This window comes from Thermobia domestica, chromosome 3, assembly GCF_964235325.1.
Source record: "Thermobia domestica chromosome 3, izTheDome1.hap1.1, whole genome shotgun sequence".
Taxonomy (NCBI): domain Eukaryota; kingdom Metazoa; phylum Arthropoda; class Insecta; order Zygentoma; family Lepismatidae; genus Thermobia; species Thermobia domestica.
Genome location: NC_137456.1, coordinates 132120183 through 132241862, shown reverse-complemented (window position 1 = coordinate 132241862; position 121680 = coordinate 132120183). Strand labels below are relative to the sequence as shown.

General features: G+C 36.0%; 1 protein-coding gene across 4 annotated transcripts; it reads right to left on the bottom strand.

Moving 5' to 3' along the window:
• Nucleotides 1-38473: 38473 nt before the first annotated feature.
• Nadsyn (NAD synthetase) lies at nt 38474-120188 on the bottom strand. Of its 4 annotated transcripts, none has more exons than XM_081751714.1 (16): nt 119998-120188; nt 113029-113191; nt 99380-99550; nt 94673-94757; nt 91352-91497; nt 86834-87083; nt 82359-82594; nt 79001-79116; nt 75908-76076; nt 70265-70400; nt 68373-68587; nt 65245-65467; nt 61865-62041; nt 51612-51774; nt 43904-44155; nt 38474-39232 (listed from the first exon to the last, which is right to left on the bottom strand). In XM_081751714.1, the coding sequence occupies exons 2-16, from the start codon at nt 113172-113174 to the stop codon at nt 39117-39119; spliced, it is 2601 nt and encodes an 866-aa protein (XP_081607840.1). In that variant the 5' UTR covers nt 113175-113191; nt 119998-120188; the 3' UTR covers nt 38474-39116. The 4 variants fall into 4 exon arrangements, 3 of the variants coding, with proteins under 3 accessions (XP_081607840.1, XP_081607841.1, XP_081607843.1); XM_081751715.1 differs by lacking the exon at nt 119998-120188 and adding an exon at nt 119859-119946; XR_014130665.1 differs by lacking the exon at nt 43904-44155 and adding an exon at nt 46742-46935 and having other exon boundaries at nt 39108-39232; nt 119998-120177.
• Nucleotides 120189-121680: the final 1492 nt, after the last annotated feature.

Genomic DNA, 121680 nt, shown 5'->3' with positions numbered 1-121680 from the left:
CTTGGCAGTCATCTCATAGCTGCTGAACATCATATGTTGATTGCTGACACGCGTGTACCATCACCTTAGGGAGAAATCTATATTATAAAATTGAAAATGACTATGTTTATGACTCTTAATCTCTTGAACAACCTGACCTATCTCGATCAAATTTTCAACATAGATGGGGTTCGGGCCTAGGATGTTTTTTTTTTTTTTTTATCTATTTACTTTCACAGTAGAACTTAGAGATGGGGGATGAGGGGGATGAGAGGGATATATAAAAATAAACTTAATAACTCTTGAACCACGAGACCGATCTCGATCAAATTTGAACATAGTTGAAGTTCGGACCTGGGATGGTTTTTATCATATCATTTTGACGATGCAACTTAATGGAAGGGGAAGGAAGAGATATTTAAAAATGATCGAAAATGGCCGATATTAGTGTAGTATCCATAGTTTTCGGGGTGCCACTAAAAGCAAAAACAACATATTTAACGGATACCAAAGACATTAGATAAGGAGTTGTGCATTATTATTATTATTATTATTATTATTATTATTATTATTATTATTGTTGTTGTTTTATTTTAACCTAGTGAAGCGAGTAATCGATGCTAGTAAGTTATAAAAATCTGACGAGTATTCTTACATTTCAGTACAATAACATTTGATATATCTATAATCTAGTTCATTGTGATTTTTACAAAAAAATCCTTGGCAGTGTTATGAATATTTAAAATAGCAACAAATGTTGAGAAAAAAAATCCACAATGCAGATCACAAACAACCCGATATGTAAATCCAGAACATGTTAACATTCATTATGTTTATGAAGAATTAACAACATAAAAAAGTTTTTCGTTTAGCAGGATTCTACATATAAAATCAGATAGAAGACAATTATCTTGAAATATACAGTACATATTTTAGAAATTTGCTGAAACATTACACTACCGACAAAACAATTACAAAGAATAAATAAAATGGTTCACAAATCCAGAGACAGTACAAGATCCTTTGCAGCTAGATTCACAACACACTGAACGATTCTCCCCTTGCGACAGAAGAAACATTTTGTAACTTTTATTTAATCAAAACGATCGTAAAAAGAAGAAGGATGTGCAAAAATCTGCAATTTAAAGTAGACAACATTATTTCATTTGAACGCAAGTAGTTGTAGGTAAGTATTTTTGTTTGACATTGAAATTTCATCACGTAACTAAATCAATTTACATAATATGCTTTATATTGAAAGAAAAATAAAAAAAAATAAAATAAATGTATTCAGCGTCAAATCAGCTAAGCGATAATATATTTTTGCATTTAGTAGTAACCTGTTGGCTCGTTTATCGTGACGGGATTTTCCCATCGATTAAACTACGTAATACGCTGTATATAATCCAACTGTCACGTCAGTATGATCGTTATAGCTAGAGAATAATATTTTTTTTTCTGTTAGGAAGTATGCAAGATGGGAGATAATATAATGTCCTCAGTGATACATAAATTATGTATACCCTAATAATAAGTATAATTAAAAGTCTTGCAGTACCGGACGCTCTAGGATTTTTCTATTATCAGTTTAAAAGAGTTAGACAAGCTGGAAATTTAATATTGTATTTTGGTACTTGAATATTTACTCTAATAGTGACATTCACAATTTCTTCGAACTGCAACCTTAGATGCACATTATTTTGACAAATAAAAATAGTTCCAATTTTCAGAAAATCAAAATTAGTCTTCCAGCACCAGACATAATCTTTTCAAATCTAAAACTCTAATATGTAAAATGCACATTTCACATGTGCCCAGCCTTTGCAGTCAAAACGCTGCACCCATGGGTGGCGATTCGGGGGGAAAAGAGGGGCAGTTGCCCCTCCCCCCACTTTTTCGAAGTGACCAATTAAAGTATATAGTTTCATTTGGAAATGTAAAGTTTTTGTATCTTATAACTGGTTCATAGAAAAAATGGTATTATATAATATTTGCCTTGCGTAAGCGCCTGGTTCTCTTCCTGTGGAGTTAACCTTTTCGGGATCTTATGGTACAATTTGTACCATACGGCTGTTTCATGGTACATTGCGTTATAACTCTCCTATTTGAGCTTTTTCGTCCGTTTTTCTTTCTTTCTTTCTTTTCTTTTCTTTCTTTTTTTAAAGTCCAGAGGCATTGTAGACGTTACGTATGGTTTCACATCTTCCTGCGTTGAGACTTAGTTGGTGATGACGTCATAACTTTAAACAATATATTTTCTTTTATTAAGCCTACGTTCATTATTTTTTGGCGGGCTTATTTTTGCACGTAGAAGATTGAAATTTTGCACAAACATTCAGTCCACCGAGTAGTATTTACTAGATTTTTTCAGATTTCAGATGTCTGCGGGTCCAGGGGGCAAAAAGGTAAAAAAAAAAAAAAAAAAAAAAAAAAAGATATTTTATACCAAAAAATCTTTTTTTCACTATTTTTACGCCTCAGATACATGATGGAGACACGTAAACGGTACCGCCTGAAAGGCAGTTCTATTCTGAAGAGAATGATGTGCAAACCATGATCCTAGGGTAATTAGGGATGTCTCAGGGAAGTTTTACAAAATATCCTTCTGTATACGGGAATATGGGACATTGTCGGTACATATATATTTTCTTGGCGGGCTTACTTTTGAACCTAGAAGATTGAAATTGTGCACAAACATTCAGTCCACCTAAACATTATTCGGCGTAAGCTCTAAACTGCGATAAACAAAGCCACGTGAAACTAAATCTCGCTGATTTGCTGTTGTCCTACCGACGCTTGTACTCCTCCGCAATGGTAATGGTATGTTTGAGATCAGATGTTGAAAGTGAAGATAGTAGGCCTTAACGTTGTGGTGTCGAAGTTCCTGGTGAACATCCCACATCAACGGATGCAGGTTCCCGAAAGTGTTCAATTACGATGAAGTATAAATTGGTGAATACGCCTGGATTCAACAGATATAGTCCTATGCAAGCAAAAGCAGATGGAGTAAGTTTCATTCGGCAAATTGAGGAAAAATCCGTATTCATTTATCCATCAACATCTATTAGTGTGATTTTCAATGGTTGATATTTTCTCAACCAGACTCTACAAGCTTGGTTGTAGGCAGCTTTGAAGGGACGCATTACAGTTCGATCTGCATTTAATGCGTAGTGTGCGGTGAGAGGCTTATCATATGTGCATTATGTTCTCATGTCAACAAATTACTTCCAGTCCTTGTGTGTGCTATGACTATCTAATATGAGGAGCACTGTTTTTCCTTCGTAGGATGAGTTCGCTCAACGAAACGGTTCATCCACTTCATTAATGATTTCACTGTAATCCAAATAATTTCTTCTGCTGCAAACACATTGTCTGTAGGAGCATCCTTTTTCAAAATTTCATTGATTCGAAATATGTTCTGGAAAACAAAAAGAGAAGGGATGAAGTTGTCACCAGCAGCATTGATGCAAAAGAGAACAGTCACATTTCTACACTGTTAAAAATACTTTCTTAAATTTGAGAAAACTTTTAATCTGTGTACCGAGAACATCTTTTCTTAGAAACAAGAGTTTAAATTCTCATTAATGAGAACTGAAGAAAAGTAGATGAGGTTTGTATAAAGCGGAACGAGAAAGTATACTGTTACTTTCCTTATGAATGAGAATTGGCAAATCTTATTTCTAAGAAAATATTTTCTCGGTGCACAGATAAGAAACGGTTTCTCAAATTTAAGAAATTATTTTTAACACTGTACCTCTCTCTCTTCGGGTTAATTTTACTCACTTTTTTTTTTTTTTTTTTTTTTTTTTTTTTTTTTTTTTTTACTCTTTTCTGAAATAACTTTCACATCATTATGGTGCACAATGGAAATATCTGTCCGGGACAAAATTTTACTTGTCAAGCAACTGTTGACATTTTTGGATAAATTGTCAACTTGAAGTCTATTAAATGCTGTGACTCTCTGTAGGGTCGTTGCTTCAGACGATCTAACGGACAGATCTGGGTGATTGATGACGCATAAAATCATAATAGAACTATTTACTTGCAAATTTACCTTCCTTATTAAATTGGTATGGTATGTGGTACTTTCATATACTCGGCCAAAGAGAATATATTCCTTTCTATTTTAAGGCATAAAAATGCTGTCCAATTCTTTGATGTTCAAAATTAGTTAATCTTCCACCCTCTCATCAAATGTCATTTTAAATCTTCCCATTCGTGAAGTCAGATCCATAGACTTCCCGAGTCTGATGTACTTCACCCTATCACTTACGAATTTCTTTGGACACAACAAGTTTCATTTGCTTCTGATTGTCATACGACTGGACATAACTTTGGTAACTGCATTTTTCAAAGTTAATCTATCCATTTTCATTTCTTTTTCTTCTCATTAGCAGCCATATTGCTATAAGAGAAAAGGAAAACACATTACACAAGGGTCACTCGAAACTTCGTGTTGTCCGGTACTGAAAGAACAATGGCTGTTCGGTACTGTAAGAACACAATGTGTCAACAAGTTTTGCCATTGTTCATTTCTGTATTTGGATAGGGTATATACTAGTTCCCTACGTGAAGTCTTGACCCGACTACGGTAGGACCCATAGTTTTGGAGCTATGGACCTTTAAATTTCATTTTTTGTTTGTTTGTTTGTTTTCTGCAGCCTATAATTCCGAAAGGAAGCATTTGTGCACCCAAGTTGGTCTATACTTTCTGTCTTATCTCGGTGTCAGGAATCACCTCCCAAGAGTTGTCGGTGTTGCTTTGAAACACCTTGTATATCTGTATTTGTCTCTTGGAGAATGCTATGTATTTTTGTCATGAAGAACGTACGTGAAGAATCACGCACTACTTTTTACACGATTTTAAAAATAATTATTGTGGTTAACTTATTTTATTGCTTAAGTCTCAAAGACTCAACAACTTATACAGGAAATAGGATTGACGTGGAAGAATAGTCAATTGCTGTCTATATGTTAAACTTTTTGAGGGGAGGGGCAAGATTGTAAACAATGTGCTACATGGTATGATAGTTGTAATACTGTATAAAGTAATGAAAGTAATTTCTCAAGAAACCGTTGATATTTTTTTTTTTTAATGAGACAGAGAAAAAGTGTGATATGAAGAATACGGCTGTGTAGGAAAGCAAGACGTGTAACTTAGAAAGAACTTTATTATGAGGTAAAAGAATATGTAGGTATAATGTAATCTTTCTAATAATAACATGAATCCAGGTGAAACATTCAATTACTTAATATGCTCGTAATTAAACACTATCGGAAGTAACATTATAGCTGAGTATATCAAATATTGGCAAGTCTGTTGGAGAATAGTCGGTTAGTTTATCGACTCTAAGCTTATGTTTGGCCAACTGCCAGAAATAATTATATGGGATTTTCCAACATACAATTAATTGGACGATTTACATGAAATCCTTGGCAAATCTCATGTAGTAAATTATACATGGGATAATCAGCCAAACACACAGTTTTCTAAAGTTGACCGACATTGGATTGCATTATTATGCTATTATGATATGCATTAATAAAGATAGAGTCAGTGGAGAAAAAGTGAGTCGGTTTCAAGGAAATTGCAGTGTAGAGTTCTAATTTATATATGTACTTGAAACTTAATGGCAACTTCGTGAACTTTGAAGCTTTGAGTACAAAATAAATATGTATATATTCTCATGTATATGTAATGCATTAGATAATAAAACGAAAAACAGAAACATAGTGAATTGCTGTCTTCACTGCAAGTGTCGGAGTAACGTGAGACAATACACTCATGTTCAAAATGACTATCGCATATCTATAACTATCTTCGTTCAAGAATATAATTTGATAATGATTTTGCAGGGTACTTTTAATACTGATACTATGTGTATAATCGGGAAATGTATATTTGTGGTATATTTCATAGGAAATGAATTATAAATATGAAAATTAGAATGAGTAAAACAAAATATTACTAAATGGACAAGAAAGTTTTATTTTTCGATTTATTGTTCTTATTTACTGCTCTTTTGACATGAAATTTGCCACATACATGTCTTTGCAGATTATACACATACTAACATTATAAGAAATACCGGGCGAATTCGTTATCAAATTATATTCCTACAACAACACATTTATAGACATGCTACAATAATTTTGGACATGAGTGTACATGGGGTGAATTGGGTAGATATAGTTCGTCTTTTCTCACACATTTTATACTGTACGATTCACTAATATTACACAGTTTGACCAACTGTGCACAGGATTATTTTTTTTTAATGTTACAATAATATTACACTTGACGTATGTAATTGTAGTAACAAATTTGTGTTGTTTTACTGTACACTTGATAACATCTTCCACACCAAATAGGTAACTTTTGGTTAACTCAAAATCTTCCACATACAAACTACAATGCTTGGCAACTTAATACTGTCCGCATACAAACAGCAAGTTTTTAGTAGCATCTACACGGTATTCACGATACCAAACGCAACAACTCTGACGCTGTATTCAGTTGAGAAATTTGCTTTTCGTGGTGCTAGCAAATTACCGTAAATACGCGCGTAATTTTCGCCCTCGCATAATTTTCGCATCCCAATTTTGAAGGTCATTTTCTGTATATTTTATTTTCCTCGCGTAATTTGCGCACGCGGAAACTTTTTGTGAAACAGCATTTTTCCAGGAATCAATTACGGTAGCTAATGAACAATTGGCAACGCAGCAAAGCCAATGTTGTAAGGTAAGAAACCACACGACTTCTTAATCATTTTTTTTAATATTGTTTTTCTACAAATTTAGAATTAGTTGTTTGTTGTCAATTCTTGCTACAAAGAAAATGTGTACCGGTATTTTCGTGTTATTTTGACTGGGGAAAAAATTAGACGATGTGACTAATTTTTTTCCCCGCATAATTTACGCACCCTTGTTTCAAAACAACTTTTTTCGTCTAAAAAAGTGCGAAAATTACGCGAGTAAATACGGTAGTTCCTACAAAGCCCGTACATGTTTTCGGCTTCTGGGGTGTCTTCGACATGTGATTCCAGCTGCAGACGTTTATATTTTCATGTTCTAAGTATGTAACACGATTTGGAGAAGTTAATACTTCTGATTTCTGGCTAGATTCTCATTTATCTTCCAAGAGTGTCCTGGCGGAGGAAGATAGGACCTGCCGAATTACATCTATTTCTGGTTCCTGACATTTTTTCCAGAATTAGATGGTATTTTACGTTCAGCCACATAGGAACGTTGGCAAACAAATTTGGTGTCTCATATTGCTAGTCTTTTAGTGGATGAAGCCAGCAACTCCAATGGCTCTGAAGCCAGCGACATCATTTTCCATTATAGTAGCTTTTGCCCACGCTTGACTGAATAGGTCACCGAACTTTTGTCACCGAATACGTCACTTTTATTATTGTTTTGCTCAGATGTGCCAAGATTCATTGATTGCAAGCTTTCTTGAATAGTACACTTAGAGGTTGAAAAAAGGACTTATCTACAAGGGAAAAAGGACTATGCTATAGGATGTAATGCATAAGTCATGTGACTTGGTAAGCAGACGGCTGTTGTGTCATGTTGAATGTAGTACTCAATCATTTCCAAGAATGTTTTGCGTGCTGCGGCTGGGTTCATCAGAAGTAGGCAGAGTCCCTGTGGTTTCAGATTTGCAAAGAATTTCATCTACTCAAGGAATGCAACTTCGCTGACAATATTCAGAATCAGCAATGAAAATTGAGAGCTTGATGGAAAGATGGGAGAAACGTCCCAGTTGCGTTGTAACAGGAAATTACTGTCATATTTTCAATCCCTTTTTCGCATGTTGCGGAGACCACTCGCGTTATCTTCTGGTGACCAACGCTTGATTTGTTACTAAGAGGCAGCAAGGTTTCATCGACATTAAAGATTTTTTCACCTTCATCCTGTAATGAATTTTCCAACATATAAAATTCCTGCGCAATCTCTCGAGTTAAACCAGGTACCATAGATCATGAAAGACAAATAAATATTCGAATAGAAAGTTCTAGATGACGACGCTCACATCATGCGCTGGAAACAATCACATCCTGCTTGACAAATTTATCTATTAAACGGATGCTCCACTCTCAGTCATTTCTCTCAACGAAATACTGCTCGAAAAATATCTTGTGATGTTTGAGGAAAATATCTCTTGCCAAAAGCCTATAGCTAATATTTTTAAGGCTTCTCGGTATTCATCACTAAATATAGCTTGTTCGTGATTATATGTCTACGTAATCTCTCATATGGAACATTAAACATTGTTCTGCCACTATTAATTGCTTTTCCAGATCATAGAGCTTCAACTGTGGCCACCACATTTTTTTCCATTCCGTTTGTACGTCCGTGGCATCTGAAATAAAGGTAAAATATTTTGGTTAGTAATACATGATAATTGTTAGGGTGGTTCAACTTACAACCAGATTTGGTCAACAGAGTCTGTTGAGAATTTGAACATTGGTTTCGAGTACTAACTTACATATCTCTGCTTATTTATGAAGTAAGATATGTCCGGATATTTTGACGTAATACGAAACTTCTGACAAACTGTGTTGTGCAAGAGTTTTGAGAACTATCGTGAGGTGTCTGAATTACGAGATTAATCATCACTCATTGCAATAAAAAATACCAAAAAAAAAAAAAAAAAAAATCGGTCCCTACATTTCTCTAAATTTTGATAATTTCAATTAGGTATGCATTTTAGTCTTCAAAACACAGAAACTACTTGAGGATATAATGAACTTACGCAAGCAACTTATCATTTAAATATTCATTATAAATTGCCACCAACATGAATAAAATGAAACTATATTGCTATGCCTTGTAGGTTGAGTCAATAATGGACCGAGAATTTAGCCCTTCACCTATTTTATTATAAAATACAAAATAATCTTTGTGCTTTACAAAGTTCATATAACAAAGTCTCTATTATGACCAAGGTTGAAGGATATATCGTTTCGTACGGAAACCCCTTCGCTCAAGGCAGCCGCTGGGGCGTCTTATGGTGACTCCAGGTTATTGTACTAGGAAACCTCTCTCAAAGCAGCCTTGCGAAATTAGGTTGTGTTGAGGAATCCCCTTAGTTTCATAGCAGCCTCCAGGATAGGTATAGCCCCTTAGTCCAAAGCGACCGCCAGAGCCGAGGTGGGTTGGCGATCAGTGGTCAACTGATACCTTCCTCGTCTGTGGTTCCTCTTTTATGGTTCCTCTTCGGATGGTTCGTCTTCTTTCGGTTCCTTTCGTCTTCTTCCTGTTCGGTGTATCGTCTGCTTGTTTATAAACGTTAGCACGTGTCGTTCATAAACATGTGCTCATGTTGTGATGTGGGGATCCTTAACAATATCCACTTCACGCCACATTACGTAACTCGCTTCATGACATAGACCCTACTGTTTATATTTTGTTTTCTTTAAGAAAATGACTCAGTTATAAAGTGACTGCAAACTAGATGTCTGATATACACACTGATACTCTATCTAGATATACAGTATAATCTCAAAAGCAAAATTGCACAAGAAATCCAGTATATACTTTTGCTTGACAAACTCAAAATTTAGAAAAGAAGCAACAAAACTTTAGAAGGATTTATTTCACCTAGAAACAAAGAAAAGCGCTTGGAGACCTTCCATTTAGTCCAATTCCCGTTTTTCTTCATCACTTAGCGTCTTCACGTTTCGTCCATTATTCCTGAAACGTTGCTTTCAAGAATATAACCGATTTGGTAGCATTGCTTATCTCCTGGACTTTTCCATATGTACAGTTTTGTTTTTATTTTCTTAAACCATGTATCATATCTACAGAAGTCGATCAGCATCTATCCTCCTTGCATTTCTGGTCCCACCACCTTACTTGCTCCTTCTCCCACTACGGTGTTGAAGTCTTTCATTAGTATGACGTTTGACCTTATATCTCCCCTCCTAATGTAATATGTCATTAATCTCGTCATATATTACTTCTAATTTATTGTCATTATGGTCGGTTGTTGATAACCTATATTAAACTATTGAAACAAATCCTATAAACTGAATAATAGACCATTTTAGGTAAGGAGTCCAAAATTATACAGCAACCATATCAGTCTTGCAACTAAAGGGCCTTTCGTTTATATTATATACTATAATTGTTCTTTGAGGCTATAACTGAAAATAAGGTATAGGTGAATTGAATGTACTAAAATAGTAGATAGAATCAAGGGATCATCTTCATAAAAATATCGAAGAGGGTTGTAATTTACCTGTTTGATCCATTACAGCATTTTATGTGATTTTGTCTGTATGCACCCCTATTCTTCATATTAACCAATTTTAAATGTTATTAATTATTGTTAATATTGCGTTTGAGCAATCTAATGTCCACAGTAAAAGACAAGGATGTTATAAATAGAGGATCTGCCCATATGTATCTTCATTCTATTAAATCGGTGAAGCCAAAAAGCAACCGAGCATCGGCACGTCTGATTGGCTACTCTCGTTTCTACCATCGTCTGATTGGCTACTTTCGTTTCCGCCATGATTGTTGGCTTAAAACATTGCGATCCTATTGAGCGGAGTGGGCAGAGTAGGAGTGGCGAAACTGTGACGTATGGCTTCAAGATTTTGTTGTAAGGGCACAACCTCTATTTTATAAGATCCTTGGTAAAAGATGACATAAAATTTATCTCCACCATTGAAATGCTGGCAAAATTGACAGTCAAATTAATGTCTGTTTTTGTTCTTCTTCTTAACATGACTGTTAAAGTTTGATCTTCAATGTTAGAAAAAAATAGTAATATATAAAATAGGTGATTGAAGTGTGTGATACATTTTCTTGTAAAGCGATAATTTTATACATATTATTTCTGGACGAAGTGTAGTAATATAAATAATGTCCAGCTAAATCTAAACGTCCGGAATCCGTAAAAATTCCGTGAATGGAGTATATTCATTTCCTCGTATTTGCATACTTGATCAGGGCGTCGTTAGCGAGGCGGTCGGGGGGAGGGTGTCTCCCCAGATTTTAGTCAAATACATTTTTAAAAAAACTATACTACTTAGTATATATAACTTTTGTCGGAAATAGGATTTTGATTTTGATTCATCCGACCCTCCCCCCAGATTTAAAAAGCTAACGACGCCAGTGACTTGATACGTATGGGTAACCAGGGCAAGAATGAACAATTTTTGTAAATCAAAGAATTGCGGTGGAATGGTGACAGAGAAAAACGCAATATATTCTCATGTGAAAGCCTACAGTTTAATTGCAGCAAATCAAGCAGAGGATACAAAGGAATAACATAGTTTTGACGAAGAAAAAATTTTGTACTCTTGCTCCATATGGTGAGATAAGAGTAAACAATGGTTGGGGCAACGATGTACAGTAGAATCAAAACATAGAAACGTAGGCATAAACACCAAAAAATACATTGAATCACATCACAGATATATATGTACTGATTACATGGAACTAAGGAAGTTATAAAATACCAAACAGATTAGTGTCAAATGGAACTGCTAACAAATATCATACATGCTATAATTACAAAATACGAAAATAGGATAAATCAGTTCAACATTAATCACGAAGCACAAAAATGTTACTTCCGGTGCACACAGTAGTCACACACGTACACAGACTTCCTTTGATTAAGATTGGAACATTATTCGTGAAACCACTCGCATATGATATATGAAATCCTCATTTCACCGTTTGGTGTATCTGAAAACAATTTCCCACTGAATTGGCTGGGCGTACCCATGAGTGTGGATGACTTCGATGCGAATTTCTACCTTCTTTTGTGTTCCCATGCGACATGAAATATGCTCAACAACTCGGGCTGCGAAATTCTAAACGATGATGCAAACGTTTTATTAGTAGTCTATAGCCGCCAACTTCTGTCTTACAATTGCAAATGTTTTTTTACTCAATGTTACGTATTGGCTCCTAAATTTTCTTTACCCAACTTTAAAACAAGCGGCAAGTGTGAACGTTCTTGCACCGCTTTAGGTATCTTCCAATGATTGACTGCCATCTTCCGCCAAGAGTTTTTTTTTTTTTTTTTTTTTTTTTTTTGCGTATCACTGATAAGAAGTACGAATTTATACAGCTTTTCCAGGAAATATTTCCAATCCTGCACCTTCAGCTGAAACTACGTTATAAACTGTGACATTTACCTACGAATCTTTTACTTTCCTTTTGCAACAAAGTTTCTACTCTGCTGCTCTTCACACTGCACGCACACGGCTCCCCTCCTTTTCCGTTCCTACAGGTGTAGTGCCGAACTAATTTTCAACATTCGTTTGTTTACCGACGTCGCCACTTCTTCGTTAATAGCATTTTCACTCTTGCCCCAGCGTTCACTCTTGCCCTGGTTACCCATACTATGTCAAGAAAATTGCTGTTTAATTTTGAATTAGCTCAAATATATGACGATAGCAGTCATAGTTCTAATGTCGATACTCTGGTGCTAATTCTATTGTATAATGCGTTCTTTAAGCGTTGATGTAATTTCATGTCTGATGGGCTTCATGCTGTTAACGATCATCTGTGATATATTCCACGACGAAGCTTATTAATTATAATTGATATAAATATTTGATGAAGTGAATCAATGATAAAGATATGGAATAATATAGTTATAATTATTGAGTACACTAAAAGCTCTTTATTCGCGGAGTATATGTTCCATAAATATTCCGCGAATACAGAAACCGTGAATACGGAATGGTAATTTATATGGGATTATAGGGGATACGTTCCTAGGTGACAAAATAAAAAAAATACATATATAAAAAAATCAATTTACTGTAATTGAAGTTTTTGACCATATTGATTAATTCTTATCTTCAGGCTTAGGCAATGGTTTGAAGAATTTTGTAATTTTTTCTTGCTTGGCAGTTTTTAAAAGCTCCTTCAATTCAGACTGATATTCAGCAGTGGCATTAGCAATTTGCCTCTTAAAAATAAGACTTCGTTCCATAGACGGATCAATTTTCATAAAGAAATCACAAAGCTCATTTGCCATTCTTAAACCTTCACTAAGATTTTTCAAATTAAATGTCACGTTTCCAGTGCTTGTTGAAGCCTGTTCTTCAATGGGCTGTGAATTTAACATTTCCTCCAAGTCGGTTTCAGTCAAATCTTCATCTTGCGATTCAAGCAATTCCTGAATATCACTTGATTCTATCTGTTCGAACCCATTTCGGCTATGTTTGCAGTCAAAGTTTGATTTGCACATATTCTTCGTCATTTTTCGCAGTCAGAGCAGGCCACAGTTTTTTCCAGCATGACTTTAATGTGTTTGGCTTCAGTTCTTCCAATGATTCTTTTATGTTAGATGCATTTTGCTATGTCAAATTTCTTCCAGCATTCCATAACATTCATATCAGGATTACATTCCATATTATCCAAGACGATTTTGAAGGTTCGTCTAATGTAATAGAGCTTAAAGGCCTGGATTATTCCTTGGTCCATAGGTTGAAGCAAAGCCGTCGTGTTGGGAGGTAAAAATGTCACTTTTATATTTGGATGCATAGTTTCAAGTTCGCGAGGATGACCTGGTGTATTGTCCAAAACTAGAACTGCTTTAAAGTATAAATTCTTATTTTTTCAATAAGTTTCAACTTCAGAAACAAAACAATTCCGGAACCAGACACAAAAAAAAAATAGCGCTTGTAGCCCACGCTTTCTTATTAGCACGCCAAAACACTGGCAGGTCGTCCTTGTTTTGATTTTTTAAAGCGAGGATTTAACGATCTGTAAAGCATTAACGATCTGTTTAATGACACAATCTCCAGATGCATTAGAACATAGCAGCAGTGTAACTCTATCCTTTGCTGCCTTAAATCCAGGAGCAGACTTTTCGCTTTTAGAAATGAATGTTTTGTTTAGCATTCTCTTCCAAAACAGTGCAGTTTCGTCTGCATTAAATACCTGCTCAGGTTTGTACCCTCCATCAGCTACTAAGTTTGCAAATTCTTCTGGATATCGTTCTGCTGCAGCAGTGTCTGAAGATGCAGCTTCTCCAACGATTTTAATGTTATGCAATGATTGTCTCACTTTAAATTTATTGAACCAACCTTCCGATGCTTGAAATCCTCCATCTGTACATTCACCACTACAACTACCATTAGGTTCTTTAAAATGAGCGTAAAGACGCTTTGCCTTCTCCCGGACCATTGGACCACTCAGGGGCACCCTTTTTTGGTTGCGGTCTTCGATCCATAATGACAACGCCACTTCCATTTTTTCTGCTGGATTACGAACAATTTTCGCTGACAGTGAAGTTGAAGCTACAGACGACCTTATTTTATCTTCGGATTTTTTTATCGATCGTACAGTTGATTCGTTGACAGTGAATGAGCGTGATATGGATGCAAACGACCCTCCAAGGCGTAAACGATCAAGCATTTCTATTTTCACTTTAAGCGGTAACACAGATTTTTTTCGTGTCGAAACTCGTTTCTCATTTTTTTTTAGTTGACATTACTGTATAAATTAGGAAGACAGCGCTAGAGACGTGTTACTCGATCACAATTTTTGTAACGAATGGAAAGACGAAACAATAAAACACGCAAAGCGGCTCTTACCAAAGGACGGAACGTCTAATAATGTGGCGGCATTTAAAAATATACTTTATTCATTGAGTAATAAGTTGCTTTCATTCTGTTTGTTTACATTCTCAAAAACACCATCGCGGCGAAGGCGGCTTATGTCAAAGTCCGAACCAATATAGCGGCGATATCATTTAACAACATACTTTAGGCAAAGTTGTAATAAGGTCTATTTTACATTTTATTAGTCCATTTGACGGCGTTTATAAAGGATATTGGGTTGGATACCTATTGGAATCCTTTTTTATTATGTATGTATGTACGTGCTGATTAGATCCGCGAATAAAGAAATCCTTAGCCGCGAATATAGGAATTGGGTCGCAATTTTTTAATCCGCGAATAGTGAAAAAGCGAATGAAGGAAGCGCGAATAAGGAGCTTTTGCTGTATACAACAAGATGATTCTCCTTAGGCACTTGAAAACCAATGACGAATGTAGACATGAGTTGTACGTCACGCATTTTTCTTAAGTGTATGTTAAGCGCTTCACCTGTTATTATTTAATCATAAGTCGTATCAGAAACTGCTTTCGACTTCAACCTAATTAGACCTATATAAAGAGTAATCCGTTTTTATCGTAAGTTGGTTTAACTATTTTATTTTCCATCTTTAATGTAACTGCAACCACAAGTATTCCTGATGTGTTACCATAGGCGGCGCCAGGATTTTGGTAATGTGGGTGCAGGCTGGGAAGAGACAAGACATAGAAAAATATTAACATGGTAAAGAGCAAACATTTTAAGGGCAAATTAACACCCACTGCACCCACTGTGGCGCCACCTATGTGTGTTAAAATGTTTTACATTTTCTTTACCTGGAGTGGATTTCCTGCGCGGTGCAACCATCTGCAATCTACAGTTCGATGCTTACTGATGATGAAGCCAATCACTTTGTGGTGATTTGGCATATCATCAGCCAATAAATATAAGCAGTCCACCGAAAGAGATATTACAGGGTATAATGTACCCCGTTTGTAAACCCCAGTTCCTGCATCACTGACAGAGTACAATTATTCACAACTACTTTACAGGACATGCCGCTTCGATATTTCATTCACAGTTGACAAGTCGCGACAGGACGTAAGCCTATGTATTTATGTATTCAAAAAAAATGTAGCAGAAAATACATGTATTAATAATTATGGTCCACGGAATTTTATCATAAAACACTACTATATGCAAAATATTATATATAATTTCTAGAAAAGAATATTAATAAATAGTGTGCTAAAGCCATATTACCATTTTAAATAAATTATCTAACGCACGCTTACTTTTTATACGGCACACAAAAAACCCATAAACTTTCGAGTGACAATTCGTCTTATCACGGCAAGGTCACTCCTTGCAATTCTTCTTTGTATTCTATTAACATTGAACTCGTTTATTTAAAACTCGTTTATTTAAAACTCATTGATAGTTATATCTATGTATTGTAAGTTTTCTTTCGTCAAGGTTGGGAGAACAGTATTTCTATTGGTACTTGTGCAATTGTTCCTTGGATTTGTAAGAACAACCAGATATGAGATACGATTATAGACGCAAGGTCATGTTGAGTTCATTGGCCTACGAGGTGAACAATTTGCTTCAGAGATGCTTCTTTTTCAAGCGTCTCTGAACTTTACCCTCAGCAGCAAGTTTTCCAGCAAAATTTTCGAAATTAAGATATTGTGCCCAGGCCCGTAGCCAGCCTAAAAATGTAAGGGGAGCGGTAGAAGTTAGGGGGGCCCGACCCAACCATATTATAGTTCATCACCATATTATAGTTCATTTGCAAGTCTACCGTGAAAATTTAAGGGGGCTTCCCTAGCCCCCCTCTGGATAAGACCTGATTGTGCCTGCAAAGATGTCTAAACTTGCGGGCCCATGTCTGACTCAATTGACCTTGAACTCAATAAATGAGCGCAGTGGCGTACGCAAGGGCGCTTTCGGAGATTTAACCCCTCACCTTAGCAATATATTGTGAAAACATAGGCATTTACCATATAATTTTCCATAATATATATAAAGTAATGTCTTGAAAGGGTATGAGATCAAGTGCTTAAACCCTCCACTCCCTGTAGTAAAATTTTGTGTGCTCGTTGAATAACCGCAAGCCCATATGAGTTGAGTTGATTTTGAGTTTAACGTCCCGTTCAACAGAGAGACTATATGACACGTGGAACTACTAATTAACGTGAAATCCGAACCACATGAGCTCCCGCCGGGAATCGAATCCGGGTCTCCCATGTCAGAGGCACGTACGCTAACCGCTTAGCCACATAGGAGCTCGGACCCAAGCCCATATGAGCACGAGTTCCATAGATGTATAGCTAATCACAGCCCGACTCTAAGCGATTGCGAGTCCCAATGAGATCAGTTTAGTGCAAGCACGAGCCCATGCGAGGGTCTTAGAAGACAGCGAGCTCGAGCTCTTAGTGAGTGCAACCCAAATGAGATTAAGATTGCAAGTCTCATTCGGGATAGCGAGCTTAAGTTCTAGTGAGTGTGAGTTCTGAGCCTTATCGAAATTAATGAGCGCGAGCTTCATTCAGGATAGTGAGCTTGAGTTAGTGTGATCCTGAGCTCGTGCGACTCCGATTGGTTGGTTGGAGTTCAGCGTTCCTTTTCACCTTTGTGGCTATATGAGACGTTGATCTACAGTTTAAGCTGGAATACGAACCATCGTAATGCGATCTAATTTTAATAGTCTCACCAAGAATCGAATCCAGAATCCCTGCACCAAAGGGCTCGCGTGAGTCCAAGTGAACCCCAAATACAAAATAGCTATCAAATCAGAGTCAAGTGTGAAGCATTTGAGTTTTATAACTCAGCTTTCATTGTATTGCTCCCATATATCCTTGAGTTATGTTTCTAAAACTTCAGGATTATAAGGTATCAACACATTGATTTTTCAGATGTTAGTTCATATTACAGGATCGTACTGACTCGTCTTGCTTCAACAGAACATTCTGCATTACATCTACAATTCTGGCACTTGAAGTGCTTGGGAGATCTAATTCTTCTTACAAGGAAGTTCGCTTGTGGCCACGTGGTTAGTGTATGAGTCTTCGGCACAGGAGACCCAAGTTCGATTTCCAATCTGAACTCATATTAATACGAACAGATCTAATGTTAGGCTGTAGATCCACGTCTCATAGAGCCTCACTGCTGGAAGGGACGCTAAACTCTAATCATACAATCTTCTTATTAGAGTTGATATTGGATCGCCATCAATAGTCAATGAATAACTTTAGTACTATCTTACTTTCCACTATCAGTTTGTAGTGTTGTAGTTTGTTATATGCTAAGAGGTGTGCGCTCGGTCTTAACGCTTTATTGGACTTCTTCAGAAGATCTAGGGTTGTGTCAGAAATTTAGAGACCACCAACGAAGGAACAAAGTGCGTGAAATCAAATGAAATCGAAATAGCAAGCAGTTCCGGATCAGGTATCTTAATTTCTATTCGTTACAATTCAAGATTCGGACAACAGGTTAGTAGCTTTACTAACGACTAACACACAAACATTAAATGATATTATATTCATCCAATCAGATCACAGAAATTAACCCATGTGTTATATGCATGCACGACGCAGACTGCAAAAAATACAAAATAAAGCGGACTCTTGGGTTACGAAGCCCTCGATTAGCGAACTTATCAGTTTACGAACAAGTTTTGTGAACAATTTTTTCCTCGGCTTAGGAACAATATTTCAAGGTACAGACGCACACATACATGTGTACCCACAATTCCATGCGCATAGTAGCAGTCTTGGGAAGTAACGTAACGCAAGTAACGCGTTACTTTTTAAGTATCTTTTCCTAGTAACGCGTTATATTTTTTCCAAAGTAACTGTAACGGTAACGCGTTACATTTCGGATGAGTAACTACAATATAACTTATGTGTATTTTTTTCGGAAACAAATGTTTTTTTTTTCCTGTAAGTGAATTTCTCAGAATGTAACAATGGAGCATGAACTACGTATGTCAGTGAACGACAATCAGTCACCGACACACACAGAAACAAATAAGATCATAGTACCACTTGCTGTTTTTGGAAAATGGGAACATCCTCAGGGAAATCATGTGTACCGATTGCAAGTACCTGGAAGATTTTGTCGTAGATTTTGACAGATCCAAACCAATACATTTAGTGAGTGAACTACGAGTGTAATGGTACAGAGTGGAATGGTAGTCTATTTTACTTTGATTGGTGTTGTTTTTTATAAAGATGGAGAACGAAAATATTTTATCGTTCGAACATTTGAAAGAATAGGCCCTACTTTTTCTTCAAAGCTGAAAATGATGGTGGACAGAATTTAAAAGTAAAGTGGTACCCCTGCTGGAAATATATATCAACAACTAGGGTGCCATAATTAACGATATACAGTAAGGGGTTAATATGAATAAACTGTTTTCTGATTAGCAGGCCTACTTTATTGATGTAATGATGATGGTATGCAAGGGCGCCCATCAGGGGAGCAAGGTGGAACGTTTGCCCCCCCCCCCTTTAGAGGAAACTGTGCTTCGGAAGATCGAAAACACAATAGATATTGTAGAATAGTTACCGCAAAATTTGAGACTATATTTGAAATGTCGCTTATACTTGACTCCCCCCTTGGAAACCACAACATGGGCGCCCTTGATGGTATGTAATATTAGAGTTCATTTAGATCAATTTCCGTATCCTAAAGTTCCGTTGATTATAGAGTTTGGAACAACTAGTTTAAAAAGCATGTATGGATTTTAGAGTTACTGACAAGTTTTGATTCACCCACAGTTCATGTGTTCTCATTTTTTTTTTTTTTTTTTTTTTAGTTGTAGTGTAATGCTTCCCTCTATTCTGTATTTTAAATTTTACATAACAACATTGTTATTATTATATAATTAGTTTAGCAGAATATTAATAAGCAGACATTTTTTCTAACGGATGGGAATGGGCACGAGTCAGGCTAAAACTCAACTCGAATTCAAGTCGAGTTTCGAGTCGAGTCAAAGGTAATATTCTCGAGTCGAGTTCCGAGCCGATTCACTGTTTTTGGCGTCGAGTCGAGTTTGATGAATGGCTCGCTCGTTCAGCTTGTTTTAACTCGTTTTGAAATCATGTCCTGATTACATTGGAAAACGAAAGCCATGAAAAATGTAAGCCAAGCGGTAATATGGAATACTTTTGGTGTTGCTTTCTCATGATCACCGTCTCCTTTAGCCTACCCGGAATAATCGTGGGACGTAAAACTAAAGACTTCATTTTTTTAGTGTTGCTTACGAGAGGGGCACTGCTCGCATCCCGTCTCGTCTCGATAGCGAGACCACAAGAGATTTTTTTATAACAAGCTCAGCTTGGCTCGGCTCAACTGAGCCGATGGCTTGAGCCGGCTCGCTTGGAGTGAACCATCGGCTCGAGCTGGCTTGGTTGGGATGAGCTATCTGCTCGGTTCGGCTCAACTGAGCCAAGGGCTCTAGCCGACTCGTTTGGGTGAGCTATTGGCTTGGCTTACTTCTCGGTTCGGGTCGATAGTGAATGAGCTGTGAGCCGAGCTGCTCGAGTCGTTGACAATTCTAAACCTGGGCCGAGCAGTTTTATTGGCCTATAACTTTTTATGTTTGGCTCGTGCCCGAATACTCAACCTAAACCCTCAACCCAAATTCAGAAGCTCGTGAACAATGTCCTTGACTCCTATACTTCACGACTACCGAGGTTGGCAATCAACTAGTTTTTTAGTATTCAAATACAAACCGTCTATCTTTCATGTTTATACACGTAGTAGTAGTAGTATCATTGATAATAATTATACTGTCTATGTAAGGTACTTAGAGAGTACTCGAAACTACACATCGGATTTGACTGGACTCGACTCGAAACTCGATCCGAATTCGAGTCGAGTTGGAGAAAATTTTCGAGCCAAGTTCTCGGGTCGAGCTCAAAGATGTCTGCTTCTAGTCGAATCGAATTAAAAAAAAAAAAACTCGCTCGAACTCGCTCGTGCCATCCCTATGAGTAACGCAGTATGATGGCATTTTAGTCAATGTTGCATTATATGAAAATGTTCATATACTGTAGCTGTCAAGTAAAAATTTGTCCTTGCATTTACATAAACCGATTTAGAACGTGTAATAATATAAATAATACATTTTTAAATAATAATATAAATAATACATTTTTACAAGTAACTTACCCAACACTGCATAGTAGTGCTTTCACGCATTTGCCGTAAACATTATTTGCCACAGTGCTGTGACCACTCTGAAAAATTCTTTTAGGACTTTTTGTTTTTTAGTTCTCATATTGTTTTGTTTAATTTAGTTGTAACTTATTTACCTTTAACAAGGATGAGCTCATATTACCAGCACAAACTTTTATTTTTTTTTCTTCTTTTAGCTAAACGACTTGCTTTGATTTTAATTAAGGATTTTTTCATACCCTTAAACTTGTTCACAATGGGTTATATTTGAACAGTAGTTTTGTGAAATATTATAATAGTTATAATATTATAATTATAGTTAAAAATTTTCATAAAAAATTGAACTAAAAATTTAGAACTTAATCTTTAAAATATGAAAAACAAAATTGTGATTCATAATACTATCTTTATTTCTATCTATCTGTATATATGAGGGTTGTTATATAAATTCTAAGCCTAACCAAGAAATATTAGAACTAGACATGTAATACTTTTAGACAGTTTATTGAACCTTTCTATGATGTCATACCAAATTTGGTATTAATATCGACTTTTATTCTATTGTTACACGGGCACGGGCGTCTCTGGCGGGTAGGACGAGGGGGATGCGTCCCCCCAATATTTTGAAGTACAAAATATTCAATATTTTATTCTAATTTAATTTATTTACTAACGACAGAATATCATATAAATAATAATAATTATATTTATTTGGAATATAATATTCAGGTTGTGAAACGATTGTAATAGAGTTCTTGATATATACCTTAGAGGTCCGTGAAGGTAAGCAGAAAGGTAACGAATGGAATCGAAGTTAATAAACAGGTTGGGCTAGGTAGTACCATTTAAATCATTTTCTTTGATGTCCCCCACCACATTTTACATGCCAGAGACGCCAGTGGTTATAGGTAAAAAAAAAAAAAAAAAAAAAACAGAAGAGTGAGCAAAGTGTGACCAAATGAAGAAATTGAAGGCGAGAGCTGTTATTCAATGTCTTCATAATATAGATTTAAAGCCAAAGGAGAGCTACGTCAAACATGGTTGCTACTTTAGGTGATAGTGCCTTCATATGCCGCAGTGAAGAAATGGACAGCCGAATTTAAGAGGGGTAGAATCTCCATTGAAGTGATGGTGGGTGATCTTCCAAAGAGGTGACTTTCTGTACGCCGCTGAAGACACAACAGATCAGGAGACCAGTGGAAGCACTAACTCAAGAGAACATTAACAAAGTGCATGAAATAATCACGAATGATCAGCGAATGGCCATCAGGTAGATTGCTGAGACAGTGGACTTATGTACTGCAAGCATTGACCGAATTATCACTCAGCATCTAGGAATGAGCAAGGTTTCCGCGACATGTGTTCCAAAACTTTTGTCACCTGATCAAAAGCTCACCAGATGCGAATCCATACGCCTTTTGCACTCGATTCATAACAGTAGATGAGACCTGGGTCTACCATTAGCAACCAGAGTCTACACAAAGTTCCAATCAGTGGAAATGCCCCTCATTTCCTCCTCCGAAGCAAGTCAAGTCAGTACCCTCAGATGGAAAAGCGACGGCTACAGTTTTCTGGGATTCGGAAGATAGTGGATTATCTTCCAAAAGACGAACAGAGAAAGGGAGTACTGTGCAGATTTTCTACGACAGTTGCGTGATAATATTCGGCAGAAGCATCGTGAGAAACGGACAGCAGGTGTGCTTTTCCATCAAGACAATGCCCCTAGCAACAAGTCAATCATCGCAATGGTAGCAATTCACGATTGCGGCTACGGATTGGTCCTCCACCCATCTTATTAGTCTGATTTGGCTCCTTCTGACTTATCTCTTTCCGAAGCTCAACAAGAAGTTGGACGGTATTCATTTTGACACTGATGATGATGCCATGCACACCGCAGATGAAATTTTATACGCCTTCCACAAATATTTTTTTTACCAGCGGCATTAGCGCACTTGAACATCGATGGACAAAATGTGTTGACTTGTCAGGGGATTATGTTGAGAACTAACACCATCCATAACTCTGCTACTCCGTTCCTAGGTAGGCTTAAAACTTTTGAAACAACCCTCGTGATATACATAGAGAGAGAGAGGGAGAGAGAGAGAGAGAGAGAGAGAGAGAGAGAGAGAGAGAGAGAGAGAGAGAGAGAGAGAGAGAGAGAGAGTTAATGCACTAGATGGACAAACTGTAAGAGGTGGTTCCTTGCATAAAGGTAAGAACAACTATTAATTTGAACCTGCGGGGAAAAGTGCATAGTTTCAGAGTTAGAGCTGCCCAAAACCGCGGAAAAATACATTTTAACACGCGTTCCTTAAAACATGAAGAATTATCGAGCTACCGGTCCATTAACAGCATACAGGAAGTCACACCTACTCTGCTTTTTCAGCAATGTGCAACAGATGCGCAAGGGATTCCTAGACATACTCGAACGTAAAAGTGAGTTCAAAGTAGGGAAAAAGGAAGTCTTTTTGACAACACTGAATACGCAATGCGTTGGCGGAAAATTGCTTGATATCGTAATTAGGTTCAAGATGGGAACATTTTGTGCGAACTGTGCGTGGTTGCATAACAAAGTGGAGACAATTTTACGATTCCAATGAGGATTTCTATTGTTTCCTTTCATCACATCAGATAGACTTCCTAACGCCTGATGATTTTCGCAATGTACACGAAAGGTCTCGTGATGTATGTTGGTCACATCCTACCACCTGAAGTCCAATTTTTAAGAGCAAAATAAATATCCGGGTGGATTTTCTCTCATGGTGAAATTGTTGACGTTTTCTAATGATTTGGAAAAAATGGATAGTTAAAATAAATCGTCCCATCTCGGTAATTGTAAACATTTGTATCTATCGACCACAAAGGAAATATATAAAAGTCGAACGCAGTTCGGAATGCTTTTGTTCATCTGCTAGTATTGTACAGGAAAAATGGCGAAAATGCAAAACATCGTAACTCATCAAAACCAAACTTTTCAGAAGAGCAATAAAACCATTCTGCTTTTACATTATCTTATATGCCATACGAAAGTTTAAAAGTGAGTTTTTTACGTTTTGTTATTGGTTTTTGTTTACGAGCTTTTGCACACACGTAGATTCAGATGTGGGGAATTGAATGGAATGCAACCAAAATCTAAAATCCCGTAAAAAGTGGAGATACGAGGTTTTGCACTTTCGCCGTCGATGTTTAGCAACAACATCAGTGGATGTGTTTGTTTAAAATATTTTTAAAGCTGTGCAAAGCAATAAAGAAAACGTCATTTAAAAAATAAAACGGTATTTATACTTGTTCACATTCTATAAATGTTTTTGCCAGTTGTCTTCTTTTTTACTTCATGATATTTGGTAATCCTGCGGTACACAAATCCTAGGCTATGAAGGTTCACTAACACATAAATACTACAAATATATATATAATACAAATCTTTGTGTGTTGTAGGAGATACAGTGAGATTTGATACATCTTGCAAAAAACTTATTTTATTTAAGCAGATATGAATGAAATGCAGTAAACTGAATTTAATTTGATAAATAAAAATACAAGGCAATTTTAAACTTCTATACAACGTTTTGTATTAAAGGTAACACAAAATAATTTGTGTCCATTCTAGTCCTTCACTGGCTACGGGCCATACAGAATATGTGTGATTCGTTGTTCTATGTGAGCAATGATACTTAAATACATCAATTTCATATGACAGTTACTTATGTATAAGTAAACTAGATAAAAGAGAGCTAGTTCAAACTATCTAGTTTCTCGCCAAGGAAACTGAATAATCTTGAAAAACTTTTTTTGTTCGTTTTTTAAAACCATTGTTTCCTTCTGAGAAAACTTTTTTTTTTTTTCGTTCGAAAGAAGATTGAAACCCCTATCATTTGATATCCGTATTCCAGGTAATTGAAGCGGAATTATGGTTCTTCACCACATGGCGTAACGGATATAGTAGTGAAGTGACGCAAAACATGACGTAAGAAGAAACACCTACTACATATTTTGCATCCTTCTGCTTTTGCGATGAGAATAATGCAAGATTAGTCGGGTATTTTGCATTAATCAAGGTCAAACGTACGAAGCGTATAATAAGAGTGAGAATACACGGTAAGGATTGTTTTCTTTCATGTTATGCACAATATTACTACTTTAATGTACGTATTACGCTCCCAAAAAGTCTAGGGTGGAAAATTATGTTATGACTTGAATATGACAATGGGATTATCAAATATGTACCCACATGATGACTATGAGAACATATTTATGGGTTAAATTCAGTACCAACATAAATTTCAATGAAGGAAAATACTGTATATCCACATTTTAGTTGTCAACACTTTGAAACACGTGGATCAATATTTCAGTCCAGTCTCTGATATATGAGCACTTTCGTGCCTATAAAATGATTCTCACCTTTGGTAGGCACGACAGGAATTCTATTCCTAGCGGCAGTGCATATGGTTCCAATCGTACGTTAATCTAAGACTCATGTCTAGTATGCAGTACCCTCGGCGCTGAAATGTCAAAATACAAACTATCGGCAACTAATAAAGTTACTTTCTCTGCTTAACCTGAGGAACACAAATGCTTGTAAGGCTCCTGATATTTTCTCGTATACTTTAGCAATAAACTTCGATATTTCATGCAATGAATGGACAGTTTGTTCTCAGTTGTTCCAAAGAAATGTATTACACATATGAACTTTATTTTGTGTTGCCGTTACGACGCTTGTTTTATAAGCAAGGAACAGAATTTTTTGAAGGGCAGTTATTTCTTGTATAACAAAAAAGGATGATTCTATAATATAGCTTGACTTACACTACAATACGTATTTAGAAGACGCTCACTCCCTTTGGTATCGTCACTCTATATTGATCTAAAACAGTAGTTTCCAACTTTGCTTGTCTAGTGCCCCATTTGTAAACCTGCTTACTTCACGCCCCCTCCTTCCCGCTCGTTGGTTGTACGTACTTTTGTCTGACCCGTTCTGCAATTTCAGATGCAACACTGAATTCTCAATTCTTCAATAACAACAATAGTAGTAATTTACTTTTACTTGTTAAGATTTTCAAGTCCACGATCGCTAAAATACCATTTTTGTATTCATTTTTGATAATTTTTGTCACGAATATTAATCTACGTAATTACTTAGTTTTCAATAACGTAGGAATCTTGAATAGGAAAGGCAAAATATCAAACTAAATATAAATACTATCGTAGATCAGATCAAAATGTAAGAGGACGTCTTGGATGAAAATAAATGTTAACAAAGAATAAACACATCAAAACGTAAGAGAGAAAGTATTATTGATCCTGCCTTCTGACAATATTGGAATTGCTTTTCAGCCTAGAATATTGACGCTTTTATCCTCGTATTTTCTCAATGATACTAGAAAATGTACGATCTACTACAGACACAATCACCTACAGTGTTGGGTAAGTTACTTGTAAAAATGTAACGCGTTACAAGTTACTTTACTTTCTCTTAAAATGTAACGCGTTAGTAACGCGTTACTTGCTCCAAAAAAGTAACTGTTACTTTACTTCGAAAGTAACGCGTTACTAACGCGTTACTTTTAGGTCCGAAACTTTAAAAATGTGAAACAAATTATGACTTCAATTTTCCGTACTACTATTACTACCGCTATTATTATTATTATTATTATTATTATTATTATTAATTATAATAACACTGTATATAAAAAGCAAGGTAGGCGGTTTGTATCTGAATACTAAAAAGATAGTTGATTCCCAACCTTGGTAGTCGTGAAGTCTAGGAGTCAAGGACATTGTTCACGAGCTTCTGAATTTGGGTTGAGGGTCTAGGTTGAGTATTCGGGCTCGAGCCGAATACTGTTAAAAGTTATAGGGCACTGGCCAAATATCTTCAAAACTGCTCGGCCCGGCTTCAGAATTGTCAACGACTCGAGCAGCTCGGCTCACAAGCTCATTCACTATCGACCAGAACCGAGAAGTAAGCCGAGCCAACAGCTCACCCAACCGACTCGGCTAGAGCCCTCGGCTCATTGAGCCGAACCGAGCAAATGGCTCATCCCTACCAAGCCGAGCCAGCTCGAGCCATCTTCTCAGTTGAGCCGAGCCGAGCTGAGCTTGTTATAAAAAAAATCTCTTGTGGTCTCGTTATCGAGACGAGACGAGATGCAAGTAGTGTCCCATCTCGTGAGCAACACTAAAAGTATTCCATATTACTGTTTAGCTTACACTTCTCATGGTTTTCGTTTTCCAGTGTAATCAGGCCATGATTTCAAGACGACTTAAAACGAACGAGCAATTCATCAAACTCGACTGGACTCAAAACTCGACGCAAAAAAACTGAATCGGCTCGGAATTCGACTCGAGGATATGACTTGACTCGAAACTCGACTTGAATTCGAGTCGAGTCGAATTTTAGCTTGACTCGTGCTCATCCCTATGCGTTAGAAAAAATGGTTGCTTATAATTATTCTGCTAAACTATTTATATAATAATAACAATGTTGTTATGTAAAATTAAAAATAAAGAATATAGAGAAACATTACACTACTCTATAATCAACGGGACTCTAGGATAAGCAAACTGATCTGAAAGAACTCCAATATTACATATCATCAGCAAACTATTGCCTAGTAATAAAGTAGGTCTGCTCATCAAAACAGTTTATTCATATTAACCTCTTACTGTAAATCGTTAATTATGGCACCCTAGTTGTTGATAAATATTTTCCGCCGGGAGACTTCAGACACTTTACTTTTAAATTCTGCCCCCCATCATTCTCAGCTCTTAACAAAAAGTATTCTTTCAAATGTTCGAACCGTAAAATATTTTCGTTCTCCATCTTTATAAAAACAACACCAATTAAAGTAAAATAGACTACCGGTATCATTGCACTCCTAGTTCACTCACTGAATGCATTGATTTGGAGCTGTTAAAATCTACGACAAAATCTTCCAGGTGCTTGCAATCATTACACGTGATTTCCCAAAGGCTGTCCTCATCTTCAAAAAACAGCAAGTGGCACTACAAATTTATCTGTTTCTCTGTGTGTCTGTGACTGTCTGTCACTGACATACGTAGTTCATGCTCGATTGTTTCATTCTGAGAAATTCACTTACAGGAAAGAAACATTTGTTTCCGAAAAAAGATATACATATATTGTAGTTACTCATCCGAAATGTAACGCGAGAAAAGTAACGCAAACTAGATACGTTACTTAAAAATTTGTAACGCGTTACCGTTACAGTTACTTTGGAAAAAATGTAACGCGTTACTACGAAACGTTACTTAAAAAGTAACGCGTTACAAGTAACGCGTTACTTGCGTTACGTTACTTCCCAACACTGATCACCTATATAAGAGCATGAGCAATGAGGTGTAAAGATGATAAATTACATTTACTCCAAAAATAGTTTTCAAGACATGATCATTTGGTGTAATTATCTCATTTTATTGTAATTTTCTCATCCATGTATGCGAATCTCATATTGTATAACGTAAGAAGTACACCTACACAAAACATTATTATTACAGTACAATGAAATACAAGAAATACAGACAGTTATCAAATTAATGGAAACACCTAAAATGCAACTTACCTTATTAATATAGAGTGGGATCATCGTTAGCCTGCAGAACAGATCTGATTCATCATGGAACGGAGGCACATGTCACGGATGATTTCCAGAGGAGTCCCATCAGCAAAAATTAAGGAGGATCTGAAATGTAAACTCTAAAATTGACCAAGGATGTTCACATTGAAGTTTTAACATTGGGTAGGCAAAGGGAGTAAATCGGAGGAGATGAAACCTATTCTTGGATCGTTGAATCCACAGTATCTTGTTACCATTTACAGTTTTTGCTCTACGGAAATCAGTATTGAAACCGGAAGGAAGGATAAGTTTAACCACTTCCGGTTTTGGTAGTGTGTTGTGGATAGTCATGGTACGTTGTCTTGAGACGCTGAATCGTTTGCAAAAAACAGTTTCTCTTTATGTGTTACAATTTTCAATCTATGGCGATAAATGTTGAAATCGGTATTGAAACTAGAATAGTAAATCTGAACTATTTCCGGCTTCGGTAGAGAGTGGTGGATAGTCATATGTTGTCTCGAGACGCTGAAACCTTTGCCCCCTGAAAAAAAAAAAAAAAAAAAAAAAGCTTCTCGCTGTTAAAATTTTTGTTCTATAGCGATAAACGTTAAAACCGAAAATGACTAATTTGAACCATTCCGGTTTGAATAGAGTGGGACGATGAATCGATTTCAAAAATCCCATCTTCATATCTCTTACCGTTTTTGCTCTAATACCTGTCGACAGACAACGGACAAAGCCGTCTTATTACGGGACAGTTTGAGCATAATTTGCACGCTAAGTAATTGATATAAAGTACAAGATAACCAAAAATGTTCTTGCCGTTCTAGAGCAGCAATAAACAAAGAAGAGTAATACAGTGGACTGTACGTACGAGGTTTCCAACAGCATCCAACACCTTCTGCCAACGTTTCTGCAGCTGCTAATACAATTGTGACAAAACTCCGCGGTCGCGGATGCAAAGAAGTCCATGAGTGCGTTCCGCACGTCTTTCTTATTTGCGAAGGATCTCCCACGGAGGTGGTTGTCGAGGGAATGAAACAGGTTGTAATCTTTTGTTGCAAAGTCCAGTGAATATGGTGCATAGCATAGTGTATCTCGTAGCCAGGTTGCTAAAGGGTCTCCCGGGTCCTCTTTGCCACATGTGGCTTAGCATCGTCGTGCAAGAACAGCATTCCCTTGCGATTCACCAATGTCGGTCCCTTCTGCCGCAGTGCACAGTACATCCTTTGCAACTGCTGAGAGTAAAGGACAGCAGCGATGATCTGACCTGGTGGAAGGAGCTCGTAATGCACTACTTGTCGACAATTCCACTATGCAGAGCATAACCTTTCGTGAGTGCAGCAGTGGTATTGAAGTGTGAGGAACGAGGTCACGTGGCGACAACCAATGTCTGGTACACTTTTAGTCACCAGTAAGCAAGCGATCAAACATGGGTGCGTTCAGGCGCCGAGTAAGCAAGGACAAACAGGCTGTCACTCGTTGTTCCTTGTTGGCTGCCAACAACGTGTGGGGAACCAACTTGTTTAACTTGTATGACTTCCCTATCCTCATACAGATGCAATCTGATTGTTTCAGCGAAAACATGAGACCTTTCTGCAAGTTCATCACACGTTACACCACTGTCCTCCTGAATGGCTGCTTTAAGAGCCTTGTTATCCAACACATGTGGTCGTCCACTGCGAAGTTCAATTGAAAGACTTTCATCTCCCGAACGGAATTTCTGGAACCAATGCCAGGCGATGTGTTCGTTCATGACATTCTTCCCAAACGTCTGACATATGCGACGACTTAATGTGGCAGCTCACAGGCCCACTTTAAAGTCATACAACGAACACACGTGAACAAGTTGCTTCGATACCTGCATTTCTCGACACTGGACGAACTATGACTGCTGTATGTGCCTAACATGTCTGTATTACTGAAGATCGATGGTCAGACATACTCCCAATCACTTGGCAGACACATGTGTCATTTCATTTGCTCTCTGTGAGCGCATTATTAATAGGACGACAAAAACTTTTTTGGTTGCCTTGTACAAGGAAAACGAGCGAATCTATTTACGTAAAAGTAAATAATAATGTACGTACCTTGCGTATATTTTCCTTGTTGTTGTATCATTTTGGCACGTAAGAATTCCTCGTATCTTTTTTATTACCTTGTAAACGAAGAAACCTAGTTGCCATCTACATATTGAGTTTTTCTTCCACACTTTCTGACTATTTCAGCACTGACTTACTACATTGCAACAATATCCATCTATATTAATATAATAAATGTGTGTATCTGTCTGCTATGAGCTTTTTGCACAGAATGACCTAGAACCACCAAATTTTGTACACAGATAGGTTTTCGCTAGATCTAAACCTGTATGAATCTCTTTTCTCGATTTTCGGCTGGTGGAAGGGAAGTCAGATTTGGTGGATGAAAATGCATGCGAAAACGTACGCACGTTCCTTGCAGTTCCTGATAACGCCTTCCGTATATGCAACCTCCATTACCTCATGGTTTATGGGCTCACATATAACAGCAGCGGATAAATACCGGGGAATTGAGTAAGGACCTTTTTATCTCTTTTAACAGATTTTCTGAATTAAGAGTCGGCAACAACGGCTGCTTACAGATAATACTACATAGTTAAAGAATCATTTCTTGAATTCATGCACTAATTCTCTCAAAACTATTAATTTTAAATATTAAAAACTTATATTGTAACGAACCGTGTGAAAGCAAACCGCCTTTGCACTAACTGAATCAGAGTTGTTAAACCTTGATATTATCCATGTCCGTTCGATCTTTGCGATAAAGAAAAATTTGCGAATACGATACGTCTATTTACATGTAGAAAGTGTTTCAATCAGCCTATTTTTGATATTTAGTAGGAATTAACAATTTTTTATGTAAATCCATCTTTAGTCCATTGTCAAACACTCTATTGGGATTTTGGAAGAAAAGCTCAAGATGCAGGTGACAACTAGGTTCTCCGTCTTGAAGATAAAGATGATTTGAAAAAAAAAAAAAATACCAGGAATTCTTACAAGTGCCGAAATGGCTGTCCTATGAAACAAGAAAATATACGCAAGGTACGTCATTTTTTTTAACTTTTATTCATATACTAGCTAAAATGCCTGTTCTTCGCATGACAATAACCTTATGGAAAGTACTTGAACACCTTTCCCCCCTCCCCTTGGGATACATATTTTAATGAAAGTGTAGTTATAAAAATCCGTAATGTCACACCCTTTCCCCCCCAGTGATGAATTTGGACTTAGACGGCACCGCCAATGTCACTATTTATCCCAACATCTCTGAAAATTATGGCTTGTACACTAATATAGGTCGTTTTTTATTAATTTTACATGCCATACCCTCCCATAATCAACCCAATAACAGTGGCGGATGAATTTGGACTTACATGGCATCGGGTATATCATTATTCATCTCAGCGATTCCGAAAACTACAAATTGGATAGTAATCGGGTCAGTTTCGATTAGTTTTTACGTCACCAACACTTACCCCTTCTCACTTTCCATGCTGAAAATGGGATTAAAATCTAACTTAGGTCAGGGTCAACGTATGTACCAAAAGTCATCAAAATCGGTTCAGTGAAAAGTTCGCAGACAAACACCGTTACATTAATTTTATTTATATAGATATTGATAGAAAATGATTCCTTATAATAGAAATTTTCTCAAAAGCTGGGATATGTATCCCCATATTTTCAACGAGAAGTTTATATACTGAATTTAATCTTTCTAACTTCACGGGATCGTGAGATATTGTATTTTTTGGCATAAATTTTGAACTCCCTCTACCCCCTGAGAATATTACTTACAGTAACGTGTTAAATACCTAAGTTAGACAAGGGTAAGGTCATGTACCGAAAACCACCAAAATCGGTCCAAGATTTCTAGAAAGAGTTCGTGCACAAGCACCCTTACACACATTTTATTTATGTAGACTGGTGCATATTATGCAAATGAGAACCTGAACACATTATTAACGTAATTAACTCCTGTAACAAGTTTATGAGGTAGTAAGAGCCATGATAACTTACGGCAGGTAATCTGCTAGTGATGCCTGAAGATTGATAATAATGATATTGTGCATTGACGTTATAAAAATGAAAAATCGCTAACGTTCTCGCCTTTGGTGCGAGTGGTCCCGGGTTCGATTCCCGGTGAAAGCACTCGATAGAAAAAGTATACAGAGCTTTTTCAGGTTCATGTAAAGAGGCAAGTTTGACCAATAGATGTCACTACAATCTTGGTATCTTTCTCATGTATTTTTTAGTTTTCACGACAATTTACAATTTCTCTTACAAATTTCAACCTAGAGACTAAATTTTTCGAGAAGGAACTTCATAACCTATCGAAGGCAACAATCCATGTCGATTTTTTTTTTTTGTTTAGAATTTTCTTCATTGTTGAAGCAGTTATATTGTTAATGGTTTGAATATCCATTTCAACAATCAAGCCATTTCAACAATGAAGAAAATTCTAAATAAGAAATCGACACGGATCGATTGCCTTTGATAGATTATGAAGTTCCTTCTCTAAAAATTTGAAATCTGTAGGTTGAAATTTGTAAGAGAACTCGTGAATTTTCGTGAAAGGTAAAAAATACATGAGAGAGATACGAAGACTGTAGTGACATCTATCGACAAAAGCTTGTCTCTTTATACAAGCCTTCAGGCCAGCCATCCTGAATGAGGTTTTCCTTCGTTTTCTTCATTCATACCACGCAAATGTTAGGGTGGAACCTAACTTATAGGTCCCAGGCCGCTTCCTTCCTTCTCCAATCCTTTCCCCGGATAGTGTGCTCGCCGAGGAACGCTATCTCTTATACGTAATGGGCTAACATGACCATAGATGCCCAAAGCCCAGAAATCTAAATCCTAAAAAAAAAAAATGAAAAACTTCGTTTAATTAAATTAAAACAGGAATTATAAAATTGGATTATTTGTTCAGGAATAAAAATACATATATATTATTTGCTAACAAGAGCATGGCTTTATTTGATATTATTGCGGAATACCAACAATCTAAAGTTGTCAACGCTTCATGACACAAAATGTGTGTTTACATTCTTATTTAAACAATATAAAAATATTATTTTACTTAAAGAAACAACTCATACAGTTTATAAGGAAATTAAATTCATCTTATATACCACCATTTAATGAAATACCTTGGCCATCCTCGATGTGGAAGAGCTTAATTATCATTATGATTTATTTTTGTGTGTCTGACTACATCGATAGCGGATTTATCTGAACGGACGAAAATATTATAATGATTAAAACAAAACTATATCGGTTAAAAATCCGCGCATCTTATAAAAACAAATTCATCTGGGTTATTGACTTGAAATATGTGCATGGAAATCCATTTGATTACATATTTACAATTGCTTTACACATATGTTCTTTAAAAGGGTTCGTGTGTCATTTCCATACCATAGTACTTCTTGTATTATATTATGAGTGGCTTATATAATGCGGAAGTAAGTCCGTTTTTTTTTCCTTTTTCTTCTTCTTCTTCTTTTGCCCCCTACAAATGAAGTGGCTTGCGCACTTCAAATCCAACATTTATGGAAGAATTACATGTGAAGCAATAACGTTAAGATGCGATAGAAGCGAAATTGCTCACTTCGACTATGCGTTTTCCTTACTCAAATATATATATATATATATATTAGTTTTCAAAATTATATCCAAACTAACCTGTAAACTCCTTTGCCGCCCCTCAAATTTACACTAGCAAAATGAAAATGAAATATTTTAAGTTTTACGTTCCACGGTTATGCCGGCTAGGCTAAAGGAGACGGTGATGATGAGAAATGAATTAAATGGTGGAATGAAGAAAGTGGGAGAACCCGAGAAAAACCACGCACACATTGTTTGCCAACCACAAAGCTCATTTGGCACACGCTGTGATCGAACCAAGAACTCCAGGCACCAGAAGTGAACGCTCTACCATTGAGCCATCGCGGCCCCAAAATTAACACTAGGTTAAGACTTTCCAACCTACGATACCAAGACAATAATTTGTACATTGAAATTCATTTTAAGCTTCCAGACAGAACCATCAAAATAATAATGAAACTTCGCTAACTCTTCCTTCATCGAGTACAAATGTAAAATTTTCTTTCTTCAGTATACCACAATAAAAGGTTTGGTTGTTCTGTAGAAGTGATACTCAGAGAACATTTTCTTCCTTCATTAAGGAATTCAGGGTTTCGATGTATTCGTAGATATAGTCGCTGTAATTGACAATTATTGCAAAGGAACTAATCACACATATTATTATTATTAAACCCGCTATTAGCTCACTAAGAGCAACGTGGCTACTTATTGAAAACCTGTACGATATATATCGGATATTTCGTAATTCTCACTAAAACGAATGTTTGGGATTTGGTTTAGTCACGAAAATGAGCTGAAGTTTATGTGAAGCTAAGTCGAAATAGTTTACGTTTTTACGATATAAGCCTATTACTATATGGAAAAAGAAACTTATATCACACAAGCATTAAAGATCTTAGACAAAGCAGTGCTGAACATTTGGAAAAAAAAAAAAGTCACAATTGTTCAACTGAGAACTTTGGGAATGCTATACCTTTCTTTTATCTTGTTATATCCCTTACCTTCGTTGGAGGAGATAACTCGAGAGTTACGTTTTCTACAATTAATTTAGCTAGTCTAAATATTATATTCTCCACAATTTTCTACATCGCTTTTTCTGAAGCTATTAGTGTTTGTAGTGTACACTATTAAACTTTATTTTCTCACATATTGTCAATGGTTGTAACTCAGAAACAAAGCCATTCTAGACTACTCTTCACATAGATTTTTTGCCTTACTTGCGTGACTACAAATACCTTCCAACATTATTTAGAATGTTGCATTTTGTCAAGTTTATTTGGAATACTTGGACATTAGGTCTTAATAAACACAGTACAACGATATACATTAACAGGGGGTCTACTAAAATTTCAAAATGAAATATCGCTACTTTTTCTTTCCCAAACTATAAAATTTAATAACATTCTCAAGAGCGAGGTGCGAATTGGGCCGAATCTTCATGCATAAGATAGAAGCGTGTTTTGCTTGTGATTTATAGTGTCCAAAGCCGACCATAGACATTTTTGGTGGTGACTTTTGACGTTTTATAGAACAAAATTTTCCAGTCTATCGTATACTTATATTTGTACAGATAAAAAAATCGTGACCCAAAAGCTAAATTTCGTGACTTTTTCTTGACTTTCATGATCGTTTTCTGATTTCGTGACTTTTTCATGACTTCAGTGACCGACAGACACCCTGATTAAGCAAAATAATACTTCAAATAAAAAAAGGAAAGAAAAAAAAAGAAAAAGAAAGAAAACGTCAGCAAACAAGTAAGAAACATACATACACAAAATAAGGAGAAATAAACAAAAATAAATTTCAATAACATCTGTAATACCTATACTCTTATTCAGTTCCTAATCAGAATAAGTACAAAATAATTACTAACAGACACCGCTAATATTAGACATCATCAGCATTATTCTATATGCGTGCTCCATTGATTTCACAGTAGGCCTATATTATTCATTACTTAGGACCTAATAAAGATGTGAATTTTGAAATATATTTTAATTGTTATGAGTATTACTTAAGGAAAAAATACTATACAAAGAACCCAATGTTTACAATTATCCTACAACAAATAACAATTTGCTCCTATCGTCATACTAGAAAGACAATTTTTCATATGCTTTATACCATACTGCACCTTGAAAGAAACTCTTGTCTGAGTTATTCATATATGTCGCTAAAGAAACGTGCCTGTACATCTGAAAACTATTATATGAATTCCTGAGTCGTAAGAATAAAACCCTTGTTTGGAGAAACAAAAGTATTGTTCTGCGAAGTAACTGTACCATCGCTCAGAAAATAAAACAACTACATCTTCCCGTTGTAAAAGCATTTGAGAATAGCCATCCACACGTTTCAAAGAATTCATTTTATTTATATTTTTGAATGACACATTGTCTAGAAATTATAGCAACTTCATCAACGCGAAAATAGCATTTCGCAAAAGGAAGGGTGGACAGGGGAGGAGCCAAGCATATACTCACTAGCAAACGGGAAAGGATGAGGAAGGGAGGGTTTATTTTCACTCTACAGGTTTTGTCTGTCAATGACTTTCGGATGAATTGCAATAGTTTTTACTGTTGCACAGAAAATTTTCAGTAATGTAGAGTTCTTTCTTCATCAAAGGAAATTTAATTTAAATTTGACGATTCGTTGCAAAGATAAAAGAACATGTACAGCGTAATTGCAAACTTTTCTGGATGACTGTACAGGGTTGGTTTGTACTATAAAGAAATATTTCATATGAAGATATGGTTTCTGATTCAGATATTTCAGTAAATAACTAGGTAATATTATGTAGTTTTAAATCATCTCGTGAGCTGTAGCTTCTTAAAAAGATTACATGTATAGATAATACATACTGTACTAGCATAATATTGTATTAAAATAACATCTTAAAAATCCCATGCAATATTGTCCCCACGCTCAAAAATGTTACTGTTTAGAAATACGATTCTTTTCCTTAATATTTTCTGAATGAATGCACCAATATCAATACCCTTCTGTAATTTAAAACTTAATTTGTTTTGTTTTGGGGTAGAGAAGTTTTGTGTATTTGGGTATTCATTCGCAAGTAATTGAGAAAGGAAATTCAATCAAAGGAATATTACTTTTTTTTCTCGACTGTAAAAGATTTCTCTCTTTCTGCCTGGATTCACAGCTGTATATACTTTTATATGTAACAATTAACTATGTAACTAAAATTAAAAAAAAAAAAACCCATTGAAATAATCATTAAACTAAAATGAAAACAGCATAACACTGAGATAACATTTAAATATCAATGTTATAATGATTGTCTTGACAATAAAACATTAACAAAATATATGGCAAAGTAATTACTATGGCATTAGTGTTATTATATATAATTTTCTAGATGGAAATATTAAGAAAGAATTGTTCAAAACACTATATTTTTGACATCAAAGTCGAACTCTGTTTAAAATAGCAAGTATTAACCTTTTTATTATTAACAATAATTTACTGGCTATGTATCCAACTGTACTACAGAAATATTTCATTTCTGCGTGTTTTGTCTCCAAACAACTTTTCAAGATCATATTGGCTTCTATTATTGTGATTACTACTAATTTTCCGTTTTCATTAATATGTTTGCCAGATGTGAATTCATTATTTGAAAGGACATATTTTGCGTTTATATAACATTGGAAACAAAGTTACTAATCTTGTAACTTCTAATAAAAATAATAAGACTTTTAAAAGTAATAAACTTTGAACAAGTACTCAGCACATAAAACATCAAGATAAAAAAAAATTGTACTATTTTTAGATTATATGTATGCTTAGCGTTTATGTAGGCTACAGCCAGCGACAAAAGTTCTTTCCGTTTGCTAAAATTTATTTTGAGAATAACAGTGATATAACTCGAACGTACAACGGTGCTATGGGTGGAACATGCAGAAAATTGCATTCTTTTTAATTTACTGAAAATTGTACTGAAACTGTCCTTCCATTAAACGAAAAGAACTTTTGTCACTGACTGTACATTCCACTTTCCTATATTGTTTCATAGATAATGGAATAACTTCCAAGTGCATCTAATCTTACTCACCGAACTATTTTGGAGAGTGAAACAAGAAAAACAAACAAACAAACAAACAAACAAACTCACTCACTCACTCACTCACTCACTCACTCTCTCTCTCTCTCTCTCTCTCTCTCTGTAAAATTTCCAGTATTGTTACCACTTTCTCCTACTGTTGTGACATGCGAAATGTGCTTACATATAATCTGAATCCAAATATGCTATTTCAAGCACTTGTGTATAAATTCTGATAGAGTTCGGAAATCCATATACGACTGCAATTTATAGAATAACTAACCAGCTAACAAACACGGTGGGTACAGGATACACATATAAAGTCTGTAAATATTATACATTAAATGTTTAGCAACACCTTCTCTTTTTAGTCTACCCGACTGCAAAATAAATTCTCCTCTTCACCCAAATCATTAAGAAAGAAAATACCTTTTTTTTTTTCAAAAAAAAAAAAAAAAATCCTGTTGTGTACCGTTATTTTTATTAAGTACACTAATATTTAAAATTTAAGTTCGGTTTTATACGCTAAACACATAATTCGAATTTAATATTCGAATACTAACAATATGGCAAGACAAACACGTAGTTTGTTTTATATATTTTATACGCTAAATAAAAAAATGTTAAATATTATTACAAACTGGCACAAAAAAAAACATATTCACGGAATCTGTTTCAGATAAAATCTGATTAAGTAATGGATCCATTTCTATTATACAGAGAACAGTTCATTGTGAAATATGACATAATTTTGAGCTGTATATATATATATATATATACACACACTGTATCTACTGCCACGATAGATACGAAGTGTATTTATTTATTCGGAAATAAATTTGCTTTTGTTTTAAAGAATAACTAACTACACAACCTATTTATTACATTTAAAAAAGCATCAAAATAAAACACTTCTCAACAGAACATTTATACAATATAATAAACCTTCTACAAATACAACAAACTGTATTTTCTCATGGAATGTTAATGACAAAAGGCACATATTTTTGTTTTTCTAATGGCAGATTTGAACTGACTAGTAATTAAACATGTAGTTTGCATAGATTTAGTACTATCCGTGCTACTAATTTATCCATAAATGTTGGCGGATCTCTTTGTATATAGAGTTTGATCTTCGTTTTCACTGTTTCTGACATCTGCCTCTGGTGGAATATTTGAAACCAACACACCATGAGAAGAATGACCTGAAAATTTTAAATTTTAAGATTTTAACAAAAGTGAACATTACATTCAAACGAACAATGTATAAAAAAAATCAAGAGCTCTTAGGGAATACTTTATCCTTAAAAAAAGTTGAAAAAAATAAATATACCGCGTAAATATACTGCATAGAAATGAAAATATACTGCGCGTGCAAAATTGGCACACATACACACCTTCCATGGTACATGTACTTGTAGGACTAATTGTTTTAAAATTTTTACATTTGTTTGGAGCCAATATTTAATACCTTAAATACGACATGAGTACGTTCTAGTGTAAGCAGAGAAACTGATTTCCACAGACAGCAATATGATGCTCAATCCTGAACGGTGCTTCTTAATAACTTTAGGTAATAAGTTATAGTATTATTAATAATTATCTTTACATATTAAAGTTATCTCTATTATTATTATTATTATTATTATTATTATTATTAAACATGTTTTTAAAATGTAATTAATGTTACACAACAGAGGAGTATTATGTGCTATGTCTCTCTAGAGTCCAGATTCTACATTTCTCCATTCCCGAACACAGTGGCCATCGTAATTCCATTTTAAATTGCACGTTCCATATTAGTAATTTTGAAGCATTTCAATTAAACTCTCCAACTTTTCTTCGACAAATTGGAAACCCACCTGCATTTATAATCTTTCTGGTAACTATGAAGTATGATTAACTCAGTTCAAACGTTCTTTCTATTTCTACTACATATTCCATTTCTTTAGTTTATTATTAGGACAAGTGACCATTCTTCTCATAAGAAGAATGAGGTTTACGGAAAATATTTGAAAAATATATAGAAACCTTTTCTGGTACCAAGATATTCATGCATGTTCAATTTTACTGGAGTTACGTAAATCTCTCGCACAATCGCTTACAAATAAAGATCACAACAAATGAGTTTCTAGCATTCTAAATGGTGGATTTACATCAATTCACACAAATGGTTAGGTAAAATATTTAGTCCATCCACATTTCTTCCGAATAGCACTTTCTCAGAGTTGCCCCTAAATGTGTTTCGTTACAGTTGCAAAGACTGAAGCGATTTTTAATAATAAAAAAGCAGGGATTTTTGAGCAAAATGTGAAAGTAAGATCACTCGTATACATCCTTTCTACATATGCTTACATATCTAGACTTTTTTTTTTTAAAAAAAAAAAAAAAAAAAAAACAAATGTTAGGTAATTCCGCAACTTGCATAATGTTTACTAACTATGCTTGCCCAAAAGTTATAAATTTTGGTTACTTCTCTTTCTGGAAGTACACGACGATCTTCGAACTCTTTTATTTTTTATCCGTTCGAAAAAAAAAAAAAAAAAACCTGGGATTTGCTTACTTTGTAGTGTCTCTACTCATCTCAGTGAAGTACAGCTGCAGAAGTGAATGTTTGACGTAAGTTAACTTAAACTGTTTTCTAAAACAGGATTGGTCAATGATAATTTTGAAAAGACATGTTCTGTGGCCTTCTGATACAACTTACTCATTCTATGCAAGAAAACTGATTGTTTCAGTTTAAATTATGTCTAGAACTTTTCGTGTTTTTTTGATTCTATACTTCCAGTAGAGTATTACTTAACTCTCGATATGACCTTGAAAATTTTGTCCAAATAAATTCTTCGGAAGACTTTGAACTAAACTCACTAACGCTAACGATGCGACTTCACAAACTCTCGACAAGGATGCAAGCTTCATGTACTACATAAACTAGTGGCTTTTCTTTCTCAAACAACTTTGAGAACTTCTCAAATGGTAATGCAATTAAAAAATACAACTGGCTAACAGTTCTTAAAGGAGAATTTTTTTACACGCTGTAGAATCCATTTACACCGATCATTTTTTCCCCAACATTTGGTTTCGTTGTGGAAGCTCTGAAATTGATATATATATATATATATATATATATATATATATATATATATATATATATATACTGTTGCTCACTGAGTTACAATCCTTTCAGCAGCTGGGATCAACCATCAAATTTCAACAAAACTGAAGTGTTAACTTCATGACGTATTACTTGAGTATACTTATTTCTGATTGAAAAGTTTATTGGGAACATTCGTACAAAATCTCAACTTCTTACGCCAAGAAGTTTTTGGAGATCTAGTGAACAGTGAGAAATGGATCAAATCTTTAAGGCTTAAATAATGCAAAAACGTCATCTTATCTACAACCATGGTTCAAGGAGAACATTTGTATTGAACTTCTTCAAGTTTGTACATCCAACAGTTTCGGAGATCCAACGATAAGTGAATGAATCAGTGGATTCTCTTTCACATTATTTCTTAGATAGACTATTTACCACATTATCTCTTACATAGATTATTTACCACGTTATCTAACCTGCACTTTTTTAAAGTTGCTTTCCTTTTTTACTTCACACTTATCCTATCTGAAGAACTCTCCTAATAAATAACTTTCCCTTCAGGAATTGATCTCGTTTCGATTTTTTATGGGGTAACACATAAATTTATGATTTTTTTACATGACTAATTACTTTTCTTCATTTCTATTTGCCTCATAACAATCAAAAACTCAATTTGGAATGATAAGAAAGTTACTTTATGGTAATTAAAAAGAAGATTACTACGGTAGAAGTATATTTGATAGTGTATTGCTTTCAACGATTCAAAAACTCTTAACTTTAACACATATTGTTGTTGTTCTTTGAAGTTTGACGTCAATTTTCAGCATCGAGACCACATGAGACCTACAGCTTAAGGTGGAATCCGAACCACCATAATGTTCAAAAAACAACGCTCTCTCACGGCAATTGAACCGGGATCTCATGCATTACAAATGTGCACGCGCTAGCCGCTGCACCAGGACGGAGGGCTAGTTTAATAAGTTATACGAACTTATGTGTGATTAATTTTACTTTGCATTAAACAACGTCATTATATGTTAGTAGCGTCATATTTTTGCAAATAAAATTAATATTTCTTTTTTCTTCACTACATAGGTTTTTGAAACGGAACAGGCACTACGTTGGCTATAACTTCAGATGCATTCTAAACGATCTTATAGTTTCAAAAGCAAATGCTGGCAGCATTTCTTTGATATTCAAGTACCTCAGGTACAAAATATTTTTTGTACTGCAGAGCATATTACACTAATTTCACTTTCTTTTATTGTACCATAGTTGTGCCTGTGAACAGCGGAACAAATCTGTCTTCAACATTGGAGGGGACGGGTAAGACCGTTCCTATAATCTATTATTTTTATTTATTTATTTATTTATTTTTTTGGCGATGTTCAAAATATTTATGAAGTTGGAAAACAATGTTGTGGAGAATCAGAGTTGTCTTCAACGTTGGGAGGCAGGCAGATTTGAGGCTTATTCTGGGGACATCAATTTCATCTCACGTTCCTTTATGGCAATCAGACAAAAATCATAAAATTTCTCCCCCAAAAGACATTTCAAATCGGATTATTGGGGAGAACAATCCCTCTCAGCCCCCCCCCCCCCGGCATTTGCGCCAGTGTCTGTGAACAAATAAAAAAAGAAGTATATTTCTTATATGAGCTCAATCAATTAACAGTTAGAAACCTCGTCACATTGCGAATAAACTCGGTCAGGAATAAAAATAAAATTCCTTACGATTTTCGATTTAAAGACTTTTTTTCATACTCATAAAAGGAAAACAAGATTTGTGTACTTTTTTTTCCTTGTTTAGTTTATTTAAATATAGATAAAATAAGCATGTAGAGATTGTTTCAAAAATAATACGAGTGATGATCCACTGTTAATTTCAAATGTAGCCTTCGATATGTACTGGTGTAGGAATATACATTAAATATAATTTTCATCTATTTCAACTTATCTCAATAAGCGTTCTGTCACCATTTACGAAATACTGATTTATTCACACGTTTACATAATAAGAAACTTCTACGTAACTGTTCAATACGCATGTATTACATGTAGTTTTTATTATTCAAATAAATACAGAACTATATTTACAGGATGAAAGCTACAACTGTAAAATGCCGTAAAACATCTGTAGAATAATTACTGTCTTCAAAGAAATTGTAATGCTCTGCTACCAATAGTATCACATTTAGCAAACTTTTTCTTTGTTTATTATATTATTATTATTATTATTATTATTATGGTTTTTACATAGGTTACATAGGTATATGGTTATCATTCATATGGTTATATTCTCTTCTCTTCTTATATCGTCATATTCAAGCATTTTTTTTTAACAAATGAATATGGATATTTTTATTTTATTTATTCATATCATGTCGTTACTTAACTTCAACCCTTTTTCTACATGTAGATTTGAAAACTATAATCTGCTATCTGCTAAAGCTATCACTCAACTTTGTTTACGTACATCTTGTCAGAGATAAAACTTGGATATAAGACTATGACGTATGTAACCTCCTTTCCATAATAGCTGTTCAACGTATCCATAATAGCTGGTAATTTAATTTCAATTCACAAACATTAATATTCTTGTAGATTAAAACGTAAAAATTAGAATCTGACGTTTCCATAACGACTGTTTCTTCCTTATGTTTCACACTCTAAGCAATTTTAATTGGTTTCTGTAACTTCTTTAGTTTTGTTTTCAGCTCACTGTCAAGATTGTGCGGTGAAGGGGGTGCTGCAGTTCTTTTCAATAAACATTCCTTACCTGTGATTGATTTTCTATTTTTACGGAACTTCACATTTTGTTTCCACTGCTTTTCAATATGAACCCTTTTCAAACCAACTGGTATCCAACTGAAGTTGCTTATAATGTTTAATGATTTTGTGTCATTATTAATTGTTGTGAATTCATAACTATTTTCTTCAGACTTAGAATAGCATGCAGTTGTTATATTTGATGGTGCACATGTGAAAAGTTCATTATCTGCAATTGTTCGTTCAGTCTGTGTGTCTTCCTCTGCAATACAATGTAAAGAATTTCTTGCTGAATGTAACATATTGGTATACTTTGTTAACAATACATGTAAATGAAGGTGATAATGTATGTGCTGAATTAGAATATAAAGTAAAAATATTTTACTGGACTAATGGATATATGATAAAGTAAAGCAACATAAATGAAGTAATTGACGTATATGGAATATAATATCAGTTTGTTACTCTTAGTTCTACAAATTTTGAAGGTATACACTCTTGATATAAGTAAATAGACACACGAAAAATCAGCCGTGGCCACTGTTACATATCAATGCACACAATGAACCATTTCTGACGCTGAGTTAGTATTTGGTGGAGCCTCTTTTAGCAACACGTGAAGCTTCAACCCTACGTGGCATGTATCTAATAGATGCCGTCCTATAGAAGGCGGCACCATTCGTCACAAAGTGCCTAAAGTAACAGTTGTTTGTTTGAGGGGTCTGCATATCTGTGCAATTTTAATTGTAGGAGATGGCAAATATTTCCTAAAAGATCCGAGCCACGACAAAGTGTTAACCTCATTTTGTCTCTTTCAGCGGGTGGTCGGCTTTGCCTTATTACATGATGTCCCGGCATTCTAGAAGTGGTTGGCATCCAGCGACAGTTCGCCTTGTATTTGGTAGCACTGATGTGCCTATTGCAAAAAATGAGGTACAACCTTTTCAAACTGCAACCCACATTATGCTAATTAAGGACGCTGTATTTCACCGCATGGTAGTTGAATTGTGGTGAATCGTGGTCTGTTGCTCGCTTCCACATTCACTGTCACCTGCTGCTCGAGAACTGGTAAAATTGGCTTTTATCGGAAAACGTAACACTGTTCCGAAAGTAGTGTTGTTGAACATAGAGGTGGTTCGATTTTGTCTCTATGTTATTTGTTGTGGTTTTGTACGTAGAAACTTCCTTTAGCACATTTCTGAACTATGCAAATACCACCGAACGATCATACAGATCTGTCAACCTCGGCTGCGAAGTCATTAGCAGATTTGGGAGGCTGATTCCTACACTTATAGTGTCTACAATTTTCAAAATGAATTAATTCGCGGTTTACTCGATTTTGAGCCTACGCAGGTCTTTTCGCCTCGTTCGAATTGCACTAAAAGTATGCGAACAGTTGCTAACATAATACTGATGGTGTGTTGACTTCCACCATGCTCTCAGTCCCAAATTATGCAATCTTGGATAACTCCTTTAGCTCTTCACAGTCATGTCGGCATGCCATGGTTCCACTTCTTGTAGTGCAAGAGCACAACACTAACTTACGTCATACTCATCAGCCATTCACGAAATCGTGTCCCTAAGCAGGCGTCAGAGTAATGTAGATATCAGTTACCTTTTCTCTTTTACAAGGATGTATTATATCACCTCATGTCGAATATTAGCATTTATGTGTATATTTATTTGAAAGCTATAATATGTTGGGAAATTTTCGAAAATTCAATTTAAAATGAACCGGAAGACACAACCAACCATCGGTGAGAGTGTTGCAAAGACTGAAAGTTAAAGTGTAATATCACTTTGTTTCGTGACATACTCACACACAAAACACACAATGAACTAACAAATAGCATCATCCTATTTAGGATCTTGCGGATACAGTAGGATTTTTCCATAATAGATTCACTCAAACAAGATTATCTCTAACTTTACAATAACGCTTCCTAAAAGATCTATCTTGACTGTGCTATGTTTCCTCGAAGTTTTATTTTCCCTCAGCTATAAGTCAAACAAAAACCAAGCTGATGTTGCCTTTTCCCCACTCCGACTTCTTATCTTATTATCATGAATAGAATTATTTGCATCATTGCATAATAATTGTGCTATTGTAAGTTTTTGTTTAACATGTAGATTTGAAATTGGTGATAACCTGACACAGTGACATTATTTGGAAGAAAGAAAAAAAAACTTCATCTTGAGTTGATAAAACTGTTAATCTAGTTGTATTGCAGTCAAATAATGTCCGCCTATTGATAATTGCAAGCTACGAAATTTCAGCGTCTTGTATTTATTAGTTTATGAAAGTTACAAACGCGTATCAAGATCAATAAGTCCACCCTTTATAAATGTTGTATGTTAAATCAAAGCTCTTTATCCGAACTAATGGTGCATTCACTCCTACTCCCTCTTAAACCAAACTTTCAATCTGTGGTGTGTAACTTGAATATAACGTGTTCTATTTTTTACTTATTACAACATATATCTCTATAAAAATTACTATTTTTTTTTTTTTAAATATTGTTTTATGATGTACTAACTACAAGAGAAAGCATATTAAAACTCACTACTTGCAAATATTCTAAATTGAAATTGTCTCAGCAATTCTCAACTTTTCATTTTATTTCTTTGAAAAAATATCTATCCACATTTTATTATTACCTTTCTAGCCGTTCTAACTTAAAACGAAATATTTTCACACTATTTACAATTCAAAGCTACAAATCTCTATTTTACATAAAGGAATTAATTGATTTCCTCTTAAAAAAAAAAAAAAAAAAAAAAAAAATTTAAAAAGTGCTTCTTCAAGTTATCAAAGTCTACAATAAACGCAAAAATAACATTAACTCACCAATCTTTTATCATCGTGATTTTTGTAAGATATGTAGTGATTATTTTACTTTACGAAGCAATGAATGTAATTCTTCTAAATCTTCCCATAGTGTTCAATTGACGTACTGAGAATACAGCCAAATAGTGCCTTAAGTTATACAATTATGCGAAGAGACCTACGCAATATATGTCTGGTTCGGGTTCGTAATCCATCTTATAAAGGAAAGAAAGAGAAAATACAAAAATGCAAAACTTTCGAAAACCATTTCGCTTCAAAGCACACATCATAATCGAATTATTAGGCTTTTGCCTTCTATGATTTATTGTATGCGTTGCATTGCCTGTACAAACGACCGTTAAGTAGAATAAAATATGACGATATAAAAAAAAAAAAAAAACACTGTACACCAATTTCTGAGACACTTGAAAATATCCACGAGAGGACAAATATTTTCTTTCTTCATACTCACTTTATGTCTTAATTATTATTTATAATGTCCCAAGTACACTGCAAACACACTTTATAGAATTATTTCTTCGCTATACATTTATTTAGCTGTATAAGTAAATGGAAATTTATTATACAGGGTGGTCGTGCATGAATGTCGGAAAATTCGTGAGATGAATCTACAGGTAAAAACAAGCAAAAAATGTCATATGAATATTGGGTGAATGCGGCTTCGTTTGGACGCTAGAGGCGTCTGAAATGTCACCTTCCGAGGCGGCAATTTGCAATATCTCAAGAACGGAGAGAAATACGAATGTCGGGTCAAAACATATCAAAGGAAACCCCATCCGAAGAATCCAATTATGCATAAGTGGTGGCGAAACAGTGGCGGCGCTAGAGGGGGGCACAAAGAAAGTGAATGAAATATGGAGAAAAATGAACAATTTATACTGAAAAATTGTAGGGGGGGGATGTTGCTTGGAATATGCAACAACAAATGTTATTGAACAAAGGCAACAGCGGCTAGTCTGTAGGGACTTTATGAGAGGCGGATTGTAGGAATACAGTATCTTTGTAATGGTGAGAAATAGGAATGTCGGGTCAAAAGATATCAAAGGAAATGCCATCCGAAGAATCCAATTATGTATAAGTGATGGCGAAACAGTGGCGGCGCCAGGGGAAGCATAAAGAAAGTGAATGAAATGCGGAGAAAGGTAAACAATTTACACTGACAAACTGTAGGAACGGATGTTATATGGAACATGCAGCAACAAATGTTAATGAACAAAGGCAACAATGGCTACGCTGTAGGGACACTATGAGAGGTGGAATGTTGAAATACAGTATCATTTTAACGGAGAGAAATAGAAATGTCGGGTGAAAAGATATCAAAGGAAATTCTATCCGAAGAATCCAATTATGCACACGTACTGCGGAACAGTGGCGGCGCATGGGAGCTGCAAAGAAACTGTTAAATACTCTTAATGACGAAACGTGCAGATCGTAAAAAACACGTATGGAAGATGAGACCCAGTGTACTGTAAAAACAAGAGGTATTGTACTTACCATGGTCAACATAATGCCATTCTATAGCAGCTGTTCAATATGTCCTCCTTGTTCTTCGAGACAGACAGTTACACGATGGCGTAAGGATTGTCTGACTGGTGCCAATATCGCTGGCGTTTGCCGTAATGTGGCAAATGCAGCACATACACGCTGGCGAAGATCTTCAACATCATGCAGGGGCCGTGTATACACGAGACTCTTCACGTAACCCCACAGGAAAAAATCTAGGGGATTCAGGTCGGGTGAACGTGGGGGCCATGCTTGTCTTCCACCACGACCTATCCACCTGCGTGGAAATGTTTTGTTCAGATATGCACGAATGGTGTGACATGAGTGGGCAGGGGCGCCTTCATGCATAAACCACATACACTGTCGTGTCCTCAGTGGCAAATCTTCAAGCAGAATAGGTAGGTTCTGAGTCAGAAACTGGAGATACGATATTGCGTTCAATCGCTGTGGTAAGAAATGTGGTCCCACAACGTTGTCGCCAATAATACCAGCCCACACATGCAATTGGAAACGCTGTTGATGCTTCGTCTCTACAATTGCATGCGGGTTGTTGAGTGCCCATCGATGGTCATTGTGGAAATTTGTGATGCCATCCCGTGTGAATAATGCCTCATCTGAGAACAATACCTGTGTTAGAAAGGCTGGTGATACACGGCAGCGGCGGTATAACCAATGACAGAAACGTCGTCGGGTTTCATAGTCACCATCGTATAACGCATGCGTTCGTTGTACGTGGTATGGTCTGAGATTATTACTATGCAAGATGCTTAGCACGATTTGATGCGAAACGTGTTCCTGCCTTGCTATTCGTCGGGTACTAATACTCGGGTTCCGGGTCACATGTCGGAGTACCCTCTCTTCCAGGGGGGGGGGGATGTTCGAACGCGTCGTCGTCTCGGAATGTCTGTGTTGGGAAGGAATGACCCAGTGTCCCGCAATCGCTGATGAATACGAATAAACATCCCCGGTGCTGGAATTTGTCGATCTGAGTAGCGTTCCGCATATAACCTACGTGCTTCTTCTGCATTACCTTCCGCTAAGCCGTACATCAAATGCATATCTGCCATTTCGGCGTTAGTGTATAACACCCTATTCATTGTGGTGCATTACACATAGCGCTTGTCAACATCAACATTGTTTCACACGACACAAAGTAAACCACATTCACATACACATGGATTACTGCCCTGCCTGTAGAGTGTAGCACTAAAACGCTTGTGCTGTTACTGTCATTGCCCCATTCAGTACGAATGAACTGTGCGCTGTCCTCTGCACCTTCGACGCGAACGCTCTCGTTACCCACGCTTTCACTACTCCTATAACTAACTCTACTACGCGACGCTCTGCACGCCCCCTTGTTCCACCTACTGTAGCTATGCGCCCTCTGTCATCGGACATGTATCATACAGTACACTTAGAGTTGTATTCCTTGTTTCCTGATTGCTTTCAAATAGTTGTGTTTTCACCAATTTCAACTTTTCTCCATGTTTCATTCACTTTTTTTGTGCTTCCCCTGGCGCCGCCACTGTTTCGCCATCACTTATACATAATTGGATTCTTCGGATGGCATTTCCTTTGATATCTTATGACCCGACATTCCTATTTCTCACCATTACAAACATACTGTATTCCTACAATCCGCCTCCCATAAAGTCCCTACAGACTAGCCGTTATTGCCTTTGTTCATTAACATTTGTTGTTGCATATTCCAAGTAACACCCCCTCCTACAATTTTTCAGTGTAAATTGTTCATTTTTCTCCATGTTTCATTCACTTTCTTTGTGCCCCCCTCTAGCACCGCCACTGTTTCGCCACCACTTATGCATAATTGGATTCTTCGGATGGGGTTTCCTTTGATATGTTTTGACCCGACATTCGTATTTCTCTCCGTTCTTGAGATATTGCAAATTGCCGCCTCGGAAGGTGACATTTCAGACGCCTCTAGCATCCAAACGAAGCCGCATTCACCCAATGTTCATATGACATTTTTTGCTTGTTTTTACCTGTAGATTCATCTCACGAATTTTCCGACGTTCATGCACGACCACCCTGTATATACAGATAAATACAGTTATCCACTACTATGTATCTGATTTAATATGCTATAGATCTGTCATTAATGAAGTCACATGGTTATTTTTAACTGATAATGTACTATGGTTCTTGGTATTTCATATTTCAACGTGGGCACCAGCATTAGTAACACACCGTTGCAAACGGAGTCCAACATTTGTGATGGACTCTGTGTTGTGATGATGTTGCAGCATAAAATCAATGCAAAATGGGGAATGTGCCCTCATGCATAAAGCGCACATCGCTCCAGGTTGCAACAATAGCATGAACTCATGTTTCTAGCATGTGCACATATATCGCTGCATTCACTGTTTCACGAAGAACCGTTCGGATTAAGAAGAGTACGGTTACTACACCACACAGTCAACGAAAGACTGACTGTTATTTTTCGATTTTGGGACAGGGACTGTCTGAACTAGGAGCGCAGTAATGACAGTTATGGCGATTTACGAGTCCACCCATATGGAACACACAGCTTCGTCTGACCAGGAAACCGCATGATTTAGACACTTTGGAAGCAATGATTAGCAGGAGTGTACATCCGTGCCAAGCGATATATTCCAACGGTCTATCACGAAAGTTGGACTCCACTTGCAACGGTGAGTTACTAATGTTGATGCCCACGTTGAAATGTGAAATGGCAAGGTTCATAGTACATTATAAAAATTGAAAGCAAGCGTGTAACTTCTTAATGACAGATCTATATTGTACAACAAGTAAGGATATAATAGTGTATCACCTGGTGTATATATACGTATTAAACTAAATCTGGATGAAGAGAATTTGGTTAAGAATTGTGATAGTACCATCAACAATTTCACTCAAAAATTTAAGTTACCTTGAAGTCTATCACATCTTACTTTTTCGAGAAGAGGTAAATATTCAAAGATATTCTCTTTGGAGCAACTAGAAATGGGAAAATCTGAAATGCCCATTTTCTCATTTATATTCTGTGAGTGCTTACTTGTCAGTGAATATTCATCGCTGTTTGCTTTCTCAATTCTTCTTCTTATTATTTTATGTATTCCAGTTTTTGACAAATTATTTATCTGGATATCTATATAGTGATCATACCTTATTTTCGTATAAAGAAGTTATAATTTCTGTACATTTAATCTTGAGTACTAAGTAGTGGTTTATCGACGATATTGTTTCTCCGTATATTACGACTGATGAAGCGAATAATAAAATTCTTGAAAAATTTTTAAAGGATAAATGTCTAGTAAGATCAGTTTTGTTATTAAGTTAATGATAGTGTACCAGATATTCTCCTTGTAAAATATTAAGTACTTACTACTTTTTAATGACTTATGCAAAGACGACGGTTGAGAACGACTGAAAGAACCAGACGAAACATTCTTTAGTGATTCGTCCCCAGTAAATTTCTTGGAGGAATTTGAAGAAAACGAATACACATTCTTCTCTCGTTGACCACTTTGGTGTTGTAAGGAATGGACCTGAGAAAAACAAATGATAAACAAAATAATATGTTTCCTTCTATACAAAGGTAATAAAAACTATAAACTTCGAGAGGTATTTTCTTATTATCACATGAATGAAAAACAGAATAACCATGTTGAAAAAAGCTTCTTTCAGGCATGGTAAAATACAGTATTTCGAAAGCTTTAACTTGACAACAATGGATGTATCCACGTTTATAGCCAAAGGGAAATTTCGCTGCTGAAAAGGCAAATTAGTTATACGATGCAATGCTATAGAGTTAGGTTAGGTTTAGTTAACAGTTTGAATGGCAATTGTTTCAAAATGGCACTTCTCGAAATGTTCAAAATTGGAGCTGCGAAGTATGATCAAATTTTTATGGTAAAAAGGACAGAAATCACCTGAAATCAATCGTGAGTTGTGAAACATTGGCTACCAAGTGCACGAAATTCACAAACGTGTGTAACTGATGGAGTGGTGTGCGAGATGTTTATGATCGGGAACAAGTAATGACTGGCGATACATTCTTCGGCATTATCACACACAATGCAATATTAACATGCGTTACTAACACGAAAATATCACGTCCATGGGTTTTCTCGATGTTTTCCCGTTTCCTCTCATGTTATCACTCCACTATTGTTTCATAATCATTCGTCTTCTTTAGCTTAAATGACCTTATCGTGGGACGTCAAGTTAAAGATTTCGTATAATTTTTTACACATGCTCGGCCAATACTGCGACTGATCGATTTCCAATAAGATCTGTGAACCATAGAAATCATGTTTCCATCTTTGTTATGTCATGTAACAGTGTTCAAAGTCCCCACGCCTGCTATTTTGTGAAGTAATACTACAAGAAAGGGAGAACTGAAAATCTCATGCCCTATTTCGTTCAGCATTTCCTCTACTACATAGTTGCTTAGGTAATTCTGAATTCTACTGGAAGTTCTAGCAAACATAGTTGCGTTCAACAAATGGTTTGAAACTTTCAATAATATTTTACAAACAAATTCAGTAGATGAATGTAGTTGCTTCTGTTCACTGACTCGCTACCATCTCCATGTCTTCTATATTCAAATTTCTTTTTTGTTAAATAAAACTTCTAGCACTAATCAGACGTTCTTACATTTTTATTATCTCATAGCGTTGCATTCGACCACCAATCATCGAAATGAAATCTTTAAGTTTTACGTTCCACGGTCATGGCAACTAGGCTAAAGAGACGGTGACGATGAGGAATGAATGAAATGGTGGAATGAAGAAAGTAGGAGGAAAGGGAGAACTCCGAGAAAACCCACGCACATGGTGTTTGTCCACCACAAAGCGCGAGTTGGGATCGAATCAAGGACCCCATGCACCAGAGGTGAACGCTCTACCACTGAGCCACCGCGGCTCCATTAATCGTCGAGTAAATATCAAATGTCTTTACGCAATATTTCGATGAAGATGTTTTTTGGTGTTATTCATGACACACAACTATTTACATAAAAAATGATCACTGAATTCTGAGCCTACCCAAACGTCTTTTCAAAACATGACTAATATGGCAATTTATCACTTAATGAACAACCAATTAATCGTTTCGTAGAATTATGGTGACTACTTAGAAAATACCTAGTGGAAGATTTTGTTTTTGTTTTAAATTCTGTAAGGTAAGGGGGATAAGGCAATTTGAAATTAACTGTACACTATCATAAAATTCAGAGAACCAAAAGAACACAATTTCACTTGATCTATCATACACTGGCTGGTTCATTGCTGTTTAACAAGAAATTTCTGAGTTCCTGTAAAGTTTCGTTTGACTGTTCGTAGAGAATTGGAGTTTCTGACGCGCTTGAAGAGTTCGTTCCAAGTATTAATGGAATGATTATAAGTATTCTAATTACTGACAAGTCATTGCCGCAAAACTGAGAAGCATGTATGTTAGTTTGTGGTGGACATCATCATGTCTGTGGGTTCTTCTGTTTCCTCCTACATTTTCAGTCCATTATTTCTTTTGTAATCATTTCTTTCATTGATCATCCGTCTCCTTTAGCCTAACGGCATAATTGTGAGGAGGTATATATATATTTATTTTTATCTTCTTCCTTCCCTATCCCTCTCACTATCTTCTATACTTCTTATTACATCCCAGATAAGACAATATTTTCTCAAATAATGTCTTAAAATTAATTTCTTTCCCTCTTTTCACTAAATATGCACAAAATATTATTTTTCTTTGTCTAAAGGTTTTTCTCGTCATTATATTCTTCCTTTTACTATTTCCGATTCACATTTCAGCCATTTACTTAGATACAGAAAACTAGTCTTTTTTTTTTTTCCTTCAACTTCCATATTGGCACAATTCGTAAAATTAACTAACCCTATGGGCTATGAAACCAGGAAGTTCAATGCCACGCTCAGAGAAGCACGGACATTGACATCTGTCCTTAGCCAACCACATCCAGTTTCTACTTACAAGGAGACTTACGGAAGCGTAACTCACCGATTTGAATGAAACTTTGCCTACTTGTAGAACATCAAAAAATAATGGACACTTATTTTTTTTATTTCGGCAATGATGCGGGTTTAAGGGTAGAAATCACCCTTTGAACGTTAGGGGTGATCTTCATACATAGACAGAAAGCAATCATTTAATACAGACGAAAACATACTGCCAGGAGGGTTTTGGGACACCTCTCACTATCATGATACATTATCCTCTACATCGACTACAAATGCGTTTGAAGACCTACTTTTCAATAAAGGGCAAACTTTCGAGAACTGTAGTCAACGCTGGTTCAAATAGTGTGCAATGTAAAGTAAATTATAAAATTTTAAACAATGCACATATTTCTGACAAATAACTACCATCTTACAGCTACCTTTACTTACATGTTTAACTCAACTCCCACTTAATTTTTCCCTAAAGACATGAAATACTCTTCAGATAGCACATTCGAAATTTTCAGGTAGCATACACTGAATACACTTAAACATCAAGAGGTAAACACTTTTATCTGGAGTTCAAAAAGAGAAAAAGGAAAAAAGAAAGAAAAACATGTCATTAACAAGAAAATAAAAACTAGCACACAACAAAGAAGAAATGTTGTGTTGAAGCAAATGTTAAAACAACACACTTTGACTATCATTTCGGTGTCATTTCAACACCAAGGGCATATCCTTCGAATTACAGCATAATTATCTAGTAGCTGCCGCGAAAATTTGTATTAATTTTTATTTACTTATTTATTTATTTTTTGCTATGAGCAAAGCTCTATGTGGTATATTTGATACTTATATCATGTAACGATCAATGTGTTATACAGAGGTTGATTCACTTACATTGAGCCGAATTTAAATGTGCCACTTACCTACAAAATGCCGTGTTTCTATCATCGGTTATGTTCGATCTGGAGGCACTACTGACTATTGCTCGGCATCAGAATCTCCATTACAGGAGACTGCGTTTCAGCTGGACGATGGGTATTGCATCCCACTCCTCTTTACAGGCTTTCCAGAGGCCAATGATGGTGTGGACTCGACGATGGGATAGGTGCCGCTTGAGAAGTCCGAAAGCACAATAGTCCATTAAGCTGGTATCTGGACTCTTGACAAGGATGTAAGAGAAGGGAATTGCCAAAATTCCAGTTTTCTGTTCTATACGGCCATAGAGTTCCAGCAATGTTTCCACCACGTGGCTAGATGTCTTGTCTTGGTGCAGTTCAATCTGGTTCATTTCTTATCCGTACAACGCTGGGATTTTATGCTGGTACAGGAAACGAGCCTGGTAGTAGGCATCATTGATTTTGAGGTTCGCTCCATCTTTCTGAGATGCAATTTGTCCCTGTATGAGAAACCGACCACAATCATGAATCCTTTTGGGAAACGGTTCTAGCTGCTCGCGTTGGTGTGGCGAGCCCAAGACTCTGTGCCGCATATTTCCGCATAGTAAGATTCATAGTGGCACGAGTTAAACAAAAATTACACACTTTACACATTTCTACGACGCGTGACGCCGTGAACTTATCGTCGGAAAGAGCCACAATGAACCCCTCTGGGAACTGTTCAATTTCGACGGTATCAGATTACGTTCCACCACAGCTCTAATATGTGACTAAAAAGATACTAATGCTTGCCTCGTGGCAATCACACAGTAGTAGGTTACGCATGCGCGGTACAGTTGAACATTGATTTCGGCTCAATTCAAGTGACTCAACCTCTGTATTTCCCGTTAACTCCTCACGAAAATAGTGTTGTGATTGTATGAATTTTCTGACAACATTTATTTGAGCAGAGATGTTGCAATCTGCTTTCCTTATGGGTACAGGAGCATATTTTCATGAAGGATTACAAGAAAAGAAATACGCTGCTAGTTACTTAGTATAGATGTCAAATATACCGCGTAAAATAGCAAAAAGAAATAAATAAAATAAAAACTAATACAAATTCTCACTGTCTGTTACTAGATATTTCTGATATGGTTAGAAGAGTGTTCAAGTAACACCGTCATGGTAACATGTGTGAATTGTTATAACACCACGATTTTTTTTTAATGTATAAACATCGCTGTCACATCACGTGCATTCAAGCATGAAGCGACAAATATGATCAGTAGCTTGACTAATACCGAATAGTCAAGAATGAAACTTGCCTATGGCAATGGCGAAAGTATCATACTTGTATACGCTTGTATGCCAGCATGTTCTATTACAAAATTTAGTAGTAAACCAACAAAATCCACTATGAAGAAATTCTCAGTATTCATGAATGTTCACAGTGATTGTTCGAAATGTGTGATACTTTAATATTGTCATATGGAACAATACGAATCTACAAACCGTGCATACTCAGAAAAAGTTAGAGATTTTCATAAACTTTTCTAATAACATTTACATTTACACGTATGTCAATTGCCTGATTCACTTCAATGGGGGACCCGGGTGGGGATCAAATGTGATTTGGACACCACGTTAAGCTGTATATCCACGTCCCATGTAGTCTTGACTCTGAAAGGAATGCTAAACTTCAATTCAACCCTCTTCAATAACAATTTCCTCATTTTTAACAAGGAACTAATATAGCTGATGCAAGATTCTTTTCTATTAATATGCTTATAAATTTATATTATTATTATTATTTTCATCTGAGCTCACTGTTTCAACAAAATATATATTACTTTAATGATAGGAATCGGAAATTTTTAACGGTTCGATTTTGTAAAAATTTCAGAAGAAAAAGGTTGAATTATATGTGAGGGTAAGTCAATATACAAGTCGTAAAATGGTGTAGAAAGAAATGTAAAGAGTTCAAATAGGGGTTAATTTAGTCACGTAATCGCCATATACATTTAGGCTCCGTCTCAGTATTTTACGAATCCCTCAAACCCAGCAGCCAAGTATGTTCGTGATTGGTGTTACAGTCATACATATCCTATAGACTTCCACCATATCTTCGAACCAGTGACCACCCCAGTAACTCTTCAGCGGTCCGAAAAGATGGAAGTCCGATGGTGCTAAATCTAGTCTGTATAGCAAATAGTGCAGTTGCGTACTTCCTGAGATGTTCTAATGACAAGGTCGTTCTGGTTTCTTTGTGTTGGTCAGTGAGCTTACGGGGAACCATCTTACATATACTTTGTAAAAGTTCAGTTTGTCATGCACAATGCTATACGCTGTTTCATGTGTCTCAACTATAAAGCCACCTAATCGATAATCAGACGTCGATTGGCCCGGATCAAGTCTTCAACTTTCCTTAGGGTAGCATTACTATGGAATTCTGTCGGACGACCACGAGGATCGTTATCATCGATGCCGTTATCATTCACTCATTTCCTCAGCAATTTGCCCTGAGTCCACAGAAATAGAATTACTGCCCGCTGCTCGATACGCTTACACTCATCTCATACACTTACCATTTTACACATTTGAACTCGAATGACCCTCCGCCGCACGAGACACTGACCACTAGTGCCGTCTGCTATTTAACCTACACATAGGATTTTTTTTTTTATAAAATCCAAATATTAAAAATCCTAGTCTCAGCTCTTTCAAGTCATACTACTAAAGTAGTATTTCCAGTTGTCAACATTATTTCATACGGTAAAGTTCCATTATTATATCCTAGTCATTGCAAGACTTTTGTGTACTTTGGTTTGTCCGTGATTTAAGAGCGGGTGCTCAAAGCTGTATTTCTTGAGTGAAAAAAAAAAAAAAAATTACTAAGTTCTACTATTTTCTATTAAATTCCTTAATCGGCACTACATACTAAAATCAAGAACCCAGACGAGAATATTTTTTTATATTTTGTTATTTGCAGTGCTATCTTACACGTTACAAAAAAGACTTGTATTACAAAAGAGAAATACTGATCACCAAGGATTGTACACCATCTAAATATCTGCCTGCTTGTATTGAATATTACCGCTGCGTGTCAAAGAGACACCTTTATTGAATTACTCGGTAATAAGACATAGCTGAATCGGTATTTTTATAGCATTCTACTGCTTTCGAGACTTAGTGACGTGTTGTTCCTCACAGATCAACTGCCAATCTAGATTACGAAGTCATTAATATTATTATTATATTAACATTCGGAAGTCTTATACATACATTATCTTAACAGTTCTGGTATTATTGCGAAACACTTATTCTTAAAAAGTTATCACTCAATATGCCAAGTTGCATTTAAAACATTTCATAAGCTTTTACACAGTATTACCTTTTTGGTCTGTCTGCATCTTTTCAAAGATTATTTTGTTTCCACCTGAACCTTCTGACGTTACACACTGCTTAAAAAATGTTAGTTTCGTTTTACAGCGTGAAATTCCGATGAACTTCCAAACTTCGGAAATAAAATATTGAAACCGGAAGTGATTAAATATAACGTCTCTAGTTTCAATAGATGGATAAGGGCGAAGATGAAATCTGTCACTGAGAAGGATAAGGGCGAAGATGAAAGTTATCTTTGTCACTGAAAAGGAACAATAAAGAAGACTAAGAAGGTATTCTCGCTATCCCTTTCAGTTTTTTCCTCAGATAGTTATAGACAAACAGAGGACAGACGAACGATCGAAGTCTTTTATAAGACAAGACTTCCCAAATTTATGCACAGCATAATTTGGAAGCCTAAAATGTATACGAACAGATCTCACTTCCAGTTATTAGCTATTGGACAAGTGCCCTATTTACCATATACATGTGAAATGACAAGTAAAACTGCTTTTCTGTCCTTTAATTTACGTATACTTATATTTCTACTGTACTGTCAGTGCTACGAAACAACGAAAGGGCAGTACCTCAATGATAACTGAAGCGCTTCCCTGTTTCTTACCCATCTGATTAATATCCTAATTAGAGGTAGAGATAAGCTGTGTGCATTCACAGTTATCACATAAGCACACTATGTTAGTTGGGTTTGAAACCTACAGAAACATAATATAATTTCTCAGTAATTTTCAAATTTTATATCAAAATTATTTTAAATCACTAATATGATGAGAAGTCTAAGCATTCATATATGGTTCAATTTACCCTATATGTAAGTATTGTACGAGGGGAAAATTCATGGGCTTCATACTTCACCAGAACAGCATTTAATATAAATACTTAATATCGTATAGCAATATTTGAATAATTGCCAACAGTAAGAAGAATTAAAATGAAAAGGACAGTATCTGCCCTTAGGATCACGTATACCAGTTATCAAAGAACATTTTTTTTCCAGTGTGCACAATTCATCACAATTTTCAATTTTATTTTTGGTGTAAATTACGAAATACAAATTTTCTAACTTCTTAATGATACGTATGAAATTTTCAACTAAAATATGGTATGAGAAAAAAATAAGTTACTTCTCTTTCCTTTCTCCTTTTATTTTCATTGAGAAAGAGAGAAAAGTTTCGAAAGCGCTTAATAGTGTTGTTTAGTCTTTTCATGATGTGGTCATGTCAATCATCGATTTACATATATCCATGCTGGGATATTTTCCTCCGTTTAAAAATTATTATCGCAGTTAAATTTCGGCATTTTCAGAAATTTTTTAGTTTTATTCATTAGTTCAGAATTTTAATTTGCTTTATTTTATTATTTAGAAACTATATACATTTCTACTATATGGATTTTCATTTATAGACGTACAAGAGTAATTTGAAAAGTCCACTGGTTTATCTTTTGAAAATTGTGTTTATTTTTTAACATAATGTCCTTTGACATGAATATACATGGTCCAACCATGTTTTAAAGCCTTTATGACATTTTGCAAAATATTTCTTCCCTGATCTTTTCAGTTCTTTGTCTGAAGAAAATAGAAATCTATCAAGATATTGAAACGAGGTCTAATTTGGCAAACAAGGCAGACCTGGTAGCAAATCATATATCAAATGACTGGTTTCGGTTACTGCAACAACGCCCATATGAAAAACAACCATATCGTGGTGGAACAAGAAAGTGTTCATTAACAAACTTTTTTTTTTTTTTTTTTTTCATTTATTATTTTCTCCTGTATTTGGTTCAAAAGCTTTAAATACTACTCAGATGTGATGACAAAAAATCCTTTTGCATTCCATAAAATTGAAGCCATGTTCTTTCTGGAAGATTTCTTTGGAGCTGGAAATTCCGTATGTTTCCATTTGTTTTGACTGCTGTTTCGTTTCTGGAGTGTAATAGTGTACTAACTTTTCATCGATGGTTCTAAATTAACGCATATAATTGGAATATTATTTATATATTTATTTAAAGTGAGGTGAGCTACATTGTTGTTAAAAGAGTTGCACTTGATTCTTTCTTTTGTTTCTTTCATTTAAAGTTTTACGTTTCACGTTTACGCCGGCCAGGCTAAAGGAGACGGTGATGATGAGAAATAAGGGAAATGGTGGCATGAAGAGTGGGAGGAAACTGGGAACCCCGAGAAAACCCCACACACAAATATTTGTCCACCACAAAGTTCACTTGGTGCGAACTGGGATCGAACCAAGGACCCCCACGCACCAAAGGTGAACGCTCTGCCACTGAGCCATTGCATTTGATTCGTTTTCGGTCAACTGTCAGCAGTCACGCCAGCCATTCTGCAGACAAGTTTCTTTTAAATTGTGAAATACTTGTTCACCTGAAATGCCTACAGCTTCTACAATACCACTCACCCTGCACTTTTTCAATAATGTGCCATGTTTTGCTCATTCACTTTGCGAGTCTTCTTCCAAGCTTTGACAATTGTATTTGAACACAAATGTCCACCAGGCAACAGCTGAAAGAGATGAAACCGAATCCCGTAGTGTAGTTTTCATACCATTATATATTACTGTTGCCTTCATATTCTTCTTTACCAAATATTTCATGATTGTCAGTGTTCAAAATTTGTCATTTTTAAAAAACTAATAAGCGTACACGATAGTACTTACCTATACCTTCTGTTGTTTACTAATCCAGACAAAGAATAAAATTTAGATTTTTGGGCTTTCAGCATCCATGGCACGTACAAGGGATAACGTCCCACGGCCTCGGGAATTGGGGAGGAAGAAAGGAATGGGGAAGGAAGGAAGCAGCCTGGGACCATTATGTTAGGTACTATCTAATCAGAATGAAGAAAACGTCGGAAAAATTTCACTCAGGATGGATGCCCTGAAAAAGTTATTACATCTTTCGACCGACTGTCCCCACCGGGAATCGAACTTGAGACTCTGATCCAGACAATAATGCAAAATTGTCAAACGAAAAATGGCCCATAGTAAGAACGTACCCAGTTTGGAATTAAGTGCTGTCATCTATAGGTCATCCCGAAAATTATCAAAGCACCTACGTATTTAGTTTGGCATCCACTGGCAGTTAATTTGTGACTGAAGTATTATCGCATCTTCCATAAATAGACTGAAGAAATACTTAGTGAGAATTTAACACTATTCATTCAAATATGATTAGAAAAAAAAAAAAAACCCGCAATATAATTATAAGCTTGAGCAGGTTCTGATGTCATTCATCTTACCGTACGTTCCCTGAATTCATGTACCAAAATAGCTCAATAAATCAGAGCCTTCAATTTCTTTACGGAATTTTCATCGTTGAAGAAATTACAGTTTATTGAACAGTGTATTCAGTATTTCTGTAAGAAATGGTAAAGATATACAACTTACCTTTTGATCAATGGCTCGAAATTGCCAAGTAAATCTATGGTTGTAGAGGAAAGGCCTATGATCGAAACGATTGTCATCGGGGCTGTAACTTTCAGCATGGTAAGCAGGTGTGATAACTGTCATCTTATGACGATTGATAGCGTAACAGCGGAAGAAATGTTTCACCTTTTGTGCCACCTAGAAAGAAAGCAGACAATACATACATTGTGAAAATGAAAACGGCTGCTCACCAGTATGATCAAGAAACTTATTATAGAGACCTATACTAATTCAACTAAATTCTTACTGTAGATTAGAAATTAGCAAATATGAGTGGAAAACGAAAATTCGAATTGACGCTCCTTGCTTTAGCTTTAATTTTACTACGGGAAATTTATTGCTTTTAATGAATAGTTGTTTATAGTCATCTAATTTTATCTGTACATTGCTCTCAATGCTTTATTATTATTATTATTATTATTATTATTATTATTATTATTATTATTATTATTATTATTATTATTATTATTATTATTACGCGATTATTCATATTTTTAAAAACCGAACTGTGACAGCAGTAACAGATTCTCCAGAATATGACTTCTATTTTACAGCTTAACTGAAATGCTAACTTACATAAATATTGTTCGACATATAAAAAAGTACAATAATACAGTTTCTTGTGATCGTTGGATCGGATGCTAGGCTGTGTGGTTAATTTTTAAGTGTTTAAGTCTTAAAATTTAAGGGCCTCGTGTTTCTGTCCGAAAATCATTAAAAGTTCTGCAATTTGTGTTTTATTTAAGGCCAAAGGTTGCAGAGATTTTCTGCTTTACTAGGACCCTATATAATGAGCCTTTAACATCTTTTCAAACAACTTAAAAAAATAAAACAAATTTCTAAACGAGAGATAAATTTAGGAAGAGGGACACGAAAGCGATTGCTTTTTTCCCTGTCTAACTACCTACATTTTTTTTTATTAAATCTACGAATAGGAATATTCTAAGTATGTAATGGAGATTTTAAATTAATTACAGAATTCTTCAAGTTGTGGATAATTAAACGTAACTAAGATTTCTGTATACTGTTTGCTTCCAGGTAGCAAGTGCAGATCGTTGATACCACATTCAGTATTTATTGATCATTTACCTTAAAAAAAAAAAAGTATGAAATTCAAAAATAACTCAACAGCGTTTAAGGAAAATGGAGGAATGACTTGTTATCCCGTTCTTCAATCCAAAAGTAGAAGCTAAAACTGAAATTTAAACTCCTGGCATTAGTGCCCATTAACATCCAGTACTTACTTTACTGCATTACAAAGAACTTATCAGGGCTCCTTCATGGCTAAGCGGTTAGTGTACGCGCCTTTGGCGTGGGAGACCCGGGTTCTATTCTCGGCGGGAGCTCATATGGTTCGAATTCCACGTTAATTAGTAGGTCCATGTCTCATATAGCCTCGCTGCTGAAAAGGACGCTGAACTCAAACTCAACTTAAAAAAGTGCAGGTCTAGTAGTGTCATGGGGAATGATAACGTGTAGAGATGCAAAATAAGCCGATTTTTTTTTTGGGGGGGGGGGGGGAATGGACGATTATTTTAAAAAAACGAAGCTTTCTTGACCTTTTATTATTTTCTTATGTAAGGATCGTCTTTGTTTTACTGTAGTGGATTCTAAAATTTAAAAAGTTCCTTTACAACATTCATTATCCATGAGTCCTATGTTCAGTTAGAAGTTGGCTATCTTTATTGATTTTCACACTAACATTTCATTGGTGGCCAGCAAGTCTGAGATATATATAACTCACATATCACGAAGGCCATATTTGCTGTTGAACCACTGTATCAAATTCCTGAAAGTTATACATCTTATCAAGTGTGTTGTACGGGTTGACTAAATTTAAACTGGCAGACATGAAAAAAGTTTTATAAACCAAGAAACAGACACAAACCCACATCTGTTCTGGTACAGAATTTTGCTTATATCTCGTTCTTCATTCGGGAAATACTTTGTGAGCTTTAGATATTCTAACAGAAACTAGTATGAGATTAACGCACAGAGTGAAAAAGTGACTGACTGGACCGAGACGCGAACCCGGGACCTCCAGCATACCGTGCCGATACGTTAACCACTACGCCACCCAGTTCACTTTCCAGAACAGCCATTCACTCTCTCACTCTTGAAGCTGGTGCTCTCTACTCGGACCACGTGGACTGTACCACAGAACCACTGCTGTGCTTGAACAATCTCTATGTCCATATATTGAGCATCTATGACGGTTGTGATTTTGTATATACATATTAATATATTAATGGAAGAGAAACCAATTTTTTTTAACACACTAGATCCTGTGTAGATGTGAATTCTATAACGCACAACAAGTGAAAAAGTGACTGACTGGGCCTTTCTCATTTTCTGTATTCATGCATTCCTATCTGAGATCGAATTCGGGATCATATTCATTAAAGGCAAGCACGGTATTAGACCAAAAGGAAGACACGAAACTTCCAAGGCTTAAAAGGACCAAATTAAAAAATATATAAGTATATATATATATAACCATGTATCGCATACAAATACATTCATCCAGATATCATATTTTGTCTGGAAAGATAGGTGGGAAAAAGTGCAATAAAGTAAATCCAATACGCCATTTATCCAAATTATATCGAAAATTCTGTATAAGTACGGGAAGAGATTCGGCGATGGTTAAGAATGACATTTTACTATGAAATGATATTTCTTGTTGAAGTAGCTATGGTCATAAATTAACATCCACTTTACTTTAGAGGTTACTGTTGACTTTAATTTCCAAAATGCACGTCACATTTCTACACCTACGTATCTTCCAATGCTACAAATGCTGCATACACAGGACTAAAACTGTATCTTATAGGATAACGAGAATTCAGTCATGCTATTTTGACTGACTTGCGAAGAAAAAAAGAAAGAAAAGAGAACAAAAATTTGCGAGACTATTTAAAACAGATGGTGAAACTCCCCTAGAAGCGTCTATGCATACTTATATCCACATTTTGCGAAGTGCTTACCACATGAAATTAATCAAATTCTCATGGTAAGAGGTATCGTCACCCGTCACTGGACACGTTTTACTATGGGTAACTTTTTCATTCGATGATTACATTAATACGCAAAGAAAAACTCCCAATCTATTCCCGTTACTAAGGTTTCATTGGATCTACTTCTCTGAAGGCGCATCACATCACGATTTTCACAATCTTTTTATATACCCAATATCTTACTAGATGACACTACAGAGACAGCAGTTCCATGACACTAATAAAAAATTGCTATTTTAAGATCAAGTGTAAAATCTTAAAACCAAAATTTAAAAATAAAATGATTTTAACAACTATTTCTAAAGTGAATAATGAATCACTTACTTCCTCAGGTGTGCATGTATCTCTCCAAGTATGTATAAGTTTGCAGAACATTGAATAAGGGCCACAAGAATGTTGCTTTCTTAATCTTCCGAACACGCTTAATTCTGCATAGGTCATACCCATATCTTGTTCGTCTGTTTGCACTAGTTTTCCACTCTCTAATGGTTCCAGTTCAGCTGTTGGGGGTGCTCCTAGTATTTCTTCCAAAATTGGCAACTGGAACCTGAGAAAGGAATTAAAGAACTGGCTAATCTTAAGAGGCACCACAATCGGAGCAGCAGGAACAATATTATTGGGTTAAGTAATATGGAATGTCATTTTTTGGGAATAAGAAATGAAGCAATAATAAAATCAAAGTAATCATCCATGGAACTACTCTCAGCAAATGATAAGCTCCTTCACACACTTAAGAAAAAACCTTGAAGCCCCGAAATTATTAAAGCTGTAAAATAGTTTCTTTATGACGCCTACATTGTCGAAATATTTTCCACGGAGATGTGTCTGCAGGGTCTGAAATAGATGGTAATCCGTAGGAGTGAGAGCATGGCTATATGGTAGATGTAGAGGGATTTCGTATCCCAACTCATGGACGCGTGCAACAGTTATTCTTGTCAAGTGTGAGTGAGCATTGTCATACAATATGAGTGGTCCCTTTCGTTGACCAATGACAGTTGCTATTGGCGTAACTTCGGGTGTATATGAGTATTTCTGCACTGTATGACTGTTGTGATGGTTTGACCAGGTTTCAGACTGTTACAGTCCATCAAACAGCGACCAAAATCGATGGCCAGACGATATAGTCTTGTTGTGAGATGGTTCTCCGGCATCCAACCATTGCCGTACCTCCAGGAATTGTCATACACAATCCATTTCTTATTGCACGTCACGATACGATGCATTAGTACATCCATCTTGTTCCTTGAACTGGAGAACGAATACATTTACAGTCGCTGTCAATTGTGCTTCTTCCACCAAGTTGATGTTGGCCCCATTGATCTATCTTTTTCACCTTTTGTATTGCCTTCAGATGGTTGAAAATGGCTTTTGCAGAAATGTTCATATTTACGGCAGGCTGTCACACTGGCGTGGATCCCTTTCCACTTCGACCCTCAAAGTTTAGTTTTTCGTACGTGTTGGTGGTCGTTCCCGATCATCAGTTCCAAGACTGATACCGCCTCTATGGAAATTCTTGAACCAATGCTGAACTGTCTGCATATTGATGGTTCCAGGACCTAACGCTGTGTTGATCCTTGTCATCACTACACTGATTTCGTGTTTCACTCATAGAGTAACATAGTCCGCACATTATGGTTTAACATATTTGCAATTGTCTCTCGTTAGACAACTACTGCATGCACGAAAATGTCACTTTAACGCAAAAGCTCTGCTAACTGTATCTCTAGTCTGCTTAGTTTAATTGGGGGCATGCATATTCGCCCTTCGGTTTCCTACAAAACGACATTTTATAATATACAACTCAATACTACTACTACCACCTCCTTAGTGACGAAGTAGCTATAACGAACGTGGTTTCTGCACACGAGGCCCTGGGTACGATCTCAGGCGGAGATATCTGTCCCTCACATAAAGCGAGAGGTGGTTTGAAACCTACTTTAAATATGACCCATGTCATATAGTCCCTCTAATTAATTAATAAACCAATTTTCCACTGTTATTTTAAGGTTCACCTTGTTCACTTCTACTTTGGAAAATAAATACAATTCAAATCATTTCATTTTCTCGATACCGAACAAACTCGACACTATAGATCCATTGCTAAGACGCCTTGATAACTTTACATTAAATAGTTTGCTGTTCGTTTTTTACCTACTTCAACATTAGGAACTATTTTCCTCATCTTGTGGAAAATCACGATTGGAGCATATGTATTCTACATATTGTATGTTACACAGTAACCTTTCTACAGATAACATGATTTTAATGTAGTAAAATTATTATTGTTTTATCCACATGTTTGTGCAATTTTGAACTAAAGACTTCAGTTCCTTTAATTTCTTACAGAAGTAAAGTCTCTATGAAAGAGTAGATTTCTTTCTTCTCTCGGTTACTTCTCAGGATTGCCAGTGAATTGCCAGGAATTGAGGAAGAACAAAGAAGTATTTTAGAAAAGGTTGAAAAATGGTGCTCGAGGTTATGAGCATAGGAAGCTTTTAAGGTACGGGCAATCCCCCGTCATGTGTATGGTTTCGTTTGAAAAATTGCATGCAGTTGTTACAAAAAATGAAACAAAATATTTGAGTTTTACGTCTCACGGTTATGCCCAGCAGACTAAAGGAGACGGTGATATTAAGAAATGAATGAAATAGTGGAATGAAGAAAGTGCAAGGAAACGGGAAAACCCTGAGGAAACCCACGCACACAGTGTTTGTCACCCACAAAGTTACTTAGTGCGAGCTGGGATCAAACCAAGAACCCCATTCACCAGATGCGAACGCTCTACCACTGATGCAATTGTTACAATTTCAACAACTTCAGGTAATAAGGTTTTCGGTAAACATACAATAGAAATTAAGAAACTTTTTGTGTTCTTAAGAAAGAAATATATCAATATATCTGAATCAAAAATAACTAAACAAAATACTTTAAAATAGAAAGTTACGGCCAGTTATTCTCAAATTGAGAGAATCCCTGTACTACGTGTGGATTTGATGTAAACAGAGCGCGTGTGTCTGAATGTTAATAGCATTGTCAGTTACAGCATATGCGAAAAATTTATGCAGTAAGCATGAGTGTATATAAATTGTTTTATACGTTTATTCTATTTCCTTCCGTTTTATTATATTATCAATTATTTTAGCACTCACTTACATTTCTTACTATTAGTATTACTATGAAGAGAGGAACCGTTATGTTTACCATACTGCAATGTTCGCTCTCTTACTGTTTCGAAATCCTACACATATTCGTATTTAAACTAGGTTCAATGGAGTTATTTGTAGAACTCTATGAAAACTAATGTAAGCCGCAAATTACATGTTTGCGCTTTGCAGCTAAGTTAAAACTCTATTACAAGGCAAACTTCGTTTCTTATTTTATTTTATTTTTTTTTAACAAAGAGTACAACCAAAATATTTAAGCTTTCATTACTATAATTGTTTTATTCTTACCTGTCTCTTGCATATCGTAAAAATCTCTTTAAATCAGTCTTGGATATCCCTCCGATTGGATTTACATCAGCGCTGGAACAATCGTACTTCGTCATGTAGCCTCGCAGAGCTTCATCTACATTGGCTGAGCCTAAAACTAGTAATCCTCCTGATCGATTCCTCACCCATAACATCAACTGAGCAAACAGATACGCTAAAACCATGCGAAGCCGAGCCTGCAAGAAAGAAAGAAGTACATATACTCATTTAAAAGAAATATAAAAAGGAAGGAAGGACACAATAATTTTTGAAAATATACATAAAACTACATACATGGAAATTCGCCATGACCGTAATACTGCAAATTATGGTGCGTTAAAATATTACATAGTACTTTCGTCAAAGTCGATACTTTGAAGTATCTAATACTTTGAAGTTAACAGACCAAACCCATATCCTCGAAGAAATTAAATGTCGACTGAAAGCAGAAAATTCGCGTTATTTTTCAGTATAAATCATTTTATCTTCGCGAATTCTGTTGAAAAATTTGAAGCTTAAAATATACAAAACGATAACTAACCCTGTTGTACTATGGCTGCGAAATATAGTCGCTTACTTTGAGGGAAGAACGTAAACTGAAAGTTATTTAAAAATAAAATCCTGACGTGAATATTCGGACTCAAGGGGGACGGAATGGGGAATGGTTTTAAGGAACTGCATAATTTATACCGTTTACCTAACGTTCTGGGAATACTTTTAAAATTTTGATTAGAAATCCAATCGGAAAAAGACCACTGGGAAGATATAGGTGCATCACAGAAAAAAGAATACAAACTATAAACTAGATCCAGATGGTTCAAGACAGAAGTTAATGGAGAGCTTTTGTGAATGGGACATTGAACCTTCGGGTTTCATAGGAAAAGCAATTCAAACTGATCCACTACAAACATATGAATGCAAAAATACAAACTGACCGAATTTTTTCTTGAGAATTATAAATAAAAAGGTACGTATATAACTTTACACAGAATTTTGTAGTTTAAGATATACCCATTACAATTCACTACGCAAAAACACAAGACCATTTTATGTTAATTTTTTCTCTCTCTGGTTTGAGTTACAAAGTTGCTGAAATATTTATTATTAACTTACAGTTTCAGTGCTGTTTATTGCTCTTTGTTCTTTTCATTATCATTTGTTTTGTTTAAATAAAGAATTCCGTAAAGATAAAATTCCGTACAGAAGTGAGAAGTGAACAGAAGATCATTTCTGATTTTAGATTCTGGAAAAAGTAGATAGTTTAAATATGAACCTTCTGTGAAAAATTAGAAAGAGCATTACTTTGGGCATAAAGCAATAACCAGTAACTCACAGAAAATATCTCATTGGCAAACTCCCAATTTCAAAGCTACATGCAGTAGACACCACATGTTCATAATCGAAAAAGGACAAACTGTTTCTCCCACGTCGAAATATGAAAATGAAATGAAATGAAATCTTTAAGTTTAACGTCCCACGGTTATGCCGGTTAGGCTAAAGGAGACGGTTATAATGAGAAATGAGTGAAATGGTGGAATGAAGAAAGTGGGAGGAAACGGGAGAACCCCGAGAAAACCCACGAGCACGGTGTTTGTCCACCACAAAGTCCACACGGCGCGAGCTGGGATCGAACCAGGGACCCCAAGCACCGGAGGTGAACGCTCTACCACTGAGCCACCGCGCCCCCCGTCGAAATATGATTTGCAATAACGAAATTATTCAAGAAGTCTGAAGGAGATAAGCAAACAACTTATCCTTCGAGTAATTCATCCAGTCCACAATGTTCTGAAGTAACAAATAACATAAAACCTCACTTGAAACGCAGTAGTAGCTTAACTACTACTTTATTACAAACAATGAAAAAAATAACAAACCTGAATATTCTGTAGTGCTAAGCTTTCTCGTGCACTCCCTCCTCGAGAGGCGAACTTCGGGACTAAGCTCGTGACTGATGTGAATATGCCGATAACAGCTGCGACTGCTACATCAATTGATATGTTCATATGGTAACTGAAAAAAAAAAAAAAAAAAAAGTAATAAATAAATGTTACATGCTATTTCGTTATCAACTTGTATTTCAAAGACACTTTCTGTAATAACAAAGATACTAATACCCTATTCTCATTCTCAAAATAAGTCAACAGAAGAAATACTAGGGATTAGAATTTAGATTTCAGGGCTTTCGGCATCCATGGCCATGTTAGCTCGTCACGTATGAAGGATGACGTCCCTCGGCGATCACACTATCCGAGAAAAGGGAAAGGAAAAAGGATTGGGAAAGGAAGCGGCCTCGGACCTGTATATTAGGTACCATCCTGGCATTTACCTAGTGTGAATGAGAAAAACCCAAGAAAACCTAACCCAGAAGGCTGGCCTGAAAAAGCTTTTTACACTTTTTCAACCGAGTGTCCCCACCAGGAACCGAACCTCGGAAAGAAGAAACATTGTACTAATCTTTGTACAGTTGTGTTTTCTTTTCTTATGTATTAATAACTTACTAATGGACAGATATAAATCAAGCTAGAAGTATATATCAACAGTCATGTATCGGGTGTTATTTCTGAATACTATGGTATCTTTATTTTCTTTGTAGAAAATTACAGAAAGCACACCCAAAGAATGAGATTAACAGTTTTTCTGCTTAAAAGAGTACATTCAGGATTTACACTGAAATTCTAGTTATGACTTCATTGAACTTTCATGACTAAGTAAGTAAATTTTTCCTGATCTGCGACAACTCAAATACGATCAATTACGATTAGGTTAAAAATATATATATATATATATAGTTTCTTAATCAACCTCCACCATCTGCATGGACGTCCAATGCTCTCCTTTTATATTTTAAATACGAAGAGTGATCAGAAAGTAAGGTTACAAAGCCTGCAATGAAATGTTTATATATTATTTCATACAACCAACAGAAAGTACATATTATCTGTTATTTTTCGACAGTCTTCACACTGACAGAGGCACTTGTCGCATCGTGGGATAAGTTTGAAAATTCTCTCCTGGTAAAAATCCTGTTCTTGTGTGTTCAGCAACGTTGTCACGAAGTATTTCACCTCCTCATCTGTACCAAAGCGACGGCCTCCTAGGTGCTCCTTCAAGTGCGGGAACAGGTGAAAGTCGCTTCCAGCGTCCGGGCTATGTTCAAATCTGCTGATGCGGTGTTGGGTAGGTCACTGCGCTCTTCGTCGGTGACGTTCCCTCTACCAGCAGCAAACTTTCGACACCATTCTGCGACATGCTGAGGAGACATTACAGTCCCTCCGTAAACCTCTACCAGCTGCTGGTGAATTTCAGCCTCGGTTAATGTTTCGCCGAAGAAATCAAATAACTGAGTGAACTTCTTTGCGAGACCAGTTTTCCAAACGAGTTGCCAGTTGTGTTTACCTACAACTAGCGCCGCAGGTGGCGGGTGGCTGAAACTCTGCACAATTGTCAACTCCATGTATTAAAATTACCGGACACTTCTCATTCCTCTATAACAGACGAAACTCCACAAATATCGCTTACTTTTTTGTTCTACATACTTACTGCAAGTCAAACTTTCTGTACTTGGGATACAATAAAACACTAGTACTAAGCAATAATTATACACTAACGATAATTTTAATATCTTCGCATTATGAATACACTTATAAACAAATACATATGCATCAAAATTTGGCTTATCTCTTTGATTATCTACAATCAACAAAACTAACTTATTTTTCTGCGTCATCTCAATTTTTAATTCAATTTGTTCTTTTCCTCATAAACCTTGAAATTTTAACAATTTTCGGCACTTCTTAAGCTTCTTTATTTCCAACGATAGGTTTTTTCCCAACCTCTTTCTTATCTTTTTTGAATCTGTCTTGATTCTTTGATGTGTTCGTATCTTCTCTGAGCAGCTAAAGAAGCCTTGACTCTTGTGTGAAATACACAGAATATTTCCCTACTCATTTCGACTACTCGGACTTTACTTGACTTTCAAGGTCAGTGTAAACCCTGAAACTGATCCAAAAGAAAATCCCTATGTAGATTGAAATATTGATGTTTATTAATGCATAAGAAAGACACTGGTGTAAAGGTGAGTACAGTATTTCTTTTAGAATATGTACCTTATAGTTCCATTAGTAAGTCAAGTAGAACTTTGTTGACCAATAAATAAAGTATGGAAAATAAATTAAGTTTATAATAAAATCTAGATGTGATTCGAACTCCATGCACAAATATGCTCTGCATAAACTGTTAAATGATATTTGATCGTCATGGAAGCAGCTTCACGTATGTCCATATATATATATATATATATATATACATGTCTTGCTCCTCTCTATCCGGTTACAGTTTAATTTTTTTTAAATCATTAATCGTCGAATTTCATATAGTATTGTCAGTATTTTTAGGATATAGATTTTTAAAAAAAGTTTCGTAGTACAGAATGGATGGGAATTAAGTATACAGATAACAGTTAAAGTGCAGTCCACTTATAACGAATTTTCAAAGGACAAATTAAAATTAGTTCTTTATATTCGAACTTCGTTATAAACAAACAAACAAATTCATGTATTTTTCCGAATCATGGATAAAAACAACAGATTAGATAACAAGCAGATACGTTTAAAAAAGAATATACAGCAGTATAACACTACATTTTCGCGTCTAACATAATGAACTCCAGTGAAAACAGATTTATTTTTAACCTCGACTTTGAACTCTGGTGAATGCGAGTTGCTGGAAATATCTACACCCGGGGCGATTTCTGCTGTCATCCGAGTGGGATGGAGAGAAGCGAATCATGGCTGGCTTGCACAGCGACAACAGCTATGAAAACCAGTTTTGCGGAACCAGAGTTTTCCACGAGCAGAAGAAAAGAAAACATAATCCCATTCTGAAAACTTCGCTATATGCGGTCTTTACGGAAAATATTGTTTGTAATATACCGTCATTCCTTCCATGTTTTAAATAGGTGGTGTCACGAGGATTTCATTTATGTTCGTAATACCCAATAATTTGCTATATTCGAGTTCGTTATAAGTGGGCTGCAGTTTATGTATACTAACGTAATACTTGTAACCACAATCATTAGGTGCGAGTTTACACAGAATGCTGAAATTTTTGTGCTGGTGGTGGATTATCAGCACAGGCTATATGAGACGTGGACCTACAGTTTAAAATAGAATCCCACCCCCGTAATTCATTCACACTTCAAGGTTGTTTCATCAGGAATCAAACCTAGAATCATGTGCACCAAAGTCGCGCGCTATCTAGTCGAGTGGTGGGAAGGGTTACAAAATCTTGAGAATTTTCCTTACGATCCCCATCACTTTTATTATTGTTATTATCATTCCAGTGAATAACTTAAAGATAGTGAAGAATACCAAAACTTGAGGAACTGATCTAGGCAGTATCTATATAGTGGTACTAAATAAATAACCAATTCCCATTTTTTTTCTTTTTGGCTGAACAAAGTAACCATAAAAGTTTACTATGTGCGAGGCTTTTCCCGTTTCCTCCCACTTTCGTTATTCCACCATTAACATCCATCTCATCACCGCATCATTAATAATAATAATAATAATAATAATAATAATAATAATAATAATAATAATAATAATGATGTTGCCAGAAAGTACACGGCGGTTCAAATATCTTGTCACACACTGTAATATTATTCGAAATGCAGGTGATTTTATTTTGTAGCGGCGGTTTTTTACAAAGAATCCTCTCTTTCAATTTCTGATTGCTAATACGAGCCCTAGTTCAAAAAAAGAGTTAATTGCAAGTATATAAACATATGAACTACTTTGGCAAGAGCATAGAAGATATGCGACGTGACTTCAATGCATGAATCGGCAGACCCGGCCCTCCGATGTCGTGAATACTGAGTTAAGAACATAAACTGTCCCTGACATGATCAATGAAAAACAAACCAAGGACAGGACGAACTCCCACGTCAAGGGAAACGTGTGCAGAGGTGGACGCACCTGTGCTAAGATATCTAGGAAGTCAATGCGGAAACAGTCTTTCAGGCTACGAATTCCAGAAATCACGACGTTAAGACGTATGGCGAAATATCCTCAACTGAAATATTTTACAACATTTGTCAATGATCAATTGCAACAATCACCAAAGCATCATATAGGACATGGCGTCGTATCATTTTGGAGCATCTTTTAGTAAAAACAATCACATATATTAAAACATACATGTTATAATGCGAGCCCAGTTCAAGATCCGGTACGAACTGCTAGCATAATTTTGAATATATCTTGTTTGTTTTCTCCTTGTAGCACGAGGGAAAAATAAATATATCGATAAAAATAATAGCTTTTAATGTAATGAGTAGTATAAAATCAGATTCTTAAATATAAAACGCAACGGAGTTATTAACCTCCAAAATGAAAGGAAGGGATAATAAAAGAAAGTTCTGTCACAGTTGCGTAATACATTATTTAAATAAAACTTTTATCGCGAGAAAATATTGAACCGAGTTGGATTTTTTGCCAATTGTGCCAAGAGTTTAGGAAAGGTTTCATATTTAGTCACGCTTGTCTTGTAACTAATGTTACGAAACTTCATTTGTGGATTGTCTGAAATAAAGTCGCAAATAAATTAGAAATACGTCATAGAAATTAAAAAACAAAAAACAATCATAACATGGTAATTCTTAGGAGAGACTCAAATATTTTAGATGATTTGATGTAGCTAATTGTTACTAAAAGATTTCGTAATTTTTTCAAAACACTACACATGTGCTTGATTTTAAAACGTTAATCTCGTTTAAAATTAGTAGAAATGCAGAAAACGTAATTTATAGTGTTTTCTATGTCTGTAAACGAGACTAAACGCAAATAATTATATAAAAAAAATAGCTTGCTCCTCAGTCTGATAATTAAGGAAAGTCAAAAAGTTGTGAGAATTATGAAAATTCTTATTTTATCTGTCGCTAGTATTTGCATCTAATACCTTCCGTAGACCAACATATGACAAGTACCTTCAAGTTTTATACATATCTATATCTCTCTATCAATCTATCTATTGATATATATATATATATAATCATGCCTGTATAAGACATAAAAGAAAAAAATGTTTCTGAGAGCGCTGAATATACTGAAACTCAGCAATATAATGGGAATGAGTTGGAGTTTTTGTGTTTTGTACCTTTATCCAACCCCTACATTATAAAAGATGGTATCTACTATTAACAGGGCTACGAACCACGTTCGGAACTTGAATGCGTAACGTCATAGTATAGGCCGCTATCCACCATACTTCCAAAAGAGCTGGATTACAGGAATAATGGGCATGGTATAGCAAGATAAATGTTATATTAGTTTGAATTTATTTAAATTACAAAATTGCGTTTGACGCTACGAATGAATTCAGAATACTAAATCACTCTTCGAATTACATATATTCATTATATATATATATATATATTAAGATGGCCAGTTTTCAGGGCAACTGATTGAATAAAATTAGGCTAGCTTTAATGTATTATTACACATATACAGTGCACGTACCTTCCTATGCTTTCTGATAAGACTCTGGCACGATTTTTTGTTTCTGCCGATGAATTCTCGCTGCCCATATAGCAAGTTACTAACAGACGATTACAAAGTTCCCGAGGATCTTTTGGGCAAAACTCTGCATCGCCTACTACTCTACGTACATCATCCAGAACCTGCGAGTCTGAAATGGAAAGAACTTGTTTAGAATGCTCGATCTATTTTTATTTTTCTATACACTACACACTCAATTGAAATATTATGTAAAATGCTATTTTGTATATAATATTTTTATCACAACTCAGAAACTCACCTCAAAGCAAGAAATTTTTCCCAGCCTAATTAGAAGTATAAATCACTTTTACTATTGTTTCGTTATATCATCTGACTTAAGATCCTGATCCGAATTTGTACTGGCACTTCAAAACCTCTATTTCTCTTAAACTGATGAGTGAACTTAGATCTGCACGCAATTTCAAGATAGACCTAATCTTAGATCCTATTAATATGCAAATTTACTATGTTTAGAAAAGATCATACATTATATAAACTATTCTATTTTTATTCAACTTAATTGACACGAACCTCTTAAATTATCAGGAAGAATAGTGGTTCAGTGGTAGACCGCTTACCTCTGGATTTGATCCCGGGCAAAGTATGTATGTGGTGGACAACATCGTGTCCTTGGGTTTTCTCGGGATACTTCCATTTCCTTCCACTTTCTCACCCCACCACTTCATACCATCATTCACTTATTTTAATCATCGTGACCCTTCGCCTAAAGGCCATAATCATGAGGACGTTAAAATGAAATATTTCATTTTCTTCATTTCTTAAATTACTAATCATATACAATAAACATCTCTTTCAAAGTTCTAACTTGTATTCCACACAAGAATCTAGAAACCACGCAACAACTTAAACCTTAAACGAACAATAAAGGTCTGAGAGACCTCCCTTAAGCATTTAATAATTTTCAAGTTGTTCGTGTCCAAATATAAACAATAATTTAAGATTCCTCGTGTTTGAACTTCGGAGATTGCTCAGGTCCCTATTCGTTTTAAGTATTTTTTAAAATCTTTTAAGTGAATTATGTTTCCAAATGGGTGTGTCCGAATGACTGCAAATTCCTTGTATGAATGAATATCCTTCACAATTTAGCAAACGGATGGAGTTACATATATTATCTACCTAGCATATTTTGAGATAATGATTCTTCTACCTCGTAGGTAATATGAAAGCTACTTTTCAAGAAAATGACAAAAGCAATTGTTCTAACGATATTGGGAATCCCATAGATTCTGACATTGCAGAAGATAATAGACTTCGAACAATGAAAATAAAAACTTGTGCTTCAAAGGCGGTCGTGTGTAACCACACACTGCAATAAACATTTGGAGACTTTTTTACGAAGCACATATGGGAATATATACATGATTCATCTCGGTCTGTCCCAGATTTCTTCGTTACCCTGATATTTGAGAATAAATCGTGTTGTGTTCTACTTTTATAAGATAGGCAAGCTGCAACCGATGTCCACACGAACTTTTTAAAAAAAGAAAAAAATATGGCTTTATTTGGGTTGTCAAATTATGAATCATAATGAAACCATAAATGAGTCCAAAATTAATGGTTCAACTAGTACGAAAGATAACCCTGCAAGATGCAAACAAGATGATTCCCACCACTCCTTATAAATAGTCTCGGTATATATAGCATACCGACTGGTACTGAAACGAGCAATAACAGCTAATTTGAAGAAACTTATATGAGCAAATTTGGGAAGATACGGAATACAAATTTACACAAACAGGCTTATAGAGTCCAAAGAATTGAGGAAGAAACAGAAGTGTTCATGTGTCGACACTGGAGGGGAAAACAAACCGAAGAACTATACTGCTAATATTAGGCATAATAACGTTATGTGTGCTATGAGAATATGTTGGTTTTATACCAAATTGTATTTAGAAATATACATTTAGCAAACTGTTGCAATATTATTTCCTTATTAGCAACTACTATATCACTGCGTGTAGTGCAAAATGTCATATTACACGAAATTTGTTATAATTTAGCTATGTAATACAGGACTTGCTTCTCACTGTATAATATTACATCTTTAAAAACATTGTTTTTATAATTTAGCTGTCATACAGGGCTTCCTTATCATTCTATTTCCATTTGTATTCCATTTCGTTCTTAAAGTTTCGCCGCACGGAAGTTAAAAAATAAATTTATTTATTTATTTTTTTAAAATAAATAAATTATATCGCTTACATATTTGGTTTGCTTTCATATTTTAATTTTCACTACTCTAGAAAGGTGGACTCTTTACAAACATTTTGCACTAATTGCAATTATATATGTTCAATTTACGAGTACGTTTAATATATTCGTTCTTTATACTACCAAGAAAAAATTATTATACTTTATACAGAGACATGGCAAACATATTGATAGCATAATTATTAAAGATTTCTATACCTTTAATAATATAGGCAACCATTGTCACACACAGTATTTCATCAAAGAAGGGATTTAAACAACAATAGTACATTTATTATTATTAATAACAATTTGTATTGATTATTTTCTCGATGATTTCGGAAGACTGAACATAAACCCTTCTTCATTAACATACAAAAAGTGAAAATGTGATTCACTATACCGAGACTCGAAGCCGGGATCTCCGTCATACTGTGCTGATGCGTTAAACATTACGCCACCCAGTCCGAATCTCAAAACAACCAAACACCCTCTCATTCCTGTAGTCGATGCTCTCCACTACAGGAATGAGAGTGGATAGTTAGTTTGCTTTTGTGGATGAGTTTTTTCGGGCGAAATTTTCCCGAAACGCCTTACAGTTCTTTGTGTTTCATAAATAAAATGTTTCTCTAATAACTGCAGCTATTGCGTTTTAATTTAAGGAATCGGAACGAGAAAATTTAGTCCAGTGGCCCGTACCTTTTATTTTGTTTTAAATTTGTAAACTTTAACACTATCAGAACTTAAAATTAAATTAGAAAACACGTTTTAAATCTCATTAAACTACATGAATAAATAAATAAATAAAAATATGTATACGAAGTTATGAAGTTAGTGTCTTACCTCCTTTCTGAACAGAATCCACAACTAATCTGCACATGGAGAACACTATACATGCTACACTAGAAGAATCTACTCCTCCACTAAGAGGAAGAAAATATCCTCCTTGTCCAGATCGCCTAAAACATATTGAAAGTGGCAAATTTTACTATTTGAATCACTGAAATTTCAATGCACATTAAATCCTTTTAAACTACCAAAATAATTGAAACATGTTAAAATTTATTTTTTTTTTTTTATTACGAGTTCTAATAGCTTGGAAATGACCGTTGATTTATCAATTTAATTTGTTTGTATAATAATAATAATAAAAATTTGGTGAAGTTTTAATAGTATTGGTAACTGCTCAACAAGAATTATAAATACTTGAGTGTAGGGTTCCCACAAAAAAAAAAAAAAAAAAAAAAAAAAAAAGTGAAGATCGATTTCTCTGACAAATTCTTGTTTTCCCTAACATAAACTCTTAAATATAAATGGGAAGATATGGGGTAAGTTTTATCATACCCTTTTTTAACGGCCTCCTCCATCCCCATAGCCGTCCAACACACACCTTTAATTACTATTTACATATTTGTTATAATTCAATATGAGTTAATTGTTATTTACACAAAATTTAACATGTACATATATAGTAATATATGTGTGATACAATAACACATACCTTGACATTGCAAATTAGACATTTTTTTGGCTTGAAAAAATAATAAAAAGCAGTCAAGAATGTATTACCAACTCTCCCTGAGCCTAATACTATCAGTCTTAATATTAACAAATCTGTGACATGTTAATCCTCACGTTTACATTTTTAAACAGAATTTGATTTTGCTTTCAGTTCTTGAATTTGTACTACGAAAGTGTCTTGTTCTTGTTTGTAACATAATTCCCTTTGTTTCTTCCTACTTTCAATTTCTTAATATTCAGAACTTAGCTTTCTTCTTTCACCTTTGATTTTACTTCCCTCTGCACTTGGATTCGTTCCTGTTTAAGGTATTCATAATAGTGTATCCGAGCTGAACGAACTGAGAGAAGCATTTTTCCATCAATAGAAACAGATTCCAACTTCCATAATACATAATTGCATCATGCACCCGCCTCTGTGCTCCTAGAGAATCTTCGATTTAGTTTTCTACAATAAGTGTCTTATTGATTGAGAACCCGCCCTCCACTGAAGCATTGCCGTGGGATAAAATTAAACATTTTCAGAACATATCACAAATCAGAATATTCTCGTTTCTTGGACATTACCTTTGCAAAGATGTCATCTAACCTGATACTGTCCATCTTCTCTTCGTATTCTCTGAAGTCAACTGCAAGAAACCCCTGGATTTCAGTACAGAAAGACATAAATTGACACTTTGCTTTCTCAGGTACAAGGAATAAGATACTCTATTTCTTCGAATATAAGGCACCATCGAATCTAAGGCGCACCTGAAATTTCACCCCATTTAAACTCATTAAAAAAAAAAAAGTATCGAATCTAAGGCGCAGAAATAATGTACAAATACATTCCTATTTCGATATGCATTTTCTTATCAGTAAAACGAAGTGTTATTTGTTCGCGAGCGATTACCATCTTTGTGAGTCTGTCATTGTTGTAATACAACTAATTTTAAGAAAATTAGTTGTAACTACCAGTAGATTCTATGTTGTAACCTACGTGCAATGAATAAATATGTATATTGTAGTATATACATCGAATCCAAGACGCCATCGAATCTAAGGCGCACCTGAATTTTGGACGTCTAAAAGCTGACAAAAAGGTGCGCCTTATATTCGAAGAAATACGGTATTTTATTATGCTCATGCAGAGTTTGTATCATGCGTTTCATCCTAGTCTGAGCAAGTTCTGGATTGTTCTTTTGTAGCCTGGGGTCCAAAGCTGACAGAGTACGTACTAGTTAATACTTCAGAGGGCTCCTATCCACAATCTTCTTGATTGTGCCCAGCAAAAAGTTTCGACAATCAAGCCTGAAAGCTAGTTTATCATTATCTGATGCTTTCAGTTCTTTCAATAGTTTTTCTGCCTTAAAACCAATGCCCACCTTTCTTATTTTTAGTAATTTTCATTTGCACTTAAATTCAAAGCAAGAAGCTTCACTGCACTATCAGCAAGTTTCATAATGCTTTGTTGACACAATGACTCATTAGATTCCTTGAGAGAGATAAAAGTTCTGAGTACAGGAAGCAAACAAATGGCTCAAAACTCTGGAATATCCTTTAAAATGGTTCACACTCTGCTGTGACAGTTTTGAAGAAACGTAATTTACATTTCATGAATTGTCTTGTACATTTATGTTTCCTGACTTTCCATGACATTTTACGCAAAGTGTATGATTTCCCTGACACGTTTTCATTTCCCTGACATTCCCTGATATTCCAGAAAGTGGGAACCCTGTGAGTGGTAAGTTAAAAAATATATAATTTTATAAGTTAATGTTGTAATGGAACCTTACAAGTGCTTTCCAATGATTATATATACCGATTTAGTTCTATATTAAATTTGCCATTACAAAACGTCTAGTGTGATGTGCTTAAAGTAGCAAAGAGGAAAAAAAAAAAAAAAAAAAGTTTTCGAGGACAATAAATTTACTAGCAAGAGTTTTAAGTTCTTTGATGTTCCCAACTGGACACATGCAAAAAGTGCACGAGAAAATCCTTAAAAGTGACAACAGTTACTTGGGAATTATCGTGAGATACCATTAAAGGCGACAATGAGTCTAGTACAGTTATAGCACAATTTAGTTGGTTTTATCTTATATATAAAAGAGAACGCACAAATCCTTTGTTCCCTCATCACGCTAATACGGCTGAACCAATTTCTTTCATTTTTGGGGGGTTATTAGGATTTGGACCCTAGATGGTTTTTATCATATCACTTTAATTTTTAATTACCAGTGTCTTGAGATAATTGACCATTCAAGTGTCCATAACGTACAAATCCTTTGTTAGTTCATCATAGGTAAAAATAAACGTATTTATATGCAACCCGCATGACCGTGTCACTCGGCGGGTTAACATAAATGACAGGCGATATAATGTTAACATTTACTGCAATCTACTATGGTTTTTATCATATCACTTGAAAGCGAAAAAGTAAAAATTATCTAAGTAACAAAGTTTATTGCGTTCCGGGGTGACCGCAGCGAAGCGGGGCGGGTTAACATAAATGACAGGCGATATAATGTTAACATTTACTGTAATCTTCTATGGTTTTTATCATATCACTTGAAAGCGAAAAAGTAAAAATTATCTAAGTAACAAAGTTTATTGCGTTCCGGGGTGACCGCAGCGAAGCGGGGTGAACGCTGCTAGTAATATATAAAATATATATTACAATTTCCCCATTTGAAGTTTTATTTACCTTAGGTAGTCCCACAACCAGCAAGCAGGACCAAGAGCTATTTCTTCTTCAGGACTGTGATACACCACGTCCATTGGTTCGTGAGTCGGGTAGGCAATATCATTATCAGATGATAATGAAAAATCCACTTGTATGCGAGGGTAAGATGGACTAGAACTAGCCATGACGTTTCTAGAACGCATTAGGTTTCGATACGATCTGATGTCTTCCAAATCTATGGTAGCTGTGACTACTTCCTATTTTGAGAATAAAATTAAAACGAATGACTTGATTAGCTTGAATCTATTAAGAAAATTTAATATCTTTAAAACTTATGTACAATACAGTATCTAAGGTTGCACACAAATTAAAATAAATATATAAAAATAATACGAGAAATTCTGACTAGAATAGTGATAAGAACTGAAAAATATCGTCAGTAGAAATGATCTAATTTATTTTTCGAAATCTAAGAAATACGAGATTTTCAGCATACACTGTACAAACGAGCAAATTCAAAATGAACAGTTCGTACTGAACTAGAATGCAAAGTTAATAACAGATTAACTAAATAAATTCTTCACTTATTAAGTGAAACTGAAATTACAACTACATAAATTTGCTCTTTTATACATACATATATATTTATCCCGTTCAAAGTAACTTTACAGTAATCCTGTAAATTCTAGAAAAAAAAAAAAAAAAAACAAAAAGAGGATCACGACCTAAGAATGTTTTCAGTTAGTTCAGCAAACACATATAACGTTAAATGTCACAGAATCTGAGTTTTAGTGTATTAGAACGGTCACATATTCAGTACAGCCTTTCATCTCTCACTTAATAATAATAATAATAATAATAATAATAATAATAATAATAATAATAATAGTGATTCTTTGCATTAGTGAAGCGAGTAATTCTTCCTTTCATTAATTTCAACCCTAAACTACATGAGAAAGTCTCAATCTCCGACAAGACACGGAAAATGTTCTATAAAAATCTAAGTGTGTTTAATAAATATTCAGGAAAATATGTTATTTAAAATTAGGGAGAATGTGCTCCCTCATTATTGGTTCATTTCAACTGTAAGCAATTGAGATGACTAGAAATTTCCAGAAAAAATAGAATATATTCGACAAAATTCAATTTTTTACGTAATTTACCATAGAATCTTTATCTAAACTTTCCGGGAGAGTCGTTAATGAGTTCTAGCATTTGATTGACTTCAATTGCAAAAGTGGAAATTCTGTGAAAACTTTAATAAAGACATGCAACACACACTATTACAATCGAATAATATTTGCGCAAGTTATTAAAGAATATTCTTCTATTTTTTCTTTTTTTTTTAAACTTTGGGAGGAGGGGGAGAGGTTCACTCTCTCTTTCTGATTAGTTTTAAATCCAGATCGTGGGAATAATTATGAATCTTCAGTAAGTATACGTCACATACCAAGAAAATCTAATATTTTTATGAGAAATCTTGGAATTGAATAAGAGAAAATGAGATCTTTCGGCTCACCGTCCCAAGGTTAAAGCAGACTAAAACTAAAAAAAGTGAATGATGATAGAAGAATTGGTGGAATTAGAATATGGGAGGAAACGGGAGTACGTCCGAGGAAACCCACGGACACTATAAACTTGTTGGCCACAGATCGAACCAGAAACCTCTCGCACCACAGAAATAAACGCTAGAGGAGGGAGTAATTCATACGATATTAGCTATTTTTATAGCTCATTCCAACCACAGAGGATTATTGAAAAGTCAAAGAAAATGTACATAATATTGTACCAAAACCGAATGAGTTGTATATAAGTTATCGGGAACTCTCAAAAAAAATCGGGAAAGGGGATACACGACTATTCTTTACTGATTTTTTCAGCTCCATGCAAAGTAAATGATTGTGAAGTCTTAAAGAAAATGTACGACATATTACACCAAAATCAAACAAAAATACTAATAGGAATCATCGTGATTTTTTTTAACATGGGAAGGGGGATCCATTCCACATAAGTCGGCCTAATTGAATGCTCATTCTTAAATGATTTTAATTTCAAGCATTGAGGTTACGGAAAAGGTTTAAAGAAAATGTGCAATGTACATTAAATTATATCGAAACCGATTTTTTTTTTAAAGTAAATTTACCATTGAACTCTAAAAGAAATCGGAGAGCGGGGGGGCGGGGGGTTCGCGGATAAATCCATTACTTTATTCTTTACCAGTTTTAATGCCTTGCATACGCCAAATTATCGTAGAATACATTCTTAAAATTGAGGGAGAAAGAGAAGAATTCACCCTTTCATTCTTGGCAGACTTTAATCCCAAGCTGTAGGGATATTCACAATGATATATGAAATCTTTGTGTTTTATGTCCCACGGTTATGCCGGTTAGGCTAAAGGAGACGGCGATGATGAGTAATGAATGAAATGGTGCAATGAAGAAAGTGGGAGGAAACGGGAGAACCCCGAGAAAACCCACGCACACGGTGTTTGTCCACCACAAAGTTCACTTGGCGGAGGCTGGGATCGAACCCGGGACCCCAAGCACCAGAGGTGAACGCTCTACCACTGAGCCACCGCGGCCCCCACAATGATATAAAGAAAATAAATACTACGTTTTGTCACAATCGAATAATTTTTAAGTGATTTATATTGGAAAATTGTCTTCATATTCATGTGTAAGTTTGCAACATGGGGTGCATGTTACTTCCTTTTATCCATTTATACTTGGTGAATTGGAACTTCAAACAATAAGGTTATTTATGTAAGTGAAAAGAAGGCACATACTAAGTTTCACCAAAATCGGATAAGTTTCACGAGAGTTATCGTGAAAGAGATGGACAGACATACAAATGCAAATCGAATACACCAGTAGCTTCGCTGACGCTCGCTTCAATTACTATCTGTATGGTGCATCAAGGGTTATTACTTTCCTGCTATATAGGACTATCAATATGACAATATGGGACTACTGACAGTACAAGTACATGACATGAAAGTACAATACCGACTAGTACAATACATGACTAGTTAGCGAGAATACATTGCATTACTTTCAACAGATCTGGTGTCTTTACTTTCTCGAGAAACGCACCCCACAATTTACAACAATTATTATTACCCTTCCTATTAAGTGGTGATATTATGCACTTCAAAATAGAGAACTTATCGTACAGTTCATTTCCATCGAAGCTGATTTTAAGTTTCGTCTCCACCCCCAGCCAAATCGTTAAATGAAAGCAATACAGGTGCAACAATGAAGAGAATTCAAACTGAGTGTTTTCTTAAAGTATAAACTACAAAACATAATACTTGTAGAAACTAACAACTAAGAATAATGTATTACCCATTAATGGCATATAATACATTACAGATAATTTAATATTGTAAAATTCTTCCTGTGAAGGAGTAGGTAGAGCTTGTTAGAGTAAAATTATAAGTCCGGAATCTTTTCTCACTACCGGTTTATTATAAAAATCCACTATACAAGTATTCTACAAGAACAGTACAATAATGTAATTTCTCTAAATACAAGGTAGAAAAGGGTGACCCAAGGCCTGAGCGGCCAAGGGTAGGATCTCCACAGAGCTCTGTAGTAAGCTAGGTGGAATGGATTAGGAATCCCCAATGCTCTGAAGCAAGCAGAAAGAGGGGTTTGAAAATCACGGAACTCCGAAGCAAGTTAAGTGACTGAGGTTAAGAATCCCGACAGAGTTTCGAAACGAGCTAAGCGGGAGAAAAGGAAAATCCTAGAGTTCCGAAGCAAACTAGAGGCTTTGGGTTGGGAGTTTCTCCTAGACCTCCAGGCAAGCTAAAGGAGGGATGACCAATCGCAGACTGGCGATTGTCCATGGAATCCTCTCCGCGTTATATAGGTGCTCCAGGAGGTGATGATGCTGCTGTTCCCTCGTCGTTATGTGATTATGGGTGTCGTTGATGTTTCCGTCATTTGTGACTTGTGGTACTCCATCGTAAAGTGTACGTGTTTGTTGTTTATAACTTGGAGCAAGTGTAGAATGTTTAGTAAACACAATTGTGTTGGGTGTTTATAAACACAAGCACGTGGTACAGTCTGCAAAAAAAAAAAAAAAAAAAAAAAAAACCTGCAACATGAGCATGTAAGTTTATTGTGAAACTACGCCTAACAGCCCAGGGAATCAACATAATGTCTAAGTAGCACGAATCACGCCAGGAAAAACCTGGGCGTCCTCCCTTGCACACTTATTTTGGAGCAAAAGACTTCGTCGTTTCACAATCAACTTACATGCTCATGTTGCAGGTCTTTTGCTGCGGACTGTACAATACAATATTTAAACCTGTATTTTTGGTTTGTTAACCCGTAGATTGTATTTCGAACCCAGACACGCCGGGACATCTGGTAACTCTAGGTAGGAAGAAACTAGACAAAAACAAGAAAAGCGGATGTAAAGAAGCAAAAGATTAATAATAAATCCTTCATCAATAAAAGGGAAATGAAACGAAAAGCTGTTTTACTCACCACTTCTTCCAAAGCATATTGTTTACCACGATTGACCACTTCTCCATTTAACGCTATACATGAGCATCCATTAAAGTACACTCTTTGTCCGTCACAGCCTCGAAGATTACTAAACATGTAACAACCACCAGCCTTAGCACAAGCTGATTCAACTAAATCAAAGGAAATATACGCTTTGCGAAGTTCCATGTATGATCCTGAGCTATTTACAATCAATTCGACGCCATCTAAACTCATGGCTATATGTGTGCTATAAATAAATATTTACATACAACTTATTAATAATATTTCTTTGCATTTTTAAATAGGTCTAATAACTACAAGTAAACATTACAGTTATTGGTGAACAATACTACAAATTTACATACAGTTACACCACAGATGTGCATACAAGCAGAAGCAGAAAATTAACATAATTTGTTTTCATAATAAAAAAAAAAAAAAAAAAAAAAAAAAATGAAAAATGAAAATTTGACACATTTGTAGATATGTAATAATGATTTCCCCGAATCCAATATGATTTAGAATTCTGACGTTTCGAAATTTCCGGTTCTACATATAAAATGTTAATGAAAATTAACCTTAGATGTGTACATTCTACAGCAAATTTACAAACTAAAATACGTACACAGTGGTGCAACTAGGAAAAGAGATGGACTTTTTTTTCTGTGAAATTAGTTTTGGCACGGAAGCTTTTCATAGTGGTGAACCGTGCACAAATTCTCACCTCGCAAATCGCCAGCGTGGCGACTAACATGGGTAAATACAGATTAGTATTGTGATATCTCATCACCGTTTCAACACTGGAACAAATAGCGAAAATCAAGATCTGTGCCCACTTGTGGAAAACTCAAACGGAAACACTTGAATGCTGAAGAAGGTTTATGGGAACAATTGAGGAGTTTGATGTAATAAAGGCGTAAGCGAGTTTACGCCCTTTTTGCATCAAACGCATTTGTGGTTTTTGCCTTGCTTGTTCAGCCTCCTGGTAACATTTCAATTCAATATCGGAATAATAATGCTGCATATTAAAAGAAAAAAAAAAAAAAGTTTTTCTCCAACTGCATGCCCTTATTGCATCAAACTCCTCAATTGCATTTCTCGTTCCCATATTTTTGAATGGCGTACTAGTTCAGAGCTGGGAGGGATTCTGTGGAAGACGAACCTCAACTCGAGTTTGTACCCGAGACAAATGCCCAGCGTAAATCAAACCCGAAACAAGTGCACAGAAGACGCGCGTCAAACTACTCTGCCACGAATGCGCACCAAAATTAGGAACGTGCTGTCATCTTCCGACGATACATGCATCTTTCGTTTAAAAGGGATTACCTCTTGGCCCCACATTTTAAAATTTTTTCAGGGATAAAGGTACCGGACTGAAGTGAAGTCGATGAGGTCTATTCAATGACTATTCAACTGATCTCCGGAACAGGGTGTCTACTAAAATTCCACAATGAAATTTCGTGACTTTTTCGTGACCTTTTCTTTACCAAATCATAAACTTTTCTAACATTTTCAAGAGCGAATTTGGGTGCCAATTAGGCCGAATTTTCATCCATGCGATACAAACGTACTTTGCTTGCGATTTGGTAGCGTCTAAAGCCAACCATAGACATTTTTGGTGTTCAATTCTGATGTTTTATAGAACAAAATTTCCCCATCTGTACTTACATTTGCACAGTTAAAAAAATCGTGACCCAAAAGCTAAATTTCGTGACTTTGACTTTCGTGACTGTTTTCTGATTTCGTGACCGATAGACACCCTGTGGAACCAACTGCCTGAAGACCAAATTAGCAAACGAACATGAAAACTTCCCTACAAATAAAATGACCATGGCAACTGGCAACACTGACTTAATCGAGTTCGGACGGCATAGTGTAGTAGGAATTCTCCCCTCAATACGGTAGATTAGCTAATTAAGTAATGTAAAGACAGCGTAACACGTTAAAGCTGTCCGAGCTGCTTTAGTAGCATGGGCAATTAAGCTTTCATCAACTGCTAAAGATGACACATTTGATTTCTCGAAGTCATAGAAAGACAGTCTTGCTTCCTCACTGTTAAAGAATTTAACTTACTGTCCTAGATATTCACTTTTAACTTACAATCAGCAAGTTTTTTGATTTTGTAGACTTCGAAATTTCATTTAATCAATCATTTTCTTCATATCAAAAGGTTTTTTTTAGTTTTATTTATTTATTTTATTTTTTTTAAAGTCAACTCTATTATCAATGGTTTATTCTTTCGTTCTTTCCACTCACTTTACTTCAAACTTACCAAGTCATGTCAATTGCTCATTATGTGTCTCATTTTTCTACGGTTGTGCACTCTACCTAGACATAAAGGGCGAGAAATCTTTTACTTTTCACGTCTAAATTGACAATGAAGGATCGGTTCCAGAGATGCAACATTGTATTATTGAATAGGGCTCATTGAGCTCTACACTTTTCCCCGAAAAAAGTAGTTCAAAAACACGAGGTCCTTTTAACCCTCCTTTTACTCGTTTTAACAGAGTTCCGTTGTTCTAATGGAAAACAATAAAATAAGAATATAATTTAAATAATCGAACGCATGATTCCAAAGGTATAACGTTAAGCTACTACTTTGTTCACTTAGTATTGATCGAGAATAGATTTGAATTAAAACCTCAATCAATTTATACTTTGGAGTTTAATAAATAGACTTATCATGCTATTAATAAATTGCTACTAAATAATACTTTTATATGGTCATTCACTTGGATTAATAAAAATCCAATGTTACAAGTAGTCATTCTTATATTTATATCGATACCTCACTAAATCGAAATAGAATGTTAATAATGAAACAATAACATTCGCACAATTGCAACTAAATAAATAGTACAGTGAAAGCTCTCTTAATGGGCACCTCCAAAATACGGACAAACTTTTTTTGTACCGGCAAAATTATATGAGAGAACCCTTCCTTTTACGAACAAGGACAATCTCCTTTTACCCCTGATGTATCTTTACATAACGGCCAAGAATTTGTATAGCACTGTAACTACTCAGGGTTGGCTGGTTAAAACCAACGAACGGAAAATGTTCGTAAAAGTGTAAGTTTGCAATTCAAAAATTCTAAATATTGTTTCGTTTTAATAATGTTTACTATTGATAAAATACATCGAAATGCCGTACTTTTGTTGGGGGGGGGGGGGGTCATACAAACCCCACGAGAGGCATTTATTGAAATCAGAAGTATCTTTGGTATCTATTTATATGTATAAATGGGTCAGAGCCAAAGTGGACTCAAATAATTCGTATCTTTATTCACTTTTCTTATTGATATGCAAATTAAGTTGTCGTATTTCTTCAACTTGGACTAAAAGAAGTCATAGTGAACCAACTTGGACTAAATTATTTCTCTACTCTGCAGTATTTTGAAATTGTCCATATGTAATTCTGTATAATGGCTTCACTTCTGCAACTGTTTATCTTTCTGTCCTTCTGAAATGACTCGTGGCAATTATATTAACAAGCATATAAAGATCAGTACAACGTATTTTTATCAGGAGTCCTTCATGAGTGAGTAGGCAGACGTATCACATTTGTGATCAATTAGTCCCGGTTTCGAGTTCAAATGGAGGACAATTTCTCTCGAATGTAAGCCGAGAAGCAGTTTGGATTCCGCTTTAAGCTTACTTGACCCCTTCCAGCATAACCCGGTTGTTGCATACTAACACCAAGGCGAAACAAACTTATTTTTGTCATATGTGATATAAATACATAGAGCTAATTATTTAAACAAAAACAAACAGACAAAAAAAACTGGTTTAAACAAAAAAAAGTTAAAACCAAAAAACGGGATTTTTGTTTTTTTCAATAAAAAACATGATTTCGTCTTCTGCTCCGTGGGAGGGACTAAACGTCGTCTGCAGGTGATAGCAGGTCCCCCTGGTGGAAGTTCCTCTTGATGAAGCACGTGGTAATGTTTATAAACACTTGATGCGTGGATTTGTTTGTAAACAACTTCACATGGGATATTACAATATAGACATGATTTTTGTTCGAAGAAAATTATTACACAAGCATTATATTTTGCAGACATGCCCACACAAATTCAACCACTATAGCTACTTTTGTTTCTTCACAGAGGGGGGAATTTTCCCCTCATTCCCCCAATTATTCGAACATTGAGTATAGTATTTCGATTATATTTGCAACTATTACCAATATATTTACTGTATGCTGCATAACGTTACCACAAGAGCTATGAGTAATTTAAATTTATGTAACTTCTCTGTACCGAACACCTCTCATATACTGACAAATGACCATGTGTCATCTGTGTTCGTTATTGAGAGGTTTCACTGTATTAACCTGAATTCAGAAATGCATCGAAATATTTATTAATATCGAAATTTTCAATGAGAACACCTACTAATCCACACACATTTCTGAGTTTAACTTAGTAGTTTTAATCATGCATTATTTATTTCTTTCATTAGTCGTTAAGTAAATAATAACCTTGATTTGAATACTGATAAACATTTACCCTACCTTTGAACATTCCACAATTCTTCACATATTTCGAAACCTATACATGTATCCTTAGTCGACAAAACGGCATCACCGAATGGCACAACGCTTTGTCCTGTGATAGCAGATATCATTCTTGGAAGATAAAAATCTTCTATTTGGCGTACCTAATCGTAAGCAAAATAATGTACATTAATTAAAAAGTATATGATGGTTTTGGTATATGAAGAGATACGGAAAAAGCGAACAGAATTACACAAATATATATATACCTTAATTCTTTCGAAGACATTTGTTTAATTGATGACATTTCAAGGTCGATTTGAAACTATCTGAAGATGATTTTAATACTTTCGCTTAAAACAAATCCCAACTGTCACAAAATACTAAATTTTTCATGTTTATTGTAAAATCATAATATAATGAAACCTGTATGTAACGAACCTGTCGTCAGCGAAAATCTGTGCTTAATGAAAAAAAAAAAAAAAAAAAAAAAAAAAATACGGTCACATGGATTTTCATTTATAAATCCACTAGCTGAAACCCCGTTCTTTGCACCGGAGGAATAATTTCATCGGAAGTATTTGAAAGATATTCGTTGATACTCCTCCCCCCCCCCCTTCCCTTTACGATATGTATTTCAAAGTAAAATTATAACACGGGGCCTCGGTGGTAAAGCGTTCCCCTCTGGTGCGTGGAGTCCCTGCCTCGATTCCAGCTCGCGCGAAGTGAACTTTGTGGTGGAAAAACATCGTGTGCGTGGGTTTCCTCGGGGTTTTCCCGTTTCCTCCCACTTTCTTCATTCCACCATTTCATTCATTTCTCATCATCACCGTCTCTTTTAGCCTACCCGGCATAACCGTGGGGCATAAAACTTAAATTTCATTTTGAAATTATAACATTTGCCCCAGCTCCCCCACCTAACCCCTTAGAAAAATTATGACACATGCTTACTCATTTTTAATGAGAACTTTATGTGTCGAGTTTCATTTTCCTAACTTGAAGAGCTCATGAGATACTCTACTTTCGGCATACATTTTGAACTCTCCGCCTTAAAATACCCATTTTCATCCAAATGACACTGAAGAAAAACTTATTCGAAGACAGTGCTGACTATGTTTAAAAATTCATTCCAAGCAGTTCAGCAGTTTTCTCAGCAAACGGGACATACATCATTATTAACATTTTTATTTACAGAGGTATAATTGAACTTTTCTTCAGGAATCTCTTACACATGGATTCAGGAATCTCGTCATTTCGACTATGAATAACGGAAAATAATTTGGACTTCAAAACACGGCATATGTATTTATTCGTATATTCAATATTATTTTTTAGGAATGACCTAGGTATAAAACAATAAAATGATAGTAAATAAAAATACGTGCAAATGCAGTGTAAAAGGAAAATCTTAACGGAATGCAGTAGCCCTACGCTTCAAATACTTTATCCACGTAATTCAAACAGACTGAATATTGTGTTCTTTATTTCGCTTTCTTTTCCTAGACTTTGGAAATTTCGTATAGTTTAATGATTTCTCTCTTTACATACGGGAATACTTCGAAAACCAACCTACGCAATTACTACTGTCCAGACATATCTGTCTTTTAACAGAATTATATATTTAAATATTTATTTACTGTGTTGCTGTTTATTTACTGAATACTAAAACAAAAGTCTAAGCAAGTGCACTATGTCTTAACCGGAAATTTGATCATACCGGATATGAAGTTTGGAACTTTTGCATCCCCTAGAGCAGTGGTTCTCAACCTAATTCCAATCACCCCCCTCATTTTATCACATCCTCTTGCCAGCTACCCCCTTATAATTTCTGGATTGTAATAAGTTCGTATGAGATTTTTAATATACCTATTGCAGAGATCTCACGATATACATCTATTTATATATCTAAAATAGTAGAATCCATTTCCTGCATATAGTGAATACAGTAACTTCCCTAAAAGCGAATGGTATCTGCTGCTTTAGAAGTAATAATTCCATTTGCTACATCGTATCTTTGCGATTTTGTTTTTCATGGTAAGCATTAAAACAAAGACAACAAATCGTTAATCAGTTGAAAATGACTTGATAATGTGCATCACGAATATTGAACCGGAATTTGCCACACTAGTGAAATCACACCAGGTATCTCATTAGCTTTCAATTTTAATTGTATTTCAATATACGGGGTTTGTTGCATTTGTATTTTTCTGGTATTTCAATATGCACTTCTCATTAGTTTCATGTCGTACCTCTTTCATTTAAACTGATTTTAAAACAACTCTGCCCCTGTTGAACATGAAAATAAAAATATGCCTATCAGAACAAAATTCAAAATGTTATTTAAAAATATTTTCTTGTATTAGATTCTAATTATCTCTTCTGCTTATCTTCGCGACCCCCATGACATCCTCTCACGACACCCCTAGGGGTCGCGACCCCCAGGTTAAGAAACCCTGCCCTAGAGCATACGTCCCACTGTATTTACCTTCAGGGTGGAAAAAAAATCATGATTTAAAAAAAATATATATTTTTTTTTGTTGAATTTTTTTATTTAAAACAAATCTTTCTCCTCGTATAATACAAGTCGCGAATTGAAGAAAAAACATTAGGAATTAGTATTAAACGTTAATTATACTATTTTGTGAAAGTATTGGAGTGGAATTTTGAATTAATCCCCAATCGTTAACCTATTTCAATCCCAAACAATGTTTCTTAAGCATTAAGGGAAAAGTTCAGCTACGTTTACGAACATGACACTTATTTTTCACAAAAGTTACTGATATTTGGCAGCGGCATATTTTTAAAAAATCGGAACTAGCTTGCGGCACGAAATACATATAATATACATAAATTTTACCTTAAGTTATAAAATCTAAAATAAAAATTAAGTTTCGTAGAGAGGATCGGACCCCTCTAAATAGGGCCCTACTATCTGGGAACAAACAAACACGCGCATATAAAAGAATTTTCGTTTTAAATGTCCATGGTGGTTTCCCCGTTGGAATAGTTAGCGATTTAAAAATCTTATGTTACGAAGAAAAAAAGACAAGATTCTCACTTTACCCGTTCGAAACGGGATTTTCCCTAATTACCCTCTGCATGACACTCGTTTTCATACCGTGCTGTACTTGCATTTGATTATTAACTTGCATTGTATTATGATTATTAACTTTCACAATCGAAATAAAAAAACAGAAATGGATTTTTACTTATTTTCACTTTAATTTCGGAACTTGACTTTAATCAACGATTTGTATTTTTTAAAAAATTAAGTGATTTAAATCTTGATTTAAATCGTGATTCAAATCAGACTGATTTAAATCAATCCATCTTGCTTACCTTCCTCCATGCTGTAAACCACCTCGTCTCTCTATAATTTCCATCGTCACACATCATCATTTTGGGTCGTATGAGAAGAATTTTCCTGTAAATTCAATATGAATGTTCAACTACTTTACTTAATAGATTCAAATATAATTTAGTTAACGTTTAACTAAAAGATGTTCGACTCCTACATGCATACCTTTATGAACATACAATCTTACTTTCTTTTTTTCAAAAGCTTGCAAACCTAAAATAAATAGTATTCCGTATGATACGTCGATTGCAAGTAGTCTACGTAAGAACAAGCCGTCTTTCATTCAATTTGAACCAATTAATAAACACAACACAAAAAATATAAATAAACAATATAGTTAACAGTTATAACACTAAGGCAATAACAACGAAAAGTGGATACTACAGCTGATTCTCATATTTCTTTGATTGGATTGGAGTTTAATGTCCTTTTCAGCGTCAAGGCTATATGAGATGTGGATCCACAGTTTAAAGTGGATCAAAACTACCCTAATGTGTTCAAATTTCAATACCCTCCCGCTGGTAATCGAACTCGAATACCGTGCACCAAAGGCGTGCGCGCTAGTCACTAGACCAGCGTGGAGGGCTACAGAATTATGCATGATTTTTCACAAAGGGTATAGGTAGAGAACTAGTTGGTTGATTTATTTAACTCCTCGTTCATCACCGAGCCTATATGAAACATGGATCTACAGCTTAACGTGGGATCGAATCACATGAACTCCCACCAGAAATCGATGCCGAGTCTCCCGTCCCGTGCTAACATACAGCCACAAAGAAGCTCGAAAAGGGAGCACACTGTGGGAGATGAGCAACAGAGCTGGACATTCTACTGAGAAGAAATTTCATTCTTATGACCAGTCTTGAACTTTAATTTTAGAAAATGACATTTATTCCAAAACAATCCAGAGACTAACATTCCTAATTATCATGATACGCCTGAGATTCCTAATTGGATTTTATAGATATATACAAAGATCAGTCGTAGTTTCGCAACATTTCCACAACCCAAACAGCAGGTGCATACGCCGTGATCGATCGTACATACGTCAAACTGGGGCAAAGGGAAGCGTACTATTAAACACGCAGGACGCCACTTCGTCGGTATCTCCAGTTAGTTTTTAGTGGCAGTAACGAGGAGTGCTCAACGATTGATACGTAAATTGTTATTATATGAGTTAGAACTCGGGCGTAACGATGCGGCAGAACCCAAAACATTTCTCATACGAAAGGGAAAGGTGCAATGAACCACAGCACAGCAACTCGTTTGTTCCAGACACTTCGTGCAGCTTGTAAAAATGTCGAAGATCAGCCAAAGTCCGGCAGCCCCAGAGTAATAGATTCTGAGATCATACAACACGCCATTGAGGAAAATCCATCCGCCAGTACACGACGATTGTCAAACCAATTGGCATGTCCTAGTCCACTGTAGTTCGTTACCTTCACGAACTTGGGAAAATCATTAACATTGTGCCCAGGGTTGTTTTGTTTAAAACAAATGATTAAAACTTTTTTTAAACATATGTTTATTTTTAGTTTATTTTTGTAAAAAAAAAAAAAAAAAAAAATCTACCAAAGAAAGAAACTTGTCAAAAGTGCTCCCCATTCAGAAGACTATTTTCTTCCCATGTGAATGTTTTGATTTCTCGTAGCTACAGCAAGTTAATGTGGTAATCTACAATTTATTTTGTCTCTTTTTCCCCCTTATTTTTAACGTATATTGTATTGTTTAAATGCTTCTCAGTTAACTTGCGAGAAAGTGTCGTAGTCGAAGGTTGGACTACTTGTAGAGCTGATAGTAAAAAATAAATAATATAATTAACTTGTAAACAAATGTTTGTGTTGTATTCAGAAAACAAACAAAAGGTTATTTGCTAAATTGCGGCTCTGAAGCTAAAACATCGCAGGCATTCGTTAATACAATACAACTCGGTTCTCAGTCTTCGTACAACTTGGAATCGTTTAACATGAATTTTACGGGAAGAAAAAAGGACATCATTTGGAGCAAATTTATTAAAATAACAAAACTGCACTAGATAAGAAAACGACCATACGTGCAAAACGTGTAAGAAAGAAATGATTGATTTAGTTCAAAGAATGAAGAGTCATTATGAAAAATGCAATGCTGTTAAAAAACTGGAAACCCAAACAAATGGTAAAAGTTTTGATCAGAAAATTGTTTCTGATGATACTAACGTCAGCGATGTGGTTGAGAAGCAACTGGAAACTTCAGGCAAGAGTTAATTATGTATCAACAATATCTTTTTCATTATATTACGAACATTTTATTTCGTCCCTGTTCCCCACCTGTTCTAAAGTTTCTTAAAAACGTTATAGCTTGTCATAGCTTGTATGAAGGGACCAGGCGAGGAAGCGCAAGGTATGGAACTCCCTCGCGTAACCAACCATTAAACCGTGATACTTATTGTAACATCAGTGCCAAACGTCAGTGTCTGGGACAATTTAATCTCAATTTGTTCGTCTGTCTGTATGTATGTACCACGCTACAGGACGCAATTTTCGGTCCTGGGCACGAGACGTTGGAATTTGCCATATAGATTTTGACAGCGATCCGACGTAAAATTTCAAAATTAGTGGTTCGGATCCCACTTTAAACAAAATACCCTGTCTCATATAGCCTTGCTACTGATGCAAGACTGTAATCAATCAAACTAAACAAACTAATGTTATGCATTTCGAACGAACTTGGGTTGCAGGATAAATTTGGCTCCAACTTAGTTTTTATAAAATAGTTTTAGATATGGGACGTTCAGAGCACTAGAAATCCAAGTCCATTTTCAGAAAGGTCCACTTTTGCTCAGCAAATGCAGTATCTTTGTAGCCAAGGGTACGAAATAAATTAAACAAAAACTACGTGAAAGAGTAAGGACTAGTTTCATGGGATTATCGCTAGACAAGGGCGTTGATGCAATGGAGGAGAAGGGCTAATTTCCCCCTCCTTGCTCATAAATTAAACATATTAACATTATATTGTGTACGCTGCAGCGTGGGAATGATTAACAAGTCAAGCTCAATGATCCAACAAACAATTTGAAGTTCTTACACCGAATAAATACGGACTTTGATCAGTTATAATCCATTTCCATTGGGCGTAAGGAGCTACAGGCCTATATTGCTCTCTTGTATATTTTTTGGTCCACGGATTCCAAAGGTAGCTCTACTTTCCAGTTTCGGGCCTGCATAAAAATCTGGGAATTGGGTCTAAGCAACTTTCCAGTTTTAATCATCTGTATGTTCTCCGTATTTATTCGGTGTAAGAAAATCAAGCTTGTTTTGTTGGACTTTGTTTATTAAAAGATTTCGAAAACTGCCTTACTGCCCGCAAAATCTGAAATCCAGAGTGGTTGCCCTTCTGTCCCACTGACGCCCCTGTCTAGCGGCTGTCATATGAAACTATCCCACACCCTCTCGCACGGTTTTAGTTACATTTATTTTTTACTCTTGACTGCAAAGATAACAGTTTTCATAGTCGTCCACTAATGACAGAATCTGAGTCCTTTCAGCAATGGTACTTGAAGTTTCAGATTTCTGGCACAATTCTTGACAATTATGAACATTTTCAACATGAAAAATGGAAACAGTCATTGAAAATTTGGGGGGTTTGTGCAAAAGGTGCCTAAATCCACTCTCAACTTACATTTTGTCATAATTTGTTATTCTTGAACATACCAAAAGGCTTAAATCCTTTTCGAAATGTGCCTACGCTGAAGATGAAGACAATGTTCTTCGAAAGCACTTCCTAGTAATATGGTTTGTTTCTTGCGGTGTCTATTCGCATTTCACTTAAGTTATTTCTAATTATTATCACCGCTCGCAATACAATGATAATACCAAAAACACTTTATTGTTGTTGTTGTTGTTGTTAAAGAGGAACACCAGATCTACTTATTTTGAAAATTTGAGGTTGATGCTAGGTGAGCCTTTTTCAGAAATAATTGCCAAATTTTGACATTATTTTTTCTTTTTCTTTCTCTCTCTCTCTCTCTCTCTCTCTCATTGATGGTGAAATTCATATGCTTAACCCCACTTGGGAAGTTCATTACTACAGTGTTTTAAATGCAACAAATTCTAAGAGTGTTTTAGTGAAAACTATTTTCAAATAGCTTCAATATCTCTAGAGACCTAGCGGTTTCAGTACTTTAAGTCGAAGGCAGACTTAGGTGTTTTTTGCACAAGACCCCCAAATTTCGAATGGCTCCTACAGCAGTCCCCTTTGAGGTAGGATTGTAAAATTTTACAGGTGTGTTATGTTTGAGTACCACAACACAGTACAAAATTTGAAGAAAATTTGAAACATTTCAGTTTCAAATTTGGTGATTTCATATGGAATGACTCATATATAGAATCTACAGATAAATTAGAATCCAGACGTCATGCACTCCTTACGGGGATTAGGTTCAAAGTAACAGAAAGGATGTAGGTTAGCCTTCCAGCTAAAAGGAAGCTCTCAGTCAAAGTTTCAACAAAACTACAACCACAGTCCGACCTGGAGAATCTGAACTCTGTCACTAAACCAATGTTCGACTGGATTAGTTTTCTGTAACAATAACGCTGATAATAAAGCAAACTTAAAATCTCTTTGTGATTTGCTGTTACATTAATCTTAAAAACAAATATAACAGAATAATAATGTATCTCTTGCTATATATCTTATGAACAAAACCTTACCTGTTCAAAAATATTACTCGGCAGTTATATGCTACATTCTTATGCATAACAGGCATACCCACGTCTATTATCATATCTTGGCACAGAGGATTCACCAATAATTTCGCAAGCACTTCCCACGAATGTAGAAATGTATCACTCTCATAGAAGTGGTCCTCACAACTGTAACCACTGAAAATAATAAATGAATGAATGTTAATAAGAAAATCTTTATCGAAGTTATCTTACTCGTATATAGAAGTGCTGGAACACATACTTTCTTTCATATCTATCTATCTATTTATTTATTTATCTATCTATATACGTCTCTCTCTCTCTCTCTCTCTCTCTCTCTCTCTCTATATATATATATATATATATATATATATATATATATATATATATATGTATAGTGTGCGTGTGTATACCAGGGTTTGAAAAAACCCGGGTTTTTTTGAAAAAGCCCAACCCACCTGGGCCCATGTGGGTTTTTTCGGGTATTTTCGGGTTTAATCGGGTTTTTTCGGGTTTAATTGGGTTTTTTCGAAATATTTCAATGTCTTTGGGGTAAAAGTGTTAAAATTTGATTTATATTTCAAGATTACCATTGTTACAACTTGCAACAATTTTCTATTCACTGCTGTTTTGAAAAATTGGCCGCCTTTTTGAAATTTTACGTTAGATCGCCGCCAAAATATATAAATCTAAGAGTGTATCGTGCTTATATTCTAAAAAAATTCAACTTAAAAGACCGAAAATTGCACTTTGTAGCGTGGATACCTGCTATTTTTTTTAAAGCCACCATTTTAAAATTGTACGCTGGTATACCGCCAAAATCTATACTGGAAATTGAGTGTGTCTCGTGCTTGTACCCTGGAAATTTAAACTTAAAACATCGAAGTAACGTGTCTGCCTGTAGTATGTGTGGTACAGGCAGACGAACGAACAAATGTAGATCGAATCATCCCAGAAGCCTCAGTGACGTTTGCCAAATATGAACACCAAATATATTAATTTAACAGCGTAAAATAAATGGTTTTATTTGAAAGTCACTTTCGATATTTTGTGCGTTCAATTAGGTGAAATTCCCGAGCATTTGTTGCAAGACGTTTCTTTCCAGAAAATTAATTTAGACGATTAACAAAGATATAATTCATATTTTATAAAGTAAATGTTTCAAACTGTCTTAAATGAAATTAAATATCTTCCAGCGTAAAATAAATAGTTTTATTGTTGAAGTATTCAGTTCCGATGCTTTGTGCGTTCAATTGCGGGAATTTCCCGAGCATTTCTTTCGCGACTTTTTTTTCCCCCTCGAAAATGCAGCTTTCTTTACTGTACATCGAAACTTCCACTAGTACGGAAGTTTGAATTCAGCACTTGAAGTAGTAAGTGTTACGTAGTTTTCGGAACTCTGAGCATTAAGCTTCTTAAATTGGACAAAAATTTTTACGCTATTGTTGGTGTTGATCCTAAAGAATGCTTATTTGAAGAATACCAACAAATAACTGAACTAAACTGTTATTGTTGGAAAACTAAATTTTACTGAAGAATACTTGTGCATTCATCAAAGGTAAGAAATAATACTAATAGTTTTACTAATGTACTACATATTTACTGGTAGTACCGGCACATATGGCTTTAAACTCGTCAAACGTAGGGGAGACCGGGACACATTGTCACAGTAGCAATTCTGAAAAAAGCGAAGAAAACATTAGCGCGCCGGTGCTGCTTTCTTGTTTACTTACTAGATGTCACTACTAACTATACTCGTTTGGAGATGCGCGGTAACAACGATGCTACGTCAGTTGAACTTTGTGTGTTTTCAGTGCCGGAATGTAACTTTTCCGAGTCCTGAAATTGCTGTTTTGTGTGTTCGTGAAAGCGGTAGAAGCAAATATTTTTGTGTGTGTTATGTAGGTTACAAATAGAGCTTCATAGTGTGCTACTTTGAATGCGCCTAATCTTGTCGTTTGAGTTGAGTTGAGTTGATTTTAGTTTAGCGTCCCTTTCAGCAGCGAGGCTATATGAGACGTGGACCTACTGATTAACGTGGAATCCGAACCACATGAGCTCCCGCCGGGAATCGAACCCGGGTCTCCCACGACAAAGGCGCGTACGCTAACCGCTTAGCCTCTTGTCGTTTGGTATAGATATTTTGTAAAAAGAGTAATAGCGACGCGTGGGGCAAGTTGTCACAAATAAGACGGGGCATGTTGTCACTGTGACAATGTGCCCCACTCTGTTTCGCAGACAGTGAGAATATACTAAAGAAAGACAGAGGGGAAAGCACCACCAATGGAAGATCTGCTGGTTGCAGCAAGAGCTATGAAAAGAAATAACAACCCCATATCAATACGTAGGCCTAAAGCTGCTAAAGAATTTTATGTCCACTACAGAACATTGGTAAGATTCTGTGCACGTGTTACAGTTGGCGAACTACAGTTCGACCAATGCTCATTTACATTAGGTTACTCTTCGTAATACTAGGAAGAATTACTAATATCATACCAAAACAAGTTTCGCACATATAATTTGGACTCACTACAAAAGAGGTTCGCGATTTGGCTTACAACTATGCAAAAAGCGCTAGGATTGAAATTGCCATAGTCGTGGAATGAAAAGGCCATTGCTGGCCAAGACTGGTATCCGGTATTTCTGAAAAGACATTGTGATCTTGCTATAAGAACTCCCCAAGGAAATAGTTTTGCACCTATAAACAATGTCAACGAAGGTCCAAAGAAGATTACGATTCTTCCTCAGAGGACGACGATACATTGTGTTCAGTTTATGGCGATCCATACAGTACGAGTACATGTAGCGAGAAGTAGATTCAGTGCATTCGATGTACGGAATCGGCCTACGAAAACTGAGGGTAGCAGAACTTCTTTTGCGTGTGTATTAACTGTGACTCTGACGATGACCTCCAGGTATGGTGCTTTGTAGAAGTAAAAGGATAAACCTTTTCAAATTAGTTTGCGGTGCATACTGATAGAACACAACTAAACTTCGTAATAATATTTACTCCTCTTCTAGCTATACAGTAGTCCTATCAGAGGAATTCTTTGCAATTCATAAACTACACTCAGAAACAACTTAAATGCAATTGGTTAATTTTGTGTTGGCTTATTGGAGAAGTAGGCTATGATTTGATAATTTCGTCATTTTGTTATGACCTTTCAGTTTGTAGTTCTGATTCCTTAGCTATGAGTTAGTTCTGTTTTCATGGCCGTTTTGGTTTTCCTACAAAGCTTGATGTAATAATAAATCTTTTAGGTTGAGAAAATATAAGCTATGGAGCCCAAGGCATATATGACAGTTTTAAGAGTGGTTCAATATTGATTCAACAATCACAAGGTCCCCCTATTTTTTACCTATTTAACTAATATAGTTTCCCCTGTCATTTAATTATGTTTTGATTCTCTTTCAGACCTTAAGTATTTAATGCTGGTAACATTTACAGTCTTTTTGCATTAGTAATAGTTGCATTAATAATATCTACAAATTTCTGGAAAGTGCCACAAGAATAACATGTGACAATTTGCCCCATATATTGTGACAACTTACCCCACATATGGGGCACATTGTCACAACTGTATTGATCATAAAACAAAGTACTTAAGTCCAGTTCAGAGCGAGTTACATTGGACAGAGAAATATCGGCCTTAGACGAGTATCACAAGAAAATAGAACGTGAAAATTGTGACAATGTGCCCCGGTGTCCCCTATGGGGGATAACGTCCCTCGGTATAGCTGAGTCGACGAGCACACTATTTACGGAAAGTATTTTCTAAAATATAAAATTGCGGTTTTTCAAATAGGCTATAAGCATAATCAATACATTAATTTGTTATATAATTATCTCAAGCTAAGGTAAGGTTTTTTCATTTATTCAGTACATTCAGAACTTTATGAAGGTCTTATGTAGAATGCTGTTGTATACGTTAACGTGAAAGCATTTAATTCGCCCGAGGAAAGTCCAAAATTTGATAAAAATCACTTTCAATGTGATCAACTTAGTTGTAGCAATAATATATTAACAAAAAGCTCAAAAACCCAGGTGGGTTTTAAGGTGGGTTTTTTCAGGTGGGTCCAACCCGAAAAAACCCGGTGGGTTTTTTCGGGCTGGGCCCACTTGGGCAAACCCTGAGTGTATACAATAGCAAAAGTACCTTTACATGTTATCTAGTCAATAATTTTGGAAGGAATGGTTCCATCTCGGTAAGGTTATCGATAAGTTACAAAGAATAAACGTGTACCGCGACCAATATCTTATTCGTGAGTTTTTTTTTTTTTTTTTTTTTTTTTATCAGTTCTGTGATCTTAATTACCACCACATCATTATATATAACTTGATACTCAGTTAGTTATTATTAATATTGTTGCCATTCATTTTAGGGTATTAATTACAATATTTGTACAGTGAGTTGATATTTGTACAGGAGATCTTTTTGAACACTGTTAATATCGTTATATGTTGAAGAGCAAAGGTTCTTTTTGTAAAGGAGGCAAAGTACCTGCCTCTCTACTCTTCAATACATAACAATATTAACAGTATTCAAAAAGATCTGTACAAATATTAACTCACTGCACGTATGTTGTAATTAAATACCTAAAATGAATGGCAACATTATCAACTGAATATCAAGTTATAAATGAGGATGTAGTGGTGACCAAGATCAGATCGATATATCGTTGCGGTACAAAGGTAGGTCTACTGACAGCTATGTATAGTTTCAATAGTAAATACAAATAAAGCTCTATCTGTGCTTTAAAACTGTACTTAAATTGTGCATTCATTCCAATTTTATTGACAAGAAAATGAGTAGAAGATGATACGGAGCTCTCAAAATACTACATTTGCAAAGGTGTATCAACAAATAAGGAGACTCTCAGAGTTTTTTTTGTGTAGCTATTTTAGTTGTGTGTGTTGCAGATACCAAGTGAAGGAAATCTGATGGCAATTACAGCCTTCTATGTCAATCCGTCTGGTACTTAGAGCAATTTAAAGATGGTATCGACTTAACATTCCTCCAAGGATGAGGTGCGCGGTGTCATTCGTTGTTTATGGGCCAAGGGACAGAAACCACCTGATATTCATCGAGAATTGGTGGAGATTTATGGAGAGAGTATTGTATCATAGAAACAAGTATATGTGTGATGCAACGCATTCACAAGCGGTAGGAGGACCGACAGAAGTGGCAGGCCAGTAACGTCCATCACCAATACGAATGTGTATGACGTCGATACGATGATTCGTGAAGACATTGTGAGCTAGTGGTCTACTATGCCACGCTTAATTGCATGCATGGAGAACATGCCCGCGACCGTTCGGTCTATTTAATGGACGGGTTCCGCAAGAATGTAATGCACCCCGCCCGTAGTTCCACAATATACACTATTGTTGCTCGTGCACGAAATGCACTGTCAGAATTTGTCCCCTAATTCTGACTCGCCGAAGCGATGTAACCCCCATTCTCTGAGGGAGTGGGATACGCCCACTGCGCGGCCAGACCGAAGTCCTGAGTGCCTACCAGTGAACCTACTGGTTGAGGCAGACTGCTAGCGAGTCAGTTCTACCATGCTCTGCATGCCCAGGCCCGAGGGGGCTTGTTCAATCCCGGCCCTGCCTACCTCTATCGTTCAACTGGCAACCGCCTTGTCGTGTAGAGGTACCACGCACACGTCGAGATACTCCCGTATCTCATCCCGGACCCAATGGTACGTGTTAAGTCACCATTTGAGTTTGGTGCCGGCCCATATCCCACAGAGTTTCCTCCCTTTGGCAGGATCAGAACCGTTATCCAGATTCCTGGGATTGGCCCCTCCCCCACCTCCGTTTGGTCCCCCTGCAGGCAGGAGTCCAACACTCCCCCCCCCGGTAGGGTCGTCCGAACAATACGGGACTTCCTCTAATTACGGTAGAGGTACACCGTACATTACCAGAGCCAATGACTGATGTAGACCGTTTGCTCAAGGCAGACATTGTCATTTGGGAGCCGTCTCTCCCCTGGTAGGCCCGCCCAAACAATACGGGGCTACCTATCTTTAACGTGTTTAGGTACCGCGTACACGTTGTAGCGAATCTACCTGTCCGAATCCCAATGATACGTGTAAGCCACCATTAGAAGGGACACCCACACCCTTCCTTCGGTAGGGTCGTCTAAACAATACGGAACTACCTCTTCTTACGGGAGAGGTGAACCGTACATTACCAGATCCAATGGCTGATGTAGACTGTCTACCTTTAAAGACAATGGCCATTTGGGAGCGGCGGCTCCCCTGGTAGGGTCGTGGCTCCTGCAACCAGTGAATGTGCAAGCCTGGGACGAAGGAGTGACCCACTTCCTCAGCGCTCCTGAGGTACGAGTATGCGTTAGGATACAAGGTATCCCATCCCGGACCCAAGAGAACGCATTACACTCTCTTTGAGGGCAGTACCTACATCTTCCTCCCGGTAGGGCACTGGATCCGCCCACCCAGGGCACACCAGCTACCCACTCTTTCATACGTGTTGGGACACCACGTAGCCTTATCTCCCGGACCCAAGGGCACGGCTTAGTTGCCCATTTCGGGGGATGCCCAAAGGCTCACCCCCGCCGGTAGGTGCGGCAGCCTAAGTTACCTACCCCACTGAGAACGTGATGGGGTCACACGTACTCTCCCAGATCCAATGGCACGAGTTAGTCGCCCATTTCGGAGGATAGCCGAGGCCTCACCTCCGCTGGTAGGTTGTTATCCTGGTTTGCACCGACAACTAAACAATCGTTGCCAGCTTTTAGCAGAGGATAGACAAGAGTTAAGCGTGTTACCACGCTGCTCCCGAAACCCTATCTCCCCCTGAGGGTTGCCGAGCCACCACAAGGCATGTGACACGGGTATACGCAGGGGGTCCCTCCCCCTTTCTCAGCACGGGCTTGGGACCGGCCATGGCGGGGTTGATTCGTGAAGACAGAAGAGTGAGACTGCATGACATTGGTTCAATAAGGAGTATCGTCTATGACCAACTTGGGTTTAAGAAAGTGTGCGCGTACTGGGTGCCAAAATATCTGAGTAGAGATGCAAGGGCTCGGAAAAAAACGGCTTTTTTGAAAAAAAAAACTCGGTTTTTTCTGCTTCGCTTTTTTGCTTGGAAAATTTTGGGCTTTTTTGAAAATTCTGCTTTAAATTGATAAAGCAAACTTTGTTTCGCTTCCCTATAACATAAAAAGTCATTTAATTAGTAGTTGATGCTGATAATAATATAAAACCTCGAAAATAAACCATGAATTTCGAAAAGATATTTCAAACAACTTTACTTCAACACAATTACATTATGAATTCCAAAGGATTAACCAATGCATATAAAAAGAATTTTTTAACCTCCTATATACAAAAGTAAGCAGAGTTGGCAAGAACCATGGTTGTTTTTAAAAATGCCAAAAACCCGTTTTTTGGGGATGTTTAAACCAGGTTTTTTGATTTAAATATTTAAATTTAGGTATTTATATTACATATTCACAGAAATAAGTTTGTTTCGCCTTGGTGTTATTATGCAACAGCGGGGTTATGCTGGAAGAAGTCCCATAAGCTTACAGAAATCCGGTCAGTAAATTTCTTAAATTGAGAAACTCCCGCCCTAGCCATTGGGAAAATCCCGTCATTACTTGAAATGTAAGACAATAACGGGAAAATCCTGTTATTGCTTTGCATGTAAAATTTAAAGGTCAACATATCATAATCAGTACGGTAAAACTAAGGTATTAAATTAAAAATTTAGTACGTAGGTATAATTGAAACTCCAATCCAAGCTACTGTTGGAAGCTACGTAGGCAATCGATAAATTTTGCCAATTTCTATCAATGTATTTAAGCAATATTGGCTTCTTTATAAAACAACAGGCATTTAGGCATGCAGAAATATACAATTTGGTTTCGTTTCGTATGTTTAGGCTTAATATCCTTACGTAATACCGAGGTTATCAAGGAGAAGACTTTCGCTTAAAGTGACATCCGAACCGCTACTTAGTTTACGCATGAAAGAAGGGTTGTGGTTCGACATTGAACATGGGACACCTTGATTAAAAGGTGAAAGGGAAATAAAACTAATGCAGATGGTTTGATATGTGAAAATGCCACCATGAAGTTTACACGATTCGCATTTTTCTTTTTTTTTTTTCTTTTTTTGGTTTAAACCAGTTATTAAAAAAAAAGTTGGTGTAAACCAGCCAACCCTAAAAGTAAACACTTCCTTTTAAAAAATACACAAATAACTAGCAAAATTGTATGTATTATTTTCACTTCAAAATATTCCATACCCTCTTTTTGAAACAAAATAACATTAAAATAAAACATAAGAGAAATACTTAGATTTATATGATACACTTAAAGGCTGCACATCTAGAGCTTTTGGTTCTGTATATTCTTGAAATTCTACAGTTAAGTTTTATATAACCATCATCACGGTTTACCCAATCCGCAAGTTTTCTTAATCTTTAACAAGAGGGATTCAACATATCATTACGGAACTCCCCCCTCCCCCCTCAAAAAAAGTACTACGGAATATATTTAAGTGAAGCTAAATACAACTGCACAACAAACATGACTGAGTGGCTAGCTTTTGCGCTTCTATCGGTAAGTCAGGGATTCAACCCAGCATTCGACCATTCTGACAAAGCTTTTCTTCATTCCATGTGTGAATGTATAAATAGTGCGTGTACTGTGAGTTGGCCGACTTCCTTTCTTATTGTTTTTAAATCGTCATTATTACTAATTACCAGCAGTGACGGTTTTGCGAAGGTTAGAGGGGCGGTCTTTTGGACTGAAGCCTGTTCCCCAAAGTTACGGAATGCCTGCAAAAAACGAAATATCTATTAGTTATGCCTTTACTAATAAACTTTAAGCTCCCGTCAAATAATTACGAATGTTTAGAAAAACTAAACATTAGTAAGAAAAACCCTTCCCAATACTTTTCTAAATTCGCCACTGATTCTCAGTATAAAATGATCTTTAAGGTTGTATCCGGAAGATTATTGCTAAACATATAAACGAAACGAAATATTAGTTATGCCTGTAGTCATAAACTTCAAGCACCTCCCAAATAAAATTAGGACTTTTTAGAAAACGAAACAATCAGAGAAACCCCTCCTAAAGTACTTTTCTAAATCCGCTACTGATTATTTGTATAAATTGGTATTCAAGGTTGTGTCTGGAAAATTATTGCTAAATCACTGTACAGCTACAGCATAACAGAAATGTGGAAATACGGTTTGACGGATATATTGAAAACGTACCGTACGCTTTGACGGATATATAGAAAAACATAAGTTTAACTTTTGCGCTAGGAGCTAGAGTACTAAGCTATTAGAAATGAAACACGGATGACAAATTAAAATGATCTAGAGAAGAAAAAAATGTCGATAACTCAAAAGTTAAAATAAAGTTAAATAGCCTCTAAAATTGCCCTCAAATACTACATTCTTCATGTTAGCTTTAATTCGTAAAACATGTGCTCCATCCATCTTGATGGTGAATTTCAGAGCGAAATATCGCATTTATGGAATTCTTATCTAACTATAGAATATACTATAAGAAAGCTATTTAGATAGAAAAATCATGAAAATGAAAAAAAGGCCAAAATTTCCAAAATTCTCGTTTTTTACCCAAAAAAGCCGGCTTTTTATGTGAAAAAAACCATCGATTCAAAAAAGCCGGCTTTTTTGCATCTCTATATCTGAGTGAGGACCAAAAATATCTTCGAATGGGCATTTCCCTGACCCCCTCACATGGTACACCCACGAAAGAAATGTATTCCTTCATCGCATGATACTGGGCGATGGAACCCTCGATACTCACATGGACACTGAGTCCATCATCATCGGTGCCAAGAAATTCAAGATCACACCATCTGCCAAGAAAACAATGGCTACTGTGTTTTGGTATCGCCAGAATGTTATTCATGTTGAATTTCTAGCAAAGGGTATGAGAATTATTGCGGATATGCACTGGCAAACTATGGGCAAGCTGAAAGGAGGCATACGTCAGAAACGAAAAGGCCACTACGAGAGGGGTGTTGTTACTGCACGATAAAGCACGATCACATGCAGCTCAACGGACCCGTATGTACATCATGAGTTTCACCTGGAAAATTCTTGACCATCCTCCGTATAGCCCTGGTTTAGCCCCTTCAGACTACCATTTGTTTGGACCCCTAAAGAAACACTTTCGTTGGCAGCGTTTCGATACACTGAGAGAGGCACAACAGGTTACAATTAGATTACCTGGTTGGGGAAGCTGGAGCAATATTTCTTTGCAAATCGCATGGACGATTGGGTGTCACGTTAGAATGAATGTTTGATCCGCAATGATTCCTACATCGAATGCTAGTGTGAGACCATGTGTCAAATATAATATAGTTTCAGATATTTCAGTAAATCAAAAATTCACTTTACTTTTTGATACACCTTTGTATTTATATGTACTAGAAACTCATCTTATTATATATCTACATAAACATACGTACAATCACCAGTTTATTTTTTTTTTAATAATTTCGATGCAACGCGATCAAATTTAATTCAACTTCTGTTGACGTAAAAAAGAACTCATTTTCTCTACAGTACTGAGAATTAAGTTTAATATATCAACTAGTTCGGAAATAATTAACAAAACTAAGACATGCTAGTGTGATGGCTTATACACTGGTATGATCAAGAAAAATACTCCCGCCAGGAAAAGAAACATGCAAGAGACTCTAAAGATCAGGATTCTACGATTTCAGGTCTACCCAAACATTTAAGGATATCAACAGTAGTATCAGCAAGGCCAAAGTTATATGAAAATTACTACACCGCAACTAGAAAAGTATGTGTTTGAGTCTTACTATACAAGAGTGAAGAAACCGCGATTAAGATTAACAATGCTCACTTATAATGTGCTCTGGGAATCGTAAAATATTTATATTCCTAGCACTATAAATATTTATATTTTTATTACTTCCGTAACTAATCTTGCTGCCTTCAACAGCTATAGAATAGTGAAACGCTTCGGCTTCACACATATTCTTCACTTTATTTTATTGTTTTTTTTTTTTTTTTTTTTTTTTCAAACCAAAATCACTAAAATTGACAAATCAACAATGTTTCACCATTTTAAAGCTTTTTAAAACTTGTGAAGAGTAACATCGCAGTATGTTTTTATCCTGGTACTGCTCACTTATAAGTTACTTTGTGTAGTGATATTTGTAACATTACAGCAAAACTACCGATTTTATGTTTTATGTGGAAAAAAGACTAAGATGAATAAAACGTAAAAGTACTTGTCAAGCCGAAGTTTTTCATTACTGTATAGCTGCTAAAGGCAACAGAATTGGTTGCCGAAAACATACTACGAATATAACAATCCTTTAACGATTCCCAGTGCACATTATAGGTGAGTGTTAATCTTAACAAAAGATACCAGACTCTCTCCGTGTTGAAATAAAACCTAAATAAAATTTAAATGAAAACAATCTACACAAATATTGTGAGAGTATTATCAATGATTTCATTCAGAAACTTAATTTATATTAATTTTGAAATTGCCTTTTAATTCCTATTATACACAAGCTTAAGTGGCGTAATAACTCACCAATTAGTCATGAATGTGTATATTGTAGTTAAATTCTGGAAAATGACGTGTTCATAGTTACTGCACTTGCCGTTTCAGTTATGTTTACAAGTAATATGTGTAATATTTGGGTCATCTTTAGAAAAAGATAACAATAGATACAATATGTTAATGAACAGTATCATTGCTACATATACACTAAATAAATCACAATTTCCAGCAACATAAAAATTGTCAATTATTACTGGCAAGAATGACGCAATTTTTGGAGCCATAAAAGTTCATTTTTAGATTTTCTCGAAAACTACGCATATTTACCCTCCCTCAAGCATCTCATTTTGTTCATCCCGATGTGATCTATCAACTGATATACATTTTACCTTTGGACTAAGGTATTCGTATTAAAACAAACATCAATCATTAATCATTTTTCCAATTTAAAATTTGGTTCATGATTTTATACAACTGCACAATGTACATCGTATTGATCAGTACAGCTACGACTTGAAGCTACCTAACATTACTGCAGCTTACTATTACACAAATTTATATTTTAATAGATGCGCCGGATGTTTGCCTTCCTGAAATAATAGCTTAACGGCGATTTAGCAAGTTTCATGTTCTTTTGATAAAATCCAAATGAGAGGAATCGCCAGAGTACTAACGACCAGTAATTACTTTAAGGGTTAAATTTTATGTAAGTTCCATTTTGCAATAAAAAACGAAACAAATAAACATTATGTGAAATATACACATTTTCTGGATTTACGAGGCCTGTCTAAAAAGTACCCGACCTTAATTTTTTCCACGCAAAGTAGTGATTCTCAGGCGGCGCCACCGTGCACGGTGGAAGGAGGAACCTTAATGCGCATGCTTGAATTTTTTCACCGCGTTCGCGTGTGCCAGTCGTGAGCTGGTGGTCGCGAAGTGAGGTGCTGTTGGTAGTGTTCGTCGGATTTAGTGTTTCTCGCAAGATGACTGAACGAATTGAGCAAAGATACTGCATCAAATTCTGTCAAAGGCTGGGTGATTCTCAAAGCCAAACAATTCGTAAGATTCAGCAGGTGTTTGGAGAAGATGCGATGGGTGTAAAACAAATTAAACAATGGTTCAACCGATTCAAAGATGGCCGCACATCAGTCGAGAGTGAGCAGCGTAGCGGCAGGCCCCAAACTGCTCGGAATGCAGCTGTTGTTGAGCGGGTGCGAAATTTGGTGATGGCAGATCGCCGTTTGACAGTGCGGGAGATTGCAGAAGATGTTGGAGTGAGTAAAGATTCTGCACATGCAATTTTGCGTGACGATTTGAACATGAAACGAGTGGCTGCTAAATTTGTACCCAAGTTGTTGTCTCAGGAGCAAAAAGACACCCGTTTTGACGTTGCACAGGACGTACTTTTTAGACAGCCCTTGTATATACAATTCCCTATTTTTACTTATCGTAACGAACGAGTTTTTTTGATATCTTTCTTTCAGAATTCTGCCACCTGTGATGATATCTAGTTATTCATGGTCATTATCACCTCTTCATCAGTATCTAACCGTCTGCTGCTTACGAAGGTCTTTAAATGATGACGGTAACTATCCCTGTTTTCGTAAATTTTTGTGTAAACAGCCTTCACCAAATATTCAGTTATTACAGATGGCAGAACATAGTGCTATTCCTCTTGGACGTTTATCCTGATCTACCTTGAATAATCTGAACCATTGTGGACTACTGTAATTCATTTGCATGTCACATATACCTTACATATCTGGTGATGAATATTTGCAGCTTATGATTCTTGCTGTTAGCAACCAGACGACTGTGTTTCACAGTGGGCGCACCGCTAAATGTTCCTAAACATGTTAACCACACAGTAAGACTCATATAGACTGACGCTGCAAATGTAAGTGGCGTCTAATTGTGGGCAAGGAATGCCGGAAGACAGCCCGCAAGATAACGTAAAATTTTAAACGATATTCACAAACAGATGTTACTAAAAATAGTCCTCGCGCTTCACTTTTACTGTGTTATTTACAAAATTTACGAAAATGATGCAAATATTAATGAAAATTTACTTAAGAGAAACAACACTTGTCTTACCATATCTCCAATTCCGGGCCACTTCTAAAAGCTGCTCCTAATTCCTTTGCTTCCTGGACGCTCTGTAGTATCCTATTTAGGTTGCCCTCGAAGTCTAACGCCCATTGGTTTAATGTGCATACAGCAACAGTCACCTTCCGTCCCATTTTTGTTTTTCTAGTATCTAGAAAGAAAAGCGTCAAGTTTATATATTAACACGTTAAAATTGATGTCCTTTAAGAAATAATATTAACTATTTCTTTCTCGGATAACTTCAGACTTAACACACTGACTTAGTACAATCTTCTACACATTACAAATCATCTGCTTTCCTCTAATGGCTAATTTCTAACGTACTGCGGGCCAGGACAAAATAAAAATGATACTTGGGATCTATTCACCATTCATTTCCTTCCCCTTCCCTAAGGCCACGGTCTGCTGTACAGATGGTGATCAGAAAAATGGAAACACCTGTAGTTGGCAACACGTCAGATGTATGGGTTGGCAGTGGTGTCGTGGCGCCCGCAGCGCCGGACCGCTGGTGGCGGTGTGTTAGGTCGGTCTCCATACTACGTCAGGCTCAGTTGAACAGCAGTGTCCAGTGGCTGCAGCAGACGGAGGTAGTGTAAAATGGGAGACCTCTCAGATTTTCAGGTGTCGAAGGTGATGACGGCCTACACAACACACGGGAAAACCACATCGGGGAAGCGGAACAGTGGGCGGAAGAAAATCATGAGTGACAGGTCAAGCCGGGTATTAAAGCGTATTGTCACGCAGAACCGTCGTGCCACTGCGGAGCAAGTGACGGAGGAACTCAATCAGCACCTCCCCCACCCTGTTTCGACAATCACAGTCCGCCGCGAATTACATGACATGAACTTACGGGGTCGTGTGGCACGGGCCAAACCGCTCATCAGGGACCAAAACGCTTTCGCACGCCGCAAATGCTGCAGCGACCATGCAACTTTGACCGTTGAGGACTGGAAACGTGTGATATGGTCGGATGAGTCATCCTTCACCCTATTCCCAACCACGGGCCGTGTTTATGTGTGGAGAACGCCCAAAGAAGCTTATGATCTGCAGTGTCTCCGCCCAACTGTGAAACACGGCGGCGGCTCGGTGATGCTGTGGGCTGCAATGTCATGGTTTTCATTGGGTCCTTTGGTCACACTTAGCGGACGAATCACTGCCAACGATTATGTCGCAATTTTAGGAGACCACTTGCATTCTATGGTCCGGATGTTGTTCCCGGACAATGACGCCATCTTCCAGGATGATAATGCACCCATTCACACAGCTGGCGTTGTTGCAGCGTGGTTTGAGGAACATCGGGATGAAGTTCAACACCTCCCCTGGCCCGCCCAATCCCCAGATCTCAACATAATTGAACATCTGTGGTCCGTCTTGGAAACACGACTCCGGCGACGATTTCCACCTCCATCCTCTCTCACAGAACTGGCCGATGCTCTGCACGAGGAATGGTGTAAAATTCCACTTGCTACCATTCACGACCTCTATGCCTCCTCCCACGTCGCATCAAGGCTGTTCTGAAGGCGAAAGGTGGCCCGACACCATATTAATCTGGTAAGTTGCAATTTCGTTCAGGTGTTTCCATTTTTCTGATCACCATCTGTATCTCTGTAGGGTCAAGGTATATATTTTCTGAATCTTTGGTCTATTCTGTGCATTCTGCTTCTTGTCTCAACTGTCTAAGCGAGTTATGGTGTCGAGGAACATTTTCAAGTAACTGTACGAAACGTGCAGTTTTAGAAAACTCGACCCGGTACCAATGATATTACCTTACAGAATAGGCTTGGTAACCGAAAGATTAAATAAAATGTTTTTACAATTAAAACTCAAACCTCAATTGAGATATACTTTGATGGCCAGCTACCAGCCTTCCTATTTACGCATGGAGTAATATATATATATATATATATATATATATATATATAGGAACTGAAACACTACTAGTAAAATTATTAAAATTATTTTCACTAATAACACTAATAATGAGTTGTTTGCAATGAAGTCTCAAACTATAGTTACTCCCAGTAACGAGGCTTGAGGGAAGACAGAATTTTACCTAAATGCATTAAATTTAGGCTTTTTCTTAACTTAAAATTTGCTACATATATATTTCATGTTGATACTAGATCCTTTTCTATAACCTGCTTCCATGTAAATAGACAGATCGTCCAGAGGACCTTGAACATTATTCCTGTATTGGATTCATATTTCTTCCATCAACCCTATAGAAGCATAGGAGTACCAGCCGCGCGAAATGAAGCAACAAACACTTGCTGTGTAGGATTCCTCACACATTCGGCATTCTGTTTATTAAAGGCTGCCTAGTTTATTTTAATGTAGATTTGAAGGTGCAAGAAACACTGCTACTTTTTTATTGTTGTTTATTTTATATCATCTTTCGAGCTCCCTCTATAAAACGTTAAACCGTTACAAGGTGGCTCTGAAGAACGACTTTTTAAACACATTTTGTCGTTTTGTGTCTAACTACCGGAAAGTTTAGATGTTGCTTTGACAACTCCACCACTATTATGTATCCCGCGAGAGTGGTAAATAGAACTGAGTTTCTTTTCTCTCTGTGTAAGTGTCGCCTGCATATTTAAGTTGCTTAGACATTAATCTTTTCATGTGAATCAATGGTTTTTTATTCATTTTTTGTGCTATCACATTTCACGTGGGCACGATTTTGTAAAATTTACAGAAATGTGAAAGACGAACATATAACAAATCTGAATATATGTGGAACTCACCTCTAACATGCGAAGAACACGAGAATATGTAATACAAAGTCTGTACTTGTAAGCATATAAGAACGTACTGTTAAGTATGGAAGCTATACCACGCAGTGTTCTAAATTATGACCCTTAATGATCTAAGTATCCGAAAGCTGTACAAAAGTACTATCACTGACGCGCCTACTTCCTACGAACATATCGATTGCTAACGCTCGGGGCCCCTGCCGCGCTCCTGACCTAACTTTTTTCTTTTTTTTTTGTGGCCACCTGAAACAAGTTGGTTTGCGTTTTAAAGTTAATTTGCATTATCAGGGTGTCTATTAAAATTCCAAGATGAAATTTCGTGACCTTTCCTTTACCAAATCATAAAATTTTCTAACATTTTCAAGAGAGAATTTGGGTGCGAATTAGGTCGAATTTTCATCTATGCGATACAAACGTATTTTGCTTGTGATTTGGCAGCGTCTAAAGCCGATCATAGACATTTTTGGAGGTGAATTTTGACGTTTTATAGAACAAATGTTTTCAATCTGTACTTACATTTACACATTTAAAAAAATCGTGACCCAAAGGCTAAATTTCGTGACTTTCATGACCGTTTTCTGAATTCGTGACCGATAGACACCCTGATTATGCACTGCAATTTTTACAGCATAGGCTATGTGCAAATCCTTTATTTATATCTAGTCCTTAAGTCAATCTGCATCCACTAATGTAACTGCTGCTTTAAGAAACACTTTCTAAAGCACTACGAGTGCATTTCCCACTACAAGAAATTAATATTTCATACTCCTCCATAAAATAGGATAGGATATTCGGGTTATGTCGGCTATTAGGAGACCGAAAATAAATAAATAAAAGACTTTCAGGAATGGTTCTGTTCACAGGAGGAATGAGTTCATGTTATAGAAGGTTAATTGATGTGTAAGTAATCTGTACCTAAACTAATTATACCGTGGCTGATCTATACAAACCGTCAAGTACAAATTTAAGTTACTGAAATACCTAACCTAACCTAACCAAAATTAGCCAATATTTAACAAAACAGTAACAAAGTTTGGTTCACTCCAGCAGACGGTTCTACGAAATAAAAAATGTATAGGTAAAATGCTATGTGAAGGAATGAGAGTGAATATAAGTAAGTACTGTCAGTGCACAACATATTGAAATGAATTTTGAGTGATAGTGAAAGTATTGTATGTGTAAGTGTGTTCGGTAAGTCTTTACTTTGACTCCAACTGTGACTTTAATCGGTTCTTATAGGTTCAGTTACTTCCTGGAACTGTTTGTGCGTGAGTCACTTGTTAGAACTGTTCGTGCCTTTGGTGTGACGTCTTAGTTCATATTTTTCCCACTAGGTGTCTGTGTAGTCATATGGTAGTTGGTTAGTAGTCACATGTTCTGTGTGCATGTATGTGTGTGCGGCATGCGAGAAGCGCGTAATTGAATTGGTTGAATTGAGTTAGAGAAAACCTATCATAGTTGTGGTCTAAACTGAAGATATTTTCGACGTATTCTAAAAGTGGACGTTTATTGGTTTCTTGTTTGTAATAATAGCAAGTGTGCTCGGTTTAATAAAACGACGTGTGTGCGGAAAGGAACATTTTTCAGTAATGTTGAGTATTGTGCATGTGTTCTTGGTATCTTATTTTTTCGTGTGTGGAATCAGCAGTTATGAGTTCATTATTCATGAGATTTCTCCTATGGCGAAATGGTGAGTGTTTTCTTTTTTTAATTCATATTATTTTTATTCTTGATTTGTTTTGCATTTGAGTATTAGGCAAAGTATTTGGTTTGCTGCTGCTTGTCCTATTGTCTTGTTGAGATGTAATTTTTTTTTCTTTGTCATGCACTGATTTATGATTAGAGACGAGTGTTTTTTTTTTTTTTTTTTTAATTTTTCCCTTCTTATCTTAGCTTTATAGTAGTGGTGTGATTATTTATTATTATTTTGGATGTTTTTATGGTACTTGAGCGGGGGGGTTGGGGGGCGGTAGCCCCCATTTAGATCTCAAAATTCATAGTCACCGCTTCACCTGAATTGATGTTTAGTAACATTGTGGCCCTTGTACTTATAGTATAATTCTTAACTTCGTATAGTAACATTGTGGCCCTTGTACTTATAGTATAATTCTTAACATCGTATAGTAACATTGTGGCCCTTGTACTTATAGTATAATTCTTAACATCGTACATTACTTTCACTGTGTTAGTAATTGTAATCGATTCATGTGATCCGGTTCCGGGAGCAGTTTAGGAATGATTCCTAAACTGCTCCGGGAACCGGATCACATGAATCGGTTGAAATCACAGTTGGAGTCAAAGTAAAAATTTGCCGTGTGTTCTTCCACTATCCTCGTTTATGAGTATATCCCTCGTTGCTGACGTGCCTGGTCCCTAAGAACGCATCCCCTCGCTACTACTCGGGCCCCGTGCTGCGCTCCTGCTCTAACTCGGTTAGATAGCATTCGTGCTTTTTAGTGGCCACCTAGCAGAAGTAGGTTCGTGTTCGTGCACTATAGTTTTTACGTCCACAATGTGTTTATACTAAGCACTCCTGAAGTAAATCTGCACGTAATAACGGAATTCCTCATTTAGTCCATGCCGTGCTAAAACACAAAGCACAAACCTAACTTGAAAAACTAAGAAATGTGTCAAAATCTGGTAGAACCGCCTGCTCGAGTAATGCCAAGGTGCCACAATTTTTACCAAAAAATTCTGGACCCCCAAAAGCCGACATATGCTGATGTGGTACCCTAGATTGCCCAATTATAAAATTCTCTAGCTCAGGGTTAAGTACTGTATCGCTGGACCAGGTTTAGGAATTTTACTAGGTCACTTGGAGAATTTACATAAGTTTGTTTGGAAGAATGAGTGAAAGTAAGGTAAGGGGAATAATAAAAGTTAAGAAAGTGGTTGTTTTTGATGTTGCAAGCGGCTCTGTATGTGGAAGCAGATGCACTATTTCGCGAAGAGGTACACTTGTTATAATATAGTAGAGCGAAAGACAGTGGGGGAAATGGCGCGTATGTGTCAAGGGTGTGACATACCATGTGTGAGTTACTATACAGAACTATTTATAAATAACAAGCGACAGTTAAGAAATTGTTGTACATGATTTTCCCCTTAAAACTGCAAAAGTTTACAAGCGTCAGCTTTGAAGGTTAGTGACTCCTAACTCAACGGCAATATATTTCTGGCCAGTGTATAGAAGCTGTATTATATGTCTACAAGTGCAGCGATACTAGAATGAAACCATAACACTGCTATTGAAATTTGTATGATTGCTAAAACCCACGTTTTAGCTACCCTCGCTTACGTATGTACCCACTGTCGCTGGCGCCCCTGTTCCCTTCTGACGCGCTACCGCGCGGGCAGACCAGCTTCGCACTTTTTTGACTCAGATAGTTTTCGTGGTTTTTGGTGGCCACTTAGCACAGGTTAGTTTGTGCTTTTTGCACAGTTTTTATACTCCTAACTTAATGTAACGTAACTTAATCTTATCCAACCAAAGGGTTAAGTTTAGAGTTGCCCCTCCGTTTTTTTATAAAAATTAGGAAAATTTACAGGAGAAATGAGATAAGGAATTATGATTAGGAGTTTTTATGTGATGGTTAGATGTGTAAGTTTGGTAGGGAAGTTATGTTTAATACGAGGAAAGATGTGCGGAAGTTGGTACTAATTGCAAGACGCGGAACATTTCATGATTCAGCAGCATGCCAATTTTATGTCGAGAACAGAACCCAAAGAACCCCTGCGGGGCTTCTACCCCGTTCCTACTATTACTACTTTTACTACTACTTATACTATAGATCTGTATAATAGAAAATTCACATTTTAACGATTTTACTGATTTTTTGTAGGTTTGAAACTGGAGGTGCAACTCTAAACTTAAGCCCAACCAAATATAACCGAATGTAGTACATTTTGGAGCTTTTTTTCGATATTCAAATTGGTCCGGCGATACAGCACAAATGCCCTAGATTATTGTATTTTGAACTACAGCCACTAAAATAATGCCATATTTCCTTACAACTATGCTACCAATACTAAAAATAATACTGTAGTTAACTCTATATAACTACTAACAACTGCTCTGACTTTATCGCAGTCCCAATGAATGTTAGCTGCACCACAGTAACAAAGTAACAAAGTGGTTGCACTGATAAAGATTATTACATAATCAAAAAAAAAATCTCACAAATAAATAATTAAAAGTATAACTCACAAATCAACCGGTACTTTGAAGCGGTATTTTGCCGCTTCCTTTTCCAATACCAATCAACAACCTTGAAAGAAATTGTATTGCCACACCAGTGTTCGTAGGTTTCCTTAAGAAAATTCCGTCGACTGACACAAAATTTTCCCTTTTCTTATAAAATTTTCCCTAGTTTGTTGATTGTCCAATTCCTATGACAGAAGTGAAGTGATATATTAAAGGATGACCTATCACATTTGTTTTATTCATTTGGTTTTTGCATTTCCATTCATTTATTTTTAACAAGGATTCACGGTGGTTCAGTGGTGGAGCGTTCACCTCGGGTGCGTGGGGTCTCTGGTTCGATCCCAACTTGCGCCTAGTAGACTTCCTGGTGGACAATCACAGTGTTTGTGGGTTTTCATGGGGTACTCCCGTTTCCTCCCACTTTATTCATTTCACCATTGCATTCATTTCTCCTTTAGCCTAGCCGGCACAATCCTAGTACGTAAATCTCAAGGATTTTTTTATTTTTAAAAAAATGCACACACACACACACACACACACACATATATATATATATATATATATATATATATATATATATATATATATATATATATATATATATATAGAGAGAGAGAGAGAGAGAGAGAGAGAGAGAGAGAGAGAGAGAGAGAGAGATACAAACTATTGCTGTTATATTGGTTTATTCCTGAAGAACAAAAAATAAGATTTTCCCTGGATTTTGCACGTTTTATGGGGGGTGCGGTGGCTCAGTGGTAGAGCGTTCACCTCCGGTGCTTGGGGACCCTGGTTCCAGAGCCGGCCTTAAGCCGATTGGACCGATTTCTCCAAAATCGGGCCCCGCGCTAGTGCCGTCTACCCTGCTGTCCAGTTTAATCTATTTTCCGGTACCGTTTTAACAGCATATTAGGTTCCAGAGCAAACAAGTTTGTTGTGGTCTCTATAACTAAATTTTGCTCCTAATACATGTAATTAATACATGCCATTCTGCTCGCGGAGCACCCGGCTAAGTGGCAAATATATATATATATATATATATATATATATATATATATATATATATATATATATATATATATATTTAGTTCGTGTAAAAATGTATATCATTATACTCTGTGCACACCATCTTTTATTTTGAACCCCCACTAAGAAAAAGAACCTGGCGTTCTTACTGATTATGTAATGATACTACCGCTAATACCGAGATGGTATCAAATAAATCAACCTCAGTGCGACTTTTCTGCATATCCTTTCTCTTATTTCAGCGGCGCAAATCTGTCTTCAACATTGAGGGAGACGGGTAAGACCGTTCTGCTCATATATAGACCCCCCAATATGAATCACGTCCTGTTTTGCTAAAGTATTGTTGGTTGTGATGGTATATACTCTTGACACCCTGAATTGATAACAGAAAACTACTTGTCGCTATATATTGCCATTTTTACAATATGATGATAAGTGTTGATATTGAAAATGGTTAATTTGAAGCACTTCCGGTTTGAATAGAGAGTTATTCTAGAAGGACATATTCTTGGAAGCTCAATCAATTGCTAAAAATCACATCTGGATATTTCTTATCGTTTTTGCTCTCTAGAAATCTGAATTGAAACCGGAAACAAAAGTAAGTTTGAAGCATTTCTGCTTTTAGTAATGTATTGCGGATTGATATTATACTCTTAACACACT

Excerpts from the sequence above, each read along its gene's own strand:
- Nadsyn (XM_081751714.1), bottom strand. The coding sequence starts at position 113,174 with ATGGGACGGAAGGTGACTGTTGCTGTATGCACATTAAACCAATGGGCG. Across the intron at positions 94,758-99,379 it reads CGAGTAATATTTTTGAACAG|GAAAATTCTTCTCATACGAC; the intron begins GTAAGGTTTTGT and ends TTGAATTTACAG. Across the intron at positions 79,117-82,358 it reads TGGTTGTGGGACTACCTAAG|GCGATCTGGACAAGGAGGAT; the intron begins GTAAATAAAACT and ends AATATGTTTTAG.